The following is a 144,179-nucleotide window of genomic DNA, read 5'->3' as shown; positions in this document are numbered from 1 at the left end:
CCTATGAAGGGAGAACTCAGATGGCTTACATATGGAGTTGCTTGGAATCGGAAAGGCCCGTGGTTTAATAAAATAAAAAAATCCCTTATTTTTCATTTCCTGTGAGACTTGAAAGGGGAAATAAATTTCCAGTCCTTGGATTTCTGTTGACTTTCCAAAGCTGAGTATCAGAGTTCAGGCAGTGGTATGGTGAAACTACGAATAGGCTGTGGATCATTCACACGGAACTAGTCTGTATCTCTGAATCATAACATCTGGATCAAGTTTATGATGATTGTTTCTCATCAAATTAGATTTCACCCATTCAAACAAAAAACAGTCGTTTCTGATGGGAGATATTTAGCCTTGACAACAATAACCATAGGGAGTGGTAAGGTGGCACCAACAGATCTGGGACCAGGCTAGTAGAAACGTACACTAGCGGACTCTTGGGAACCCTCCTGACTGACTTGTTTTGGGAAAACAGCTGGAGTTATTCAATCCCAAGTATGAGTCACATATCACAGGACTTTGAATTCAGTGAAGAGTAATGGGAGTTACTGGTAATCCACTCTAAAGCGAAAAAGAGCTTTTGTTTGTTAGGCCTACCCGTATTCACCTCTCCACTCTGTCCTGTACTGTCTCAGGTCACATTCAATAGTGCATGGGTAGTCAACAGTAAGGTTTTCAAGAATGTGTTATGGAGTTTGGACTAGGTAGCCCTGAGACATGGTCCGCTGTAATCTACTCCCATGTCTCATAGGTAGTGTCTAGGACACTTGTTGTCCAGGCCTCTCATAGCATAACAGACAACATTCCCTTCCTGTGAATGCCCTCATCTTGAAATTTTTAATTGTACTTTTTTTTTAACCAGGCAAGTCCGTTAAGAACAAATTCTTATTTTCAATGACGGCCTAGGAACAGTATAGATATTCAGTTGACTTTCTGTCTCACATACAAGCATATGTAACATATTTTTACAGATGAATGATTCTGCCAACTGGTAGTTGTGAAACCTTGTCCTTGATTCTGTTCCCCTCTCTTAGACCCTCTCTGTGTCTGTGGACCTAAACAACGACACCTCTCTACTCATCGACATTCCTGATGCACTCTGTGAACGAGATAAAGTCAAGTTCACTGTCCACACCAAGGTATGTATTAAACACTATTTAACCGTCTTTATCCCTCTGATTTATTTGATCTGAAGTATACTGAACAAAAAAATAGAAACGCAACATGCAACAATTTCATTAATTTTTTACTGCGTTACAGTTCATATGAGGAATTGAAATTAATTAATTAGGTCCTGATCTATGGATTTCACGTGACTGGGAATACAGATGTGCATTTGTTGGTCACAGATATCACACCTGTCAGGTGGATGGATTATTTTGGCAAAGGAGAAATGCTCATTACAGGGATGTAAACAAATTTGTGTGCAAAATTTTAGCGAAATACGTTTTTTGTGTGTGAATAGAACATTTTAATTGAACTAGACAAGTCAGTTAGGAACAAATTCTTATTGACAATGACGGGCCAATTGTGCGCCACCCTATGGGACTCCAATCATGACCGGTTGTGATAGGGCCTGGAATCGAACTGTAGTGTCTGTAGTGACGCCTCTAGCGCTGAGATGCAGTGCCTTAGCACCACTGCACCACTCGAGAGTCCCATGAAACATGGGACCAACACTTTACATGCTGCTTTCATATTTTTTGTTTTGTTGTTAATGCTTTAATTGTTATTAATTTAATGAATTTAATTGAATTGTTTATATTTAATGTTAATGTTTAATTGACTTGAATTGTCTTGTCTGTCTCACCAGACCACCCTGAGCTCCTTTCAGAAGCCAGACTTCTCTGTTCCTAGGCAACATGAGGACTTTATCTGGCTCCATGACGCTCTGGTTGAAACTGAAGACTACGCTGGGCTCATCGTGAGTGTCCTGTTAAATCCACCAAACACACACACTGGTTTGAGACTATGCTGGGCTCATTGTGAGTGTCCTGTTAAATCCACCAAACATACACACTGGTTTGAGACTACACTGGGCTCATCGTGAGTGTCCTGTTAAATCCACCAAACACACACACTGGTTTGAGACTATGCTGGTCTCATTGGCAGGGACTTGAGTAGTCTATATCAGTGGTTCTCAACTGGTTTTGCATCGGGACCCAAATTTAAACAGGTTGTCTGTCTGTCGCGACCCAGTATTCACATCGCAAAAAAATATTTGCCAAAATACAATCAGGGAAACTGTTCTGATGCTATATAGACTTTAAATGTAGCAACTATATGACAAGGGAACAAAATTCCCACCCCTTTCCTTGTCAATATCCCTGAAGAATGTTTAACTCACTGGTTTGAAACCACAAAAATCTACCAAAATGGTGTTGCTAATAGCTCTATATTAAGTTAATTAATTATAATTTCTACACAATTTCTACTGGGTTTAAGTTCAGACTAGAGTATTTATTTTTGTATTTTACACCCCTTTTTTCAATTTTTGTCTCATTGCTGCTCAGGAGAGGCGACGGTCAAGTTATGACCTGCCTAAACACGCTCCTTAACACCCACCCGCTTAACCCAGTGTGTGTGTTGTGTGTGAAAAAGAAATGTTCCTTTTTCGGGACCCTTTCTTTCATAGATAATTTGTAAAAATCCAAATAACTTCACAGATCTTCACGGTCAAGTGTTTAAACACTGTTTCCTATGCTTGTTCAATGAACCATAAACAATTAATGAACATGCACCTGTGGAATGGTCGTTAAGACACTAACAGCTTACAGACAGAAGGCAATTAAGGTCACAATTATGAAAACTTAGGGCACTAAAGAGGCCTTTCTACTGACTATGAAAAACACCAAACCAAAGATGCCCAGGCTCTCTGCTCATCTGTGTGAACCTGCCTTAGGCATGCTGCAAGGAGGCATGAGGACTGCAGATGTGGCCAGGGCAATAATTTGCAATGTCTGTACTGTGAGGCGCCTAAGACAGGACGGACAGCTGATCGTCCTCACAGTGGCAGACCACGTGTAACAACACCTGCACAGTATTGGTACATCTGATCATCACACCTGCGGGACAGGTACACATGCTAAGTTTGCTGAAAATAAACGCAGTTGATCGTGAGAGGACATTTCTTTCTTTCTTTTGCGTTATATAATTTTTAATTAAAAATAAAATATTTGGTTTGTATATATTTTCATTTTCCTTAAAAAAAAAAAAATGTTTTTGCTCAGGCACTCGTGACCTGTTCAAAGCAGGTCGTGACCCACCAGAATCGTTGGTCTATGAAACACACGCCACTTATTTATAGTTGACTGTCATGTCACAAGTTCACTGTCTGTCATTACATGTAAAAAAATATATATATTTTTGAATTTATTTCACCTTTATTTAACCAGGTAGGCTAGTTGAGAACAAGTTCTCATTTGCAACTGCGACCTGGCCAAGATAAAGCATAGCAGTGTGAACAGACACACAGAGTTACACATGGAGTAAACAATTAACAAGTCAATAACACAGTAGAAAAAAAAGGGGAGTCTATATACATTGTGTGCAAAAGGCATGAGGAGGTAGGCGAATAATTACAATTTTGCAGATTAATAACACTGGAGTGATAAATGATCAGATGGTCATGTACAGGTAGAGATATTGGTGTGCAAAAGAGCAGAAAAGTACATAAATGAAAACAGTATGGGGATGAGGTAGGTAAAAATGGGTGGGCTATTTACCAATAGACTATGTACAGCTGCAGCGATCGGTTAACTGCTCAGACAGCAGATGTTTGAAGTTGGTGAGGGAGATAAGTCTCCAACTTCAGCGATTTTTGCAATTCGTTCCAGTCACAGGCAGCAGAGAACTGGAACGAAAGGCGGCCAAATGGGGTGTTGGCTTTAGGGATGATCAGTGAGATACACCTGCTGGAGCGCGTCTCTTCCTCCTACAGTACCGGAGGTTGATGGTTGGTGGCACCTTAATTGGGGAGGAGGGGCTCGTGGTAATGGCTGAAGTGGAATGGTATCAAATACATCGAACACGTGGTTTCCATGTGTTTGATGCCATTCCATTTACTCGGTTCCTAATAATAATAATAATAATAATAATGAGCCGTCCTCCCCTCAGCAACCTCCACTGATGTAAATGTTATTTGATGAAGGGGAAAGTGCAGAGGACTCTAGTGTCTGCTCACGTGATTTTAATAGCATCGACCCTTATCAACGGAGTTTTTTTTATTACAGCTCTGCATACAGGAATTATGTCTGTGAGTGGTAGGAGGTTGCTGGTAGCTGGTGTAAGAAATCTTACCAGAAACTTCATCCACTCGCCTCTCCTCCCTATCTGTCCAGATCCCTCCAGCGCCCCCGAAGCCAGACTTTGAGAGCCCCAGGGAGAAGATGCATAAACTGGGCGAGGGAGAAGCTACCATGACCAAGGAGGAATACACCAAGATGAAGCAGGAGTTAGAGGCGTGAGTTTCCACCCTTGTCATTGTGTCCAAAGCTTAATTGGCACATTTAAAAAAATATATATATATATATTTATTTGTTTCTCTTGAAGCTTGTGCTTAATGATTCCTGTGGGAAAGATTCTGGTGATCAGTCTGTGAGCTCTGTCAGTTAGTAATTGTCTGTCTACCGTCTCTCTTCCAGTGAGTACCTGGCTGTTTTCAAGAAGACTGTTCAAGTCCACGAGGTATTTCTGCAGCGTCTATCTTCTCACCCCATCCTGAGCAAGGACAGAAACTTCCAGATATTCCTGGAGTATGACCAGGATGTGAGTTTGACACTTGGAGAAGGAAACCAAGAAAACAAGTACTTGTTCATTAGAGCAAAAACATTTTGCAATGGAAAAGGAATGTTCTGTTATTTGACAGTTCAGACAGTACCTCTGTTTTCGAGTCATTTTCTTCCATGTTGTGCCTACTGAACACTACTCTCTGGTCAGTACTGTAGGAGGGAGAGGTGGAGGACGGTACTGTAGGAGGGAGAGGTGGAGGACGGTCAGGGAGAGGTGGAGGACCTGGAGGACGTTTTTGGAGGACGGTACTGAGGAGGGAGAGGTGGATTTTGGAGGACTTCCAGGGAGAGGTGGAGGACGGTTGTGGAGGGAGAGGTGGAGGACCTAGGAGGGAGAGGTGGAGGACACTAGGAGGGAGAGGTGGAGGACGGTACTGTGGAGGGAGAGTACTGTAGGAGGGAGAGGTGGAGGACGGTACTGTAGGAGGGAGAGGTGGAGGACGGTACTGTAGGAGGGAGAGGTGGAGGACGGTACTGTAGGAGGGAGAGGTGGAGGACGGTACTGTAGGAGGGAGAGGTGGAGGACGGTACTGTAGGAGGGAGAGGTGGAGGACGGTACTGAGGACGGAGAGGTGGAGGACGGTACTGTAGGAGGGAGAGGTGGAGGACGGTACTGTAGGAGGGAGAGGTGGAGGACGGTACTGTAGGAGGGAGAGGTGGGAGGGAGAGGTGGAGGACGGTACTGTAGGAGGGAGAGGACGGTACTGTAGGAGGGAGAGGTGCATTCTCTCTGTCAGGGGAGCTGTTAGTCAACTAGGTGTCAGCTGAGATGGTTTTGTTTGTGTGACACTTATTGCTGAATCCTCTTCATTCCTATTTGGAACAAAAAGGGCTCCACAAGAGGAACTGTTGCAGTTCACGTAATCAATGTTACGTTGCGAACTTGTACTGTGGTGTCATTAGCTGAGTCATGTCTCCCGAGTAAGTCCTTTCCCTTCCTGTGATTGGTCCGTGTAGCTGAGCGTACGGAGGAAAAATGCCAAGGAGACGTTTGGGAGTTTCTTTAAGAACATGGTGAAGAGTGCTGATGAGGTCATCATCTCAGGGATAAAGGTGGGTGTGGCCTCCTCATATCATACAATAGCTCTGTTTTCGAGCGCATCAAATCCATGATGCATTGTGGGTAAATGCTGACTGACCGATCTACAGATAGTAATGAGTAGTTATTTTTCAACGTAAGGTGATTTGTAGCAGTCGCCTGCACTATTGGCTTCAATGTCAAACAAGCCCAATGCTTTTACTGTGGATTTACGTGGAAATCCATTTTGTGAGGTCGGCTATGCATTTAAAAACTAGATAGAGGAAAACCAAACAATCCATTACAGCAGCAGACTCAAAGATCGAGACACGGAATGTCACGGTTCAGCCGAGCAGGACCCTTCATATCCACAATGAAGATATGACATTGTATGTGTGGCTGTATCTTAGGCAGAAGGTTGTGTGAGCCGGTTCCAACCAAAACAAAGGAAGTCTAAACAGTATTTTCAGCTTGCAGGCAGATGCTGAAATACGTTTCTGAGTGACCGTGAGGGCTTTGCATAGGCTCTTTGTTACCATTTCTTATGTGGAACTACATGCTTTTTAAAATAACGGTTCTGTTCTAGAACAGTATTGATCACTTTCTTTCCGGGGTTCCGTTTGTCTGTTCCCTGAACCAGTTCCAACCCTTGCTTTTTAAATCATTTTTCTTGCAGGAAGTAGATGATTTCTTTGAGCAGGAGAAGACCTTCCTGCTTGATTATTCGTCCAAGATCAAAGACTCCACTGCCAGGGCGGAGAAGATGACCCGCTCCCACAAAAGTAGGACTATGATAACAACACCAACAAACATCTGTTGTCAAATATGAATAGGAAATATCTCTTTGCTTTCTTGTTATTGATAAGAACAACCCCCCCATTTATTATTTTTATAAAGCTCTTTTATTACATCAGCAGTTGTCACAAAGTGCTTTAAAGATACCCAGCCTAAAACCCCAAAGAACAAGGCTGAGGGGTGGCCTGTCCTCTTCTGGCTGTACAGGGTAGAGAGGAACCAGGCTCAGAGGGGTGGCCAGTCTTCTTCTGGCTGTACAGGGTAGAGAGGAACCAGGCTCAGAGGGGTGGCCAGTCTTCTTCTGGCTGTACCGTGTAGAGATTTAAGAGTACATGATAGTTTTAAGAAGTTCTAACGTTCATAGATGACCAGCAGGATATGTGGTGCAACTTCTTCCACTATGTTATCCATACTTGGTGTTGATTATCTTGTTTTCTCTCTTTGTTTCAGATGTTGCTGATGATTACATCCACATCTCTTCTACTTTGAACAGTCTCTCTGTCGATGACAACACAGCACTTAAAAAGTGAGTAAACAATATAAATATATTACAACATGGGGACGTTGTTACCTCAAGCCAACAACAGGTTACAAAATGAATGTTTTTTATTTTAGTCTCAACCCCAGTATCAGAAGGAGAAAACAAATGAAAAAGAAAGTTTGCTCAACTATTTATAGGTTTGTGTGTTCCCTTCAGGCACTTTGAGAAGTTATCTGACCTGTTTGAGAAACTCCGGGTAAGAACCACAGTGCTGATCTTCTGCACTCCTCCTCAACTATTGTCCATTTTCATCAAAATTCATTTTGTGAAGTCAGCAATACATCTAAACACTTGTGTTTGCTTTTGAGTTGTGTATGTTTCACTTTTTATATATATATATATATATATATATATTTTGTACATGTAAAGTGATTAGTCATCTAGCAGATGCTCTTGTCCAGAGCGACTTCAAGTTAGTGTATTCATCTTCAGATGTCTAGGTGAGACAACCACATTTGTCAGTCATAGGAAGTATATTTTTCCTCAAAGTAGCCATCAGCTAGTAATGAAAAGTCAAGTGTGAGTGTTAGTTCACGAAAGGCTAGGGTGTTATTTTGTATGTGTCTGACCATGGTGGTAGTGTCCCATCTCAAATCAAACTGTACCTGTCACAGGCTTCTTAACAACAGGTGTAGACTAACAGGGCAATGCTTAATTACAGGCCCTTCACAACAATGCAGAGAGAAATAATGGAAAGATAACAATATGAGGAATAAATACACAATGAGTAATGATAACTTGACTATATACACAGGGTACCAGTACAGAGTCCATTTGCAGGGGTACGAGGTCATTGATGTTAAATGTACATATAGCCAGGTGTAAAGTGACTAGACACGCAAGATAGATAATAGACAGTAGCAGCAGTGTATTTGATGTGTTTAAAAAAAGGTTAGTGCAAAAAGAGGATCAGTGCAGATAGTCCGGGTAGCTATTGGTTAACTATTTAACTAACTGGCAGTCATATGACAATGGGGTTAGAAGCTGTTCAGGGTTCTGTTGGTTCCAGAGCTGGGCCTGTGACGTCATAGAACACAGATTTTTATTTATGACGTCACTCTACCCTCCACTTTCTTCTGGCGTGACCAGGTGGAGAGATATAAATAGAAATCTGTGTTCTGTCTGTCTGTCTGGTCCTGCCTGTAGAAAGTGGAGGGTAGAGTGGCGTCGGACCAGGAGCTGAAGCTCACAGAGCTACTACGCTACTACATGAGGGACATCCAGGCAGCCAAGGTGAGCCACCTCTCGTCTGCTAGTCTGTTTCTCTCTCCAAAACCCCGAAGAGCTTCTATTGACCGTTGAACTGTTGGTGGAACATCCAAGACCACCAGAGTGCTGGAGTTTATTCTATTGGAATAGTTTTATTCTAAATGCACCTGGAAACACGATAGGCGTGCGCGTTACATTTACTTATTTCTCGGACAAGAAAATAACAAGCTTATTGTCACCACATATAGAAAACCACTAGATCCGTGATGTTTCTGCTTAGGTTTGTAAACTTGCTAGCGAAGTGGCTAGATGTCAAGATCAATCTTCTTGGTCACAGCAGAGACATTCAACCCCCTCCGGGATCAACATCTCTGTTGCGTAATGTTTTTTTGTTGTTTTTTTTACGTCCCAAAAATAATAAGAAAAACATTTTTTGTACTGAAATAAATCCCCATTGTGTGCACATTCGGTAATACCATCAACCCCGGTATGGCACAGAAACGGTATGAACATCTGGATACCACCCTACCCTATTAACGTGTGTGTGTGTGTGTGTGTGTCAGGACCTGTTGTACAGACGGGCCAGGACCCTGGCAGACTATGAGAACAGTAACAAGGCTCTGGATAAGGCCCGGCTGAAGAGTAAAGCTGTTGCTGCTGTGGAGGAGCAACAACAACAGTGTCTGCAGAGGTTTAACAAGCTTTCTGAGTCGGGAAAAAGAGGTGTGTGTGTGTGCAAAGCCTGTCCTATGCTTCCCAGTGGAAACTGTTCCTTTTTATTTCATATAGTTTTTAAAAAAAATCAAAGGTCCTTTAGGGAGTATGTGAACACAGACATTTCCCTTTTCACCTAGTGGAGTTCTGCTAGGAGCAAACTGAACCTAATGTATTCCGATGCCTTTTTACACAGTGTGGCTGTGGGTTTGGGGCAAACATGTTGTAACGTAATACAGTACAGTGAGTTAACAGCATGGTGTTCTCTTCGACAGAGCTGACCAGTTTTAAGGGCAGGAGAGTGGTGGCTTTCCGGAAGAATCTAATAGAGATGGCTGAGCTGGAGATTAAGCATGCTAAGGTGGGTCACACTGGAGACTCATTGTCCTTTTTTCTTTCTGTATTTTATATGTATTGGGGAGAGAGCGATTCAATCCCACATTGTCGTGTGTGTATATGTGTGTGTGTGTATATACAGTTGAAGTCGGTAGTTTACATACACTTGGGTTGAAGTCATTAAAACACATTTTTCAACATCTCCACAAATTTCTTGCTAACAAACAATAGTTTTGGCAAGTCGTTTTAGGACATCTACTTTGTGCATGACACAAGTAATTTTTCCTACAATTGTTTACAGACAGATTATTTCACTTATAATTCACTGTATCACAATTCCAGTGGGTCAGAAGTTTACATACGCTAAGTTGACTGTGTCTTTAAACAGCTTGGAAAATTCCAGAAAATAATGTCATGGCTTTAGAAGCTTCTGATAGGCTAATTGACATCCTTTGAGTCAATTGAAGGTGTACCTGTGGATATATTTCAAGGCCTACCTTTAAACTCAGTGCCTCTTTGCTTGACATTATGGGAAAATCAAAGGAACTCAGTCAAGACCTCATAAAAAATGTTTTGTAGAGCTCCACAAGACTGGTTCATACTTGGGAGCAATTTCCCTACGCCTGAAGGTACCACATTCATCTGTACCAACAATATTACGCAAGTATAAACACCATGGGACCACGCAGCCGTCATACCACTCAGGAAGGAGATGCGTTCTGTCTCCTAGAGATGAACGCACTTTGGTGCGAAAAGTGCAAATCAATCCCAGAACAACAGCAAAGGGCCTTGTGAAGATGCTGGAGGAAACGGGTACAAAAGTATCTATATCCACAGTAAAACAATTCCTATATTGACCTAACCTGAAAGGCCACTCAGCAAGGAAGAAGCCACTGTTCCATATCTGCCATTAAAAAAAGCCAGACTATGGTTTGAAACTGCACATGGGGACAAAGATCATACTTTTTGGAGAAATGTCCTCTGGTCGGATGAAACAAAAATAGAACTGTTTGGCCATAATGACCATCGTTATGTTTGGAGGAAAAAGGGGCAGGCTTGCAAGCCGAAGAACACCATCCCAACCGTGAAGCACGGGGGTGGCAGCATCATGTTGTGGGGGTGCTTTGCTGCAGCAGGGACTGGTGCACTTCACAATAGATGGCATCATGAGGGAGGAAAATTGTGGATATATTGAGGCAACATCTCAAGACATCAGTCAGGAAGGTAAAGCTTGGTTGCAAATGGGTCTTCCAAATGAACAATGACCCCAAGCATACTTCCAAAGTTGTGGCAAAATGGCTTAAAGAAAACAGTCAAGGTATTGGAAGTGGCCATCACAAAGCCCTGACCTCAATCCTATAGAACATTTGTGGGCAGAACTGAAAAAGCGTGTGCGAGCAAGGAGGCCTACAAACCTGACTCAGTTACACCAGCTCTGTCAGGAGGAACGGGCCAAAAATCACCCAACTTATTGTGTGAAGCTTTTGGAAGGTCAAACATTTCTGGTAGCCCAAGTTAAACAATTTTAAAGGCAATGCTACCAAATATTAATTGATGGATGTAATCTTCTGACGCATTGGGAATGTGATGAAAGAAATAAAAGCTGAAATAAATCACTCTCTACTATTATTCTGACATTTCATATTCTTAAAATAAAGTGGTGATCCTAACTGACCTAAAACAGGGATTTTTTTTTCTATGATTAAATGTCAGAAATTGTGAAACTGAGTTTAAATGTATTTGGCTATGTACACTTCCGACTTCAACTATATGTATGTGCACGCTACAGGTGGTGTTACCTGCTAGACCAGGCCCAAGCACAACACTACATTTTTATTGGAAACGAGATACCTAGTGAGTTGCACAACTGAATGCATTCAACCCGAAATGTCTTCCTCATTTAACCCAACCCCTCTGAATCATAGAGGTGTCGGGGGACTGCCTGAATCCATGTGCACGTCATCGCCGTCCAAGGAGCTTGTTGTTGTTGGGGGTCAACTGCCTTGCTAGAGGTTCATGTTATGTGGCAGTGATTTAGGCTTGTGCGGTATACCGTGTATATACCATATTCTGGGGATTTGGGAAGAGACATGGGATGGTTTTTCCAATACTGTTGAAACTATTTATTTTGATGGGTTTTTTTAATACGTTTGAATATTTTATAGCTACTTTTAAAGTAAATATAGTACCTGCAGTAAACTTGTGCAATAGGTTAGGAGATAAAAGATCTTTTGTTCTTCTTCATTTTCACCTGTCATGATGATTTTTTTGATTTATGAAGCTTCCTGGTAATTCCTAATCACGTGGTATTTGCTGACAAGCACACAACGACAAGAGACCTGAGCCTTGTGAGTCACTCACTGTTGTGCATCATGCTCCAGGTGATCTAGTTACAGTAGGGAATTCACTACTAAATGTTTGCCAGTTAGATATCTGCCAACTATTAAGTTAACTGTTGTAACATGTGATAAATGTTCTGCAGTTTGGCTTGCTTAATTTAGTAGCTAGTTAGCTTCTTGCAAAATCAAGCTTTGCTTGCTAACACCAGAGAATCCCCTCCTGGATCAAGAGCTGTGTAATATTTGTTAAGTGCGAACTGTGAGTAGCAGTATTTTATTTTTTTGCTACTTGTTTAGGTCAGAGACTATTAAATGTTTACAATGCGCTCGTTAGCATTTTGTTTGGATGGGATTTTTTTATTTATGGGATTTTGTACTATTTTGTACTTGTTAGCATTGATAACCTTCGTTTTACACAGTCTTAGTGGGGTTTGAAAACAGCGGTTCAGTGCCGGTATTACCAAATACCCAGTATGACAGTCCGCCCAAGCCGAGTTGTGGTTGACGTTATGTGGTGTGTATATATTGTGCCGTAATCCTTGTGAAATGCCTGTTGTTATGGATATGATACTGATGTCTCTGTTCTCTCTTACAACAGAACAACATGTCTCTGCTGCAGGACTGCATTGAGCTTTTCAAGAGCAGCTGAGCCACTGGTCTCTTACCAACCCTCCCAGACCACTGACCAGCTGGGCTTGGCGCCAGTCGGTTTCTGCTCTCTTGCCGACTCCTTATGGAATCGTCGTGCAAAACCGTGACTGGAGTAGGAAAAATCACAAACTGGATCTGGGACCAGGATACTGACCAGCAGGCTTTGAGAAGGGAACCTGGATACCCATCCTCTCCACCCCATATGTGTCAAACTCATTCCACGACGGATTTTCGCTCCACCCTTGTACTTGATTGATGAATTCAGGTCCCTAATTAGTAAAGAACTCTCCTCACCTGGATGTCTAGGTCTTAATTGAAAGGAAAAAACAAAAACCCGCAGCCACTGGGCCCTCAGTGGAATGAGTTTGACACCCCTCTACTCCTGGGGGAACCTGGATACCCAATGCCCTCTACCCTCTTCCTCCAGGGGAACTTGGGTCGTGTTCATTAGGTCACACATTTGAAAAACGTCCCTTTGCAACGGAAAACAAAAATAAGCATTTCTTATTGGACAAGATGACATAGTTCCTCCCCGTTTCACTCATTTGTGGGGAGTTTCGTGCCTTGAACCCGATCCTGGATACTCCCTTCCTCCATCCCAAAAATGCCACTTCAGAAACCTGCATATGTCTGTTTGACTGTTTTCTACCTGGATGTTTAGTCTCTGTCCACCTGCCCCCTCCGTGTCTCTTTCTGCCCCCTCCGTGTCTCTTTCTGCCCCCTCCGTGTCTCTTTCTGCCCCCTCCGTGTCTCTTTCTGCCCCCTCCGTGTCTCTTTCTGCCCCCTCCGTGTCTCTTTCTGCCCCCTCCGTTGTCTCCTTCTGCCCCCTCCGTGTCCCATGGAACACTCCCCTTTAGTGATCACAGCATTCCAGAACAGGGAGAATTCAGCATCCTGCACCATCTTCTGACCTTTCTCCTCCCATCTGTTTTTCAATCGTGGGTTATCTGAATGATTTGTATTGTAGATGGATTACGCTTGTTCTTGTGTTGGATTCTCTATTTTGTAACAATGGACTTTTTTCCCGGTTTATGATCATGTTTATAATTGTTTTGGTTGCTTTTCAAGGCACGTGCCGACTAACCCCGTTACGCCCCTCACTTGTACATATAAAGAAAGACAGAATTGAGGTTGAATTTGGTCCTAGCATAACGGTAAAACTTTGGCAGAGTGGAGTCACAGTAATCTGGTGTTTTTTAATGGTGCATGCATTAGCTAGCTATAATGGAATAGTTTGGTTTAAAGTGGCATTGCAATGAGAGAACCTTTCTCTAATACCAGTCTGAAGAGTGACTGCTGAGCTCAGCTGCTGCCTCTCTCTGGTTTGTAATGGAACAGTTTGCAGGATCTTTTTAGGCCACGCTGTAGCAAAAATGTTTTACAATGGACAACTTAAACAATCGTTTCTTATTGGACAAGTTCAGATGGTCCCTCCTTGTTTTGGTACCTTAGTGAATAGGACCCAGATGGGAGCAACTGTTTACAAAGAGTATATAAAGAGGGTATAAAAGGGGGGTACTAATTTAGTGCCTAAATAAAGGTTATTGTGACTGCGTCCCGATTGTCCACCCTCGTGCCAACGTCTGCATTTGCACGGTCCCGTCATGGATTTAAAAGCATTCGGTTCATGAAAGCATTGGCTGAAGGGAGTTTCCACCATTTTGTTAAATGGTTTGACGGTGGAGTCTGGAAATGCTCACTTTGGGAGAAGGGTGGAGAATTGGGACTTGGCCTAATACACTCTTCTTCTTTTTTTTCCATTACCATACTTTTGAGATCCGGCTGGGTTGAACTCGCTCCAAACTGCCAAGTGAAGAGACATGCTTCTTTTTCATGATTTAAGAAGTGTGTGTGTGTGTGTGTGTGTGTGTGTGGTAGTTTGTCCAACAGTGGTGGTACCACACAGAAATGCTTTGGCTGTACCTCAGGAATGGCAACGGGGCTCTTTCCGCGTATTCGTCTACATTACTGCCGGTAATAACTGGAGCCAACTAAATTGTTTTTTGTTTTGAGACTTACATATATTTTTGACAAGTTTACTTCCACATAATATGGACCAGTTGATTAAAAAAAATTTTTTTTTTACTCCAGACCTTGTCAGTGTCGGCGCTGGTAGTTGCCAACGTTTACTGCCGTGATGCTGAAGGGATCCATCGGCCCGGTCTAGACTAAAGAGTGACTAGTGAGTGCCAGGCAGCTATGGTTTCTGTGCTAAGTGAGTCAATATTCAGTGGACTAGGCTGAGACCTGTGACACTGTTAGTGAAGTCCACCCATAGTAGAGGACTGTATGCAGTTGGTTCTAGTTAACATTTAAAGCAATAGACTTACATGGCCATATTGGCTATTGGAGAGTAACTCTGGTCCCAGCACTTATTCGGAGGTGTGTGTGTACTTCAGCGTCAGCTTGTAGCTGTTGTCTATGTCCCAATTCTTTCACATGCTTCCCTAAGCGTGCACTTGTACACTTCCCTTCATGGATTTTTAAAGGGACTGACTAGTGTAAGAAAAATGGGGGATACTCCCATGCTTACACCAATGATCCAATGCTTTTAATTGTGTGGAGAGGATGAACGTGCACTACCTAGATAAGTAGAATGTTCCTGATATCCTGCTGTGTTTACTAGTGTGGCTTCCTGTGCACTTCATTGATATCCTGCTGTGTTTACTAGTGTGGCTTCCTGTGCACTTCATTGATATCCTGCTGTGTTTACTAGTGTGGCTTCCTGTGCACTTCATTGATATCCTGCTGTGTTTACTAGTGTGGCTTCCTGTGCACTTCATTGATATCCTGCTGTGTTTACTAGTGTGGCTTCCTGTGCACTTCATTGATATCCTGCTGTGTTTACTAGTGTGGCTTCCTGTGCACTTCATTGATATCCTGCTGTGTTTACTAGTGTGGCTTCCTGTGCACTTCATTGATATCCTGCTGTGTTTACTAGTGTGGCTTCCTGTGCACTTCATTGATATCCTGACTATCCTTCCTGTGCACTTCATTGATATCCTGCTGTGTTTACTAGTGTGGCTTCCTGTGCACTTCATTGATATCCTGCTGTGTTTACTAGTGTGGCTTCCTGTGCACTTCATTGATATCCTGCTGTGTTTACTAGTGTGGCTTCCTGTGCACTTGCTCTTAGGTTAGTGTTGCTCAGTACATCTTCCTATCCTCCCATCCAATCATCTTGCTTAGTACTGCTGGTGCAGGATTGGTTTGAAGAATTGCATTTTAGGGTTCTTATTTCTCCTATTGCTTTATGTTACTGACAGAACCTTTTTTATAATGTTAAACTAGCCTGCGGTGCCGGGCCTGTAAGCCTGCGGTGCCGGGCCTGTAAGCCGCAGATCAGGGACCGGGCTGTAGGAGACCAGGGACCGGGTTGTAGGAGACCACAGATCTGGGACCGGGCTGTGGGAGACCAGGGACCGGGTTGTAGGAGACCACAGATCAGGGACCGGGCTGTAGGAGACCAGGGATCTGGGACCGGGTTGTAGGAGACCTGGGAGATGTGGGGGAGACCAGGGACCGGGCTGTGGGGGAGACCAGGGATCTGGGACCGGGCTGTGGGGAGACCAGGGATCTGGGACCGGGCTGTGGGGAGACCAGGGATCTGGGACCGGGCTGTGGGGAGACCAGGGATCTGGGACGGGTTGTGGGGAGACCAGGGATCTGGGACCGGGCTGTGGGGAGACCAGGGATCTGGGACCGGGCTGTGGGGGAGACCAGGGATCTGGGACCGGGCTGTGGGGAGACCAGGGATCTGGGACCGGGCTGTGGGGAGACCAGGGATCTGGGACCGGGCTGTGGGGGAGACCAGATCTGGGACCGGGCCTAAACATATTAACCTGTAAAAGAAAAGGGTTCATATTGAAACAAAAAGGATTGAATTCTTTGAATTGTTTTGGAAATTAAGTGATATTATTTTGTACATTCTATCTATGGTGGTAAATACTTAACAACCATTTCCATGCCCAGAGAGGGCTGTCTTATAAAGTGTTGTTGATAATTGAATGGATTTCTACATCATTTGTTTTTCTCTCACTGAGCATCACTTTAAAAAAAAATGTTTTTTTTTTAAAAACCTTTGCAATAATTACATTAAATAAGTCCTACTTTCCAAAATCCTTAATGTGTTAGTCTCTTATTAATTAACCTTGTGATATCATTCTGATGATACTATTGAAACGATCGTCAACTGTTACCAGGACCATGGTACCCTCACACCAGCAGGTGGTGCAGTCTGCGTACTGAAGAGGATGTGGGAGAGTAGACCCAACAAGCTCCGTCTCACTGCAGAATTAACACATTCTCCTAATGTCAAATTTCAAAGTGTTTATTTAAAAAAAAAAAAATCTAACTGTATTGGTCACATACAAGTGTTTAGCAGATGTTATTGTGGTGTGGGGGCTGTACTTTGGCAAGGTGGGTGGGGTTTTATTCTGCTCGGTTGGCCCTGTCCAGGAGTATCGTCGGATGGGGCCACAGTGTCTCCTGACCCCTCTTGTCTCAGCCTCCATCATTTATCCATCATTTATGCTGCAATAGTTTGTGTCGGGGGGCTAGGGTCAGTCTGTTTATATTTGGAGTATTTCTCCTGTCTTATCTGGTGTCCTGTGTGAATTTAAGTATGCTCTCTCTAATTCTCTCGAGGACCTGAGCCTCAGGACTACCTGGCATGATGACTCCTTGCTGTCCTCAGTCCACCTGGTTGTGTCGCTGCTGCAGTTTTAACTGTTCTGCCTGCGGCTATGGAATCCTGACCTGTTCACCGGACGTGCTACCTGTCCCAGACCTGCTGTTTTCCGACTCTCTACCGCACCTGCTGTCTCTAACTCTGAATGATCGGCTATGAAAAGCCAACTGACATTTACTCCTGAGGTGCTGACTTGTTGCACCCTCTACAACCACTGTGATTATTATTATTTGACCATGCTAGTCATCTATGAACGTTTGAACATCTTGGCCATGTTCTGTTATAATCTCCACCCGGCACAGCCAGAAGAGGACTGGCCACCCCTCAGAGCCTGGTTCCTCTCTAGGTTTCTTCCTAGGTTCCGGCCTTTCTAGGGAGTTTTTCCTAGCCACTGTGCTTCTACACCTGCATTGCTTGCTGTTTGGGGTTTTAGGCTGGGTTTCTGTACAGCACTTTGAGATATCAGCTGATGTAAGAAGGGCTTTATAAATACATTTGATTTAGAGAATTGCTTGTTGCGCCTGCTGCAATGTATCGTTCCATTTCTCCAAATGTCAAATTTCTAAGATAAAGATTCAAATTTAGGCACATATTCCAAATGGTTAAGGTTTAGGTTAGGGTTTTAAAAAAGTGTCCACTACAGGGTTTAAACCTTCAGCTCATGAGTCATAGGATTGATCATTGAAATGCATTCCAACTGTGTGAATTACTTTTATTTAGTGTTTGTCTTTTTACTGGGATAGAACATGCAACCTTCTGATCCAAAGTCAGGAGATTACCCCCGTCCAGAAACCCACGCAAAATCCAAGTTTGATGCTAATAGCGCTCACTGTTGCCACCTAGTGGCTGGTTTCGAAGGCATTTCCCAACGTCCAATTTCGACATCAATCTTGAAAGACCTGACTGAGTCGACCTCGCCAAAAACTTTTAACTACTATAACATCTGGAATAGAGTGTTCTTTCACTTTTTGCTTTGCCTTCTCTCATCCCACAATAGTCTGTCGTGTGTGTGTGTGTGTGTGTGTGTGTGTGGATTTATAGGGTTTATTCACGGACAACATTAGGAAAAAGCAAATTAACAAAATCTTTTTTTTTTGCAGAATGTGACCGTTGCATGAATAGACCCCATAATTACCGCAATACTACATAAATACGTGTACAGTACGTTCTCTCGGAGCGTTACCACTATTGCTTTTGGATCTAAAGGATTATTTAGGACTACTGTGCCTGTTCAGAGTTTCCATGTTCACAGTAAAAATTACATTCGGCAGTGCTGATTTGGATAAGATATTTAGGAGTGTCATGTGAATGTACTGTAGCAGAGGAATGGCTGCCTTGGACTGTAAGAGAAACTTGCCTGTCTTTAACAGCCCTACTTCCTGCCGTTTCTGAGAGTGCTGCATCACTCCCTGATAAATCACAATTTTAAATATATATTTTGTAAATAAATCCACCAGACTAGTGCACTTAGGCCTTTTATTACTCCTGTATGAGCTGACGCGAGCGTTTTACAAAAAATGTACACGTATGGGTTATTCAATCATTGCACCAACACTGCTCGCAAGCGTCAACGAGCATCTGCGTCACCAGGCGCTAAAATAGAACTTGATTCTATTTGTGACGCTTGACGAGCTGCAATTGCCATCTCTCCCATTTCCTCATTGGTTTTTAGGAGCGTATACCCACGTGGGTGATTGAAAGATGAACTGAGGTTCACACTCCAGTCCAGTTGGTGGTGGTAATGCACCTTAAAGTTGGTTGCCAACCGCCATATAAAGTCCACAGAAGAAGAAGCCTGACGGAGGAGAAATTACTAGGATTTACACTTTTATCTGTGGATAAATTCTCTGAGTAGAGGACCTTGTGCATTTCAGGTAAAATAACAACCCCAATGTTTTTATATCCCAGGACAAATAAGCTAGCAACAACAAGCCGGCTAAATTTCCATGAATGTTTAATGCTTTTCGACCTGTCCCCAAATTAATATAGTTGTTTCAGAGTTAATTTTGATATTTCAACCTGCGTGTCCTGATTACGTCTGGTCTGGGTGGACAAAATCAACATACACACACGAGCGGTCTGGTATGTTAGGGTTCAGTCGGGTGTAGTATACTGTAGGGTTCAGTCGGGTGTAGTATACTGTAGGGTTCAGTCTGGTGTAGAATACTGTAGTTGGGTTAATTAAAAGGAAATGCCAGTGTGCCTCAGGGACTCGTCACCACCAAAGCGCGCACACTGTGACTGTACATATCCTGCTTGGTGAGCACTGCTTAGCAACCGCCACTAAACAAACCAATGGGCCTACAGCCCTGCTCTGGGCCTCTGAAATACACTGGCCAAAGCTCTTTACACACGTCTGCTTGTTAGGGTTCAATAAAAAAGATAGCTTTTGTAATGCCTTACTGATGCTTTTACCAAACCATCTACTTTCTACAGAACGGATGTTATATAGATCTGATGTTATACAGACCTGATACTATCTACAGATCTGATGTTATACAGACCTGATACGATCTATAGATCTGATGCTATCTACGTTTAACATCTACAGAACTGTACATGTATACACTGTCCCTTGTATTATGAACTTTAAACTGGTATTTTTCTGGTCTATCAGCATTTTACCCCAGTAAATATTTTTTTGTGTGTGTGTGTCAGCTACACTGTGGGGGTATCCTCCGAGATTTGCCGAGACTTCCTAAGCAAACATTTATACTAACGTGTGGAGAGCAAACAGTAATTTCCCACACTAGACTGACTGGCAAATAACACTCACTATCACTGCAGAAAGTGCTGACTATGGATGCGTTCCAAATGGCAACCTATTCCCCTATACAGTGCACTACTTTTAACCAGGACCCATAGGATGCACTATGTAGGGCATAGGGTGTCATTTGAGACACAAGCACACTGTATTAATTGGCTGTGTCTCTGGCTGGATGGGGATAGGTACAGTAGAAGTGAATAGGGAATATGGTTCCATTTGTGACACAGTCATACCTCTATCAATACCTAGGTAAAGTGTTCTGATAACTATGTTGCCATGATGATATTAAAGTGTGTTTGAGTAAATTAGAAACAGTTTTAATTTAATTTTTTTTTTTTTTACATATTTGATAAAGACGTATTCTGTCCTGTCCAATGACCTCGTCCAAAGTCAAAGCCATGGAGGGAACATAAGAGTATGTAGCCAAGGCTGTCATAGACTCTTTGTAGTACTCTGATGTCATAAGAGATGTCAGCACCTATTCTAACCCCCTAATAAATCATTTTAATAATAGTACATTGTTACCTCTTATCTCTCATTTCACGGAACATGTCAAACTGGTTGTTTACTGGTAATTGCAGTTTAAATGTCTTTAAGTAAGAATTCCCCTCCCTGGCTTTTTGGGGTGAGGTGACTGCTGACACACACACAGCCAGCTCTCACATCAGCCACTCCAGCTTTCCCAATACTGTTTACGTCATGACTCCTGAGTTGGGTTGGCCTGTTCACGCCTGACTGTAGCCTGCTGCTACTGACTCACAGGGTCAGAGTTACCATTTAGGCCAGGGTTACCATTTAGGCCAGGGTTACCATTTAGGCCAGAGTTACCATTTTAGGCCAGGGTTACCATTTAGGCCAGGGTTACCATTTTAGGCCAGAGTTACCATTTTAGACCAGGGTTACCATTTTAGGCCAGGGTTACCATTTTAGACCAGGGTTACCATTTTAGGCCAGGGTTACCATTTAGGCCAGGGTTACCATTTAGGCCAGGGTTACCATTTTAGGCCAGGGTTACCATTTTAGGCCAGGGTTACCATTTTAGGCCAGGGTTACCATTTTAGGCCAGGGTTACCATTTAGGCCAGGGTTACCATTTAGGCCAGGGTTACCATTTTAGGCCAGAGTTACCATTTAGTTCCTGTTTCCTAAAGCTAGCTGCGGTTGATAGTTCAAAGGAACCTCTGCAACAGTGACAGTAAACTACTAATGACTAACAGTCACAGTGACTCTGACAGTAGGTCCTGTGGTTGAATGTTGGAACCTTTTGCAACTCTAGTGTGTGTTTCACACACAACCTCCACTGAAGAAGAACCAATGAGAACAGAACACATCAGAAGTCAAGCCAGGGTCGTATTCATTAGTGCTCCCCAAAGCAAAACACTTTGCAACGGGAAAACCAAAAAAAGGCTTTCTTATTGGAGAAGTTGAGGTAGCTAGTACTGCCCTGTTTTCAGTCTTCTGTTTTGACTCCAAATGACTGTGACCCAGTCATCTGCCAGCCCATGTGACACAGCCAGCCACAGCAAATTGAACAATGTGTTTGGAGCGTGTCACTTGTAAAATAGCTCTAGGTTTAGTGGCAGTCTGTTTTACCAGAGCACAGACCCAAAGAGCAACCTGCAGTACTACCTGGATGGAAGTCAACCATTAACGTGGCTATCAGAGCTGGCTGATCTATGATCACACACACATCCACACACACACACAACACGTACATCCACAGACACACACAAACCCTTTCTTGGACTCCATTGTTGGTTAAGGGCTTGTAACTAAGCATTTCACTGTAAGGTCTGGCTGGACCTGTTTTGTATTCGGCGCATATGACAAATGAAAGGGGAATTTTGATTTGAAGCATTTAGAGCACCAAGCTCCTCCTCGGCATTGCCGTGACTCTATATCTATCAGTACCAGATGGCAGACCATGACCATCAATGCTCCTGATAGGCTGCATACATTTATGACACACACACACACACACACATCCAGACTTTTGTGTAGTCTGCAGGGCTATGCCACAGGAAATAAAGTCAGTTCAGGAAGTCCAGGAGAGTAATGACTGCCAGTCCAGGCCTGGGCAGGATGTGAATGAGTTCTGGTCAAGAGAACCTCATGGCAGTGCATCATGGGCCCTGGTCAACTGTAGTGCACTGCATAGTGTGTGTGTTTTTATATCCGTGTGTGTGTGTGTGTCCGGGGCTGGCGTTGGTGAAGATTCTGGAATGTTCTCTCCTCTCAGCATCTGGCTGCTGATCCCTGTATGCAGCTTTGTGTCTCTCTCTCCGATCTGTATGCCTCTCTTCTCACCATCTGTTGACCTGAGCATTAGAGGGTACGTTGCAATCTGAAACAGGGAGCAGGATGCTAGGATCAGCTGTGTGTGTCTCCTGTCTTATCGGCATGCCCCTCTTCTCACGGCATGTTGCACAATTCAGCTCCACATTCAATATGGATGTGATGAACACTCGCATTGGAAAATGGAACATAATGCTGGTATGAGGGTGTGCAGTGGGAATTGCCCCTGGTGGGATAAATAAAGCTCAATTGAATTCAAATTGTATTTGAGATAAGAGAGAAGAATAACAAATAATGAAAGAGCAGCAGTAAATAACAATAGTGGGGCTTTATACAGGGAGTACCAGTACAGAGTCAATGTGGAGGCTATATACAGGGTATTACGGTACAGAGTCAATGTGGAGGCTATATACAGGGGGTACCGGTACAGAGTCAATGTGGAGGCTATATACAGGTGCTACCGGTACAGAGTCAATGTGGAGGCTATATACAGGTGCTACGGTACAGAGTCAATGTGGAGGCTATATACAGGGGCTACCGGTACAGAGTCAATGTGGAGGCTATATACAGGGTATTACGGTACAGAGTCAATGTGGAGGCTATATACAGGGGTACCAGTACAGAGTCAATGTGGAGGCTATATACAGGGTATTACGGTACAGAGTCAATGTGGAGGCTATATACAGGGGAGTACCGGTACAGAGTCAATGTGGAGGCTATATACAGGGGAGGTACCAGTACAGAGTCAATGTGGAGGCTATATACAGGGGGAGGCTACCGGTACAGAGTCAATGTGGAGGCTATATACAGGGGAGGCTACCAGTACAGAGTCAATGTGGAGGCTATATACAGGGTATTACGGTACAGAGTCAATGTGGAGGCTATATACAGGGGCTACCGGTACAGAGTCAATGTGGAGGCTATATACAGGTGCTACCGGTACAGAGTCAATGTGGAGGCTATATACAGGTGCTACCGGTACAGAGTCAATGTGGAGGCTATATACAGGTGCTACCGGTACAGAGTCAATGTGGAGGCTATATACAGGTGCTACCGGTACAGAGTCAATGTGGAGGCTATATACAGGTGCTACCGGTACAGAGTCAATGTGGAGGCTATATACAGGTGCTACGGTACAGAGTCAATGTGGAGGCTATATACAGGTGCTACCGGTACAGAGTCAATGTGGAGGCTATATACAGGGTATTACGGTACAGAGTCAATGTGGAGGCTATATACAGGGGTACCGGTACAGAGTCAATGTGGAGGCTATATACAGGGGTCAATGTACTATATACGGTACAGAGTCAATGTGGAGGCTATATACAGGGGCTACCGGTACAGAGTCAATGTGGAGGTTATATACAGGTGCTACCGGTACAGAGTCAATGTGGAGGTTATATACAGGGGGTACCGGTACAGAGTCAATGTGGAGGCTATATACAGGGGCTACCGGTACAGAGTCAATGTGGAGGTATATACAGGTGCTACCGGTACAGAGTCAATGTGGAGACTATATACAGGGGTGCCGGTACAGAGTCATGTGGAGGCTATAGGGGGTACCGGTACAGAGTCAATGTGGAGGCTATATACAGGTGCTACCGGTACAGAGTCAATGTGGAGGCTATATACAGGTGCTACCGGTACAGAGTCAATGTGGAGGCTATATACAGGGGCTACCGGTACAGAGTCAATGTGGAGGTTATATACAGGTGCTACCGGTACAGAGTCAATGTGGAGGTTATATACAGGGGGTACCGGTACAGAGTCAATGTGGAGGCTATATACAGGTGCTACCGGTACAGAGTCAATGTGGAGGCTATATACAGGTGCTACCAGTACAGAGTCAATGTGGAGGCTATATACAGGTGCTACCGGTACAGAGTCAATGTGGAGGCTATATACAGGTGCTACCAGAGTCAATGTGGAGGCTATATACAGGGGTACCAGTACAGAGTCAATGTGGAGGCTATATACAGGTGCTACCGGTACAGAGTCAATGTGGAGGCTATATACAGGTGCTACCGGTACAGAGTCAATGTGGAGGCTATATACAGGAGTCAATAGGCTATATACAGGTACAGAGTCAATGTGGAGGCTATATACAGGGGTACCGGTACAGAGTCAATGTGGAGGCTATATACAGGTGCTACCGGTACAGAGTCAATGTGGAGGCTATATACAGGTGCTACTGGTACAGAGTCAATGTGGAGGCTATATACAGGGGTACTGGTACAGAGTCAATGTGGAGGCTATATACAGGGGTACTGGTACAGAGTCAATGTGGAGGCTATATACAGGGGGCACCGGTACAGAGTCAATGTGGAGGCTATATACAGGGGGTACTGGTACAGAGTCAATGTGGAGGCTATATACAGGGGCTACCGGTACAGAGTCAATGTGGAGACTATATACAGGGGTACTGGTACAGAGTCAATGTGGAGGCTATATACAGGGGGTACCGGTACAGAGTCAATGTGGAGACTATATACAGGGGGTACTGGTAAAGAGTCAATGTGGAGGCTATATACAGGGGGTACAGGTACAGAGTCAATGTGGAGGCTATATACAGGGGTACTGGTACAGAGTCAATGTGGAGGCTATATACAGGGGTACCGGTACAGAGTCAATGTGGAGGCTATATACAGGGGTACTGGTACAGAGTCAATGTGGAGGCTATATACAGGGGTACTGGTACAGAGTCAATGTGGAGGCTATATACAGGGGGTACCGGTACAGAGTCAATGTGGAGGCTATATACAGGGGGTACCGGTACAGAGTCAATGTGGAGGCTATATACAGGGGGTACCGGTACAGAGTCAATGTGGAGGCTATATACAGTGGGTACCGGTACAGAGTCAATGTGCGGGTGCTCCGGTGGCGAGGTAATTGAGTTAATTATGTATATGTAGGTAGAGTTATTAAAGTGAATATGCATAGATAATAACAGAGAGTAGCAGCAGTGTAGAAGAGGGGAAGGGGGGGAGGGTGGCGGCAATGCAAATAGTCTGGGTAGCCATTTGATTAGATGTTCAGGAATCTTCCTGAATTGAATTGCATGACATGTGAAACAAAATGTGAAGTGTCTCGCTTGAATAGATACACCTGGAGCAGAAGCCTTGTGAAACCAACTACTGAAAGGACTTGGTCACGACGAGCGGAAAACAAAAAGAATAGTGTCGTTTCCAGCAACCTGAATATGCCTCTACATTCACGTCTTGCAGAGGCCAAAAAAAAAAAAAAAACATCCACAATATTTGCTTCATCAGAGAGAATGTCGGTCAATGGTTGCGTCGGAATTCACTATTCACGACATCTTGTGCGAATGTGTTGTATGGAAGATAATGAAACAACATGACAGAGTAACTGTACCATACCAGACCAGACCATAACACACTATAAAGACACATAGGCTGTAGTATGTTTTTTTTTCTAGGATATTATGAAGGTAGCAGCAGATGAAGCTATGATTTACTTGTGCTGTGTGTTTGTGCCAGTATTTCATGACTACAGATAGTGAGGTTAGTTTGCCCTGCCCTGTAGTGCCCTGCCTAGGCAATGTCTTGCGTCATTGATAATACTGTTTGCTCATGACAAAATTATCAAAAGTTGAATTACACTCAAGAAAACACTACATAAATGCTGATGAGAAACATTTAGGATAGAAATCATTATTTTGTTGGTCCACATAAAGTCTCTATATGTTGTCTGGGGCGTAAATACTGTACTTCATATGAATTTCATCATGTGGATTTCATGTGAGTACACTCGCTGGCCAGTTTATTAGGTACACCACCACATTCACGAAAATGGATGGCTCCTACAGACAGTGAGTCACATGGCTTGCTATATATAAAACAGTCAGACGGGCATAGAGACATTCAGTTATTGTTGGATTAAATGTTGTAATGGGCAAAACGAGTGACCTAAGTGACTGAAGAGCGTGGTATGATCATCGGTACCAGGGGTGGCGGATTTTAGTATTTCAGAAACGGCCGCCCTCATGGGCTTTTCACGTACGACAGTGTCTAAGGTTTCAGTCCTGTGGGCAAAAACAGCTCGTTGATGAAAGAAGCTGAAGGAGAATGGCAAGAAACGTGTGCAAGCATCGCCTGGTTCCGACGAATCCCGGTTCCTGTTGCGTCATACTGATGGCAGAGTCAGGATTGGGCGTAAGCAGCATCAGTCCATGGCCCCATCTTGCCTGGTGTTAACGGTACAGACTGACTGGTGGCGGTTGTGTAATGGTGTGAGGAATGTTTTTCTGGCACATGTTAGGTCCCTTGATACCAATTGAACAACCTTTAAACGCCACACCTTGTAGAATCCATGCCCCGAAGAATTCAAGCTGTTCTGGGGGCGATCCGGTATTCAATGGGTGTACCTAATAAACTGACCACAATGTTTATAGTTCTGTTTCTGATATATTAGTAGCATTTGCAAAAGTTATCCAACAGCAGGCTTTGCATATATAGCAGGGGGGAGTTAAGGGTACATAATGACTGAACTAATAACAATGACTGCATCACAAATGGCACCTTATTCCCTATATAGTACACTACTTTTGACCAGAACCGTATGGGCCCTGGTCATAAGTAGTGAACCTTATAGGCAGGTGGGTGTCATTTGGGATGCATCCAATGTTGAACTTTTCGGAGCTGGATATGAGTCACAGGGTGTTGCCAAAAATGAGGAAACAGAGCTGGAGAACAGAGCAAAACAGAGTAGAGTAGAACAGAGCAGAGTAAAGTAGAACAGTAGAGCAGAGTAAAGTAGAGCAGAGCGGAGTAGAACAGAGCGGAGTAGAACAGAGCAGAGTAGAACAGAGCGGAGTAGAACAGAGCGGAGTAAAGTAGAACAGTAGAGCAGAGTAAAGTAGAACAGTAGAGCAGAATAAAGTAGAGCAGAGCGGAGTAGAACAGAGCAGAGTAAAGTAAAGTAGAGCAGAGTAAAGTAGAACAGTAGAGCAGAATAAAGTAGAGCAGAGCGGAGTAGAACAGTAGAGCAGAATAAAGTAGAACAGAGCGGAGTAGAACAGAGCCAAGCAGAAAAAAATAAAACAATATTTAGGTAGGTGCTTATATTTGTCCTGTTTCACACATGTACAAGTGTGTATTATACATATGTGTGAATTGGAAATGTGTTTTTTGCATATCCCAACTCTCCCTGAGACACCCTCTGAGAATGGCTTACGGCCAGGGTCAGCCACTAATGTAGGCTTCGGGATGCTTCATCAGTACAGGCCCAGGAGAAGAATGAAGTGTTTCAGGATCTCCTGAACGTTGCTGGGTTGAACTTGAAGATGTCAAGGCTACAGTAGTGCATCAGAAACAGTGGCTTGTGAAAGTATTCAGCCCCTTTGGCATTTTTGGCCCTTTCAGAACAGGTGTGCATATACTGAGATCATGTGACAGATCATGTGACACTTAGATTGCACACAGGTGGACTTTATTTAACAAATTCTGTGACTTCTGAAGGTAATTGGTTGCACCAGATATTATTTAGGGGCTTCATAGGAAAGGGGGTGAATACATATGCACACATCACTTTTCAGTTTTTAATGTTTAGAATTTTTTGAAACAAGTTAGATTTTTTTTATTTCACTTCACCAATTTGGGCTATTTTGTGTCCATTACATGAAATCCAAATAAAAATATATTTAAATTAAAAGTTGTAATGCAACAAAATAGGAAAAACACCAAGAGGGATGAATACTTTTGCAAGGCGCTGTATTAGCAACTCCTTTAGCCATCTCCTTAAACCATACGTTTTTCCATTCCTCATCAATCCATGGAACCTTAATTTACTTAATCCCATCAGTCACAATAGTGACTGTAAATTATTTTTCTCCTTTTCAGTTATCATGTCATTTAAAAAAATATATAATGCCCCCAACCCAATGGATGTTTTCCTACTAAATGTACCCACCCACCCTAACAGAGATTACCATTGAAATGTCCAACCTCCACTCCACCCAGACCAAATGGACAAGCAACTGTATCTGAGTATGGATGAGCTCCTTACCTTCTATGGGATCCTTATTCCCATCTGGGTACAGCTCTGTTCCAAGATGACACATGTACTGGGCACTTGACAGTGATGTACACAATGAAAGCACTTCAGATGCAAATGTGGAGAAATCGCTTTGATAAAATAACGACCTCAGTTCCTGTGGTTGACAACACAAAGATCACAGACGACCCATTTTTTTGTTTTGTTTTAAGGTTAAGCCCATCTTCTCCCAGCTCAATCAGTCATGCCATTTCAGGAATGGCTGTCAGTGGATGAGAGCATGATCTGATACTATGGCCGACATGGATGTAAGCAATTCATAAGAGTCCGGTTTGGTTACAAGCTATGGAGCCTTGCCTCATCCAGTGGTCACATGGAGCCTTGCCTCATCCAGTGGTCACATGGAGCCTTGCCTCATCCAGTGGTCACATATATCACATGGAGCCATATGGTGGATCGCACACTCTCCTCCCTGGGACTGGGTTGGGTCAGGGACCCAGTGTTGTTCTCGGTCTTGCAGAACAATCTTAGGTGCCTCAAGGTTGCAAGTTCCTTCATGACAACCTCTTCACTTAGCTTGCACTCAGTCGATGTAATGACAAAAAAAGAGTATATGGGAAGTCTGGAACGACGAGGCAATATCATCTGTTTTGATGTCCCATTCAAGCCACAGAAAGACTTCGTGAAGTTACCTCGGGGGAACCTCTGAGGTTCTGACCCAAGGAGAGAAGTTGCTTGTCCATTGGAAAGACAATAACATTGTCACAGTGGAAACATACATGGAGGAGAATTACATTGAGACCACTGGCTAGAGATGAACAAGGAGCGACGTGCCTTTGACAAAGTCCCACAACCAAAATGCATCAACCGAAACAATGAGCACATGGCTGGTGTTGACCTTCACGACCTACAGGTTTCAAGATACCATATCTCCATCAGGTCTAAGAAGTGGTGGTGGCCCATCTTTGCATGGTCTCTCAACAGTGGACCATGCAGAGATGTTACGGGAGTGGACATTTTTTTTACAGAGACGTTATGGGAGGGACCATCGACCTGCTCACCTCAAGGATAGTGGCACAGTCTCTTATGCAAAAGTTTGGCACGAAACCACTGAGCCACGGAAGGATATCTCTACCGGCTGCTACTGTTGAAGATCAGGCAAGATATGACAAGGCTTCTCACTGGCCAATCAACACGATGCACCGGTTCCAGAGAAGTCGTCATGGTGACAAACGTACTACCTATGCCTGTGAGAAATGCAAAGCGCCACTGCACATTGAGTGCTTCAAGATATACCATGGACAGCAGAAAATGAGATAAGAGGGGCTGAAAAAGCCAACAGAAGAAAAATAGAAACGTCAATAAAGGGTGATGAGAAGCAGTACAACAGACTCTAGGAAGGAAAGACTACCTCTATGACAGACAGACAGACAGACAGACAGACAGACAGACAGACAGACAGACACAGACAGACAGACAGACAGACAGACAGACAGACAGACAGACAGACAGACAGACAGACAGACAGACAGACAGACAGACAGACAGACAGACAGACAGACAGACAGACAGACAGACAGACAGACAGACAGACAGACAGACAGACAGACAGACAGACAGACAGACAGACAGACAGACAGACAGACAGACAGACAGACAGACAGACAGACAGACAGACAGACAGACAGACAGACAGACAGACAGACAGACAGACAGACAGACAGACAGACAGACAGACAGACAGACAGACAGACAGACAGACAGACAGACAGACAGACAGATAGCCTCCATCATCATTCCATCTAGAAGGAAACAAGAAAACACAGGTAAACATTTGGTTCGGGCAACAATGGAGGCCAATACTGGACAGAGAGTAAGAGGGATGAGAACTTCAGGAGGAGGTGGAGAAGGAAGGGGAGAAGTAGGACGGGAGAAGGAGAGGACGGGGAAGAGGGGGTGAAGAAGTAAGAGGAGAAGGAAGAGGTGAAGTAGGACGGGGAAGAGGAATGGGAGTCAGGAACACAATGAGTGATGATGTCACAGTGACTGTGGTTGACCATGTTGCCGACTTTGGGATGAGCATGATGGAGGCTGGGCAACGAGTTCAACCAAATCTGAGCCGCTATACTGTTGCAGGTATAATCCAGATGTTTCAAAATGAGAACCGGTAAGTAACTAAGTGCTGTAGTCTTACTGGTACAGTAATATGTACTGCACTTTCAAAATGAGAAAGTATCACTAAAACAATTCAAATGTTTTTACAGAACTGCAAGAAAACCAGTATCTGATGGAAGAGGTCAACTGTTCACCCCAGAGCATGAGACCCACATTTTAAATATGGTAATTTCAAATAACTGCATCAGAGAAGTGCAAGACCACATAATGGCAGATAACACCATATTCCTAAACGTCAACAGAGTGAGTCTCTCTGCACTGTCTCGTCTACTGAAACGCAATAGAATTAGGATGAAGCAGCTGTACAGAGTCCTTTTTGAGAGAAACTCAGTACGTGTAAAACAACTGAGATATGAATATGTGCAGGTAAGCTGTACTATCCTATCATTGGTAGTGGATCTGGAAGTGTATGGTGCTACATCATATTGACTGATCCCTGTCTTTTCCTACTGTGCTACATTGTTTTGTCTTGTCTCTTTCAGAGAGTCATGGAGCTAGAAGCAGATGCAATGCACCATGACCTAATAAATGTGGACGAGGCAGGTTTCAACCCTGCAAAATCAAGGGGCCGCGGCAGAAATATCATGACCCCTGATCGATGGACACCGTGCCATCATCAACGTCCCGGGACAACGTGGTGGCAACATAACAATGTGTGCGGCTGTTAGTCAAAACGGCGTCCTTCACCATCATGTACATCTAGGCCCATGCAGCCACTGCACACATTATCACATTTCTGGACACCCTCCACAACAGACTAATCCGTAATGACCAGGGGCCAGAGCAGCCCAGGTACATTATCACATTTCAGGACACCCTCCACAACAGACTAATCCCTAATGACCAGGGGCCAGAGCAGCCCAGGTACATTATCACATTTCAGGACACCCTCCACAACAGACTAATCCCTAATGACCAGGGGCCAGAGCAGCCCAGGTACATTATCACATTTCAGGACACCCTCCACAACAGACTAATCCCTAATGACCAAGGGCCAGAGCAGCCCAGGTACATTATCACATTTCAGGACACCCTCCACAACAGACTAATCCCTAATGACCAGGGGCCAGAGCAGACCAGGTACATTATCACATTTCAGGACACCCTCCACAACAGACTAATCCCTAATGACCAGGGACCAGAGCAGACCAGGTACATTATCACATTTCAGGACACCCTCCACAACAGACTAATCCCTAATGACCAGGGGCCAGAGCAGCCCAGGTACATTATCACATTTCAGGACACCCTCCACAACAGACTAATCCCTAATGACCAGGGGCCAGAGCAGCCCAGGTACATTATCACATTTCAGGACACCCTCCACAACAGACTAATCCCTAATGACCAGGGGCCAGAGCAGCCCAGGTACATTATCACATTTCAGACTAATCCCTAATGACACCCAGACCAGGTCCACAACAGACTAATCCCTAATGACCAGGGGCCAGAGCAGACCAGGTACATTATCACATTTCAGGACACCCTCCACAACAGACTAATCCCTAATGACCAGGGGCCAGAGCCCAGGTACCCAGGTACATTATCACATTTCAGGACACCCTCCACAACAGACTAATCCCTAATGACCAGGGGCCAGAGCAGCCCAGGTACATTATCACATTTCAGGACACCCTCCACAACAGACTAATCCCTAATGACCAGGGGCCAGAGCAGCCCAGGTACATTATCACATTTCAGGACACCCTCCACAACAGACTAATCCCTAATGACCAGGGGCCAGAGCAGCCCAGGTACATTATCACATAGTTTTGCAAGAATTGTTTTCTTTTGCAAGAGCTGTATAATGTTTTGCTGGTTTGGTGTAAGGTTTTGTGGTTAGTGTGTAGAGTTTTGCAAAAATAGCCTATAGTTTCAAAGAAAACATTATACAGCTCTTTCAGAAAAGACTGTAAAGAAGCAATAAAACTGGCCTTCTTTAGACTAGTTGAGTATCTGGAGCATCAGCATTTGTAGGTTCGATTACAGGCTCATAATGGCTAGAAACAAAGAACTTTCTTCTGAAACTCGTCAGTCTATTCTTGTTCTGAGAAATGATGGCTTTTCCATGCGAGAAATTGCCAAGAAACTGAAGATCTCGTACAACGCTGTGTACTACTCCCTTCACAGAACAGCACAAACTGTCTCTAACCAGAACAGAAAGAGGAGTGGGAGGCCCCGGTACACAACTGAGCAAGAGGACAAGTACATTAGAGTGTCTAGTTTGAGAAACAGACGCCTCACAAGTCCTCAACTGGCAGCTTCATTAAAATGTACCAGTCTCAACGTCAACAGTGAAAAGGCGACTCCGGGATGCTGGCCTTCTAGGCAGAGTTGCAAAGAAAAAGCCATATCTCAGACTGGCCAATAAAAATAAAATATTAAGATGGGTAAAAGAACACAGACATTGGACTGAGGAACTCTGCCTAGAAGGCCAGCATCCTGGAGTCGCCTCTTCACTGTTGACGTTAAGACTGGTGTTTTGTAGGTACTATTTAATGACAAATTATTTGGATATTTTCATGTCTGGGAAAAATGTGTGATTTAAATGGGTTAACAGTTCTAACAGTCAGTTTCTTAACCGGTGCATGTTTATCAATAAATGGAAGAAGCAATTTCATAAATTCATCAAGCGCAGCGTCTGGATGATCCTTATTAATCACATCAGACCAACAGTCTTTGTTTTTTTGTTTTGTAGGTGACGTCTGGATTTCGCTACCGGGGATGCCTCAGCCGTCTCATTGGGCTTCCATGCCTCAGCCGGCTCGTTGAGCTTCCATGCCTCAGCTGGCTTGTCAAGTATCTGTGGCCAAGGCTACCGAGGATGCCTCAGCTAGCTCGTCAGGCTCCCATGCCTCAGCTAGCTTGACAGGTTCACAAGACTCGGTTGGATTGTCAGGCTTCCATGCCTCAACCGGCTCGTCAGGCTCCCGCACCTCAGCCTGGTCTCCGGGACCGTCCCTCTGATCGGTGTCCTGTGGCTGGTGCAGTGCTTCAGGGAGGGTGTATTGTCTTTGGCACTCAAGGTCACCAGTCTGCTTATTATTACGCACACCTGTCACCATCGTTACGCGCACCACCGCCTCATGAAACTCACCTGGACTCCATCACCTTCCTGATTACCTTCCCTATAACTGTCACTCCCTTTGGTTCCTTCCCTATAACTGTCACTCCCTTTGGTTCCTTCCCTATAACTGTCACTCCCTTTGGTTCCTTCCCTATAACTGTCACTCCCTTTGGTTCCTTCCCTATAACTGTCACTCCCTTTGGTTCTTTCCCTATAACTGTCACTCCCTTTGGTTCTTTCCCTATAACTGTCACTCCCTTTGGTTCTTTCCCTATAACCGTCACTCCCTTTGGTTCCTTCCCTATAACTGTCACTCCCTTTGGTTCTTTCCCTATAACTGTCACTCCCTTTGGTTCTTTCCCTATAACCGTCAGTCCCTTTGGTTCTTTCCCTATAACCGTCACTCCCTTTGGTTCTTTCCCTAGGCATCATTGACTCTGTTTGTGTTTAAAGTCTGTACGCTTTTCGTGTTTTTTGTTTTTGTATTATGTTCTATTTATTTTTCAATTTACACTCCCTGAACTTCCCGACTCCCAGCATACATGTTACATAAGCAATGCCCCCAAGCACTCTGGCACCTTTCATGGCTGGGATAAGTTCTTTCCACTTCTGGCACACATCGTGCTAGCATGTCGGCAGGTAGCCTAGTGGTTAGAGCGTTGGGCCAGTAACTGAAAGGTTGCGAGATCGAATCCCTGAGCTGACAAGGTACAAATATGTAATTCTGCCCCTGAACAAGGCAGTTAACCCACTGTTCCTCGGCTGTCATTGAAAATAAGAATTTGTTCTTAACTGACTTGCCTAGATAAATGTAAAAAATGTCCCGGGCCCCTGACCTGATTTCACTGCTCGCGCCAGCATGTCCCAGACCCCTGACCTGATTTCACCGGTTGCGCCAGCATGTCCCGGACCCCTGACCTGATTTCACCGGTCACGCCAGCATGTCCCGGACCCTGACCTGATTTCACCGGTCGTGCCAGCATGTCCCGGACCCCTGACCTGATTTCACCGGTAGTGCTAGCATGTCCCGGACTGCTGACCTGATTTCATTGGTCGTGCCAGCATGTCCCGGACCCCTGACCTGATTTCACCGGTAGTGCTAGCATGTCCCGGACCCCTGTTGACAAAGTAGCATGTGCTTTTGCCTCTGCGTTGCTTGCTCTTTTGGATTTTAAGCTGGGTATCCGTAAAGCACTTTGTGACAACGCCTTTATTAAATACATTTGATTGATTGATTGATTGGTCCCTTCTTGTGTAGCCCAAGTCTGGTTGACTGATCTGCAGTGGCATCAATGCTCTGCTGCTCCAAATCTTTCTTTTTTTACTGCTTTTTTTTGCCAGACAGCTCTAGTTTCTCTACCTCAGCATGACAGATGAAAGACAAGTTGTCAAGGTTTTCAGTTCTTATTCAGATGGTTGCCTGGAAACCAGTGGTGGAAAAAGTACACAATTGTCATACTTGAGTACAAGTAAAGATACCTTATTATTAAAACACAACTCAAGTAAAAGTGAAAGTCACCCAGTAAAATACTACTTTAGTGAAAGTCTAAAAGTATTATGTTTAAAAGTAAATAAAAATAAAAATATACTTAAGTATTCAAAGTAAAAGTAATAGTATAAATCATTTCACATTCCTTATATTAGGCAAATCAGACGGCATGATTTTAAAAATGTTTTATATTATGGATAGCCAGGGGCACACTCTAACACTCAGACGTAATTTACAAACGAAGCATTTATGTTTAGGAGTTCTGCGAGATCAGATGCAGTAGGGACGACCAGGGATGTTCTCTGTTTAGGGAGTCCTCCAGATCAGAGGCAGTAGGGACGACCAGGGATGTTCTCTGTTTAGGGAGTCCTCCAGATCAGAGGCAGTAGGGACGACCAGGGATGTTCTCTGTTTAGGGAGTCCTCCAGATCAGAGGCAGTAGGGACGACCAGGGATGTTCTCTGTTTAGGGAGTCCTCCAGATCAGAGGCAGTAGGGACGACCAGGGATGTTCTCTGTTTAGGGAGTCCTCCAGATCAGAGGCAGTAGGGACGACCAGGGATGTTCTCTGTTTAGGGAGTCCTCCAGATCAGAGGCAGTAGGGACGACCAGGGATGTTCTCTGTTTAGGGAGTCCTCCAGATCAGATGCAGTAGGGACGACCAGGGATGTTCTCTTGATAAGAGTGTGAATTGAACCATTTTACTGTCTGCTAAACATTCAAAATGTAACCAGTACTTTTGGGTGTGTGAAAATGTATGGAGTAAAAAGTAAATTATTTTCTTTAGGAATGTAGTATTAAAATCTACCCTAACCAGAAACCGTGGATGGATGTCGGCATTCACGCAAAACTGAAAGAGCAAACCACCGTATTTAACCATGGAAGGAGGTCTGGGAATATAGCTTAATATAAACAGTGTAGTTATTCCCTCTGCAAGGCAATCAAACAAGTGAAATGCCGGTACAGGGACAAAGTTGAGTTGCAATTCAACGGCTCAGACACGAGACGTATGTAGCAGGGTCTACAGGAAATCATGGACTACAAAAAGAAAACCAGCCACGTCACGGACACCGACATCATGATTCCAGACAAACTAAACACCTTCTTTGCCTGCTTTGAGGATAATACAGTGCCATTGTCGCGACCCACTAACACCGCCTGCGCCCCACCCTCTCTGTGGCCGACGTGAGTAAAACATTTAAACGTGTTAACCCTTAACCCTTGCAAGGCTGCTGGCCAGACGGCATCCCTAGCCGCGTCCTCAGAGCATGCGCAGATCAGCAGGCTGGTGTATTTACAGACATTCAATCGCTCCCTATCCCAGTCTGCTGTCTCAGCATGCTTCAAGATGGCCACCATTGTTCCTGTGTACAAAAAGGCAAAGATAACTGAACTAAATTACTACCACCACGTAGCACTCACTTATGTCATCATGAAGTGCTATGAGAGACTGTCTAAGGGTCATATCACCTCCACCTTATCGGCCACCCTAGACCCACCTCAGTTTGCATACCGCCCCAACAGGTCCACAGAGGATGCAATTGCCATCACACTGCACACTTCCCTATCCAATCTGGACAAGAGGAATACCTATGTAAGAATGCTGTCATTGACTAAAGCTCAGCATTCAACACCATAGTACCCTCCAAGCTCATCATCAAGCTGGAGGCCCTGGGTCTCAACCCCGCCCTGTGCAACTGGGTCCTGGACTTTTTGACGGACCGACCCCAGGTGGCGAAGGAACAACATCTCCACTTTGCTGACCCTCAACACTGGGGCCCCACAAGGGTGCGTGCTCAGCCCCCTCCCGTACTCCCTGTTCACCCACAACTGCGTGGCCGTGCACGTCTCCAACTCAATCCTCAAGTTTGCAGACGACACAACAGTAGTGGGAAGGGACTACCAACAACAACGAGACAGCCTGCAGGGAGGAGGTGAGGGCAATAGGAGTGTGGTGTCAGGAAAATAACCTCTCACTCAATGTCAACAAAGCAAAGGAGACGATTGTGGACTTCAGGAAACAGCAGAGGGAGCACCCCCCCTATCCACATCGATGGGACAGCAGTGGAGAAGGTGGAAGGTTTTAAGTTCCTCGGCATACGCATCAACGACAAACAAATGGTCCACCCACACAGACAGTGTGGTGAAGAAGGCGCAACAATCTCAGGAGGCTGAAGAAATTTGGCTTGTCACCCAAAACCCTGACAAACTTTTACAGATGCACAATAGAGAGCATCCTGTCGGGCTGTATCACTGCCTGGTATGGCACTTGCACCGCCCTCAACCGCAAGGCTCTCCAGAGGGTGGTGCAGTCTGCACAACGCATCACTGGGTGCAAACTACCTGCCCTCCATGACACCTACAGCACCCGATGTCACAGGAAGGCTGAAAAGATCATCAAGGACAACATCCACCCGAGCCACTGCCTGTTCACACCACTACCATCCAGAAGGCGAGGTCAATACAAGTATATCATAGCTGGGATTGAGAGACTGAAAAACAGCTTCTATCTCAAAGCCATCAGACAGCTAAACAGCAATCACTAACTCAGAGAGGCTGCTGCCTACACTGAGACTCAATAACTGACCACTTTAATAATATTTACATATCTTACATTACTCATATCATAAAAACAGTTGAAGTTGGAAGTTTACATACGCCCTTAGCCAATTACATTTAATCTCAGTTTTTCACAATTTCTGACATTTAATCCTAGTAAACATTCAATTTTAGGTCAGTTAGGATCACTTTATTTTAAGAATGTGAAATGTCAGAATAATAGTGGAGAGAATGATTTATTTCAGCTTTTATTTCTTTCATCACATTTCCAGTGGGTCAGAAGTTTACATACACTCAATTAGTATTTGGTAGCATTGCCTTTAAATTGTTTATCCTTGGGTCAAACGTTTTGGGTAGCCTTCCACAATCTTCCCACAATAAGTTGGGTGAATTTTGGCCCATTCCTCCTGACAGGGCTGGTGTAACAGAGTCAGGTTTGTAGGCCTCCTTGCTCACACAGGCTTTTTCAGTTTTGCCCACAAATTGTCTACGGGATTGAGGTCAGGGCTTTGTGATGGCCACTTCCAATACCTTGACTTTGTTGTCCCTAAGCCATTTTGCCACAACTTTGGAAGTATGCTTGGGGTCATTGTCCATTTGGAAGACCCATTTGCGACCAAGCTTTAACTTCCTGACTGATGTCTTAAGATGTTGCTTCAATATATCCACATAATTTTCCTTCTCATGATGCCATCTATTTTGGGAATTGCACCAGTCCTTCCTGCAGCAAAGCACCCCCACAACATGATGCTGCTACCCCCGTGCTTCACGGTTGGGATGATGTTCTTTGGCTTGCAAGCCTCCCCCTTTTTCCTCCAAACATAACAATGGTTATTATAGCCAAACAGTTCTATTTTTGTTTCATCAGACCAGAGGACATTTCTCAAAAAAGTCTGATCTTTGTCCCCATGTGCAGTTGCAAACCGTAGTCTGACTTTTTTATGGCGGTTTTGGAGCAGTGGCTCCTTCCTTGCTGAGCGGCCTTTCTGGTTATGTCAATTTAGGACTTGTTTTACTGTGGATATAGATACTTTTGTACCGGTTTCTTCCAGCATCTTCACAAGGTCCTTTGCTGTTGTTCTGGGATTGATTTGCACTTTTCGCACCAAAGTACGTTCATCTCTAGGAGACAGAATGCATCTCCTTCCTGAGCGGTATGACGGCTGCGTGGTCCCATTTTTGTTATACTTGCGTACTATTGTTTGTACAGATGAACGTGGTACATTCCGGCATTTGGAAATTGCTCCCAATGATGAACCAGACTTGTGGAGATCTACAAAATAAAATTCCTGAGGTCAGATGATTTCTTTTGATTTTCCCATGATGTCAAGCAAAGAGGCACTGAGTTTGGAAGTAGGCCTTGAAAAACATCCACAGGTCGTGTTTTTTTAAAACGTTTTTTAAATTCTATTCACCACTTCAAAATGACTTTCTCTGATCAGACATAGGTTACTCAAAGAGACATAGGACTGTTTTATATTCCTATTCTCCATATAATTCAATAACTGACTTTTATATTCCTATTCTCCATATAAATCAATGTCTGATTTCTCCATCCTATTCTTTTGCTGCAGAGCAATTCTACACCTCCGGAGATCTTGAAACAGACGTGCATAACTACCTCGACATTTTTCGATTTAAGTTGCGTCCACAAAGGGGCGTGAATATGTGAATATGTAAATCAGTGACGACGAATCCTACATTCTCGCCAGTAGGTCCACCCGCCACATCTGTTGTAGTTTTAAGAACGAGTTTTGACTGCATAAACCATCCCAATTTAACTGGTATTTAAACTACAACTCCCAGAAGCACATTCCACAATAAAATACCGGTGACATTTTTGGTTACATGATTGAGTACATTCTAGCCAATTAGGAATCTTGTGGAATACCTATGTGGGACATGAGCCCAGCGCATAAAACTGGCCCGTTGTCCGGCGTCTCGCCAGCTCAAAGTGCCACGACTCAAATTGAAATAAATAGGAATCCCAGACTGAGAAAGAACATTTGCGGAAATAGCGGCATATTTATCGCCAGATTGAAGGAAATTCCACAACAAAAACCCGAACTTCTTCAACCGTCTCCAAAAGTGGTGTAGTTACATCAGCAGATATATATATAAAAAAGAAGGTAGGAATTCTGAAGACCTCTGGAAAGCCAGAATTACTTGGTAATTTAGCTGACTAATGATGACTGTAAAGTTAGCTTTTTTAAAACCTAGTTAGTTAACTGACTTGTGATTTGTTATTAGACCGCAACAGACAGTTTAGCATTTTTTGTAACAATACTGTAGTAGCTAAACTAATTTAACTAGTTATGAGACTAACTAGGAAGCCAGCTAGCGTGTTGTAACAACCCTAGTTAACGTTAATTCTCAACTCCTGAGATGTGATGTAACGTTAGTTAGCTAGATAACGTTGACTTAGTTTCTTCTTTTTTTAACAGCAAACTTTTTTTGCGATTTCCACAATGATGACACTTCTTCTTTTCCATTTCACATGCTATGTCAAAAGATTGAGAAATTAGGTCACAGCGTTTCATGACGACAATTTAAAATACTTGCTGAATGCATAATATTTGAGAAGTATTTCTCACGATATAATGCCGCGTCATGTTTTTTTTGTTGAGCTGGGAGTCAGAGGGTGGGGGTAACCAGCCCCCCCCCCAGTCGGTGCTCTGTCCAGGGAGGGAGAGAGACCCTTCGGAATGTCCAGACAGACCTGGGCGGAGCGTTGGGGTGTTGACATTATGCCAAGCACTTGTTAGTGAATATGGTTATTTGCATAGGCGATATTCAATGGACTGTAGGGATTTCCGATGGAGTATCCTAATGGCAGAGAGAGTAGGACGGATGGAAAGGAGTTATGTATTTGTTTTCCGTAACGACTGACGCTTTGTTCACACCGACAGTCATTGCATTTTGGTACACCAGAAGTACATTAATTTCCAAATAAATGCTGTGTGTACCTCGCAGCATTGTGTTGCAGTGCGTTCTGTGTCGTGCGTACGTTGGATTTGTCGAATTTATGCGTTAAACCGTATTCGTATACGGCTTGACAGAAATGGCAGCAGAAGGTGAATGTTGAACTTTTGTTGCACACACATCCAGATGATGCTGCGTAATAGTTTGCGTAATATTCTCTATCGGTGTGATCAACGCGTGAGGTTTGCATTTTTCTCTGCATGCAGTGCTTGACGTGGACTGAAATAGGTTCCGGTACTCATTTTGGGTTCCGGTACTGTTTATATTTAGGTGCATGAGCTCCACAATACTTTTGAATATACAGTACATTTTATAAAAGGAACAGAAGCTCAAGCAGTAGAACATTTTTTTATGGCGCTGGTAATCCGCTCTGGTGAGCGCCTGCTCAAAGTCAAGCACTGTCTGCATGAAATCCTTTTCTTCAGATATAGGTGGCACCAAAAAGCTTTGTTGTCTTTCCTTTATACATGCCTATTTTTGAAGGATGACGTGCAAGTTAGAGGCCCACACTGTTTGCTTTGTCTGTAACCTTGCTTCCTTTTCAAATGGAGAGGCTCTTAACTTGACTCACTCTTCCCCTTGGGTAATTTGCCAAATGGTTAATTCCACCAAGCCATAATTTAAGCCTATAAAAACATTGAGCAGTAACGCTATGTTAAGCTTGGTTGATAAAGAATGTTCAAGCATACTTCATCCATTTAATTTGCCAAGCTGGGTTTAGTTTATTCATCATTTTGCTGTCTGTAATAACTTGTCATTGACGTGTAGCCCTCCGTATGTAGGGAATCCCAGATACTGGGGGCATAACATTTAGACTCTGCTATTCAATCAGACGGCTTCTCCATATTCCAAGTGGATCCAAGGTCGGTTTCTGGTAAGAGTTGTTAATGTTTCCAACATTTAACAATTCCTTGTGTACCGAAGATGAAAACATTGCAAGATCCTGTTCACCCGACCTGGCATTTTTTTAAATGCTAAAATACCCACCCCACTATATGCAGAGGGAATCCCACCCCACTATATGCAGAGGGAATTCACACGTGTTATCACAGCTGTGTACATACCGCCATAAGCAAACACCAATTTAGACAGCAAGAATCCTCTCACCCGGAATCAGACTTTTTTTTGGTCATGGTTGACTTTAACCAAGCCCATCTAAAACAAATGTTCCCAAAATATCACCAATCTGTATCCTGCCCCACAAGAGGTGGGGCAGGATACAGCACGCTGGATTCTCTTGTGGGGCAGGATACACATTGGTGATATTTTGGGAACATTTGTGTTTCAGATGGGCTTTGTTAAAGTCACCCGTGACAATGAAGACTGATTCATGATGAGAGGATTCTCACCCGGAATCACAAACATCTGTGACACATACAAATCCTTACCCCACTTCAGCCAATCAGATCACATCCCTCTGGTCATACTCCCTGCCTACGAGCAGCAATGGAGATATCGGTACAAATATGAACCCTGATGACTTGGTGGCGTGTGACGCACACAAGGCAAGCAGGTACGAACTCCAGAAATCCATTAGGGATGCAAAAAGACCAGACTCAACTTGAATTGATGTTTGTCAACTCAGACTTGTAGCAAAGACTACAGACCACAAAGGCAAATCTAGCTGTGCCTGGCCCACCGACGCCTCCCTCCCAGATGAGCTGAACACATGCTATGCTCGCTTTGGGGGCAGACAATACCGAGCCATCCAGGAGGACTCTTGCTGTTCCGGGCGACCAGGTGCTTTTGCTCTTCGAGGTTGACATTAGGAATAATCTAGTGAATACTCACAAAGTTGCCAGCCAAGATGGCATCCCTGGCCGTGTCCTCAGTGTTTGCTGACCAACTGGCGGGCGTCTTATTGAACATCTTCAACCTGTCCCTGTCTTAAGCTGTAGCCCCTACCTGCTTTAAGGTGGGGATTGACAATCACCCCATCGCGCTCAGCTCCGTCATGATGAAGTGCCTCAAAAGGTTGGTCATGGCCCACATCAAGGCCAGTATCCTAGGCACACTGGACCCAATTAAATTTGCCTACCGCTCTAACAGATCCACTGAATATGCCATTTCAATCGCTATTCACACAAGGAACACCTATGTGAGAATGCTGTTTATTGACTACAGTTCAGCATTCAACACTATTGTTCCCTCTACGCTAGACACCAAGCTCAGAGCCCTAGGTCTGGACATCTAGACAACACCCTCTGACACTGGATCCTGGACTACCTGACGGGCAGACCACAGACTGTGGCTTGACAATAGCCCCCCCCTCCCCTCACAAGCCATCACGCTTGAACTGGACTGACCACCTGCTCTGATTCTCTGCACCTTAGCACTCACCCACAGAGACATCCACACACACTTACATTCATGCTACAACTGCTGCTCTCTTATTAAATTCGGAAAGTATTCAGACCCATTGACTTTTTCCACATTCTGTTGCGTTACAGCCTTATTCTAAAATTGATGATGGATAAAAAACGAATTTAATCAATCTACACAATACCCCATAATGACAAAGCAAAAACAGGTTTTTAGAAATTTTAGCAAATGTATTAAAAAAATAAAGAATGGATCACATAAAAAAAAACACATTTATTTCACCTTTATTTAACCAGGTAGGCTAGTTGAGAACACCTTTATTTAACCAGGTAGGCCAGTTGAGAACACCTTTATTTAACCGGGGCCAGGCCAGTTGAGAACACCTTTATTTAACCACCTTTATTTAACCTGGAGAACACCTTTAGGCCAGTTGAGAACACCTTTATTTAACACCAGTTTATTTAACCGGGTAGGCCAGTTGAGAACACCTTTATTTAACCGGGTAGGCCAGTTGAGAACACCTTTATTTAACCGGGTAGGCCAGTTGAGAACACCTTTATTTAACCGGGTAGGCCAGTTGAGAACACCTTTATTTAACCCAGGTAGGCCAGTTGAGAACACCTTTATTTAACCGGGTAGGCCAGTTGAGAACACCTTTATTTAACCGGGTAGGCCAGTTGAGAACACCTTTATTTAACCGGGTAGGCCAGTTGAGAACACCTTTATTTAACCGGGTAGGCCAGTTGAGAACACCTTTATTTAACCGGGTAGGCCAGTTGAGAACACCTTTATTTAACCAGGTAGGCCAGTTGAGAACACCTTTATTTAACCAGGTAGGCCAGTTGAGAACACCTTTATTTAACCTGGGTAGGCCAGTTGAGAACACCTTTATTTAACCTGGTAGGCCAGTTGAGAACACCTTTATTTAACCTGGTAGGCCAGTTGAGAACACCTTTATTTAACCTGGTAGGCCAGTTGAGAACACCTTTATTTAACCTGGTAGGCCAGTTGAGAACACCTTTATTTAACCTGGTAGGCCAGTTGAGAACACCTTTATTTAACCTGGTAGGCCAGTTGAGAACACCTTTATTTAACCGGGTAGGCCAGTTGAGAACACCTTTATTTAACCGGGTAGGCCAGTTGAGAACACCTTTATTTAACCGGGTAGGCCAGTTGAGAACACCTTTATTTAACCGGGTAGGCCAGTTGAGAACACCTTTATTTAACCGGGTAGGCCAGTTGAGAACACCTTTATTTAACCGGGTAGGCCAGTTGAGAACACCTTTATTTAACCGGGTAGGCCAGTTGAGAACACCTTTATTTAACCGGGTAGGCCAGTTGAGAACACCTTTATTTAACCGGGTAGGCCAGTTGAGAACACCTTTATTTAACCGGGTAGGCCAGTTGAGAACACCTTTATTTAACCGGGTAGGCCAGTTGAGAACACCTTTATTTAACCGGGTAGGCCAGTTGAGAACACCTTTATTTAACCGGGTAGGCCAGTTGAGAACACCTTTATTTAACCGGGTAGGCCAGTTGAGAACACCTTTATTTAACCGGGTAGGCCAGTTGAGAACACCTTTATTTAACCGGGTAGGCCAGTTGAGAACACCTTTATTTAACCTGGGTAGGCCAGTTGAGAACACCTTTATTTAACCTGGTAGGCCAGTTGAGAACACCTTTATTTAACACCTTTATTTAACCGGGTAGGCCAGTTGAGAACACTTTATTTAACCGGGTAGGCCAGTTGAGAACACCTTTATTTAACCGGGTAGGCCAGTTGAGAACACCTTTATTTAACCGGGTAGGCCAGTTGAGAACACCTTTATTTAACCGGGTAGGCCAGTTGAGAACAAGTTCTCATTTACAACTGCGACCTGGCCAAGATAAAGCAAAGCAGTGCGACACAAACAACACAGAGTTACACATGGAATAAACAAACATAGTAATATGTATATACAGTGAGTGCAAATTAGGTAAGATAAGGGAGGTAAGGCAATAAATAGGCCATAATGGTGAAATAATTACAATTTAGCAATTAAACACTGGAGTGATAGATGTGCAGAAGATGAATGTGCAAGTAGAGATACTGGGGTGCAGAGTAGGGGGAAAAGTAACAGTATGGGGGTTGAGGTAGTTGGATGCGCTATTTACAGATGGGCTATGTACAGGTGCAGTGAGCTGCTCTGACAGCTCCAGTCATTGGCAGCAGAGAACTGGAAGGAAATGAGGGCAAAGGAGGAATTGGCTTTGGGGATGACCAGTGAAATATACCTGCTGGAGCGCGTGCTATGGGTGGGTGCTGCTATGGTGACCAGTGAGCTGAGATCAGGCGGGGCTTTACCTAGCAGAGACTTATAGATTACCTGTTGTCAGTGGGTTTGGCGATGAATATGAAGCCAGGGCGGGTGGTAAGGTGACAAAATGGTTGGCACTGTGATAGACTGCATCCAATTTGCTGAGTAAAGGGTTGGTTATTTTGGAAATGCCATCGCCGAAGTCGAGGATCAGTAGGATAATCCGTTTTACGAGGGTATATTTGGTTTGGCAGCATGAGTGAAGGAGGCTTTGTTGCGAAATAGGAAGCCGGTTCTAGATTTAATTTTGGATTGGAGATGCTTAATGTGAGTCTGGAAGGAGAGTTTACAATCTAACCAGACACCAAGGTATTTGTAGTTGTCAACATATTCTAAGTCCGAACCGCCCGGAGTAGTGGTGCTGGAGGGGCGGGTAGGTGTGGGCAGCGATCGGTTGAAAAGCATGCATTTAGTTTTACTTGCGTTTACTAGCAGTTGGAGGCCACGGATGGAGAGTTCTATGGCATTGAAGCTCGTCTGGAGGTTAGTTAACACAGTGTCCAAAGAAGGGCCAGAAGTATACAGAATGGTGTCGTCTGCGTAGAGGTGGATCAGAGAATCACCAGCAGCAAGAGCGACATCATTGATGTATACAGAAAAGAGAGTCGGTCCAAGAATTGAACCCTGTGGCACCCCCAGAGACTGTCAGAGGTCCAGATAACAGGCGACAACAGGCCCTCCGATTTGACACACTGAACTCTATCAGAGAAGTAGTTGGTGAACCAGGCAAGGCAGTCGTTTGAGAAACCAAGGCTGTAGAGTGCCGATAAGAATGGTGATTGACAGAGTTGAAAGCCTTGGCCAGGTCGATGAATACCGCTGCATAGTACTGTCTCTTATCGATGGCAGTTATGTCATTTAGAACCTTGAGCGTGGCTGAGGTGCACCCATGACCAGCTCGGAAACCAGATTGCATAGCGGAGAAGGTACGGTGGGATTCAAAATGGTCGCTAATCTGTTAACTTGGCTTTCGAAGACCTTGGAAAGGCAGGGTAGGATAGATATTGGTCTGTAACAGTTTGGGTATAGAGTGTCTCCCCCTTTGAAGAGGGGGATGACCGCGGCAGCTTTCCAATCTATGGGAATCTCAGATGATACGAAAGAGAGGTTGAACAGGCTAGTAATAGGGGTTGCAACAATTGCGGCAGATAATTTTAGAAAGAGGGTCCAGATTGTCTAGCCTGGCTGATTTTGTAGGGGTCCAGATTTTGCAGCTCTTTCAGAACATCAGCTATTTGGTTTTGGGTGCAGGAGAAATGGGGGAGGCTTGGGTGAGTTGCTGTGGGGGGTGAAGGACAGTTGACCGGTGTAGGGGTAGCCAGGTGGAAAGCATGGCTAGCCTTAGAAAAATGCTTATTGTAATTCTGAAATCTCGTGGATTTATTGGTGGTGACAGTGTTTCTTAGCCTCAGTGCAGTGGGTAGCTGTGAGGAGGTGTTCTTATTCTCCATGGACTGTAGTGTCCAATAACTTTTTTGAGTTTGTGCTACAGGATGCAAATTTCTGTTTGCAAATGCTAGCCTTAGCTTTCCTAACTGCTTGTGTGTATTGGTTCCCAACTTCCCTGAAAAGTTGCATATCACAGGGGTTATTTGATGCTAATGCAGAACGCCACAGGATGTTTATTTTTTTTGCTGTTCAAGGGCAGTCAGGTCTGGAGTGAACCAAGGGCTATATCTGTTCTTGGTTCTATTTTTTTTTTAATGGGGCATGCCTATTTAAGATGGTGAGGAAGGCACTTTTTAAAGAATAACCAGGCATCCTCTACTGACAGCATGAGGTCAATATCCTTCCAGGATACCCGGGCCAGGGTGATTAGAAAGTCCTTCTCGCTGAAGTGTTTTAGGGAGCGTTTGACAGTGATGAGGGGTGGTCGTTTGACCGCAGACCCGTTACGGATGCAGGCAATGAGGCAATGATCGCTGAGATCTTGGTTGACGACAGCAGAGGTGTATTTCGAGGGCAAGTTGGTTAGGATGATATCTATGATGGTGCTCGTGTTTACGTATTTGGGGTTGTACCTGTACCATATTGTCTAGCCTGGCTGATTTGTTGGTATTCAGACCCTTTACTCAGTACTTTGTTTAAGCACCTTTGGCAGTGATACAGCCCTGAGTCTTGGGTATTACTCTACAAGCTTGGCACACCTGTATTTGGGGTGTTTATAACATTCTTCTCTGCAGATCTTCTCAAGCTTTGTCAGGTTTGATGGGGAACGTCGCTGCACAGCTATTTTCAGATGTTCGGTCGAGGTTCGTCCGGGCTCTGGCTGGGCCACTCAAGGACATTCAGAGACTCGTCCCGAAGCCACTCCTGCGTTGTCTTGGCTGTGTGCTTAGGGTCGTTGTCCTGTTGGAAGGTGAACCTTCACCCCAGTCTGAGATCCTGAGCGCTCTGGAGCAGGTTTTCATCAAGGACCTCTCTACTTTGCTCTGTTCATCTTTCCCTCAATCCTGACTAGTCTCCCAGTCCCTGCCACTGAAAAACATACCCACAGCATGATGCTCCACCTGAGTTCAATTTCGAGTCTCGTAGCAAAGGGTCTGAATACTTAATTACATAAGGTATTTCTGTTTTATATTTGTAATAGATTTGCAAACATTTCTTTTTAGAGTCTTTGGTATAACTCGACCAGAGATCGAACCCCCCAACCTTCCAATCTCAGGGTGGACACACTAACCACAAGGCCACTGGTTAAGTAAAGGTTAAATACAATAATGTTTTTCTCCTCCATCCATCCAACAGGACAGCTAACCTGTCATAGTGGTCATCATGGATCTATATGACCCTCAGACGCTAGGCATCATGGTATTTGGAGGCTTCATGGTCATCTCAGCCCTCGGTATTGTTCTGGTCTCCACCTTCTCCATGAAGGTAGCCTAACTGTTGTTGTTAATGTAATAATGTATGCCATTTTAGCCTACGCTTTATCCAAAGTGACTTATTCATGCATGCATCATTTATTTTTATGGGTGGTCCCAGCAGGAATGGAACCCACAACATTGCAAGCACCATTCTCTACCAACTGAGCCACGTTGTTGGGGTGATAATGTCTAAATGTGAACTGTTATGTTGTCTCCTTCTCCGTGAAGGAGACCTCCTATGAGGAGGCCTTGGCCAAGCAGCGCAGAGAGCAGGGTAAGACGGCGCCGCTGGGACAGCTGACCAAGAAGGACAAGAAGAAGGAGAAGGTAAGATGAGCTCAAATGAACCTCTACCTAAATGGTACTCTAGGTCTGTGTGTGTTGCCCCAGTATCTGTGTGTTAGAGACGTCGACGAGGAGTATGACATGCCTACTCTAACATCCAGGAAGCGCCCATTCAAACTCCCACTAGACAGCTCTGCGAGTGTCAATGTGAAAATATGTTGTTTTTTTACTCCCCAAATATTGAGTTTCTATTTTTATTTACTGCTGGTACTTCCGGTACATATTTCCAAAAAAGGTCTAAAAAATAAATTTTAAAAATGTAGAAGCAAGTTCGGCAGCTCCAATGTAAATGACTCATTACTGTTGATCACTGATCTGAAGTCCAACCACTCAATTCTGTCAATAGCACCTCCTTGTGGCTGCCGGGGTTCATGGTACACCACTGCTTATAAAACTAAAAGTTAATGATGTGTCAAATGAATGATCTCCAGCTCAGGACTCCAGCTGTGTGTTTGTTTTGCTAACTTTGCTAGCTAAGGTGGCTAGATGTCAAGATCAATCTTCTTGGTTACAGCAGAGACATTCAACCCCCTGGTGTGTGAAGATCTACGTTTTAATTTATTTTTTTAAGAAGTAGCGCCTCTTGTGTGCACTTTCGGTAATACCTTAAACCCCAGTATGCTACAGAAACTGTAAGATGGTATGAACATCTGTGTTTGAGTACACATACTGTAGCACATTGTGATTTGTATAAAACATGTTCTAAATTAAATCTATTCTTATTATCATTAAGGCGTCTGAGAAGAAGAACCGGGGAAAGAAGGAACACAAGCCCAATGGGAAGCTTCCAGAATTAGACCTAGAGGATATCACAGTGGCCGAGCCTGAACTAGCCCCAGAACCAGTTTCTGTCCCCAAACCTGCCCCTAAGCCTACCCCTGCTCCTGAACCAACCCCTGCTCCCAAACCTGCCCCTGAACCTACCTCTACCCCTGCTCCTGAACCAACCCCTGCTCCAGCTCCCCCTGCTGTAGAGGCCTCCCCTGCTCCAAAGAAGAAGAAAGAGAAGAAGATGATGGCTAAGGTTGAGCCAGCCCTGGCTGCTCCTGCCCCAGCCCCCATGGCCCCCTCCAAGCCTGCCCCTGCCGTCCCAGCCCCCATGGCCCCTTCAAAGCCCGCCCCTGCTGCAGCAGCCCCCATGGCCCCCTCCAAGCCTGCCCCAGTCCTGGAGGCTGTCACCAAGGAGGTCCCTGTGATGGCAGTGCCCCCGGTGGGCTCCCAGAGGACTGCAGCCAAGGCTCAGGAGACCAAGGCACATGACATTTCTAAGAAGAAGGCGTCCTCCAAGAAGAAGGCTGAGTCTGGTAAGGAAGTTTGCCTATTTTCAATCATTTTACATCCTAGTTCTTATGTCCGATAACTAGAGCAGCACAACTGTTGATAACATAACAACATAACAGTTCACATTTAGACATTATCACCCCAACAACGTGGCTCAGTTGGTAGAGAATGGTGCTTGCAATGTTGTGGGTTCCATTCCTGCTGGGACCACCCATAAAAATAAATGATGCATGCATGAATAAGTCACTTTGGATAAAGCGTAGGCTAAACAGCATTGTAGGTTCCATTTCTAACTAGTAGGCTATTGGATTAAGATAAATATTTATTTAATTTTTGGAATGGATTGGAAATGAAATATTATTTATTTACTCTAAATTGTTAATGTTTATCCTGGATTATAAACTGGGTGGTTCGAACAGTCTAATTGTTTAAAGCCTTCATGTATAGTAAATAAATGAATAAAAATGTATAGTTTAGTCTGGAAATGAGAAAGTTGCAAATGTCTTTCGGATTGGATTTTAAACGGGTGTCCTGACTCGTTGGTCACTAAACGATCCCATGGCACTTATCGTAAGAGTAGGGGTGTTAACCCTGGTGTCCTGGCTATGTTCCCAACCTGACCCTCATACCATCATGACCACCTAATCATCCCCAACTTCCAATTGGCTCATTCATCCCCCTCCTCTCCCCTGTAACTATTCTCCAGGTCGTTGCTGTAAATGAGAATGTGTTCTCAGTTAACTTACCTGGTAAAATAAGGGTTAAATACAAATGAATAGTATGGTCTGTTTAGGCTCTGTCTGTAAGTTTTACATTTCAAGATGCCATTCTTCTGTGGGTCATGTTGTGTGAGAGACAGACATACGGACAGTCAGTCAGATAGACACCCCGGGATTGAGGTAACTGCTAGCCAGGATGTTACAAAATATCTCTTTGTTTGAACGGATGAACCGTCTAGGCAGGAACTACTTTAGCCATAACACAAGCACTACTGTAGTACTCCTCCTATGGGGCTTTTCCTTCTAGACTTACCCCCACACCAGGGTGTCATCAGTGTTTTATGTTAACATCAGCTCTGGCAGGATTGTCTTTCCATCAGGAGGGTGACACTAATGGACTTGTGACGAGCAGAATCCACTCTGTCGTTCAAGGCGGTTACTTTGTGAGACGTTACAATTCAGTTAGCCATGTAAAAGCAGATGGGTATAGAACAAAGCAGGAGCAATGCGTTAGCCAGATAATTTCTCTAAATATTCTGAAATAACATTTTATTTTATTTTTGTAGAAATATATAAGCTTGAAATGGGCGTGGTCTAATTGACTGAACAACCAAAAAAACACACACATATATATATATATAAGTTTAGATTTCTTCATGAAACTGAAAATCAACAGTTTATTTCTGGCTTTATCAAAGTTAGCTGGCTAACTCATTGATCATGTTTTGTAGTATACCCCTCTGGTCCGCTGGAGCCATCGCCCAGTGAGACACTGGTGCCGGCCCATGTAGATGGAAACAGTAAAGTTTAAGCCTTTTGGCTAAAGCACTGGGGTAAATCCTCAGTGTAAATGTGCCACTACTGCAACGATGACAAACTGAGGTGTGTGTGTGTGTGTGCGCCCTTGTGCACAGCACTGGCCCCGTTGTCAGGGCTGTCTCTGTCTGGTGCCACTCTACCTCAACGACCACTCAGCCTGGGGTACAGCTGCCCAGTTCCCACCCCCGCCATGGGAGTTTGGGAGTTTACCCACAGCCTTCAGATCAAATCAAACTTTATTTACCGAATACAGCAAGTGTAGACTTTACAGTGAAATGCTGACTAACAAGCCCTTAACAGTGCAGTTCAAGAAGAAGAAAATATTTACCATTTAGGCTAAAATGGAAAGTAATAATAAAAAGTAACACAATAAGAATAACAATAACGAAGCTATATACAGGGGGCACCTGTACCGAGGCAGTGTGCAGGGGTACAGGCTAGTTGAGGTAATCTGTACATGTAGGTGGGGGCGAAGTGACTATGCATAGGTAACAAACATACAGCGAGTAGCAGAAGTGTACAAGAGGGGGGAGAGTCAATGTAAATTGTCCGGTAGCGATTTTTATGAATTTTTCAGCAGTCTTATGGCTTGGGGGTAGAAGCTGTTGAGGAGCTTTTTGGTCCTAGACTTGGCACTCCAGTACCGCTTGCCGTGCAGTAGCAGTGCGATTGAGATTGTGTCATCTGTTGGGGTGGTATGCGAATTGGAGTGGGTCTGTTGATGTGAGCCCTGACCAGCCTTTCAAAGCACTTCATGGCTACCAACGTGAGTGCCATGGGGCGGTAATCATTTAGGCAGGTTACCTTCGCTTCCTTGGGCACATGTAGGTATTACGGACTCGGTCAGGAAGAGGTTGAAAATGTCAGTGAAGACACTTGACAGTTGGTCCGCGCATGCTTTGAGTACACGTCCTGGTAATCTGTCTGGCCCAGCGGATTTGAATGTTGACCTGTTTTAAAGGTTTTGTTCACATCGGCTACCGAGAGCGTTACCACACAGCCATCCAGAACAGCTGGTGCGCTCATGCATGCTTCAGTGTTGCTTTCCTCGAAGTGAGCATAAAAGGCATTTAGCTCATCTGGTAGGCTCGTGTCACTGGGCAGCTTGCGTCTGGGTTTCCCTTTGTAGTCCGTAATAGTTTTCAAGCCCTGCCACATCCGATGAGCGTCAGAGCCGGTGTAGTAGAATTCAATCTTAATCCTGTATTGATGCTTTGCTTGTTTGATCGTTCGTCGGAGGCCATAAGCAGGATTTCTTAGAAGTGTCCGAATTAGTCTCCTGCTCCTTGAAAGCGGCATCTCTAGTCTTTAGCTTGATGCGGATGTTACCTGTAATCCATGGCTTCTGGTTGGGATATGTACGTACGGTCACTGTGAGGACGACGTCATCGATGCACTTAGTCATCGGCTTCATCAATGAGGTGGTGTATTCCTCAATGCCATTGGATGATTCCCGGAACATATTCCAATCTGTGCTAGCAAAACAGTCCTGTAGCGTCTGAGTCATCTGACCACTTCCGTATTGAACGTGCCACTGGTACTTCCTGCTTTAGTTTTTTTGCTTGTAAGCAGGCATCAGGAGTATAGAATTATGGTCAGAGTTGACAAATGGAGGGTGGGGGAGCTTTGTATGCATCTGTGTGTGGAGTAAAGGTGGTCTAGGAAAAGACGCACACCCCACCCCTCGTCTTACCAGAGGTAGCGTCTCTGTTCTGCCGGTGCATGGAAAATCCCACCAGCTCTATATTGTCTGTTTCTTTGTTCAGCCACGTCTCGGTGAAACATAAGATGTTAGTTTTTGATATCCAGTTGGTGGGATCATCTTAATAGGTCATCAATTTTATTTTCCAATGATTGCACGTTTAGCAAGGAGAATGGAAGACATTGGGAGTTTACTCGCTCGCCACCTTCTTCTCAGAAGGATCCCCGCTCTGCATGCCATTTTCCGACGTCTTCTGGGCCTGTCCCAGTGAAAGCAGGACATCCTTCTCGTCGGACTCGTTAAAGGAAAAAGTTTACTCCAGTCCGCGGTGAGCAAATAGCTTTTCTGATGTCCAGAAGTTATTTTTGGTCATAAGAGACGGTAGCAGAAACATTATGTACACAATAAGTTTTTAAATTTCACAATTGGTTGGGAGAATGTGAAGCCATGTTCTTCGGCGCCATGCTTTCGATTAGGCAGACATAATAAGCTTATTAGACATTTACTATGACACATGTTTTGCCTTTCATTTATGGCCTTTTATCTTTAACATTCCACAGAGACAACTTAGTTCTGTAAAATATCAGTCAACCTGAATAAAATACCTAGGGCTGCCCACTAGTGCTGTGACGGTAATGGAATAATGGATGACGGTTATTGATGAGACAAATGGCAGAGGTCACACTTATAATCCTTGAGTGGATACGGTGCTGTTGCCGGGAGGGAGGCGTTGCCTAGGTAACCCAAGACTCGTTTACTGCAACACCTTGCATGTGTCAGCAAGGAGCAACAAAGTCAGTTTCATCACGTTGTAAAGAGTCCATGTTACCCCGGAAACAGGTCAACTGCTTGAATGCACGGCCGACCAGTCTTCAGTCAGCTCTTTTCTTTTTTATAAACAGTTATGACAGTTAATTTATTTTAATGACGATCTCATCCATATTTGCCATTACAAGATTATACAGTAATTGTGCCTAACGCAGATCTATCCTGCAGGAAGTGCATGAAGTTCCCTCCCCTGTTACTTAGTCTGCAGGCTGTGCAGGAAGTTCCCTCCCCTGTTACTTAGTCTGCAGGAAGTTCCCTCCCCTGTTACTTAGTCTGCAGGAAGTTCCCTCCCCTGTTACTTAGTCTGCAGGAAGTTCCCTCCCCTGTTACTTAGTCTGCAGGAAGTTCCCTCCCCTGTTACTTAGTCTGCAGGAAGTTCCCTCCCCTGTTACTTAGTCTGCAGGAAGTTCCCTCCCCTGTTACTTAGTCTGCAGGAAGTTCCCTCCCCTGTTACTTAGTCTGCAGGAAGTTCCCTCCCCTGTTACTTAGTCTGCAGGAAGTTCCCTCCCCTGTTACTTAGTCTGCAGGAAGTTCCCTCCCCTTTTACTTAGTCTGCAGGAAGTTCCCTCCCCTGTTACTAACCCAGCTCTAGTCTGCCGGCATTGTGAGAACCCAAACTCTTAACGAAGGCAGACCTATCGAAGACCGTAGGATTATTCCACATGACCTTTCACCCCTCACCTTACCACGGACACCTTGGTGAGACCTTTTCCCAGGAGGGAAATGGGGAATGATGTGTTTTATGTCAGGTCTGTCGTCGTTGTTTGATGAGGTACTGTGTGTTTTCATTGGTGTAATGGTATGTGATCATGTTTCCCTCTCCTTCGCTATAGCAGCTGACTTGTAAGAACATTTGTCCCCTTTTTTCTCTTTCTCCCTCTTTTTCTCGCTCCCCCCCTTTTTTTCCTCTCTTTTGCGCTCTCTCGCTCTGTAGTGTTGGACTCTGGTCTGGATTCCCCCCTGTTCCTGCCCTACAAGGCCCTGGTCTCTACTGTTAGCAGTATGGTCTTCAGTCAGGGAGAGGCCCAGCGCCTCCTAGAGATCCTCTCTGACAAGGCTGGCATCAGACAAGACACCTGGCACGTGGTAGGACCTTGGGTGGGGTGGGAGATACCACTGAGGGGTGACTATATTACCCAGAATGGGATGGGAGATACCACTGTGGGGTTGAAGGGGGGGGGGTTGAATAATGTCAGGCTTGGCGTGGCGGGTATGGAATTCGTCAGGGCACATGGTACAATCTGATTGGGACTCGGAGACGTAATTCGAAGGGGTTGGAGCGAGGGTGGCTTGGGACGGGACAAACCACTGTGAGTGGTGGTGACAGACCCACATTGTCGGCGGCAGGTAGCCTAATAGTTAAGAGCGTTAGGACAATAACCGAAAGGTTGCTGGATCGAATCCATGAGCTGACTAGATTAAAAATCTGTCTGTACCCTTGAGCAAGGCATTTAACCCTAGTTGCTCCTGTTAGTCGCTCTGGGGGGGGGGTGTGTGTGTGTGTGTGTCAGACTCAGACACAGACACACTACAGATGCTGATGTTTATGGTGTGTGTGTGTGTGGTAATCAGGCTACTCAGAAGGGCGACCCAGTGGCTGTGATGAAGAAACAGTTGGAGGAGTATCAGAAACAGCTCGCTACTCAGCAGGAGGATGCCTCTGCAGCCAAAAACAGACTCCGGGAACTCAGCAGGGTAACACACACAGACACATATATATACAGACACACACACACACACACACTGAGCAAGAGGACACCACAATAGCCAAGAACAGATTCTGAGAACTCAGCAGGGTAACAGACGCACACAAATGTAAAACACACGTTGAGAATATCTCTCAAAGACCACTTATTAACCACATACAATAGTGTTACATACATGAATGTGTTGGACCATTGTTTACCTCGGTCTTTCTCTAGGTCGCTCTAGGAGCTCCCTGTCTCTCTAGGAGCTGTCTGATGGTGTGGTGTGTGTCGCTCTCTGCTCGCTATAGGAGCTCTCTGCTGAGAAGTCCAAGGTGGCCAGTGTGGAGACCAGGCTGAGTTCCCAGCTCTCATCCAGGGAGCAGGAGATGATCGCCCTCCAGGCTCGTATGCAGGCCTCCTACCAGGACCACGTAGCCCAGACACAGAAACTCAATGCCAAGGTACTAATGTACATGAGAATAGTAGAATACAGGCCTCCTACCAAGACAGTCTGTCCCTGTCGGCCTCTGTCCCTGTCGGCCTCTGTCCCTGTCGGCCTCTGTCCCTGTCGGCCTCTGTCCCTGTCGGCCTCTGTCCCTGTCGGCCTCTGTCCCTGTCGGCCTTTGACTTTCTCTCAATTGAATTAAATGTGCTTTATTGGATTTAAATGATTTATGCAAAGATTGCCAGAGCATTCAAAAACTGAGTCAAAAGTTAAATCCCCTCTCAGGTCCTCAGTCTTCAGGAGCAGTTGGAGTCTGGTCCCACGGCCCAGCTGGCTCGTCTGCAGCAGGAGAACTCTATTCTCAGAGACGCCCTGAACCAGGCCACAAGCCAGGCAGAGAGCAAGTAGGTCTCTGCTTCTACCCTAACCCCTGAACCCTAACCCCTGAACTAGGCCATCAGCCAGGCAGCAAATAGGTGGCTCCTCCTGTTCTTTGTCCCAGCCCCTAAACGTTTTAGTATTTTCCAATAAGAAGAAAATATTTTGAGAATAAACCATAATCTGGTGTTTTGAGAGTGCAAATGGAACTGCAGATCAAATACATTATGGTCTAGTTCTACTGCGGCGTGAGGTTCTACTGCGGCGTGAGGTTCTACTGCTGAGGTTCGCGGCGTGAGGTTCTACTGCGGCGTGAGGTTCTACTGCGGCGTGAGGTTCTACTGCGGCGTGAGGTTCTACTGCGGCGTGAGGTTCTACTGCGGCGTGAGGTTCTACTGCGGCGTGAGGTTCTGCGGCGTGACTGCGGTGAGGTTCTACGTGAGGTTCTACTGCGGCGTGAGGTTCTACTGCGGCGTGAGGTTCTACTGCGAAGCCCACGGCGTGAAAAACAAAACAATACCCGCACTTGTCTTTTCCTAATATCATTGATTTTGGTGATAACTACGTTGAGGGAAAATGGACTTGCTACAACTGTGTGGTTGTTTCCTCTAGATATATTTTAGATGAATACATTTTACTGTAAATTGATCTGGATAAGAGCATCTGCTAGAGGACTCAAATGTAAATGTCTCTCCTCAGACAGAATGCAGAGCTGGCCAAGCTGAGACAGGATTGTGCCAAACTGACTAAGGAGCTGGGGGAGAAGAGTGTGAGCCTTCAGACTGATGAGGTCATCAGGACTGGACTGGAGGCTAAGGTGTCTTCTGTAGAGAAACAATTGTCTTCACTACAGGTAAGACTGGAGCGAGCACACACACACACACACACACGGTCAGAATGATGACTACATCTGGAGAGTGGGCTGGAGGCTGCCAGTTTGCTGAGAGCCTTGCCTGGCCTAACCTACTGGCTGCCCCCCCCCCACACACACACTCATTTTATCATCATATTGTCATCAAAGGTATCTGTCTTAACCCTTATCTACTGGCTGGTTCCTCCCTCTAAACCCATATCTATTGGTCCCCTTCACCCCTGTAAAGCGCCAGTGATGGGGGCTGGATCTCAGATGGGTTTGTAATCACAGAGCTGTGTGTTGGACTGGAATGCAACCACACAATAATGGGGCTGGCTGCTGGCTGTAAGGGAATGCTTTTCTCTCTCAGCACCAGATGGAATGTGTGCTACGTGCCCAAGCAAGGCAGTACTCCATTCTGCATATGCTGTCTGCAAAATGGCCGCCATCTAGTCTAACTAAGTCTGATGTACAGTATACAGTCTGCTATATGGAATCTACTATGGTTACTGCTACTACTACGGTTACTATATGGGGTCAATTTTACACCGTATGTATTGAATTCAAAATAAAAAAAATAATCGTGAGCATAAAAAAATATAGTTGAGAATCTAAACATATTTTTGAGGACGGGTGAAATAATGGCTGTTGAAATCAAAAATCAAACGATCGAAAGCAAAATGTAGAGAATTGTAAACAAAAAAAGACATCAAAAAGCAAAACCCCAAGTCTTTTTAAGCAAGTAATTTTCAAGCGAGAGCAAAACTCTGACGTCAAATTATTTTTAAAAAACATAGAAAAAATACAAACATTGAAAACAAATGCAAACAAACAATCCTATTGAATACATTTAGCCTCTTAGCTCTTGCCTGCATGTAATACCTTTAGCTTTCACTGCCAGTCCTTTCGATTGAGAGTTTTGGCCTTGTTTTTCTGTGGAGGGCGGGCTTTAGAGGGAGGAGTAGACAATGAGTCTCCATTGGTCCGCTAGTTTGAGTGACGGTTTGCCTTAACCCAATCAATGAACATGATAGACATTTTTTTTTTTTCTTCTATAGCCTACTTAAGTAGACGGTCTGACGTCACCGTTGTGCGCCACATGGCGAACCAGTTACCAACACCTGCCGCAACCGCTGTGCGACAGGTAATTCATGTGTTTACCTACGTAGTTAGAAGGGTCAGGGCCAGTGACACATCAAATCATTGATTGGCTTAAGCCAAACCGTCACACCTAAACTAGCGGACCAATGGAGACTCATTGTCTTCTCCTCCCTCTAAACCCCTCTATAGTCTACTTGGTAAATAAGAAAAATATTGTGCATTAGAGAAAACAGTCTAACTTGGGTGACTGGACTCTCTGACAATTTTATGGGCTTTTCTCTGGCACCGCCTAGTATAAACAGTTGAAGTCGGAAGTTTACATACACTTAGGTTGGGGTCATCATTAAAACTTGTTTTTCAACCACTGCAAATGTCTTGTTAACAAGCTTTAGTTTTGTCAAGTCGGTTAGGACATCTACTTTGCATGACACAAGTAATTTTTCCAACAATTGTTTACAGACAGATTATTTAACTTATAATTCACTGTATCACAATTCCAGTTGGTCAGAAGTTTACATATACTAAGTTGACTGTGCCTTTAAACAACTTGGACAATTTCAGAAAATGTCATGGCTTTAGTAGCTTCTGATAAGCTAATTTACATCATTTGAGTCAATTGGAGGTGTACCTGTGGATGTATTTCAACGCCTACCTTCAAACTTAGTACCTCTGCTTGACATCATGGGGAAATCAAAATAAATCATCCAAGACCTCAGGAAAAAAAATGTGTAGACCTCCATGTCTGGTTGATCCTTGGGAGCAATTTCCAAACACCTGAAGGTACCACGTTCATCTGTACAAACAATATTACGCAAGTATAAACACCATGGGATCACGCAGCCGCTCAGGAAGGAGACGCATTCTGTCTCCTAGAGATGAACGTTTGGTGAGAAGTGCAAATCAATCCCAGAACAACAGCAAAGGACCTTGTGAAGATGCTGGAGGAAGCCGGTACAAAAGTATCTATATCCACAGTAAAACAAGTCCTGTATCGACATAAACTGAAAGGCCGCTCAGCAAGGCAGAAGCCACTGCTCCAAAATCGCCATTAAAAAAAGCCAGACTACAGTTTGCAACTGCACATGGGGATAAAGATAGGACTTTTCTCCAAAAAGTACAGTCTGATGAAACAAAAATAGAACTGTTTGGCCATAATGACCATTATGTTTGGAGGAAAAAGGGGATGCTTGCAAGCCGAAGAACACCATCCCAACCGTGAAGCACGGGGATGGCCGCATCATATTGTGGGGGTGCTTTGCTGTAAGGACTGGTGCACTTCACAAAATAGATGGCATCATGAGGCAGGAACATTGTTGCTTCAATATATCCACATCTCAAGACATCAGTCAGGAAGTTAAAGCTTGGTTGCAAATGGGTCTTCCAAATGGACAATAACCCCAAGCATACTTCCAAAGTTGTGGCAAAATGGCTTAAGGACAACAAAGTCAAGGTATTGGAGTGGCCATCACAAAGCCCTGACCTCAATCCTATAGAACATTTGTGGGCAGAACTGAAAAAGCGTGTGCAAGCAAGGAGGCCTATAAACCTGACTCCGTTACACCAGCTCCGTCAGGAGGAACGGGCCAAAATTCACCCAACTTATTGTGGGAAGCTTGTGGAAGGCTACCAGATATGTTTGACCCAAATTAAACCATTTAAAGACAATGCTATCAAATACTAATTGAGTGTATGTAAACTTCTGACCCACTGGGAATGTGATGAAAGAAATAAAAGCTGAAACAAATAATTCTCTCTACTATTATTCTGACATTTCACATTCTTAAAATAAAGTGGTGATCCTAACTGACCCAAGATGGAATTTTTACTAGGATTAAATGTCAGGAATTGTGAAAAAACTGAGTTTAAATGTAATTGGCTGAGGTGTATGTAACCTTCTGACTTCAACTGTAGGTCCTGGATGGCAGGAAGCTTGGCCACAATGATGTACTGGGCTGTACGCACTACCCTCTCTAGCGCCTTACGGTCAGAGGCTGAGCAGATGCCATACCAGGCTGTGATGCAACCGGTCAGGATGCTCTCTGGTGCAGCTGTAGAACCTTTTGAGGATCTGGGGACCCATACCAAATGTCGACGTTAACGGGGGCCTTTTCGGCCCATCTTTTCCTGTAGTCTACGATCAGCTCCTTTGTCTTGCTCACATTGAGGGAGAGGTTGTTGTCCTGGCACCACACTGCCAGTTCTCTGACCACCTCCCTATAGGCTGTCTCATCATTGTCGGTGATCAGGCCTACCACTTGTTGTCAGCAAACTTATTGATGGTGTTGGAGTCACGTTTGGCCACGCAGTTGTGGGTGAACAGGGAGTACAGGAGGGGACTAAGTACGCACCCCTGAGGGGCCCCTGTGTTAAGGATCAGCGTGGCAGACGTGTTGTTGCCTACTCTTACCACCTGGGGCGGCCCGTCATGAAGTCCAGGATACAGTTGCAGAGGGAGGTGTTTAGTCCCAGAGGTCTTAGTTTAGTAATGAGCTTCGTGGGCACTATGGTGTTGAACGCTGAGCTGTAGTCAATGAACGTCATTCTCACACAGGTGTTCCTTTTGTCCAGGTGAGAAAGGGCAGTGTGGAGTGCGATTTGAGATTGCATCATCTGTGGATCTGTTGGGCCGGTATGCAAATTGGAGTGGGTCTAGGTTGTCCGGGAGGATGCTGTTGATGTGAGCCATGACCAGCCTTTTCAAAGCACTTCATGGCTACCGACGTGAGTGCTACAGAGCACTAATCATTTAGGAAGGTTACCGACGCTTTCTTGGATACAGGGCCTAAGGTAGTCTGTTTGAAACATGTAGGTATTAGACTCGGTCAGGGGGAGGTTGAAATGTCAGTGAAGACACTTGACAGTTGGTCTGCGCATGCTTGGAGTACACATTCTGGTAATCCGTCTGGCCCAGTGGCTTTGAATGTTGACCTGTTTGAAAGGTTTTGTTCACATCGGCTACGGAGAGCGTGATCACACAGTCATCCAGAACAGCTGGTGCTCTCGCGCATGCTTCAGTGTTGCTTGCCTCCAGTGTGTGGAGTAAAGGTGGTCTAGGACCCCCCCCCCTTTAAATTAAGGTCCCTGGCCACTAGGAGCGCGCTTCTGGGTGAGCATTTTCTTCGCTCGCCTACGGATTCTCAAGGGCTGCTCGATCTGAGTCTTTTCACTCAAAAGGCGTGGCTCTAAGCCTGTTCAGTGAAAGCAGGATATCCTTCTCGTCAAAGGAAAGTTTCTTCCAGTCTGCGGTGAGTAATCGTGGTTCTGATGTCCAGAAGTTCTTTTTGGTCATAAGAGACGGTAGCAGCAACACTATGTACACAATAAGTAAAAAAATATATAATAATAAGTTACCCCAAAAAACTAACAAAATTGCACAATTGTTTGGGAGAATGTAAGAAGTCAGCCATGTTCTTCGGCGCAATCTTTTGATGTCTTATTTTAGTTTATAATTCTATACATTTTGCTTTCAATTATTTTATTTTTTTATTTCAACATCCATTATTTCACGATTTATTTTATTTTTAATTCAATTCATATCGCGTGAAATTGACTCTTTTATTAAGGCTGCTGCTAAGGCTGCTGCTAAGGCTGCTGCTAAGGCTGCTGCTAAGGCTGCTGCTAAGGCTGCTGCTAAGGCTGCTGCTAAGGCTGCTGCTAAGGCTGCTGCTAAGGCTGCTGCTAAGGCTGCTGCTAAGGCTGCTGCTAAGGCTGCTGCTAAGGCTGCTGCTAAGGCTGCTGCTAAGGCTGCTGCTAAGGCTGCTGCTAAGGCTGCTGCTAAGGCTGCTGCTAAGGCTGCTGACCAGCAATTTAAAACGCTAGCACACCCAGCTGTGTTTAGTACATAAGCTACATCCTAATGCAAGGGGGAGCAAAGTACAGCCCATGGGCTGTATCCGGCCCGCTGGGCACTTCAATCCGGCCTCCATTTTTTTTCTCCCCCCAATTTTGTGGTATCCAATTGGTAGTTACAGTCTTGTCCCATCGCTGCAACTCCAGTATGGACTCGGGAGAGGCGACGGTCGAGAGCTGTGCGTCCTCAGAAACACGACCCAGCCAAGCCGCACTGCTTCTTGACACAATGCCCACTTAACCCGGAAGCCAGCCGCAACAATGTGTCAGAGGAAACACTGTGCACCTGGCGACCCCAGGCTGTGTCACTGCCCCCGGCCAGCAACAGGAGTTGCTAGTGCGCAATGGAACAAGGAAATCCCGTCCTGCCAAACCTTCTCCTAACCTGGATGACGCTGGGCCAATTGTGCGCCGCCTCATGGGTCTCCCAATCATGGCCAGCTGTGACATAGCCTGGGATCGAACCTGGGTCTGTAGTGATGCCTCAAGCCTGGGTCTGTAGACCGTTGCACCACTCTGGAGGCTCCCGCATATTGATTTTAACAATTGATCCCCTAAAAAAAATGCAGCCCCCCGATGTGGCCCTGAAGCCAAAAGGTTTGCCCTCCCCTGTCCTAATGGAATGTTGTTTATCATGGGTACATTAGCTACATCCTAATGGAATGTTGTTTATCATGGGTACATTAGCTACATCCTAATGGAATGTTGTTTATCATGGGTACATTAGCTACATCCTAATGGAATGCTGTTTATCATGGGTACATTAGCTACATCCTAATGGAATGCTGTTTATCATGGGTACATTAGCGACATCCTAATGGAATGCTGTTTATCATAGGTACATTAGCTACATCCTAGTGGAATGCTGTTTATCATGGGTACATTAGCTACATCCTAGTGGAATGCTGTTTATCATGGGTACATTAGTGACATCCTAATGGAATGCTGTTTATCATGGGTACATTAGCTACATCCTAGTGGAATGCTGTTTATCATGGGTACATTAGCTACATCCTAATGGAATACTGTTTATCATGGGTACATTAGCTACATCCTAATGGAATGCTGTTTATCATGGGTACATTAGCTACATCCTAATGGAATGTTGTTTATCATGGGTACATTAGCTACATCCTAATGGAATGTTGTTTATCATGGGTACATTAGCTACATCCTAATGGAATGTTGTTTATCATGGGTACATTAGCTACATCCTAATGGAATGCTGTTTATCATGGGTACATTAGCTACATCCTAATGGAATACTGTTTATCATGGGTACATTAGCTACATCCTAATGGAATGCTGTTTATCATGGGTACATTAGCTACATCCTAATGGAATGCTGTTTATCATGGGTACATTAGCTACATCCTAATGGAATGCTGTTTATCATGGGTACATTAGCTACATCCTAATGGAATGCTGTTTATCATGGGTACATTAGCTACATCCTAATGGAATGCTGTTTATCATGGGTACATTAGCTACATCCTAATGGAATGCTGTTTATCATGGGTACATTAGCTACATCCTAATGGAATGCTGTTTATCATGGGTACATTAGCTACATCCTAATGGAATGCTGTTTATCATGGGTACATTAGCTACATCCTAATGGAATACTGCTGTTTATCATCCTAATGGAATGCTGTTTATCATTAGCTACATCCTAATGGAATGCTGTTTATCATGGGAATGTTGTTTATCATGGGTATTAGCTACATCCTAATGGAATGCTGTTTATCATGGGTACATTAGCGACATCCTAATGGAATACTGTTTATCATGGGTACATTAGCTACATCCTAATGGAATGCTGTTTATCATGGGTACATTAGCTACATCCTAATGGAATGCTGTTTATCATGGGTACATTAGCTACATCCTAATGGAATGCTGTTTATCATGGGTACATTAGCTACATCCTAATGGAATGCTGTTTATCATGGGTACATTAGCTACATCCTAATGGAATGCTGTTTATCATAATGTGTGGAGTCTTTTACTTGACGGTCAAGACTTAATGTTTAATCATTTTAACTACGATCTCTTCATGTACCAGCCCTGAAGTTTATCATCAGAATGTTATGTAATTAAAGGGCCTATTAGTGAAATTATAAACACCGGACCCTTTACGCCATGCCTGTATCCTTATCCATCTGTTTTGCGCTCGCTCTCTTTTGCTCGTCAGTTTTATAGTTCATATTAACTCTGTAGCTGGACAATGTAGTAGAGATATTGTATTTATCCTCTGCTGCCCTCTGGTGGTGAGTAAGGTGTGCACCCTCCGTCCATAATCAGGCAGGCCATGCAGATACAGTAGCGAGACCATAATAAGTAGAGGCACAGTCGGTACAGATCGGCAACGCCAAGGGTCATTGATTCAATTCTCAATGGGACCACCCATGTGTAAAAATGTATTCACGCGTGACTAAGTTGCTTTGGATCAAATTTTCAGCTAAATGGCATAAGATGGATGGATGTCATAACTAACTTCAGTGACAGCATGCTCAGGGTATCACAGAATACTATCTGCAGTGTGACAGCATGCTCAGGGTATTACAGCATACTATCTATTGTCGATCAGGCCAGTCATGCCGAGAGTGAACAGGAGCTGCAGAGGAGGCTGGAGGAGGTCAGTGAGGAGCTGAGGAGTTCTCAGAGGACCCTGGAGAAAGCCCAGCAGGATGCTACCACCCTTTCAGGTAAAGTATTGTTCACGTTTCAGCCATGTTTCTTCAAATTCCAGTGGACTAACGGGACATGAAACGAAAGTGCTGCATTGAAGTCCATGTAAACTCGTGCTGAAACTTACCTCAAGTTCGACCTTAATGTATTTTGGATGATTTAATAAGCTGACCAACGGAAACAAATCAGAGCACCTATAGTCACGTTATTTTTCACTGACGATCTTAACCTACATTTTATTTTATTCTTTAAAATTGCAAGGGAATGAGGACTCTTTTTTGACTATTGATTAAAAACAATGTTGATAGTTTGTAGCGCTGTCCCTCCAGATCTCCAGGTCCATCTGGGCAGTGTAGAGGATGATCTGAAGAAACGTGGGGCCCAGCTGGAGGCCCTCACAGCCCAGCTGGAGCAGACTGAGCTGGAGAAGGGACAGCTGGAGGACCAGGTGGGATCCATTAATGTACTTCTCGAGGCCAGCCAGAACAGAGACGAGAATGAGGACTTGGAGGTGAGTTATCAGATTAGATAATATGATATTATCGTTTAGGTAGGAGCCTAGACTGCTCCCAACCAGCACTTGCACAAGCCAGTCCTTAGTAGTGCTTGCACACTGCATGAGCCAGTCCTTAGTGCCAGAGAGTTTTAAAACCCATAGACTCAACATGCATTTACTTCCTGTAAACATCCACGATGAAGACTCAGAGCACCGCCAATGGGAGAGTGGCAAATTCATTCAAAGTATTTACAGGAAGTTATCACAAGTGTGGAGTGTCTGTTTCCAAACCTCTCTGGGGCTAGTAAGCATCTTGTCCCGAGATGGCGTGGAGGTGGAAACCATGTTATCCACTGTTCTTTTTGATCCACTTCTAAAGATGTCTGAATTTATGTTTGTTTATGTTTTGTAGGATAACTCCACTGAGTTGGAACGGCTAAAGATGAGGTACTTTCTGATCTGTCCCTCCATAATTCTCTCTCTATATAGATGTGGAGTTGGTCTTTTCTCAACAACACCAATCATTTCTCTTCCAGTCTTCAAGACCGAGACGTTCAGCTGGCGTCACTCCAAGAGGAGCTGAAGCAGCTCAAAGAAATGAAACAGGAGGCAGCTATGACTCCCGTAAGTATCTCAACTCTCAGACAGTCTCTGTTCTGTTGTCACTGTGCTAGTGGGATGGCCATGAACTTTGGCTAGCGGAATCGGTTATTTCTCTATTGAGTCGCTAGCGGAATCGGTTATTTCTCTATTGAGTCGCAAGCGGAATTGGTTATTTCTCTATTGAGTCGCTAGCGGAATCGGTTATTTCTCTATTGAGTCGCTAGCGGAATCGGTTATTTCTCTATTGAGTCGCTAGCGGAATCGGTTATTTCTCTATTGAGTCGCTAGCGGAATCGGTTATTTCTCTGAGTCGCAAGCGGAATTGGTTATTTCTCTATTGAGTCGCTAGCGGAATCGGTTATTTCTCTATTGAGTTGCTAGCGGAATCGGTTATTTCTCTATTGAGTCGCTAGCGGAATCGGTTATTTCTCTATTTCTCTTATTTCTCTATTGAGTCGCTAGCGGAATCGGTTATTTCTCTATTGAGTTGAATCGTTATTTCGCTGAGTCGGCGGAATCGGTTATTTCTCTATTGAGTCGCTAGCGGAATCGGTTATTTCTCTATTGAGTCGCTAGCGGAATCGGTTATTTCTCTATTGAGTCGCTAGCGGAATCTGTTATTTACATGTATTTATTTAGACATGTCTAGGCAGAATTGTATCCATTTGAAAGAGCCCTCTTGTTTCCAAAGAAGGGTATTGAGAAAACTATAGATTTTGTCTTTCTTATGATCTTCTCACTCTGTCGCGACAGGAGGTCACTACAGCTGAGACCGAGCAGGCACCTAACAGGTACGTCTAGGTCCCCTCCCTCTACCTGTTTTAAATCATCCGTTTGATTCAGTCACCAGCTTTGTTTAATTCTGCTATTACGTACCGGAACATTCTCATGTGCATCTCTTTTTTTATTTTAGTGAGGACAGATGCCTGGTGGTGTCCCTTCAGGAAGAACTGAAACAGCTTAAAGAAGAGATGGAACAACTACTAAACTCTCCCGTAGCGCCCCAAAGTTTTGCGCTAAAATCGGTACCATTTCTATATTTACACGACAGTTTTTCCATTATGAATATCGACATGTTCTGGTGGTTAACTTGGGTTGACATATAGCCTGGTGGTTAGAGAAGTGAGTCTGCAAAAAAATATATATCTGGCAACCAAAGCGTTGCTTATATCAAATCCTAGATGCCTTTGCCTGCCGTTATGCCGTTATGAGCAAGGCACTTTACCTTCCCACCACAACTGCTCCATGGCGCCCAGTGTGGCAGTCCCCTGCTCCAACGTGTGTTTTTTTTCCAGAGGGTTTGGGATAAAGCAGACCAATAAAGTCGTCATAATATTGAAACCTTTTTTTTTTTTACCAGGCTGATGTCTCAGGAGAGTCTGATCAGCTACTCAATGGGTATGTTATCATTTTATTGATGGCTTGTTCCAGGGAAATGGATTTACCAGGGGACAGAACATTGACCAGGGGACAGAACATACAGAACATTGACCAGGGGACAGAACATTGACCAGGGGACAGAACATTGGCTTGTTCCACAGTAATACATTTACCAGGGGACAGAACAGTGACTTGAATAGGACTGTCAGTTATAGTAGTTCTAGTCCTATGTCTTGTGCACAACTCTACAAAAAAACGATCAATTCCATACATCTGTATTACAGTAAAACACTCCATTGTCTAACGCTGGTTAACCATGTGCTCTTCCATCCAGTCTGGAGAAGAGTGAGAGTCAGGAAGTAACACTAGAAGAGGAAGGGATTCAACTCAAAGAACAATCTGAACAGGCCCAGAGCAGCACCACTGTACGTTCCCCTTTCCTCTCCTACAGTCACCTTTTAGCCTGGTCCCAGGCCTGTTTGTGCTGTATAGCCAACTCCTATTGGCGTTCGGTATGACAATGACCATTAGGATTTTGGCAAGACGGCACAAACCAATCTGGTGACCAGGCTATAGTTTCCTTGCTTGTCTAGCAACGTGATCTGTATCAGTGAAGGATCTGTTTTGTTGTTTCAGCAGTCGCACAACGCAGCAGAACTGGCCGCGCTACAAACCAGGTACGTGGAACGTTGCTCATCACCAAACCCACTTATTATTTTGAAATTGTTCTTTCCTTTATGGAATATCAAAATCAAACAGGATTCAAAGTCTATTCAAAATGGCTATACACTTTACAGTGAAACAATACAAATGAAGCAATATGGGTTTCTGGCTCTTCTATAGAAAAAGGAAACTAAACTCTTTCTGTCCCCTTGGTTCTTCATTAGTCTGGCAGAGAGAGAAGCTATGATGAAATCACTACGAGAGGAGCTAAGGGAAGCCAGGGACCAATCACAGAAGGTACAGGAGATCCTCGCTCAGGTCCAGCAGAGCCAAGAGTCCCAGCCGAGCACAGAGCTGCCGGTAAGACTGAGCCATAATAAATTATTATTGATTGGTCTGGTCTGACAGAAGTCATGGTTATGTAGTATGTTAACAATGTATAATGCAGTGTGTGTAGTGTCTGGTTTTTACCTGTAAACCAGAGCACCAAAGACAAATATAACATTTTTAATCAAAAGTCCATTGACTTTCTTATTGGTTCTGTCTGTGGTGTTTTGATTCCAGGAGCTGTTGGAGAAACTGAAGGAGGCAGAGGACAGCCACGGGACACTGCAGGCACAGTGTGACCAGTACAGGACAGTCCTGGCTGAAACGGTAAGGACTTACACTGATACAACATGCCCAATTGGTCTACAGTCACCTGCATAAACTAGAAATTTGGCCTACAGACTTTTTACAAATAAAGACAATAGCATGTTTGAGAGAGACCGAGGTGTGGATGGGAAATAGATGTGCTGAATTTATCCCCCAACGCCTGCATCGATAAAGATGTGAAACAAAACCTCCTTGCATAAAAACACAAGTGTGTGAGAGCGAGTTGTGGTCTACATGTCATGGATCTTTCTCCAACCACAGGAAGGAATGCTGACGAACCTTCAGAAGAGTGTTGAGGGGGAGGAGCTGGTGTGGAAGTCCAAGATGGCCGACTCTGAGGACCAGTTGAAGAAGGTGAAGTAGCAGTGTTTAAATTTGTACATTTTTTATTTTTTATATCTCCTCTCTTCTGTAATCATTGGGCTTGGCTGTAGAATTGTCTCTGTCTGTGGCCCTGTTCTAAACCACACCCTCTCTACTCACACTAGGCCCTGGAACAAGTGCATACTCTGGAGGAGACTGCAGAGAGCTTGAAGACAGGAAACCAAAGCATAGAACAGGTTTAATAAATTAATTAATGTTCACCTGAAGGGGTTTATCATAATGCTTTGTGTGATATGTTTTAATGTCAGGTCTGGTGTGTAGTGACTGTCTGATGGATGTCTGGTGTAGTGACTGTCTGATGGATGTCTGGTGTAGTGACTGTCTGATGGATGTCTGGTGTAGTGACTGTCTGATGGATGTTTAATTATCAGGTCTGGTGTAGTGACTGTCTGATGGATGTCTGGTGTAGTGACTGTCTGATGGATGTCTGGTGTAGTGACTGTCTGATGGATGTCTGGTGTAGTGACTGTCTGATGGATGTCTGGTATAGTGACTGTCTGATGGATGTCTGGTGTAGTGACTGTCTGGTGTAGTGACTGTCTGATGGATGTCTGGTGTAGTGACTGTCTGATGGATGTCTGGTGTAGTGACTGTCTGATGGATGTCTGGTGTAGTGACTGTCTGATGGATGTCTGGTGTAGTGACTGTCTGGATGGATGTTTAATTATCAGGTCTGATGGATGTTTAATTATCAGGTCTGATGGATGTTTAATTATCAGGTCTGGTATAGTGACTGTCTGATGGATGTTTAATTATCAGGTCTGATGGATGTTTAATTATCAGGTCTGGTATAGTGACTGTCTGATGGATTTTAATTATCAGGTCTGGTATAGTGACTGTCTGATGGATGTTTAATTATCAGGTCTGGTGTAGTGACTGTCTGGATGGATGTTTAATTATCAGGTCTGGTGTAGTGACTGTCTGATGGATGTCTGACTGTCTGATGGATGTCTGGTATAGTGACTGTCTGATGGATGTCTGGTGTAGTGACTGTCTGATGGATGTCTGGTGTAGTGACTGTCTGGATTCTGGTATAGTGACTGTCTGATGGATGTCTGGTGTAGTGACTGTCTGATGGATGTCTGGTATAGTGACTGTCTGATGGATGTCTGGTGTAGTGACTGTCTGATGGATGTCTGGTGTAGTGACTGTCTGATGGATGTCTGGTGTAGTGACTGTCTGATGGATGTCTGGTGTAGTGACTGTCTGATGGATGTTTAATTATCAGGTCTGGTGTAGTGACTGTCTGGATGGATGTTTAATTATCAGGTCTGGTGTAGTGACTGTCTGGATGGATGTTTAATTATCAGGTCTGATGGATGTTTAATTATCAGGTCTGGTGTAGTGACTGATGCTGTTTTTTAGTAATGGACTCCTCACTCTTTCCCTCTCTCTGCAGCTGAAGGAGCAGGTGATGCTTCTGGAAGCCCAGTTGGAGAAACAGTCTGAGACGGAGGAGGAAATGGCACAGGTACACATCTACATTCGTTACGGCCTGGCAGGCAGCCTAACAGTTAGAGCTTGTCCAAATCCCCGAGCCGACCAGGTGGAAATGATGTCGACGTGAACTTGAGCAAGGCACTTAACCCTAATTGCTCCAGGGTCACCGTTGATGAATGCAGACCCTAACCCCACTCTCCGATGGTGTCGCTCAGGGTGTTGGGATATGCAAAAAAACACATTTTCCTGTGTGTGTGTGTGTGTGTGTGTGTGTGTGTTTGTGTGAAATAGGACACATACAGGCACCCACCAAACTTATTATTATATAGACCATAGATGGGTACACTAGTTATACACATCAACATTCATATAGCAGAAACAGTCACCGGTACACTGACTTGGAAAAACATAATCTGATATGACAAGGCTGTTTTGTGTTCCGTCTCACTAAATCGCATGGCTGACAGTGAGTGACCATAGAATGTAATACATTACGGAGTCTGTCTGTTCTGTGTGGCTGTTCTCCAGTTGAAGAAGCTGCTGTCAGAGTCTCAGAGCCAGCTGGAGTCCGCCCAGACGCAGGCCCAGACGCACAGGGTAGAGCTGGCTACGGTAAGTGTGAGTGCGCACCTGTTTCCTGTGGTCCTGACCGGAACATCAGCGGGTCGCCTGTTGAGGTCAACTTAGTGTGTGTATCCCAGTTCTCTCCCTCTTGTCCCTAACCCCTGGAGCTTCCTGTTCCAGGTCAGAGGTCAGCTGAGTGAGGCGACGGAGCACGCTCAGAGCCAAAAGGCGGTCCCTGAGGCCGGGGCACAGAACGGACAATCGGAGCCCGAGGTCAGGATGCATCGGAGGTTATAGGTCATGGGGCATCCTTTTACTGCCGGTCTGCTCTGCTGGAGGGTCCTGAAAACTGGTCGCTACCACAATAATATAGTCATCAGAACAGTCTAATTAGGAAGGTTTATGAAATGGATGAACATTTAGAGATTAATTGAAATGTGAAACAATAGCAAGCCTATCGTCCACACAGCTAAAAGGCTATATTACTATAACAACTGCTGTAATGAAGCAGCCAAATAAAAGGACATTTGTGGGAAAATACTGTTCGGGGAAAAAAAACTAATGATGTTAGCGGTTTCATGTGACGGAGATAAAAAAAAAATTTTTTTTTAAAAACATCTCTGTTAAAAAACATGGAGGGGGAATCTAAAGATGCAACAACAAGGCTGGGTGGCAGGGTAGCCTAGTGGTTAGAGTGTTGGACTAGTAACCGGAAGGTTGCAAGTTCAAACCCCTGAACTGACAAGGTACAAATCTGTCGTTCTGCCCCTGAACAGACGGTTAACCCACTGTTCCTAGGCCGTCATTGAAATAAAAATTTGTTCTTAACCTTAACTGACTTGCCTAGTTAAATAAAGGTAAAATTAAATATGACCAGGTTGGGTCGTCAATATGACCCAGATGGTGCCTTTTTCTCTTCTGGACAACGAAATAAACTTAATTCTGAAAACCTGTAGAAGAGGAGAAAAATCCTGGTTTCAACGGCTGATGAGTCTTTATAAAATACAAATAATTGCCTCCACGTTTCTATGGTGTGATTTTTGACTTTGAAGCAAAAGGTGAGACATTTCTCGCCATATGAAGTTTAAAAAAAAAAAAAAAATCTCCCAGGTTTCCAACAATTTAAATATATGATTTCAAAATGCACACCGTCTCCAGCTTAGATTGCAAGGTGGTGGGTGATGCGCTGATAGCCTGCCTACTGTATTGCCTATCCATTAAAATGGGTGAATGGAGGATGCGCTTCAATCAGGAGTTGAACAATACAAATAGTAGCAATGGAAAACATGGGATCCTTTTAAAAAATCTATTTAAAAAATGTTTTAAAAAATTGTGGCCATAAACTTTGTTTTGTTGCGCAATGGGCTTATAAAAACATGTTTCACTCCAGCAACAGGAACCGGCTGTTAGAGGAGCTACAGAGCTATACAAGGCTGTGTGTTTGATTTTTGTTTTGTTTACAGAACCAGTCGAATGTTTGGACACACCTACTCATTCCAGGGTTTTTCTTTTATTTATTTTTTTACTATTTTCTACATTGTAGAAAAGTAGTGAAGACATCAAAACTATGAAATAACACATATGGAATCATGTAGTAACCAAAAAAAGTGTTCAACAAATCAAAATATATTTGAGATTCTTCAAAGTAGCCACCCTTTGCCTTGACAGCTTTGCACACTCTTGGCATTCTCTCAACCAGCTTCATGAGGTAGTCACCTGGAATGCATTTCAATTAACAGGTGTGCCTAGTTAATTTGTGGAATTTCTTTCCTTAATGTTAATGCATTTGAGGCAATCAGTTGTTGTGAATAAGGTAGGGGTGGTATACAGAAGATAGCCCTATTTGGTTAAAAACCAAGTCCTGTTAAATGGCTTTATCCAAGAAGGAGAGTGATTGAGTGCTGCATCAGATGACTTGGCCTCCACCATCACCCGGCCTCAATCCAGTTGAGATGGTTTGGGATGAGTTGGACCGCAGAGTGACGGAAAAGCAGCCAACAAGTGCTCAGCATATGTGGGATCTCCTTCAAGACTGGAAAATCATTCCACGTGAAGCTGATTGACAGAATTCCAAGAGTGTGCAAAGCTGTCATTAAAGCAAAGGGTAGGTACTTTGAAGAATCCCAAATATAAAATGTATTTTGTTTTAACTCTTCTGTTTTTTTGTTGTTTTACTACATGATTCTATATGGGTTATTTCATAGTTTCGATGTCTTCACTATTCTTCTACAATGTAGAAAATAGAAAAAAAATAAAGAAACCCATGAGTAGGTGTGCCCAAACTTTTAACTGATACTGTGTGTGTGATATATGCCGAACTAACGAACACACGAGAGCGGCCTAGCAACATGGGTATTCCTATGCTTCAGACATGGGTGTGTCACTATCAACCTGGGTTGTTTCTCAAGTTCAAGAATGTTGTGAGGCCAGTGTCTTGACTTTGTCGGTGTTATTATTAATGTATTATTATAGGCGGTGTGTCCAGTCTGTCCAGTTCTCTCCGTACGCAGCAGCTGCGTTTGTTTTAACCACCCAGTGTGTTGACTATCAGCTGCCCTAACCACAGCTTGGCTCACTCTCTATTCTAAGCATGATCACTCACTGCTTGGGTTTAGTTTTCCACTGTAGAGCCATTTTTTTTTTTTTGAAGTGATGCTTCTTATTGCCTGGTGTGGAGTGATGCGCTGACATGGCACAGAGTGGTGTGTGCCTGCGTGGGTGGGTGTGTGCCTGCGTGGGTGGGTGTGTGCCTGCGTGCGTGGGTGGGTGGGTGTGTGCCTGGGTGGGTGGGTGTGTGCCTGGTGGGTGGGTGGGTGTGCCTGCGTGGGTGGGTGGGTGGGTGGGTGTGCCTGCGTGGGTGGGTGGGTGTGTCTGGGTGGGTGGGTGGGTGTGTGCCTCCGTGGGTGGGTGGCTGTGTCTGCGTGGGTGGCTGTCTGTGCTTGTGCGCAAGTCATTACAAGCTCTTTAATGCTTTTATCTATTTGTGTCTGTGGCAAGAGGGGGGGGGGGGAGACATCTCAGTGTCCAGCCACTTCATCTTCTGACACTGTGTGTAATGCATTATATCCTAATGTTTTGTGCGTCTCAAGGTCCAGTCCCAGTTGAGTCAAACCACAGAGGAGTTTGAACAGGTACGTGCAACAGCCAATCGGAAGAGGGCAGAACTTTGACATTGGCTTACAAACTGTTTAGTTAGACAGCGACTTGTCAGTATGACTGTCTGTGTGACTGGTTATTTGACTGACTTGTTTTTTATTTTATGTGATCTTGACCCCCCCAGGCTCAGAAGACTGTAGAACTCCAGGCTCAGAAGACTGTAGAACTCCAGGCTCAGAAGACTGTAGAACTCCAGGCTCAGAAGACTGTAGAACTCCAGGCTCAGAAGACTGTAGAACTCCAGGCTCAGAAGACTGTAGAACTCCAGGCTCAGAAGACTGTAGAACTCCAGGCTCAGCTGGACATTCTGAAAGAGGCAGGAGACTCCCCACAGGCTGACACAGAGGACGTAGCCCAGCTAAAGGTACATGACCGTGGGCCACATTCAGCGGAATGTTCAAATCAAATACAATTTTATTTGTCACATGCACCGAATACAACCTTAACCTTACAATACTTACTTACAAGCCCTTAACAATTCAGTTTGAAGCAAAAGAGTTACTGAATAAAAGGGTGATAATAACGAGGCTATATACAGGGGGAGTCGATGTGCGGGGGCACAGGTTAATTGAGAGAAAATGACTACCGTAATTTCTGGACTATTAAGCCCACCTGAATATAAACCGCACCCACTGAATTTTTTAAAAATATGTATTTTGTACATAAATAAGCCGCACATGTCTATAAGCCGCAGGTGCCTACCGGTACATTGAAACAAATTAACTTTACACAGCCTTTAAATGAAACACGGCTTGTAACAAAAATTTTAAAAATAGCAGTAAACAGTAGCCTACCAAGAAAGTCATTGGTCACTATCTTCCTCCTCCTGTGCACTGAAACCACTGAAGTCATCTCCTTCGGTGTCGGGAGTTGAATTGCTTCATCCGATGTTGGATCGCTGCCCTCTTCAACACGCAGCAGTCCAGCCTTTCCAAACCCGTTGATGATAGTGAATTGTTTTACAATGTTCCACGCTGTCAGCAGCTCTATTTCCTTTTCCAACAGCCAGATCGATCCCCTTCAACTTGAAAGCTGCATCATATGCATTTCTCTGTGTCTTTGCCATGATGAGGGTGACAAAATTACTACCGTAATCAAAATGATGAAGTTTGAGCGCGCTCGACTTACGTCACATTATGTGACGGTGCTCAGTTTTTTTGGCGGCATGAATCTTGTGAAAGCGGGAAAAATCCATAAATTAGCCGCGTCATTGTATAAACCGCGAGGTTCAAAGCGTGGGAAAAAATTAGCGGCTTATAGTCCGGAAATTACGGTATGTATAAATAATAAACAGCGGGTAGCAGCAGTGTAAAAACATAGGAGGGGGGGGTGTGTCAATGTAAATAGTCTGGGTGGCCATTTTGGTTAATTGTTCAGCAGTCTTTTGTCTTGGGGGTAGAGGCTGTTACGGAGCCTTTTGGTCCTAGACTTGGTGCTCCGGTACCGCTTGCCGTGCGGTAGCAGAGAGAACAGTCTATGACTGAGGTGGATGGAGTCTTTGACATTTTTTTAGGTCCTTCCTCTGAAACTGCCTAGTATATAGGTCATGGATGGCAGGATGCTTGGCCCGAGTGATGTACTGGGCCGTTTGCATTACCCTCTGTAGCGCCTTACATTTAACCAAATGCCGAGCAGTTTTCACACCAGGCAGTGATGCAACCAGTCAAGATGCTCTTGATGTTGTAGCTGTATAGCTTTTTGAGGATCAGGGGACCCACGCCAAATCTTTTCAGTCTCCTGAGGGGGACTAGGCTTTGTCGTGCCCTCTTCACAACTGTCTTGGTGTTTTTGGACCATGATAGTTTGGTGATGTGGACACCAAGTAACTCTAGACCCGCTCCACCTCAGCCCCTTCGATGTTAATGGGCGCCTGTTCGGCCCTCCTTTTCCTATAATCCACCATCAGCTTCTTCGTCATTCTCACATTGAGGGAGAAGTTGTTGTCCTGGCAACACACTGCCAGGTCTCTGACCTCCTCCCCTAGAGGCTGTCTCATCGTTGTCGGTGATCAGGACTACTGCAACGTTTGTCGTTCGCAAACTTAATGATGGTGTTGGAGTCGTGCCTGGCCGTGTAGTCATGAGTGAACAGGAGGTACGGGAGAGGACTAAGCATGCACCCCTGAGAGGCCCCCGTGTTGAGGATCAGTGTGGCGGATGTGTGTGTTACCTACCCTTACCACCTGGGGGCGGCCCGTCAGGAAGTCCAGGGTCCAGTTGCAGAGGGAGGGGTTTAGTCCCAGGGTCCTTAGCTTAGTGATGAGTTTTGTGGGCACTAAGGTGTTGAATGCTGAGCTGTAGTCAAAGAACAGCATTCTCACATAGGTGTTCCTTTTGTCCAGGTGGGAAAGGGCAGTGTGGAGTGCGATTGCATCATCTGTGGATCTGTTGGGGCGGTATGCAAATTGGAGTGGGTCTAGGGTTTCCAGCATGATGGTGTTGTGAGCCACGACCAGTGTTTCAAAGCACTTCATGACTACCGACGTGAGTGCTACGGGACACTAATCATTTAGGCAGGTTAACTCCGCTTTCTTGGGCACAGGGACTATGGTGGTCTGTTTGAAACATGTAGGTATTAGACTCGGTCAGGCAGAGGTTGAAATGTCAGTGAAGACACTTTCCAGATGGTCCGTTCATGCTTTGAGTACACGTAATCTGTTTTGCCGCGCGCCTTTTTGAATGTTGACTTGTTTTAAAGTGCCTTGCTCACATCGGCTATGGAGAGCGTGATCAGTCTTCTGGAACAGCAGGTGCTCTCATGCATGCTTCAGTGTTGCTTGCCTCAAAGCGAGCACAAAAGGTGTTTAGGTCATCTGGTAGGCTCGCATCACTGGGCAGCTCGTGGCTGGGTTTCCCTTTAGTCCGTAATATATTTCAAGACCGGTTTCATTCTTAGTCCTGTGTTGACGCTTTACCTGTTTGATGGTTCGTCTGAGGGCATATCGGGATTTGTTATAAGTGTCCGGATTAGTGCCCCCCTCCTTGAAAGCTGCAGCTCTAGCCTTTAGCTCGGTGCGGATGTTACCTGTAATCCATGGCTTCTGGTTGGGTAATGTAGTTCCTGCTTTTAGTTTTTGCTTGTACGCAGGAATCAAGAGGATAGAGTTATGGTCAGATTTTCCAAATGGAGGGAGAGCTTTGTTTGCGTCTCTGTATGTGGTGTAAAAGTGTCTGGAGTTGTTTTTCTGGTTGCACATGCTGGTAGAAATGAGGTAAAATGGATTTAAGCTTGCCTGCATTAAACTTCCCAGCCACTAGGAGCGCCGCTTCTGGTTGAGCATTTTTCTTGTTTGCTTATGGCCTAAAACAGCTCGTTGAGTGCGGTCTCAGTGGCAGCATCGGTTTGTGGTGGTAAATAGATGGCTACAAATATTATAGATGAGAACTCTCTTGATAGATAGTGTGGTCTACAGCTTATCATGAGGTATTCTACCTCAGGCAAGCAATACCTCGAGACTTCTTTAATATTAGACATCGCGCACCCGCAGTTTTTGACAAATGGACACATCCCCTCGTCTTACCAGATGTAAGTGCCCTGCCGATGCACAGAGAAACCATCCAGCTCTAAATGATCCGTGTCGTCTTTCAGCCCCGTCTCTGTGAAACACAAGTTATTACAGTTTTCAATGTCCCGTTGGTTGGATAGTCTTAATCATAGATCGTCCAATTTGTTTTCCCGTTGGTTGGATAGTCTTAATCATAGATCGTCCAATTTGTTTTCCCGTTGGTTGGATAGTCTTAATCATAGATCGTCCAATTTGTTTTCCCGTTGGTTGGATAGTCTTAATCATAGATCGTCCAATTTGTTTTCCAATGATTGAACGTTGGGTAGTAGTGGTTTTCCTAGTCGTCAGCGAATTCTGACAAGGCACCCCGCCCTCTGTTTTTTTTCTTCACGCCGATGACAGGGATTTGGCCTTGTCATGACAAAGCAGTATACCCTTTGCGTCAGACTCGTTAAATAGAAAATCTTTGTCCAGTTCGAGGTGTGTAATCGCTGTTCTGATGTTCAGAAGCTCTATTCGTTCATAAGAGACGGTAGCTGCAACATTATGTACAAAATGAATTACAAATTATGTGGGAAAAAAACTAAGACCACCACAACTCCAGCAGCTCTTAAAATTCACTCTGGAGCAGAATAACCACAACACTCTACAGGACTGCTCTAATGAGGCCAATCCGTCCCTGCTTTATTACGCCAAGGTTGTGGGTTCAATTCCCACAGGGATCACAGAAACATACTAAAATAAAGTCGCTCTGAATGAATGTGTATGCTTAGTGGAATACCTTCGCTTGAATGACTACACCTAATACTGTTTAACTGCTGCATGGGTGTGGTTACACAACGGCAGGCACGAGTCATGACCGCAGTCAAATTCCACGTGACGGTAACTAGGCTTCTCCGAGCTCTGATGCTGCTGATGGTCATTAGTAGCCTACCAAACTTGATAGTTGCCTGGTAGTCGGCACTCTATTGTTCCTCTAATCACTCTGACATCAATGCAAATGTTTTAGAAAATCCAACTCGTCATGAGAGCTCATGTTGCGTAACATTTCTATAGGCTATGCAATTGCGAGAGAGAACAGAAGTGATGGCCTCTTAATAAGAGGAGGATCCTATCAGCTTTCTATAGGCTAGGCATACTTTCTTTCTCAAATGTCCTAATATTAAGCACATTGCTTCTCTTTACGACAGGAGTATAGCCTATCTGGCTGGGATGAAAATGAACCACACATGGGGGGGAAAGCCTCCTCCGTTTGCTATTTCAATGCATAGATGACGTGTATTTTCTTCCCGTTGCCTCCCGGTGCATGATAATGGTCCATTCTACATCAAAACAAATTTCACTCTGTGTGTGATTTTAGTGTATATATAAAGACTACTTTAAGAATAGTCTGATGGGTAAAAATATTAGCCTATCACTTTTGCAACTTATTCAAATCGTAGTCGCACACCTCATGTAGCCTAGACCTCATGTAGCCTAGACCTCATGTAGCCTAGACCTCATGTAGCCTAGCCCTCATGTAGCCTAGCCCTCATGTAGCCTAGCCCTCATGTAGCCTAGCCCTCATGTAGCCTAGCCCATAGGCCTTTGTAGCACAACTAAAGTAGCCAAATAACTTTCTTTTCAAACTTAAGCACATTAACCCGCTTTACACTCGGTGTTGAGCCTAACTGACATGTTTTCCCGCTAGTTGATTGCAGTTTGGAACATTTGCGCTTATATCCTACTGCCAGGTGCGCATTTCTGTGCTTATAATGTGAATAAATAGCCTAATATTTTAAGCTCAACGTTCTGATCTGTTGCATCAGCCTCATTTTGCTTTTAAACAGTTTTTTTTCTTTTTTTTTCTTGTGATTTTGTTGTGTTAATTTGAGATCTATCGCATCCCACAACGGTCCCAGACTGTTAGGAAGATTTATTTCTCACACATATCATGTTTCTTTAGACCTGTCTAAAATAAATTATGTATTGTGAAGGTGTAGGTTATATTACATGGATTTATTAGACTTTTTCAAATGTAGACATTCCAAAGGTCTGCATCAGTGGGCTTGTAGGCTGTGCGTGGAAGCTAGGAGATGCTAAACGTGTTTAAATGCCGGTCTCGTGGTAATTAACCGTTAATTATGTTTGACAATCACTGGCTGACAATCTCATGGCCGCCACAGCCCTAGTTATGTAATTATTTTTGTACTTTTTTTGTTTTGTTATGTCCATCAATGATTGATTTGACGTATTAATTGATTGGGTGTGGTTGTAAATATTTTTGTTTCTGTCTTTCAGGAAGAGAGTTCAGGACTGAAGGAAGGAACATCTGTGTAAGAGACTGAAGACGTGACACTTAAACATGATTATCATAGTTATGCATTACAAAACTATTAGTTCTTGTACTGTAGTAGTTGATTGCTGCAACTCCTATAAAAATAAAAAAATCAAAGGGCCAGTTTCCCGCACGCTGATTTAAGCCTCTTCCGGAACTGAAATACAAGCTCAGTGGAGAGTCTCCCTTAAAGAAACGTGTTAGCCAGGGACTAGGCTTAATGTGTCTGGGGAAAACCGGCTCAATCTTTCTGGGTCGTTCCACCAATTTGTGCCTTATCAAATGTGTAACTTGGTGGGGGGATTTTTTTTTTCTTTTTTTCGTTCTGTCATAAAGAGAACATGTTCAACACAATAAAAATGTTTTCCCATCTCGGTGTTAAATTAAAAAAAGTGCCAAATAAAGCTAACAGGGTTTGACTGTAACAGATTTGACTTTAACAGGGTTGACAATTTTCATCTTAAATCAGCCTTTGTGACGGAGGGACTGGAACCTTGTTATGTGCAACAGGGAGGGGCAATTGAGGGGGGGAGAATGAAAGTGTGAAACCATACCTAGCCTGTCTATATATGGATAACGGGTTTTGCTTAACCAACTCCGTTTTCCACCACAAAACACCAGAAAATGTTTTGTGGTGTAAAATGCTGAGTTTTAGCACTTTAGCAATTCTTATTCATATAACAAAAAAAATAACTCGGTGGTCTACTAAAGGGTGTTTCATTGACACATAATAGGCTTTTAAAATTCAACATTGGTGTAGAATTCATACTTAAAATGTCAAAGGGATGCAAAACTCACTCATTTTGTGGAACGACTGATCTGTTGCTGCATTCCGTTGATCTAGGATGAGGAGAAAATATACTGCGCTGCAAACAGAATGTTGAAGACCAACATGCATTCATCAACGATTCTGGCCATGTCAGAAGTTATACATAAGACTAGCTCTGGTCCAGGGCATTAGTGCGCGTTACTCCACTATGCCCTGTATCGATATTGACCACACTAACGCCCTGGACTAGAGCTAACCTCCTCTGCCTTATAGTCACAATGAAATCTCCCTCACCAGAGTCCACAGTGTTAAAAGGGAGAACGATTGTGCGTGTTTAAAAAAAAAAAAACGTACATCAACCTGTGCAATTACTTTGTGCACCCTATTCTCCTATATTGAACACTTCTTTTGACCAGAGCACTATAGGGAAACCTTATGGGCCCTGGTCAAAACAAGTGTACTATATAGAGAGAAGTTAGGGTGCGACTTTGTGTCTTTTGTAACTGGTTGGATGAATGATGGGGAAGAAGTTATGGTACACAGGACGGATGCAATACGTTGAGTGCCTCCTTTAATACTGTGTTTTACAGTAGCTGGCTGCCAACACAAAATGTATGAATTTGATAAAGAATAAAACTACAATGTAGCTATTGTGCTATGACTCGTTTTTGAACCTGTTGATTTTATTTTTTTTAAACCAAGGATTGATGTAACAAACCACAGATGTGTTCCAGAAAGCAGGATTATTACATGGCCCAGCTAACTGATAGTCAAGTGATATGTGGCTATTATTATCAGGTTTAAAAAAAGTTTGTATATTAGTTGTTTAAATTTAAAGTCGAGATTTCTGAAGACTAAAAGCAGTTTTGGAAAGTTAGCTGGCTAACTTGTTGACCAAGAATTCTGTGACAACCCCCCCCACCCCACCCATGAGTAACAAACTGGGAATGTAGAAAACATATGAAAGAATCCAGAGGGCCGGGCAGATGTTTAATTTGACAGATTACTCCGGTAGCACACAGTTTCAAAACGTTTTCTTATTGAACAGGACCCAGGATATGCAGTGAGGCGCTCGCATGTGGGCAGACTGCCAATCTGGGTGGTGGCCATGCGGGCCAGCTTCACACCCTCCTCGTTATTATACACTGAACTAAATTATAGTGTTGGTTTCATGAACTGAAATAAAAGTTCCCCCCCAAAATGTTCCAGCGGCTCAAAAAGCTTGTCTCTCAATTTGAAGCTGATTTAAACCGCATGATCATTACACAGGTGCACCTTGTGCTTGGGACGATAGGGCAGTTTTATCACACAACACATGCCGCAGATGTCTCAAGTTTGAGGAAGCTTGTAATTTGCATGCTGAATTGTTTAATTTATATTTGTGTTCTGTATAATATATTCCATGGGAGCCACTAACCTTGATATAGGCTGAAGTTAGCAAATAGTACATGATGCTAAAAATGGGAAATTACACTTCAGTATTGGCTTTGCCTACCCATGCTGTTTAGATATTAATAAATAACTTAAGCTATATAATATGTAATGGCGCTGGAGGAGATGGTTGCTGTTCTACGATCCCCTAACCTATTGTGCAATTGTGTTTTTTCCACATTATTTGAGAGCACCAGCTGTTCCACACGACTGTGTGATCACGCTCTCCGTAGCTGATGTGAGTAAAATCTTTAAACAGGTCAACATTCACAAGGCTGCGGGGCCAGACGGATTACCAGGACGTGTTCTCCGAGCATGCGCTGACCAACTGGCAAGTGTCTTGTCACTCACATTTTCAACCTGTCCCTGACTGAGTCTGTAATACCAACATGTTTCAAGCAGACCACCGTAGTCCCTGTGCCCAAGATCTTTAACGATTAAATCATATCGACAGCACTCTTGCGCAAAATATAACGCAGCATCATCTGGATATGTATTTTACAAAAGTTCAACATTCTGCTGCCATTTCTGTCAAGCCGTCTGTTCGATAAAATCCAACATACACTGAAAGCACTGCAACACAATGCTGATTGGAAATGAATGTAATTCTGGTGTACTAAACTGCAATGACTGTCGGTGTGATCGAAGCGTAAGGTAAACTGCCTAAATGACTACCGACCGGTAGCACTCACGTCTGTAGCCATGAAGTGCTTGGAAAGGCGGGTCATGGCTCACATCAACACCATTATCCCAGAATCCATAGACCCACTCCAATTTGCATACCGCCCCAACAGATCCACAGATGATGCAATCTCTATTACACTCAACATTGCCCTTTCCCGCCTGGACAAAAGGAACACCTATGTGAGAATGCTATTCATTGACTACAGCTCAGCGTTCAACACCATAGTGCCATCAAAGCTCATCACTAAGCTAAGGTCCCTGGAATTAAACACCTCCCTCTGCAACTGGATCCAGGACTTCCTGACGGGCCGCCCCCCAGGTGGTAAGGGTAGGTAACAATACATCTGCTACGCTGATCCTCAACACGGTGGCCCCTCAGGGGAGCGTGCTCAGTCCCCTCTTGTACTCCCTGTCCACTCATGACTGCATGGCCAGGCATGACTCTTAACACCATCATTAACTTTGTTGTGTCATCGGAACAGACTGATCACCAACAACGATGAGACAGCCTATAGGGAGGAGGTCAGAGAACTGGCAGTGTGGTGCCAGGATAACAACCTCTCCCTCAACGTGATCAAGACAAAGTAGATGATTGTGGACTACAAGAAAAGGAGGACCGAGCACGCCCCCATTCTCATCGATGAGGCTGTAGTGGAGCAGGTTGAGAGCTTCAAGTTTCTTGGGACTCCACATCATCAACAAACTAACATGGTCCAAGCACACCAAGACAGTGTTGAAGAGGGCACGACGAAGCCTATTCCCCCTCAGGAGACTGAAAACATTTAGCATGGGTCCTCAGATCCTCATAAGGTTCTACAGCTGCACCATCGAAAGCATGACCTGACTAGTTGTATCACTGCCTGGTATGGCAACTGCTCGGCCTCCGGCCGCAAGGCACTACAGAGGGTAGTGCGTGTACGGACCAGTATGTCAGAGGAAGGCCCTAAAAATTGTCAAAGACTTCACCCAAGTCATAGATTGTTCTCTCTGCTACCGCATGGCATGCGGTACTGGAGCGCCAAGTCTAGGTCCAAAGGACTTCTTAACAGCTTCTACCCCCAAGCCATAAGACTCCCGAACAGCTAATATTGTGGACATTCAGTACTGAGAGAGACTTGGTCATTTCTTCAAACAATCATTATTTAATATCGATTAATTATTGTAATAATAAAACCGTCAACCCAAGAGTCTTGACTGACTGTTAGGATGAGAGCCTTCCCTTTTTATTTCACCTTTATTTAACCAGGTAGGCTAGTTGAGAACAAGTTCTCATTTGCAACTGCAACCTGGCCAAGATAAAGCATAGCAGTGTGAGCAGACAACACAGAGTTACACATGGAATAAACAATTAACAAGTCAATAACACAGTAGAAAACAAAGGGGGGAGTCTATATACAATGTGTGCAAAAGGCATGAGGAGGTAGGCGAATAATTACAATTTTGCAGCTTAATAACACTGGAGTGATAAATGATCAGATGGTCATGTACAGGTAGAGATATTGGTGTGCAAAAGAGCAGAAAAGTAAATAAATAAAAACAGTATGGGGATGAGGTAGGTGAAAATGGGTGGGCTATTTACCAATAGACTATGTACAGCTGCAGCGATCGGTTAGCTGCTCAGATAGCTGATGTTTGAAGTTGGTGAGGGAGATAAAAGTCTCCAACTTCAGCGATTTTTGCAATTCGTTCCAGTCACAGGCAGCAGAGTACTGGAACGAAAGGCGGCCAAATGAGGTGTTGGCTTTAGGGATGATCAGTGAGATACACCTGCTGGAGCGCGTGCTACGGATGGGTGTTGCCATCGTGACCAGTGAACTGAGATAAGGCGGAGCTTTACCTAGCATGGACTTGTAGATGACCTGGAGCCAGTGGGTCTGGCGACGAATATGTAACGAGGGCCAGCCGACTAGAGCATACAGGTCGCAGTGGTGGGTGGTATAAGGTGCTTTAGTGACAAAACGGATGGCACTGTGATAGACTGCATCCAGTTTGCTGAGTAGAGTGTTGGAAGCCATTTTGTAGATGACATCGCCGAAGTCGAGGATCGGTAGGATAGTCAGTTTTACTAGGGTAAGCTTGGCGGCGTGAGTGAAGGAGGCTTTGTTGCGGAATAGAAAGCCGACTCTTGATTTGATTTTCGATTGGAGATGTTTGATATGAGTCTGGAAGGAGAGTTTGCAGTCTAGCCAGACACCTAGGTACTTATAGATGTCCACATACTCAAGGTCGGAACCATCCAGGGTGGTGATGCTAGTCGGGCATGCGGGTGCAGGCAGCGATCGGTTGAAAAGCATGCATTTGGTTTTACTAGCGTTTAAGAGCAGTTGGAGGCCACGGAAGGAGTGTTGTATGGCATTGAAGCTTGTTTGGAGGTTAGATAGCACAGTGTCCAATGACGGGCCGAAAGTATATAGAATGGTGTCGTCTGCGTAGAGGTGGATCAGGGAATCGCCCGCAGCAAGAGCAACATCATTGATATATACAGAGAAAAGAGTCGGCCCGAGAATTGAACCCTGTGGCACCCCCATAGAGACTGCCAGAGGACCGGACAGCATGCCCTCCGATTTGACACACTGAACTCTGTCTGCAAAGTAATTGGTGAACCAGGCAAGGAAGTCATCCGAAAAACCGAGGCTACTGAGTCTGCCGATAAGAATATGGTGATTGACAGAGTCGAAAGCCTTGGCAAGGTCAATGAAGACGGCTGCACAGTACTGTCTTTTATCGATGGCGGTTATGATATCGTTTAGTACCTTGAGTGTGGCTGAGGTGCACCCGTGACCGGCTCGGAAACCAGATTGCACAGCAGAGAAGGTACGGTGGGATTCGAGATGGTCAGTGACCTGTTTGTTGACTTGGCTTTCGAAGACCTTAGATAGGCAGGGCAGGATGGATATAGGTCTGTAACAGTTTGGGTCCAGGGTGTCTCCCCCTTTGAAGAGGGGGATGACTGCGGCAGCTTTCCAATCCTTGGGGATCTCAGACGATATGAAAGAGAGGTTGAACAGGCTGGTAATAGGGGTTGCGACAATGGCGGCGGATAGTTTCAGAAATAGGGGGTCCAGATTGTCAAGCCCAGCTGATTTGTACGGGTCCAGGTTTTGCAGCTCTTTCAGAACATCTGCTATCTGGATTTGGGTAAAGGAGAACCTGGAGAGGCTTGGGCGAGGAGCTGCCGGGGGCGGAGCTGTTGGCCGAGGTTGGAGTAGCCAGGCGGAAGGCATGGCCAGCCGTTGAGAAATGCTTATTGAAGTTTTCGATAATCATGGATTTATCGGTGGTGACCGTGTTACCTAGCCTCAGTGCAGTGGGCAGCTGGGAGGAGGTGCTCTTGTTCTCCATGGACTTCACAGTGTCCCAGAACTTTTGGAGTTGGAGCTACAGGATGCAAACTTCTGCCTGAAGAAGCTGGCCTTAGCTTTCCTGACTGACTGCGTGTATTGGTTCCGGACTTCCCTGAACAGTTGCATATCCCGGGGACTATTCGATGCTATTGCAGTCCGCCACAGGATGTTTTTGTGCTGGTCGAGGGCAGTCAGGTCTGGGGTGAACCAAGGACTGTATCTGTTCTTAGTTCTGCATTTTTGAACGGAGCATGCTTATCTAAAATGGTGAGGAAGTTACTTTTAAAGAATGACCAGGCATCCTCAACTGACGGGATGAGGTCAATGTCCTTCCAGGATACCAGGGCCAGGTCGATTAGAAAGGCCTGCTCACAGAAGTGTTTTAGGGAGCGTTTGACAGTGATGAGGGGTGGTCGTTTGACTGCGGCTCCGTAGCGGATACAGGCAATGAGGCAGTGATCGCTGAGATCCTGGTTGAAGACAGCAGAGGTGTATTTGGAGGGCCAGTTGGTCAGGATGACGTCTATGAAGGTGCCCTTGTTTACAGATTTAGGGTTGTACCTGGTGGGTTCCTTGATGATTTGTGTGAGATTGAGGGCATCTAGCTTAGATTGTAGGACTGGCGGGGTGTTAAGCATATCCCAGTTTAGGTCACCTAACAGAACAAACTCTGAGGCTAGATGGGGGGCGATCAATTCACAAATGGTGTCCAGGGCACAGCTGGGAGCTGAGGGGGGTCGGTAGCAGGCGGCAACAGTGAGAGACTTATTTCTGGAGAGAGTAATTTTCAAAATTAGTAGTTCGAACTGTTTGGGTATGGACCTGGAAAGTATGACATTACTTTGCAGGCTATCTCTGCAGTAGACTGCAACTCCTCCCCCTTTGGCAGTTCTATCTTGACGGAAGATGTTATAGTTGGGTATGGAAATCTCAGAATTTTTGGTGGCCTTCCTGAGCCAGGATTCAGACACAGCAAGGACACCAGTGTTAGCAGAGTGTGCTAGAGCAGTGAGTAAAACAAACTTAGGGAGGAGGCTTCTGATGTTGACATGCATGAAACCAAGGCTTTTTCGATCACAGAAGTCAACAAATGATGGTGCCTGGGGACATGCAGGGCCTGGGTTTACCTCCACATCACCCGCGGAACAGAGAAGGAGTAGTATGAGGGTGCGGCTAAAGGCTATCAAAACTGGTCGCCTAGAGCGTTGGGGACAGAGAATAAGAGGAGCAGGTTTCTGGGCATGGTAGAATATATTCAGGGCATAATGCGCAGACAGGGGTATGGTGGGGTGCGGGTACAGCGGAGGTAAGCCCAGGCACTGGGTGATGATGAGAGAGGTTGTATCTCTGGACATGCTGGTTGTAATGGGTGAGGTCACCGCATGTGTGGGAGGTGGGACAAAGGAGTTATCAGGGGTATGAAGAGTAGAACTAGGGGCTCCATTGTGAACTAGAACAATGATAACTAACCTGAGCAACAGTATACAAGGCATATTGACATTTGAGAGAGACATACAGCGAGGCATACAGTAATCACAGGTGTTGAATTGGGAAAGCTAGCTAAAACAGTAGGTGAGACAACAGCTAATCAGCTAGCACAACAACAGCAGGTAAAATGGCGTTGACTAGGCAACGGGGCCGACAGATAAAACATAAACAAGCAGAATGGAGTACCGTGATTAATGGACAGTCCAGAGTGCATCAGCTATGTAGCCAAGAGATCGGTGTCCAGGGGGCAGCGGTGGATGGGGCAGGGAAGCTGGACTGGCGAGTGTTATCCAGGTTGAAAAAAAGTTAACAATGACTAAATAGCTTGTAGCTAGTTAGCTGGTTAGCTTCTGGAGGTTCTTGAGTGTGTTCTAAAAATTAAAAATAATAGCGATTCCGTATCACATTGGGTGAGGCAGGTTTCCGGAAAGGTATAAACAGATTAAAAATCAAGAAGAGATAGAAAGTAAATATGGGTCCGGTGAGTGTTTGGGACGCGGCGATTCAGACGGTTAGCAGGCCTGTGCTAACAAGCTAACAGTTCGTAGGCCCGGGCTAGACAAGCTAGCAGTTAGCAGGCCGAGTTTAGCAAGCAGGGAGATAGCGAGGGCTAGAGAGTTGGCCTTTGGGGGACGTCGCGATGGGGTGAGTCTGTTTATTCCTCTTCATGTGGTGACATCGATAGACCGGTCGTGGGCCCGGGTATTGTAGCCCAGGAGTATGCTACGGTGGTAGTACAGGTGCGCTGGCCTGGCTAGCTTCACGCTAAGTGGGTGGAAGCGGTAGCCAGGAGTAATCATCCGGGGTTGCGGTTTAGCTAGATAGCTAGTTGTGAAGATCCAGCTGAAAAATTTTCCGTTTGCGGTGGGAATCCGGGGATGAATCCGGGGATGAAAAATAAATAGGTCCGTTATGCTCTGGTTAGAGTCGTGTTGTTCGAACTGGCGAGAGCTTTCCGAGCTAAAGGTTAGCTTAGCTGATGACCGGTTAGCTGAAGACCGCTAGCATAGCTGGTGGTTAGCTGGCTAGCTTCAGTTGAGGGGTTCCGGTTCTGAAGTAAATATAAATACTTTAGGAAAAATAGCTACATTGGGTGAGGCGGGTTGCAGGAGAGTATTTGGAAGCTTAGGTTTAGCAAAATGTTTTTGAAGAGATATGCGAAGAAAAATATGTAAAAAACGAAAAAGAAACGATATATACAAGGGACACGACGAGACAGGACGACTTACTGCTACACCATCTTGGACCCTTTACAGACAATGCACAGTTTATTTAGCTAATACCCAGAGTGCTTGATTCCACCCTTACCATATAGATTGGGGGGTACCATAAGCCACTTTGGGCTCAACCTGTTTTTCTGCACCTGGTGCTATCTTTTATGTATTTATTTTTTTTCACCTTTATTTAACCAGGTAGGCAAGTTGAGAACACCTTTATTTAACCAGGTAGGCAAGTTGAGAACACCTTTATTTAACCAGGTAGGCAAGTTGAGAACACCTTTATTTAACCAGGTAGGCAAGTTGAGAACAAGTTCTCATTTACTGCAACCTGGCCAAGATAAAGTTCGACACGTACAACAACACAGAGTTACACATGGAGTAAAAGAAACACAGTCAATAATACAGTATAAAAATGAGTCTATATACGATGTGAGCAAATGAGGTGAGATAAGGGAGGTAAAGGCAAAAAAAGGCCATGGTGGCAAAGTAAATACAATATAGCAAGTAAAAAATAAAATAAAAAATAAACACTGGAATGGTAAATTTGCAGTGGATCGAAATAATGGGGTGCAAAGGAGCTAAATAAATAAATACAGTAGGGGAAGAGGTAGTTGTTTGGGCTAAGATTTAGATGGGCTATGTACAGGTGCAGTAATCTGTGAGCTGCTCTGACAGCTGGTGCTTAAAGCTAGTGCGGGGGATAAGTGTTTCCAGTTTCAGAGATTTTTGCAGTTCGTTCCAGTCATTGGCAGCAGATAACTGGAAGGAGAGGCACCCAAAGGAAGAATTGGTTTGGGGGTGACTAGAGAGATATACCTGCTGGAGCGTGTGCTACAGGTGGGTGCTGCTATGGTGACCAGTGAGGTGAGATAAGGGGGGACTTTACCTAGCAGGGTCTTGTAGATGACCTGGAGCCAGTGGGTTTGGCGACGAGTATGAAGCGAGTGCCAGCCAACAAGAGCATACAGGTCGCAGTGGTGGGTAGTATATTGGGCTTTGGTGACAAAACGGATGGCTCTGTGATAGACTGCATCCAATTTATTGAGTAGGGTATTGGAGGCTATTTTGTAAATGACATCGCCGAAGTCAAGGATCGGTAGGATGGTCAGTTTTACAAGGGTATGTTTGGCAGCATGAGTGAAGGAGGCTTTGTTGCGAAATAGGAAGCCAATTCTATATTTAACTTTGGATTGGAGATGTTTGATGTGAGTCTGGAAGGAAAGTTTACAGTCTAACCAGACACCTAGGTATTTGTAGTTGTCCACATATTCTAAGACAGAACCTTCCAGAGTAGTGATGTTGGACAGGCGGGCAGGTGCAGGCAGCGATCGGTTAAAGAGCATGCATTTAGTTTTACTTGTATTTAAGAGCAATTGGAGGCCACGGAAGGAGAGTTGTATGGCATTGAAGCTCGTCTGGAGGGTTGTTAACACCGAGTCCAAAGAAGGGCCAGAAGTATACAGAATGGTGTCGTCTCCGTCGAGGTGGATCAGAGACTCACCAGCAGCAAGAGCGACATCATTGATGTATACAGAGAAGAGAGTCGGTCCAAGAATTGAACCCTGTGGCACCCCCATAGAGACTGCCAGAAGCCCGGACAACAGGCCCTCCGATTTGACACACTGAACTCTATATCTTAACCCCCCACCCTGGCCTAATTTCCCAGATGCCAGGATATCTAAGGACCATTGAGGCATTTGTTCTACTCTTCTATCCTGGCTAAACATACACCATATAGTGTCTATGGAATGCAGGCTCAATCAGACCGGAGACGCACAGTATGTCTCACATGCACCACTAATCATAGAATGTGTCTGTTTCATTTTTTTTTTATTATCACGAGATATCATTCTATTGTCAGCTTCAAGCTATCTCTAGTAAAATCCATGTCCTCGACATCCAGACTAGCTGCAGGAAGCTATAGTGGACACCAACTCAGCATTAGCAGGACAGAAATATCTCACTGGTTGTTTAGTAAATCATTACTACATATTGAACAAATAAGGTGAATACATAATTTTTCCCTCACACTAATCAAAGGGCTACCCAGACCCCTCTTTTTACACTGCTGCTACTCTCTGTTTGTAATCTATGCATAGTCACTTTAACTCTACCTACATGTACATATTACCTCAATTACCTCGACTATCCGGTGCCCTCGCACATTGACTCGGTACCAGTACCCCCTGTATATAGCCTCCACATTGACTCGGTACCGGTACCCCCTGTATATAGCCTCCACATTGACTCTGTACCAGTATCCCCTGTATATAGCCTCCATAGTGACTCTGTACTGGTACCCCCTGTATATAGCCTCCACATTGACTCTGTACCAGTACCCCTGTATATAGCCTCCACATTGACTCTGTACTGGTTCTCCCTGTATATAGCCTCCATATTGACTCTGTACCGGTACCCCTGTATATAGTCTCCATATTGACTCTGTACCGGTACCCCTGTATATAGCCTCCACATTGACTCTGTACCGGTATCCCCTGTATATAGCCTCCACATTGACTCTGTACCTATACCCCTGTATATAGCCTCCACATTGACTCTCTACCGGTACCCCTGTATATAGCCTCCACATTGACTCTGTACCAGTACCCCCTGTATATAGCCTCCACATTGACTCTGTACCAGTACCCCTGTATATAGCCTCCACATTGACTCTGTACCGGTACCCCTGTATATAGCCTCCACATTGACTCTGTACCGGTACCCCCTGTATATAGCCTCCACATTGACTCTGTACCGGTAGCCCCTGTATATAGCCTCCACATTGACTCTGTACCGGTACCCCTGTATATAGCCTCCACATTGACTCTGTACCGGTACCCCTGTATATAGCCTCCACATTGACTCTGTACCGGTACCCCTGTATATAGCCTCCACATTGACTCTGTACCGGTACCCCTGTATATAGCCTCCACATTGACTCTGTACCGGTACCCCTGTATATAGCCTCCACATTGACTCTGTACCCCCCTGTATATAGCCTCCACGGTACCCCCTGTATATAGCCTCCACATTGACTCTGTACCGGTACCCCCTGTATATAGCCTCCACATTGACTCTGTACCAGTACCCCTGTATATAGCCTCCACATTGACTCTGTACTGGTTCCCCCTGTATATAGCCTCCACATTGACTCTGTACCGGTACCCCCTGTATATAGCCTCCACATTGACTCTGTACCGGTACGCCCTGTATATAGCCTCCACATTGACTCTGTACCGGTGCCCCCTGTATATAGCCTCCACATTGACTCTGTACCGGTACCCCCTGTATATAGCCTCCACATTGACTCTGTACCGGTACCCCTGTATATAGCCTCCACATTGACTCTGTACCGATACCCCTCCACATTGACTCTGTATGTATATAGCCTCCACATTGACTCTGTACTGGTACCCCCTGTATATAGCCTCCACATTGACTCTGTACCGTAATACCCTGTATATAGCCTCCACATTGACTCTGTACCAGTACCCCCTGTATATAGCCTCCACATTGACTCTGTACCGGTACCCCCTGTATATAGCCTCTCTATTGTTATGTTACTCCTGCTGTTTAATTATTTGTTACTTTTATTTTCTTATTTTTTTTAGTTAAACCTTCTTTTTCTTAAAACTGCATTGTTGGTTAAAGGCTTGTAAGTAAGCATTTCACTGTAAAGTGTAACCTGTTGTATGTGGCATATTTGACTAATAAAATGTGATGTGTACAGAGGTAACCAAGACAACACCAGACATTTAACATTCTCCTTGCAGGAGGATATTACGCTGGCAGCACAATCACAGATTTCTTTTTCCCGCCCTCAAAACATAATTCCACTTGTAAAGACATACTAATCTTTGGGAGTATACACTGAGTAGACAAAACATTAAGAACACCTGTCTCTTTGCTTGACATGGACTGACCACGGTGGGAATTGGATGTACTTGTATTTGTAATATTTTATTATTTATACCTGCATTTATGATACATTTTAACAAATACTGGTATGTTGAAAAGCTAGTGTGTATATTTAAAGAAATATACTAACCAATAAAATGTATAAATACCATTTGTTATTGGAGTTACTCATTAAGAGTATGTATAATTTAAATTGGTTTTGTGCTGGCCAACTGGTTTAATACCGAGCGCCTGTGGCTCCGTTCTCCGCCCACTCCATTCACTCTAATGCAATACTGTAGAACATCACAACTTAAAACGTGTTGTTTGCTAAGGATGGTGTATTCTGTTTCTTGAATAGGCTACTTCTAAATGAACCTATCTAAGTCACTGTGTGAACCGACATATTCATATTTGTTTCTATAAATCCCCAAATCCGCAATTCATAGGTCATTAGACCTAACTGTGTCTGACAATTTCTGTACTGCAAGGCCTACGTATTAATTTACATTTCATAACACTGAAAAATAAGGCCTCTATAGGCTTACATTAAAATTAAGACTATAGACAGATTCATGTCTAGACTGTGATTAGACTATAAACCTTTCAAAGCACTGTTTGTTGTTGTTGTATTTGACTCAAAGTGAATGGCTTGACTGTTTGTTCTATGCAAAGGTTGTTGCCAACACAGTGGAAACCTCTGGTGGAAACAAGGCTGAAATCAGGAACAGAACCCACCCACAACTCCACTGCGCAACCATCTTTAAACTCTTCCTGATTCAATCGCTTCCCTTCAACATTCCCGAGCGTCAGAAACAAGTAAGACACAAGTTATTTTGCTTTGAAAAGGGTTATAAATTCTTCAATGTTAGGTTTTATACAGATCTAAGCCAACTCGACATGTCCTAGAATTGTGTGCAGGTTTAAGCTTCTGAATGTCTTTATTTATATAATGTATGCGAAGCCGTTCGCATATCCGCATCTCGTTACAACATCTAACAATCGCCTTTTAAAATCGCTCTTATTTGTGAACGATCCAGGGTTTAGTTATTGGTCACTGTTTAATTGTTATGATTTAGTAGTCTACAATAGTTTTGTTATTATTACTATCCTGCATTAAGGGCAGATCGACCAGATTTTAAGTGCGCTCTAAGGTACTTTCTTCTCAAACTGCCATTTTGTCTCAAATTCAAGGATGTGTAATTAGCTACAATGTGACATCTTGGAAGGCTAGATTGTAATATTATGTAACAGCTTCAGTGTAGCCTAGTATATATATATATATTATTATATTATTATTCATGTTTTTTCAGCAGTGAAAGGGACACACGAAACATGTGAGACCACCGATTATGGTTGGCTGGAAGGTTACATTGTAGCACTCCTAATGTAGCCCTAATGACGTTGTTTTACTGGAGTAGGAAATTAGTAGCGTTGTGGTGTTCTTTTGTAGCGTTCAAATCAAAGGAGCCTATTGACGGATCAATTCCTTGTGTTCGAAGCTAGTTCTGGAGCAATGAGTGTCCTTATGGGGCGTTCCTCTGCCCGGGCGTTGCTGAACCCTGCCAGATCTTACAACGGTCTGGATAGGTATTTTTAGGTATTAGCAGATGCCACGTTCAAAACAACTGGGAACTCGGGAAATATCTCACTTCTGACTTCAGTGTGTTCAAGACAACTGGGAAATCTGGGGTGTGTGTGTGTGTGTGTGTGTGGATTCAAAACTTGGGCATATTTCTAGAGCTCTGACTTTCTCCTCCGTTTTTTCCCCCGAAAGTTCCCAGTTGTCGTGAAAGCACCATAACCACGTCGTAGTTGCGTTACCCTGCTCAGATGTTGCTTGCGTCAACCAATTGTTGTGTGCCATTTCGTCGACGGACTGTTTTAACGTATAATGTGGTTAGATGGTATGTAAAATACCAATCCAGGCGTTGTAAAATATGGCAGGCATCAGCAACGACTGGGCAGAGGAACACGCCCCATATGTTGTAGAAATGTCAGTCGATGACAGAGCAGGGCAACAGCACCTTAATCTTTGCTTTAGGCTGTCTGGTCTGTTTATTCCGATAAATCGATGTTTAGGTTAGATTCCATGGAGATGCTGGAATGTGTGACGATGCGAGAGGGCGTGCTGTAGGGTAGGGGACACCCAGTCGCCCTTCATATGTTACTTGTTAAATTGCTCAGTCTGGGTTAACCAGTCCAAGGAGTGTCTCAAAGGAGGAGAGCTGATGTAAACCTGTTTAAGACAACAAAAAAACTCCCAGCTCAGAGTAGGTTTTAACATTATGTTATAGACGTCCTCCGGCCATTTTACTTTTACTGTTGAAAAGCGATATCCCAAATATAAATGCAGTAAAGTACACACACCGAAGGGGGAAAAAAATGTGTTTTGGAATATTTTTATTCTGTATATTTGTATTCTTCTTTTCACTCTGTCATTTTTGTGGAGTCACTACGATGTTGTTGATCCATCCTCAGTTTTCTCCCATCACAGCCATTGAACTCTGTAGCTGCTTTAAAATGACCAATGGCCTCATGGTGAAATCCCTGAGCAGTTTCCTTCCTGTTCTGCTGCTCAGTTCAGAAGGACGCCTGCATCTTTGATGTATCTGGGTGGTTTAATACATCATCCGCAACATCATTATTAACTTGACCATGCTTAAAGAGATATTCAATGTCTGATTTGTTACTGTTGTTGTTTTTATTTAAACCTTTATTTAACTAGGCAAGTCAGTTAAGAACACATTTTTATTTACAATGATGGCCTACCAAAAGGCCTCCTGCGGGGACAGGGGCTGGGATTAAAAATATAAATGAATTAAATAAAAAAAATATAGGACAAAACACACACCACAACAAGATAGGCAACACCACACTACATAAAGAGAGACTTAAGACCACAACATAGCATGGCAGCAACGCATGACAACACAGCATGGTAGCAACACAACATGACAACACATGGTAGCAACACAACATGGCAACAGCACAACATGGTGTTTGAAATGCACTACTTGCCTTCCGGGTGGGGCAGTGGTCTAGGGCTGTGCCACCAAACACTCTGGGTTCGCGCCCAGGCTCTGTCACAGCCGGCCGCGACCGGGAGGTCCGTGGGGCGACGCACAATTGGCCTAGCGTCGTCTGGGTTAGGGAGGGTTTGGCCGGTAGGGATATCCTTGTCTCATCGCGCACCAGCGACTCCTGTGGCGGGTCGGGCGCAGTGCACGCTAACCAGGTGAACAGGTGCACTGTGTTTCCTCTGACACATTGGTGCGGCTGGCTTCCGGGTTGGATGCGCGCTGTGTTAAGAAGCAGTGCGGCTTGGTTGGGTTGTGTTTCGGAGGACGCATGACTTTCAACCTTCGTCTCTCCCGAGCCCGTACGGGAGTTGTAGCGATGAGACAAAATAGTAACTACTAACAATTGGATAGCACGAAATTGGGGAGAAAAGGGGGTCAAATTTTAAAAAAATTAAAAAAGAAATGCACTACTTGACTGAGAGAACTAAAATATGTATGTATGGGGGACAGAGGAAGTGGTAGGCATTCATCATTATTACTATTTCACACCCAGTGAGTCCATATAACTTTGTCGTTTGTTAAGTCAAATCTTACATCTGAACTAATTTATTCTTGCCTCAACGAAGGGGGTGAATACTTATGCACCAACTATATTTTAGTTGTTAATTTGTAGAATTTTCTTTCCACTTTGACATGGAATATTTTGTGTAGATCAATGACCAAAACATGACAATTATGACACTTGTTATGACTCAAGGCTTCATGCATAGCTTTTATTTTTACCTATAAGAGCAGGAGTTAAATGTCTTTATTTTTACCCATAAGAGCAGGAGTTAAATGTCTTTATTTTTACCCATAAGAGCAGGAGTTAAATGTCTTTATTCTCAGCACTTATGACTTATTTTCTACTCTGAGACGCTTTGTGGATTTGGCCCCTGGTGATGGAATTACTGGTCAATAGGTTGTAATAGTATCCCGTTTGTTCAATTGAACCCAGAGTCATTATCGTTCATCCATCCATGGTACTTCCACGTAGTTCACCGAGTCCTCATCTTCCAGGATATTTAACTTTTGTAGTATACTTTCAGGATATTTTTAGCCGAATGGGAACTATGCCTTTACACCAGGGGTAGACAACCCTGTTTGTGGAGTATCTCCGGTACTTCAGCATTTTGTTTCAACTAGTCATCACACCTGATCATCTGAGTTAATTGATTAGTTCAGTGATTGGCTAAATTCAGCACACCTGGTCTTCAGGTCTGTTATATGGAAAACATGAAGTATCTGTAGTTCTCCAGGGCCATGATTGCCTACCCCTTGCTTTACACTATTGTTTGACCAGAGTTTTGGTCAGCGCGTTTCTCCAGTTATTATACCTCAGCTGATCCTTTAGGGAGGGTATGTATGATGTCATGTCCTTACATTCCAACAAAAACAAATAAATAAATGTGCAAAGTCAACTCTAATTTACAGCTGTAATGGCTACCAAAGATTCTCCTGTATCAAGTAAATCAAATCAATCAAATTGTATTTGTCACATACACATGGTTAGCAGATGTTAATGCGAGTGTAGCAAAATGCTTGTGCTTCTAGTTCCGACAATGCAGTACTACCTCTGGGATGTGAATGCTTCTAGTTCAGACAATGCAGTACTACCTCTGGGATGTGAAGACATGCGTAATCAACACATCATCTTTGTGTTTATAGTTTGTGTTTATTGAAAATGTGGAATAGGTTATTTATTATTCTTCTGGATTAAATGTTAAGGCAGCAAAATTTGAAGATTTAGCAGAAGGGGATTTGTAGACTTAGCGACTGTATATTCTATTTGGTTGGACACAAGCAATACTTTTCCGCACGTGCAGGCATTTATGCATTTAGCTATAGTAAATAGTCTCATTTTATTTGTGGGTTTACACGTTGAAACATAGGAAAAGACTATGGGGCTGCAGCGAGGTGTAGGTGGTCTCTTCTCTAGTGTCCACTGACTTATGATGAACCAGTGCATGTTTTTATTTCAGGGTTTGTTGTTTGTTCGGGTGATGAAGGCCATTTGACCAAAACTGTTTTAAAATTGTAGTTCAATCAACTCTGTGGGCCGGTTTCCTGAACAGAGGTTAAACCTAGTCCCGGACTAAAAAGCACTTTCAATGGAGATTCTACAGGACTAGGCTCAATCTGTGTCTGGGATATCGGCCCTATATGTTCTTTGTACACTGTGTGTACACACACACACACACACACTGAGTGTACAAAACATTAGTTGCGCCCCCGTTTGCCCTCGAAATAGCCTCAATTCGTCTGGTCATGAACTCTACAAGGTGTCGAAAGTGTTCCACAGGGATGCTGGCCCATGTTGACTCCCATGCTTCCCACAGTTGTGTCAAGTTGACTGGATGTCCTTTGGGTGGTGGACCATTCTTGATACACACAGGGAAACTGTTGAGCGTGAAAAACTGTTGCAGTTCTTGACACACACAAACCGGTGTGCCTGGCACATTCTACCATACCCTGTTCAAAGGCACTTCGGTCTTTTGTCTTGTCCATTCACCCTCTGAAAGACACACATTCTCAATCCATGTCTCAATTGTCTCAAGGCTTAAAAATCTTTCTTTAACCAGTCTCCTCCCCTTCATCTACACTGATTTGAAGTGGATTTAACAAGTGACCATAAGGGATCATAGCTTTCACCTGGATTCACCTGGTCAGTCTATGTCATGGAAAGAGCAGGTGTTCCTAATGTTTTGTACACTCAATGTGTATATATATATATATCTCATTAAAATATGTTTTTTAAATACTTACGCCTTAACTTCTAATGCATTCTTTCTTTCAAGTCCCAAAGATGAGTTATCCTGGTTACCCTCCATCCGGTGGCTACCCTACCCAGACAGGTGGCTACCCCCCACAACCAGGTGCATATCCCCCCCAAGCTGGAGGTTACCCGCCACAGGCTGGGGGTTACCCGCCTCAGGCTGGGGGTTACCCACCTCAGGCCGGGGGCTACCCGCCCCAAGCCGGGGGTTACCCGCCACAAGCCGGGGGTTACCCGCCACAAGCCGGGGGTTACCCGCCCCAAGCCGGGGGCTATCCTTCCCAGCAGGCTGGTGGTTACCCTCAACCAGGTGGAGGTTTCCCTCAGGGGGGAGGCTTCCCTCCCCAGGCCGGAGGCTATCCTTCCATGCCTCCAGCACAAGGTAAGGGTATTGCTAATATATTGCATTTTTGGATTACCCGATTACCTAGATAAGCACCCCATTCCAAAGATTCCTTTAAGTAACACCGGCACGTCTCAACTCTAAGGCTATTGCTATTTGCTTTCATGGTCGTGCAAATGTGTGCTTGTTGTGTGTTAGTTTTTTTTAGTATACAAGAAATCTGAGATGAGACTCTGGTCTGTGACCTTGACACACACTGGTTTAGGATACATTTTAAAATTCAAATGTCCAGTATATGTGTTGTTCTATGAAGAGAGTGGCCGTTTGTGTCCCTGATATTTTAAATACAACATTTTGCACCCATATTGAATTTGAAACACCTGTTAAATGACGTGCCTTTTAAAGATGTGCTCTGGAACTGTGGCGGTTACTCAGTGCTCTGGAACTGTGGCGGTTACTCAGTGCTCTGGAACTGTGGCGGTTACTCAGTGCTCTGGAACTGTGGCGGTTACTCAGTGCTCTGGAACTGTGGCGGTTACTCAGTGCTCTGGAACTGTGGCGGTTACTCAGTGCTCTGGAACTGTGGCGGTTACTGGAGGTTACTCAGTGTTGAGGCATGCATAATCGTATGAGCAGAATTATTGTTTTACCTCAATTGGCCACAAAATCCTTTGTTTTTCTGGAAATCTGTACTGTGCTATTTTCCCTACATTTTTCCCTCACGTGGGCCAGCCCCCTAGCAATTAGAGTTCAACCAATGAGCTTCAACCCCTAATCATTTGAGTGACAGCTAGCAAGATGCACTCAAAGGGGGGGGGAGAGAGGGAGGGCGAGAGAGAGAGAGAGAGGTGCACATATGTTATGTAGTGTGCAATTTTCATTTTGACGTGTCCCTCTTGATTTCTAGAGAGATTTTAACCGTAACATTTTCTCTTTAAGTTTCACCATCGTTGTTTCACCATCGTTGTTTCACCATCGTTGTTTCACAATCGTTGTTTCACCATCGTTGTTTCACCATCGTTGTTTCACCATCGTTGTAAAGCCATCGTTGTAAAGCCCTAGTTATTTTTTGTTGCTTTGACAAAAGTCATTTCTGAAGATGATTATTTATTTATTAGTGAATCATTTACGTCTGTCCCTCATTTTAAGGTCAAACCTGTTACATGAACTGGACTCGTGTTAATATGGTACAAAAAAAATACTTAAAAAAAATAAAAAATAAACAATTTTTTTTCAAAATAAACATTGAACATCTAATAGTCAAATCCTAGCGTAAAAGCAGGTGATCTGGTTCTTCTATTTTTGGTCATTTTCTGGTGTTTTGTGGTGGAAAACTGAGCGGCTTCAGCAAAACACGTCAAACCCGTTATCCATAGATAGACAGGCTAGAAGTGTTTGAACGCCTCCACATGTGAAGTTTGCATTCAATTGCCACTCCCTGTTGCACACACAGATATTCCATTCCCCTCGTCTCAATTGGATTTATGTCTTATTGAAGTTAATTTATCTGGCATTTACTATAGTATTTTTTACATTTTTATAATTGAATCTCTTCGGATGGGAATTTTTTTTCTTTTTTCTCTCATTAAGTTGAACATGTGCTTTTTATTATAGAATGTTAAAATCAGAATGTTCTCAAAAAACACCGAACTGGATAAACGATCCATATATGAAGTTATCCTGTGTTTTTTTTGTATTAAAACCTACTAAAAGATGCTCCACTCGCTGTGTTTGTTCTCCAGGTGGTTGGGGTGGAGCCCCTGCTGGTGGAATGGTAAATATAACTTATTATCTTACACCAAGCTAGTCATTACCAACATACAGCGTCTAAAACAGCTGGCTCCATCTACCACGTCATCTCCACTCCCTGTAACACGTGGAGTCTGTTATACGTCATCTCCACTCCCTGTAACACGTGGAGTCTGTTATACGTCATCTCCACTCCCTGTAACATGTGGAGTCTGTTATACGTCATCTCCACTCCCTGTAACACGTGGAGTCTGTTATACGTCATCTCCACTCCCTGTAACACGTGGAGTCTGTTATACGTCATCTCCACTCCCTGTAACACGTGGAGTCTGTTATCCGTCTCAAATGACACCCTATTCCATTAAAAAATATATAGATATATTTCAGTTTGCAGTTTTTTTCCCCCCAACACAGATACAAACTTACAAACAACAACCACATCTCTTCTGCCCAAACCCGCATGCTCACTCCTCTATCCCTAGTACCTGCCTGCTCACTCCTCTATCCCTAGTACCTGCCTGCTCACTCCTCTATCCCTAGTACCTGCATGCTCACTCCTCTATCCCTAGTACCTGCCTGCTCACTCCTCTATCCCTAGTACCTGCCTGCTCACTCCTCTATCCCTAGTACCTCACTCCTCTATCCCTAGTACCTTCCTGCTCACTCTTCTGTCCCTTGTACCTTAATGCTCACTCTTCTGTCCCTAGTACCTTCATGCTCACTCCTGTCCCTAGTACCTTCATGCTCACTCCTCTATCCCTAGTACCCGCCTGCTCACTCCTCTATCCCTAGTACCCGCATGCTCACTCCTCTATCCCTAGTACCTTCATGCTCACTCCTCTATCCCTAGTACCTGCATGCTCACTCCACTATCCCTAGTACCTGCCTGCTCACTCCTCTATCCCTAGTACCTTCATGCTCACTCCTCTATCCCTAGTACCTTCATGCTTACTCCTCTATCCCTAGTACCTGCCTGCTCACTCCTCTGTCCCAAGTACCTTCACGCTCACTCCTCTATCCCTAGTACCTGCCTGCTCACTACTCTGTCCCTTGTACCTTCACGCTCACTCCTCTATCCCTAGTACCTGCCTGCTCACTCCTCTATCCCTAGTACCTTCATGCTCACTCCTCTATCCCTAGTACCTTCATGCTCACTCCTCTATCCCTAGTACCTGCCTGCTCTATCCCTAGTACCTCTGCTCCCTATCCCTAGTACCTGCCTGCTCACTCCTCTATCCCTAGTACCTGCATGCTCACTCCTCTATCCCTAGTACCTTCATGCTCACTCCTTTATCCCTAGTACCTTCATGCTCACTCCTCTATCCCTAGTACCTGCCTGCTCACTCCTCTGTCCCTAGTACCTTCACGCTCACTCCTCTATCCCTAGTACCTTCATGCTCACTCCTCTATCCCTAGTACCTTCATGCTTACTCCTCTATCCCTAGTACCTGCCTGCTCACTCCTCTATCCCTAGTACCTTCATGCTCACTCCTCTATCCCTAGTACCTGCATGCTCACTCCTCTGGTCTAAAGTAGTGCACTATGTCGGGAATAGGGTGGCATCTGGGCACAATGCCAGAGTCAGTAACGTGATCCCAGCTAATCAGCTCCCCTTTTCCTCCAGCCAGGCGGAGGTATGCCCCAGGGGTACCCAGGCTGTCCTGCCCCAGGTCAACCCCAGGGGTACCCAGGCTGTCCTGCCCCAGGTCAACCCCAGGGGTACCCAGGCGGTCCTGCCCCAGGTCAACCCCAGGGGTACCCGGGCGGTCCTGCCCCAGGACAGCAGCCCATGCCTGGCTACCCTGGTGGTGCCCCGGCCACCAACCCTTCAATGCCAGGATATGGAGGTGGTGTTCCTGCTACTCCTTATTCACCTGCCATCAACGTGAGAGTCTCTATATGTTGTTGTCTTTAACGTGAAATCCTCAGTGTTACATTTATTTACATCGTTTTTTAAATTTCCTAATATACTTTACAAAGTGTTTCCTTGTTTCAGTAATTCTATTCTTCAGTGTCAGTATTTCTATTCTTCAGTGTCAGTAATTCTATTCTTCAGTGTCAGTATTTCTATTCTTCAGTGTCAGTAATTCTATTCTTCAGTGTCAGTAATTCTATTCTTCGGTGTCAGTAATTCTATTCTTCGGTGTCAGTAATTCTATTCTTCAGTGTCAGTAATTCTATTCTTCAGTGTCAGTAATTTATTCTTCAGTGTCAGTCTTCTTCAGTGTCAGTAATTCTATTCTTCAGTGTCAGTAATTCTATTCTTCAGTGTCAGTATTTCTATTCTTCAGTGTCAGTAATTCTATTCTTCAGTGTCAGTATTTCTATTCTTCAGTGTCAGTAATTCTATTCTTCAGTGTCAGTAATTCTATTCTTCAGTGTCAGTATTTGCTTGCTTCAGTGTCAGTAATTCTATTCTTCAGTGTCAGTATTTGCTTGCTTCAGTGTCAGTAATTCTATTCTTCAGTGTCAGTAATTCTATTCTTCAGTGTCAGTATTTCTATTCTTCAGTGTCAGTAATTCTATTCTTCAGTGTCAGTATTTCTATTCTTCAGTGTCAGTATTTCTATTCTTCAGTGTCAGTAATTCTATTCTTCAGTGTCAGTAATTCTATTCTTCAGTGTCAGTATTTCTATTCTTCAGTGTCAGTAATTCTATTCTTCAGTGTCAGTATTTCTATTCTTCAGTGTCAGTAATTCTATTCTTCAGTGTCAGTAATTCTATTCTTCAGTGTCAGTAATTCTATTCTTCAGTGTCAGTAATTCTATTCTTCAGTGTCAGTAATTCTATTCTTCAGTGTCAGTAATTCTATTCTTCAGTGTCAGTATTTCTATTCTTCAGTGTCAGTAATTCTATTCTTCAGTGTCAGTAATTCTATTCTTCAGTGTCAGTAATTCTATTCTTCAGTGTCAGTAATTCTATTCTTCAGTGTCAGTAATTCTATTCTTCAGTGTCAGTAATTCTATTCTTCAGTGTCAGTATTTGCTTGCTTCAGTGTCCGTAATTCTATTCTTCAGTGTCAGTATTTGCTTGCTTCAGTGTCAGTAATTCTATTCTTCAGTGTCAGTAATTCTATTCTTCAGTGTCAGTATTTGCTTGTATTTGTCATTAGAGAGGCTATAGGGGTGTTATTAAGGACTATCCAGGCGCTGACCCTCTGAGGGATGTGGAAGTCCTCCGCAAGGCCATGAAGGGCTTTGGTCAGTACTTCATCATGACACACATTCACTTATATCATGTATATATGTATGTAGGAGTTAATGAGATTTAGTACAAATCTGATAACACGTTATTTAACTGGAGTTCCTTCTGGAAAAAAAATAGTTCTTTTATTTGATTCTGTAAATCTTCTATAAAAAAATAAAATTTCTATGGCTAGATTTGCATGTGTAGAATATTCTACAATTAAGAACATATTATTTAGTGATACACATTCAATTTACTCTCAGTTAAACTGGTAACAATAATATAAATATATTTATTTTCAACAGGCACGGATGAGGCAGCTATAATTGAGATTCTCGGGAGCCGCTCAAACAAGCAGAGGGTTCCAATGGTAGCAGCCTACAAAACCACTTATGGGAAGGTGAGGTTTACACTACAGTAATGACCTTGTGTGGTTTCCTGTATTGTTGGAGTTCAACGAACACCAGATAAAGATCACTTTATTATTCATCCAATTGGACGAAAGAAATGTTGCTTTATCCTAACCCCTCTGAAAGACATACATACACTACCGTTCAAAAGTTTGGGGTTGTCCATTTAAAATAACATCAAATAGATCAGAAATACAGTGTAGACATTGTTCATGTTGTAAATGACTATTGTAGCTGGAAACGGATGATTTGTAATGAGAATAGCTACATAGTACACGCAAAACACCAGTCCCTAGTACCCCGGTGCACAACTGAGCAAGAGTACAAGTACATTAGAGTGTCTAGTTTGAAAAACAGACACCTCACAAGTCCTCAACTGGCAGCTTCATTAAATAGTACATGCAAAACACCAGTCTCAACTTCAACAGTGAAGAGGCGACTCCAGGATGCTGGCCTTCTAGGCAGAGTTCTTCTGTCCAGTGTCTGTGTTCTTTTACCCATCTTAATATTTTATTTTTATTGGCCAGTCTGAGATATGGCTTTTTCTTTGCAACTCTGCCTAGAAGGCCAGCATCCCGGAGTCGCCTCTTCACTGTTGACGTTGAGACTGTTGTTTTGCATGTACTATTTAATGAAGCTGCCAGTTGAGGACTTGTGAGGTGTCTGTTTTTCAAACTAGACACTCTAATGTACTTGTCCTCTTGCTCAGTTGTGCACCGGGGCCTCCCACTCCTCTTTCTATTCTGGTTAGGGCCAGTTTGTTCTGTTCTGGTAAGGGAGTAGTACACAGCGTTGTACGAGATCATCAGTTTCTTGGCAATTTCTCGCATGGAAAAGCCATCATTTCTCAGAACAAGAATAGACTGACGAGTTTCAGAAGAAAGTTCTTTGTTTCTAGCCATTATGAGCCTGTACCTACAAATGCTGATGCTCCAGATACTCAACTAGTCTAAAGAAGGCCAGTTTTATTGCTTCTTTAATCAGAACAACAGTTTTCAGCTGTGCTAACATAATTTCAAAAGGTTTTTCTAAAGATCAATTAGCATTTTAAAATGATAAACTTAGTTAACACAACGTGCCATTGGAACACAGGAGTGATGGTTGCTGATAATGGGCCTCTGGACGCCTATGTAGATATTCCATTAAAAATCAGCCGTTTCCAGCTACAATAGTCATTTGCAACATTAACAATGTCTACACTGTATTTCTGATCAATGTGAGGTTATTTTAATGGATAAACAGTTTGCTTTTCTTTCAAAACGAGGACATTTCTAAGTGACCCCAAATGTTTTGGACGCCCAGTGTGGCGTTGTGGAGCAGTTGTTGTGGAAGTGCCTTGCTCAAGGCTCTGGTTAAAAGTAGTGCACTATAAAGGGAAATAGGGTGCCATTTTTAGGGCACATATACACACACTGTATCTTGAGTGAGACCTCTTACGCAATCTTCTATTTCACAGGATTTATTCCATGATCTAAAGTCTGAGCTGACTGGGAACTTTGAGAAGCTGGCTATTGCCATGTTGCAGACGCCAGCCAAGTTTGATACATCTCAACTCAAAGAAGCCATAGTGGTTCGTTGGGCTTTTATTCATTCTTCTCTACACCGGGGGGTCATGTTCATTAGAAGTTTGTTGGGCTTTTATTCATTCATTCTTTCATTAGAAGTTCGTTGGGCTTTTATTCATTCTTCTCTACACCGGGGGGTGTTCATTAGTTCATTCATTCTTCTCTACACCGAAGTTCATTAGTTCGGGCTTTTATTCATTCTTCTCTACACCGGGGGGTCATGTTCATTAGAAGTTCGTTGGGCTTTTATTAATTCTTCTCTACACGGGGGGGTCATGTTCATTAGAAGTTCTTACATTATTGGACAAGTTCTGATAGTAACCACCCCACTTAGGACTGTTTTAAAAAAAAAACGTTTTCTTCCAACTGAACACAACCCAGATTTTCTTTATAGCACCTTTTCTTTGGGGTCTCTTTTAGTGAGTCATCTCAGTAAGAAACAGAAAGAAAAGCTCAATTTTTTTAAAGACAAAAAGTCAGGCATGTTGGAGGCGTGATTTGTTCATTGCTCATCATACGTTGTACAAAATCAATATAGCCGTAGTTACTGTATCAAGAAAATGTTGCTTTTGATGGTAGTATACTTGGATAATAAATGTTCTTATCTTCAAGATGATTCTTAGTCATTTGATTTTAGTAAATGTTTTTACTTGTAACATGTATATGTGTTTATTTATATATTTTACCTTTATTAAACTAGGCAAGTCAGTTAAGAACAAATTCTTATTTACAATGAGGGCCTAGGAACAGTGGGTTAACTGCCTGTTCAGGGGCAGAACGACAGATTTGTACCTTGTCAGCTCGGGGATTTGAACTTGCAACCTTTCGGTTACTAGTCCAACACTCTAACCACTAGGCTGCCCTGCCGCCTCTACACTTTAACCACTAGGCTGCCCTGCCGCCTCTACACTCTAACCACTAGGCTACCCTGCCGCCTCTACACTCTAACCACTAGGCTGCCCTGCCGCCTACACTCTAACCACTAGGCTACCCTGCCGCCTCTACACTCTAACCACTAGGCTGCCCTGCCGCCTCTACACTCTAACCACTAGGCTACCCTGCCGCCTCTACACTCTAACCACTAGGCTGCCCTGCCGCCTCTACACTCTAACCACTAGGCTACCCTGCCGCCTCTACACTCTAACCACTAGGCTGCCCTGCCGCCTCTACACTCTAACCACTAGGCTACCCTGCCGCCTCTACACTCTAACCACTAGGCTACCCTGCCGCCTCTACACTCTAACCACTAGGCTGCCCTTCCGCCCCATGTGTAACATGTATAACCTGTTTTTGTTCTCTGGACAGGGTGCCGGTACTGATGAAGCCTGTCTGATTGAGATCCTATCGTCTCGCTCCAATGCAGAAATCAGAGAAATTAATCAAATGTACAAAAACGGTAAGTGTCTGGCCTACTCCCGAAACGCACAGTAATTTCATCCATATTCTGAAACACACAGCGTTTTCAATTGATACTCGTGAGACGCAAAGCATTGCCAGTTCGTCATACAAGTAAATGTGTCATAGCTATGTTGATACACCTTGACTGGTTGTGTGTTGGGAATGCAGCAAGACCCATTTACTTTTATGATGATCTGAAATGCTTTGTGTTTCAGGGTAGGGCTGAAATGCAGTTTGTTTCATTCAGGGTATCAGGTAAATGCTGTGTTTCAGGGTGTCAGGTAAATGCTGTGTTTCAGGGTATCAGGTAAATGCTGTGTTTCAGGGTATCAGGTAAATGCTGTGTTTCAGGGTATCAGGTAAATGCTGTGTTTCAGGGTGTCAGGTAAATGCTGTGTTTCAGGGTATCAGGTAAATGCTGTGTTTCAGGGTGTCAGGTAAATGCTGTGTTTCAGGGTATCAGGTAAATGCTGTGGTTCAGGGTATCAGGTAAATGCTGTGTTTCAGGGTGTCAGGTAAATGCTGTGTTTCAGGGTATCAGGTAAATGCTGTGTTTCAGGGTATCAGGTAAATGCTGTGTTTCAGGGTATCAGGTAAATGCTGTGTTTCAGGGTATCAGGTAAATGCTGTGTTTCAGGGTATCAGGTAAATGCTGTGTTTCAGGGTGTCAGGTAAATGCTGTGTTTCAGGGTGTCAGGTAAATGCTGTGTTTCAGGGTATCAGGTAAATGCTGTGGTTCAGGGTATCAGGTAAATGCTGTGTTTCAGGGTGTCAGGTAAATGCTGTGTTTCAGGGTATCAGGTAAATGCTGTGGTTCAGGGTATCAGGTAAATGCTGTGTTTCAGGGTATCAGGTAAATGCTGTGGTTCAGGGTATCAGGTAAATGCTGTGGTTCAGGGTGTCAGGTAAATGCTGTGTTTCAGGGTATCAGGTAAATGCTGTGTTTCAGGGTATCAGGTAAATGATGTGTTTCAGGGTATCAGGTAAATGCTGTGTTTCAGGGTATCAGGTAAATGCTGTGTTTCAGGGTGTCAGGTAAATGCTGTGTTTCAGGGTGTCAGGTAAATGCTGTGTTTCAGGGTATCAGGTAAATGCTGTGGTTCAGGGTATCAGGTAAATGCTGTGTTTCAGGGTGTCAGGTAAATGCTGTGTTTCAGGGTATCAGGTAAATGTTGTGGTTCAGGGTATCAGGTAAATGCTGTGTTTCAGGGTGTCAGGTAAATGCTGTGTTTCAGGGTATCAGGTAAATGCTGTGTTTCAGGGTGTCAGGTAAATGCTGTGTTTCAGGGTGTCAGGTAAATGCTGTGGTTCAGGGTATCAGGTAAATGCTGTGGTTCAGGGTATCAGGTAAATGCTGTGTTTCAGGGTATCAGGTAAATGCTGTGTTTCAGGGTATCAGGTAAATGCTGTGTTTCAGGGTGTCAGGTAAATGCTGTGTTTCAGGGTGTCAGGTAAATGCTGTGTTTCAGGGTGTCATGTAAATGCTGTGTTTCAGAGTATGGTAAGAAACTGGAGGATGCCATCATTAATGACACATCAGGACACTTCCGTAGACTCCTCGTCTCCCTCTGTCAGGTAACTGTTGATGTGTTGTTAATGGCTTTTAATATGTTGATTTGATATGTTATTAATCGTTATCATTGAGCTTTGAAAGTGAAGGCTAAAGCTGATTTTAATTAGGGCAACTTCCCCAGTACTCAACATAGTTGGTGCTCTTCCATTGGATATCTGTTGGTTGCAAATATTATTATCATTAAGTTTCGTTAACAATTCTGAAATACTTGTATTAAACTGCTATCGCCCTCAAGATAAACATCTACTGTAGCCACTTCCTTTCTGAGAGTACGTCCCAAATGGCAACCTATTCCCTACATAGTGCACTACTTTTGACCAGAGCCCTATGGACCCCTGGAATAGGGTGCCAATTGAGACGTACACTCTTGAGTCAGGAAGTAAGAACTACTATAAAGATACCATTTCGAGTTTTATGGAAGAAATTACAGCAATTGGGGAGGATAAGTTTACAGTTTCCTTGCCTCAAATTCCTTCCAAGATACCAGTACTCTGCTGTTAATCATTTGTAAGGGTTTTCCAGAATTCCCCCCCCCCCTCCCATGGAATAATATAATCTGTGTTAATTGAGACTCGTCCCAAGGCTCTGGTCAAACGTAGTGCACTATATAGGGTGTTATATGAGACTCGTCCCAAGGCTCTGGTCAAACGTAGTGCACTATATAGGGTGTTATTAGAGACTCGTCCCAAGGCTCTGGTCAAACGTAGTGCACTATATAGGGTGTTATATGAGACTCGTCCCAAGGCTCTGGTGAAACGTAGTGCACTATATAGGGTGTTATATGAGACTCGTCCCAAGGCTCTGGTCAAACGTAGTGCACTATATAGGGTGTTATATGAGACTCGTCCCAAGGCTCTGGTCAAACGTAGTGCACTATATAGGGTTTTATTTGAGACTCATACAATCCTTTTTGTTGTAAACCAATTCTTCACTTCCTGTTTGTAGGGAAATCGAGACGAGAGGGAACAAGTGGACATCAACATGGCCAAACAGGATGCTCAGGTGAACACTGTTTCTTGTTCTGGTAATATCATAGAAATGTTACTGTTTTAAAGATGTATCTGATGCCACAATACTGTTTATGTACCCCGTAGGGTGTAGGATAACAGGAAAGTGGGCATTATCTATTATCTTTTATCTTTGTGTTCGAAACTGATCATTTTATGTTGTGTGTTAGAAACTGTATGCTGCCGGGGAAAACAAAGTGGGGACGGATGAGTCCCAGTTCAACGCCATACTGTGTTCCAGGAGCAGACCCCACCTGAGAGCAGGTAGGTAATCATACTGTGTTCCAGGAGCAGACCCCACCCGAGAGCAGGTAGGTGATCATACTGTGTTCCAGGAGCAGACCCCACCCGAGAGCAGGTAGGTGATCATACTGTGTTCCAGGAGCAGACCCCACCTGAGAGCAGGTAGGTGATCATACTGTGTTCCAGGAGCATACCCCACCTGAGAGCAGGTAGGTGATCATACTGTGTTCCAGGAGCATACCCCACCTGAGAGCAGGTAGGTAATCATACTGTGTTCCAGGAGAAGACCCCACCTGAGAGCAGGTAGGTAATCATACTGTGTTCCAGGAGCAGACCCCACCTGAGAGCAGGTAGGTAATCATACTGTGTTCCAGGAGCAGACCCCACCTGAGAGCAGGTAGGTGATCATACTGTGTTCCAGTAGTAATCATATTGTGTTACCTGAGAGCAGGTAGGTAATCATACTGTGTTCCAGTAGTAATCATACTGTGTTACCTGAGAGCAGGTAGGTAATCATACTGTGTTCCAGGAGCATACCCCACCTGAGAGCAGGTAGGTAATCATACTGTGTTCCAGGAGCAGACCCCACCTGAGAGCAGGTAGGTAATCATACTGTGTTTCAGGAGCAGACCCCACCTGAGAGCAGGTAGGTAATCATACTGTGTTCCAGTAGTAATCATACTGTGTTACCTGAGAGCAGGTAGGTAATCATACTGTGTTCCAGTAGTAATCATACTGTGTTACCTGAGAGCAGGTAGGTAATCATACTGTGTTCCAGGAGCATACCCCACCTGAGAGCAGGTAGGTAATCATACTGTGTTACCTGAGAGCAGGTAGGTAATCATACTGTGTTCCAGGAGCATACCCCACCTGAGAGCAGGTAGGTAATCATACTGTGTTACCTGAGAGCAGATAGGTAATCATACTGTGTTCCAGGAGCAGACCCCACCTGAGAGCAGGTAGGTAATCATACTGTGTTACTTGAGAGCAGGTAGGTAAGCATACTGTGTTCCAGTAGTAAACATACTGTGTTACCTGAGAGCAGGTAGGTAAGCATACTGTGTTCCAGTAGTAATCATACTGTGTTACCTGAGAGCAGGTAGGCAATCATACTGTGTTACCTGAGAGCAGGTAGGTTATCATACTGTGTTACCTGAGAGCAGGTAGGTAATCATACTGTGTTACCTGAGAGCAGGTAGGTAATCATACTGTGTTACCTGAGAGCAGGTAGGTAATCATACTGTGTTCCAGTAGTAAACATACTGTGTTACCTGAGAGCAGGTAGGTAATCATACTGTGTTACCTGAGAGCAGGTAGGCAATCATACTGTGTTACCTGAGAGCAGGTAGGTAATCATACTGCACTGTGTTTATATTACCAAGTCAGTTCTGTTTCTCTCAAAGGGTTGCAGTTCCTTATACTAGTATACTGTTATGACAGTACAGCATATGTCTATATTATCTCAACACTATTTCTACAAACATATTTAATTAGCTTTATTTATGTGATTAACCGAAGTCATAACAACCCTGCCTATAATTATAACCTTACCATGTGTTTATAACAACCCTGCCTATGTCTCATTAGTGTATTATAACCCATATTACGTGTTTATAACAACCCTGCCCATAGTTATAACCTTACCATGTGGTTATAACAACATTGCCTGTAGTTTCGTTAGCATGTTATAACAACCTTATGACGAGGTTATAACAACCCCTGCCCTATGGTTCTTGTTTCTGCTAGTGTTCAATGAGTACCAGCAGATGAGTGGTAGAGACATTGTGAAGAGCATCTGCAGGGAGATGTCTGGAAACGTGGAGGACGGCATGGTGGCTGTGGGTAAGTTCAGTAATAACCAACCACTGCAAGGAGAGCACAGTGTCTGTGATAACCAGCTGGTCACTGCAAGGAGAGCACAGTGTCTGTAATAACCAGCTGGTCACTAACCAGTGTCTGGTCACTGGTCAAAGGAGAGCACAGTGTCTGTGATAACCAGCTGGTCACTGCAAGGAGAGCCAGTGTCTGTAATAACCAGCTGGTCACTGCAAGGAGAGCACAGTGTCTGTAATAACCAGCTGGTCACTGCAAGGAGAGCACAGTGTCTGTGATAACCAGCTGGTCACTGCAAGGAGAGCACAGTGTCTGTAATAACCAGCTGGTCACTGCAAGGAGAGCACAGTGTCTGTAATAACCAGCTGGTCACTGCAAGGAGAGCACAGTGTCTGTAATAACCAGCTGGTCACTGCAAGGAGAGCACAGTGTCTGTAATAACCAGCTGGTCACTACAAGGAGAGCACAGTGTCTGTAATAACCAGCTGGTCACTGCAAGGAGAGCACAGTGTCTGTAATAACCAGCTGGTCACTGCAAGGAGAGCATAGTGTCTGTAATAACCAGCTGGTCACTGCAAGGAGCGCACAGTGTCTGTAATAACCAGCTGGTCACTACAAGGAGAGAACAATGTGTGACTTATTCTCAAAGTTCAGTAACTATCACTTTTGGGATCTGAGATCCCATAGCCGTTGAATGTTTAGAATCAGGTGATTTAGGATCTGATTTGAATCAGGTGATTGAGGATCTGATTTGAATCAGGTGATTTGAGGATCTGATTTGAATTGGTTTGATATGACAATGTCTGCATCCCAAATGGCACCCCATTTCTTATCAAGTGCTCTACTTTTGCCCAGGATCCATAGGGCTCTATACAGGGAACGGGGCGGCATTTGTAACTCAACCGATTTAGTAAGGTTAGTCCTGTTTCTTTTCCATGAGCTAAAGCCTTGTCTTGTTATGTTCCAGTGAAATGCATCAGGAACACTCCTGAATACTTTGCAGAGAGGCTTCACAAGTCTATGGCGGTAAGAAAGAAACGCTTTCACAGTATGACTGTGCTCTTACTCTGACCGCGGGCACTCTTACCCTACACACTCCACACACTCTGACCGCGGGCACTCTTACCCTACACACTCCACACACTCTGACCGCGGGCGCTCTTACCCTACACACTCCACACACTCTGACTGTGCACTCTTACCCTACACACTCCACACACTCTGACCGCGGGCACTCTTACCCTACACACTCCACACACTCTGACCGCGGGCGCTCTTACCCTACACACTCCACACAGTCTGACTGTGGGCACTCTTACCCTGCACTCTTACCCTACACACTCCACACACTCTGACCGCGGGCACTCTTACCCTACACACTCCACACACTCTGACCGCGGGCACTCTTACCCTACACACTCCACACACTCTGACCGCGGGCACTCTTACCCTACACACTCCACACACTCTGACTGTCTTACCCTCACACTCCACACACTCTGACCGCGGGCACTCTTACCCTCACACTCCACACACTCTGACCGCGGGCACTCTTACCCTACACACTCCACACACTCTGACTGTCTTACCCTACACACTCCACACACTCTGACCGCGGGCACTCTTACCCTACACACTCCACACACTCTGACCGCGGGCACTCTTACCCTACACACTCCACACACTCTGACCGCGGGCACTCTTACCCTACACACTCCACACACTCTGACCGCGGGCACTCTTACCCTACACACTCCACACACTCTGACCGCGGGCACACCCTCACACTCCACACACTCTGACCGCGGGCACTCTTACCCTACACACTCCACACACTCTGACCGCGGGCACTCTTACCCTACACACTCCACACACTCTGACTGTTCTCTTACTCTGACCGCGGGCACTCTTACCCTACACACTCCACACACTCTGACCGCGGGCACTCTTACCCTACACACTCCACACACTCTGACCGCGGGCACTCTTACCCTACACACTCCACACACTCTGACTGTTCTCTTACTCTGACCGCGGGCACTCTTACCCTACACACTCCACACACTCTGACTGTTCTCTTACTCTGACCGCGGGCACTCTTACCCTACACACTCCACACACTCTGACCGCGGGCACTCTTACCCTACACACTCCACACACTCTGACCGCGGGCACTCTTACCCTACACACTCCACACACTCTGACCGCGGGCACTCTTACCCTACACACTCCACACACTCTGACCGCGGGCACTCTTACCCTACACACTCCACACACTCTGACTGTGCTCTTACTCTGACCGCGGGCACTCTTACCCTACACACTCCACACACTCTGACCGCGGGCACTTTTACCCTACACACTCCACACACTCTGACCGCGGGCACTCTTACCCTACACACTCCACACACTCTGACCGCGGGCACTCTTACCCTACACACTCCACACACTCTGACCGCGGGCACTCTTACCCTACACACTCCACACACTCTGACCGCGGGCACTCTTACCCTACACACTCCACACACTCTGACCGCGGGCACTCTTACCCTACACACTCCACACACTCTGACCGCGGGCACTCTTACCCTACACACTCCACACACTCTGACCGCGGGCGCTCTTACCCTACACACTCCACACACTCTGACTGTGCTCTTACTCTGACCGCGGGCACTCTTACCCTACACACTCCACACACTCTGACCGCGGGCGCTCTTACCCTACACACTCCACACACTCTGACTGTGCTCTTACTCTGACCGCGGGCACTCTTACCCTACACACTCCACACACTCTGACTGTGCTCTTACTCTGACCGGGCACTCTTACCCTACACACTCCACACACTCTGACTGTGCTCTTACTCTGACCGCGGGCACTCTTACCCTACACACTCCACACACTCTGACCACACACACACTCTGACTGTGCTCTTACTCTGACCGCGGGCGCTCTTACCCTACACACACACTCTGACTGTGCACTCTGACTGTGCACTCTTACCCTTCCACACACTCTGACCGCGGGCACTCTTACCCTACACACTCCACACACTCTGACTGTGCTCTTACTGACCGCGGGCGCTGCTCCACACACTCTGACTGTGCTCTTACTCTGACCGCGGGCACTCTTACCCTACACACTCCACACACTCTGACTGTGCTCTTACTCTGACCGCGGGCACTCTTACCCTACACACTCCACACAGTCTGACTGTGCTCTTACTCTGACCGCGGGCACTCTTACCCTACACACTCCACACACTCTGACTGTGCTCTTACTCTGACCGCGGGCGCTCTTACCCTACGCACTCCACACACTCTGACTGTGCTCTTACTCTGACCGCGGGCACTCTTACCCTACGCACTCCACACACTCTGACTGTGCACTCTGACCGCGGGCACTCTTACCCTGACTGTGCACTCTGACCACGGGCACTCTTACCCTACACACTCCACACACTCTGACCGCGGGCACTCTTACCCTACGCACTCCACACACTCTGACCGCGGGCACTCTTACCCTACACACTCCACACACTCTGACCGCGGGCACTCTTACCCTACACACTCCACACACTCTGACCGTGGGCGCTCTTACCCTGACCGACCGGGGCACTCTTACCCTACACACTCCACACACTCTGACTGTGCTCTTACTCTGACCGCGGGCACTCTTACCCTACACACTCCACACACTCTGACTGTGCTCTTACTCTGACCGCGGGCACTCTTACCCTACACACTCCACACACTCTGACCGCGGGCACTCTTACCCTACACACTCCACACACTCTGACCGCGGGCACTCTTACCCTACACACTCCACACACTCTGACCGCGGGCACTCTTACCCTACACACTCCACACACTCTGACCGCGGGCACTCTTACCCTACGCACTCCACACACTCTGACTGTTCTCTTACTCTGACCGCGGGCACTCTTACCCTACACACTCCACACACTCTGACTGTGCTCTTACTCTGACCGCGGGCACTCTTACCCTACGCACTCCACACACTCTGACCGCGGGCACTCTTACCCTACGCACTCCACACACTCTGACCGCACTCTTACCCTCTGACCGCGGGCACTCTTACCCTACACACTCCACACACTCTGACTGTGCTCTTACTCTGACCGCGGGCACTCTTACCCTACGCACTCCACACACTCTGACTGTGCTCTTACTCTGACCGCGGGCACTCTTACCCTACACACTCCACACACTCTGACTGTTCTCTTACTCTGACCGCGGGCACTCTTACCCTACGCACTCCACACACTCTGACTGTGCTCTTACTCTGACCGCGGGCACTCTTACCCTACACACTCCACACACTCTGACTGTGCTCTTACTCTGACCGCGGGCACTCTTACCCTACACACTCCACACACTCTGACCGCGGGCACTCTTACCCTACGCACTCCACACACTCTGACTGTGCTCTTACTCTGACCGCGGGCACTCTTACCCTACACACTCCACACACTCTAACTGTGCTCTTACTCTGACCGCGGGCACTCTTACCCTACGCACTCCACACACTCTGACTGTGCTCTTACTCTGACCGCGGGCACTCTTACCCTACACACTCCACACACTCTGACCGCGGGCACTCTTACCCTACGCACTCCACACACTCTGACTGTGCTCTTACTCTGACCGCGGGCACTCTTACCCTACACACTCCACACACTCTGACCGCGGGCACTCTTACCCTACACACTCCACACACTCTGACCGCGGGCACTCTTACCCTACACACTCCACACACTCTGACTGTGCTCTTACTCTGACCGCGGGCGCTCTTACCCTACGCACTCCACACACTCTGACTGTGCTCTTACTCTGACCGCGGGCACTCTTACCCTACGCACTCCACACACTCTAACTGTGCTCTTACTCTGACCGCGGGCACTCTTACCCTACGCACTCCACACACTCTAACTGTGCTCTTACTCTGACCGCGGGCACTCTTACCCTACGCACTCCACACACTCTAACTGTGCTCTTACTCTGACCGCGGGCGCTCTTACCCTACGCACTCCACACACTCTGACCGCGGGCGCTCTTACCCTACGCACTCCACACACTCTGACTGTGCTCTTACTCTGACCGCGGGCGCTCTTACCCTACACACTCCACACACTCTGACTGTGCTCTTACTCTGACCGCGGGCGCTCTTACCCTACGCACTCCACACACTCTGACTGTGCTCTTACTCTGACCGCGGGCACTCTTACCCTACGCACTCCACACACTCTGACTGTGCTCTTACTCTGACCACGGGCACTCTTACCCTACGCACTCCACACACTCTGACTGTGCTCTTACTCTGACCGCGGGCACTCTTACCCTACGCACTCCACACACTCTGACTGTGCTCTTACTCTGACCGCGGGCACTCTTACCCTACACACTCCACACACTCTGACTGTGCTCTTACTCTGACCGCGGGCACTCTTACCCTACACACTCCACACACTCTGACTGTACTCTGACCGCGGGCGCTCTTACCCTACGCACACTCTGACTCCGCTGATGGAAATGTCTAACAATGTTTAAGTGTAGCCCTGAGGCATGTCCTGTAGTTTCTAGCACTATAGTGTTTTAGACATATTGTATTTTGACACACACACACACACACATTTAGACACCATAGTGACGGCTACCACAAGCCATGTTTCATGCCTAGCACTTACTGATGACTAACCAGTCTGTGCTATGTGTTGTCTCCCTAGGGGGCTGGGACCAAGGACAGGACTCTGATTCGGGTCATGGTGACTCGCTCCGAGGTAGACATGCTGGACATCAGACAGGCATACCAGAAGACCTACGGGAAATCACTGTACACCGCCATCTCTGTATGTACCTGAAACAAATAATCACTATGCTAAAATTCTATTGTTGGAATCAATCCACTGCTTTTGCTATGGAGGTAGATTGCTGCCAAAATTATGTCAATTATTGAATAATAATTCACAAGTAAATGATGTTAATTTCTTGGTTTGTCAGATGGAAAATGAGTCTTTTTTTAACATGCTGTTACTTGTATGTGCTTTTAATTTTTAAAACTTTTTCATCTGATAGGGTGATACCTCTGGGGACTACCAGAAGCTGCTGCTAAAGCTGTGTGGAGGAAGTGATTAGAGAGATATGAAGGAATCCCATATATCAATCAGGACAGTGACGCCATAGAATGAGAACCATAGAATCAGAATGAGAACCATAGAATCAGAATGAGAACCATAGAATCAGAATGAGAACCATAGAATCATAAGTGCTATGGCCGTTCTACTCATTCTAATTCTATAAGTGTAGTAGTCCATGAGAATGTAACAGACAGGATCCTATATCAACCTGTGATGTATGTAGTTTCTTTTGCCAAATTTGTGTCTCGCGCCATAATGTGCTGGGTGATGTATGTAGTTTTTTTTTTGCCAAATTTGTGTCTCGCGCCATAATGTGCTGGGTGACGTATGTAGGATAATGACTTTATTTGCTACATATGCAATCCGTTATTGTTATTATATAGTCTTGATTCATTTTCAAACGTTTTTATTTTATCGTGATATGTGTAATCATATTTCATACGATCAGGATAATGCCATTTAAAAACAATGCAGTACTATAATTGACAAATTATTATATTAGCTAACTGCCAAATACTAAATGTATATGAATATTTCTGGGTTTGTGTCAATACGTGCAAATATTTTAGGATATTTAGATACTTAAGATATTTTTTAAAAGTTGGTTATTATAGCTTTATTGCTGACTGCTATATTCTATGCAAATTAGCAACTTGGTTCATTTGGAATGAAAGCCAATGATAATTAAATATCACCACACAACGCTGGTGTTTCTTTCTTCTCATTGACACCTTCTAATAATGTAGGCCATTTTCCATGGCTTGTTTCCTAGATATAAACACAATGTTGCCTTTTTTTATGCTGCAGACCCAAAGCCGCTATGGCATGCAACTCTTTCAATGTTTTACCATCTATTTTGAAGGCTGTTTTAGTTCCATGCAAGTCAATATTTCTGTTTTTTTTCATTTCATCTTTCACTGCTATTTCTAATATAATTTCAATGTAGAGTCCTTGTACAACTATTTGCCAATACTTAAAAATTGAATTATTTGTTGTCAATATTGTTTAAGGGTGTATTCATTGCATAGGTATATACTGTATAGCCAGCACACATACTGTATAGTATAATTTCATGCCAGTAGACGGCAGTTTGAACACAATGGATCCACTGAGGCATTGTAATTGGAAAATGATATAAATATATGCTAATACCACATTTGTAACTTATCACAATGGCCCAAAGGGCTGCCGTTATCATGTAGTAACTAACGTTTACAATCATTTGGTTGTTGTAATGTTCACCCACAGGCTTATAATGGTGTCCTTCCTGTCAAAATAAAACGTTTTGACTGGCAATGATTTTCTGTTTCAATAATGAGATTGTTGTGCTTCATAACATTGATTATCATAGCCTGAGTGCTACTCTGTTTGCGCTTTCAAGTGCCCTGAGGGGTGGGAGGGGGGCTGGCTTGCTTGCTTGCTTAAAGAAATGTGGTTTCTACTTTCTACTGACAATTGAGATGTACACATTATGGCATAAGGGACAGATGAGCGGATAGGAGGAAACCCGTAATTTCGATGAAGACATTTAATGAGCGAGCTAAAACGGACGTAGTCAATAACTATGTGCTAGTCAGCAGCCAACCAGTGTCTCCCAACCTTTCTATAAGAAAGCGTTGCATGCATCCCATCGCATTTGCGTTGTGGCATAGAGCAGTAGAGTACAGGCACTTACAGAAGTTGGACACATGGAGAGACTTTTTAGTAGCCTAGGACTCGGGAAAATGTGGCCTTTTTATAAATGCATTTCATACTATTCTACTTAATTTTACATGCCTGGAGACTGGCAGAATCTTTTTTAATACAGCACAAATGATCGAAATGGCAACTTTGACACTGACAAACTGAGAATCTGAGATCAACAAAAACGAACTTGTCTTGAATCCATCAATATATCTAGGTTTGTGGAGACATATTGTAGGCTACAATATGAGGAGGAAATTATAGTCCTAAATATGCTTTCCAGTTTCACTGACTAACCCAATGATGCGCAACTCACTTGCCGGTGATCCGCTCATTCCAAAACCCTATCGCTCTCTTTTTTGTCAAACAATATTTGGAAGTCGATCTAATATTTTGGTACAGCATAGTGTTCTATTTTCAGCAGCAGCCATTTGCTTTACAACCTTTGTTTTCCCTTGATTGTATTTGAAATATCGCGAAAGGCCTGTTTTGTCTGCATGCTGTTTTTTCCACTGACAGATTTGCCGCGCGTTCCCGACTAGGTTCTACCTTTTTATTGGGCTACACTCCACAGCTAGGCAATTAAAAAAAGAAGAAGGTATTGATCCTCCGATGCTAAATTATAGGCCTTCTCATGGTGTAGTAGGCTATTCTGATTTTATTTATTTATGAACAGACAGCAGTAATTCCATAAATTGGGCAAATGCACAATTCAATGTAGGGGTGCTGCAGTTCCTTCAGACCCCTTTGCGCGGTTATGATTCTGTAAGGAAATATATGACAAAGTGCAACGCTGGAGAGATGAGAGTTGCAGGCTCATGTCTATCAGAACAGAGTGATCATAGAAAGTGAAACTGGATACTGGCGCGCTTCTCACACAGCCACGGCCACACGTTGGTCTCAAACACATGTTACAATGTTGCGCAAACCATGAACACGTGCCGCCCCCAAACCAAATCAACTCTTAGAATATTGAACCCGGGCTGAAAATCTACTTTTTCACACTACGATTTTACATAATTTAGACAGCAGTATACAAAACATTTTTGGACCCACCAGTGTGTTGTGCTCACATGAACAGGAAGGTGGCGCCGCGGTCCTTGTGTGCAAATTTTGTCATCAAACTTTGTCAACAAACACTGGCATTTTCTGGATGTACAGTCGTGGCCAAAAGTTTCGAGAACGACACAAATATTAATTTCCACAAAGTTTGCTACTTCAGTGTCTTTAGATATTTTTTGTCAGATGTTACTATGGAATACTGAAGTATAATTACAAGCATTTCATAAGTGTCAAAGGCTTTTATTGACAATTACATGAAGTTGACGCAAAGAGTCGATATTTGCAATGTTGACCCTTCTTTTTCCAGACCTCTGCAATCCGCCCTGGCATGCAGTCAATTAACTTCTGGGCCACATCCTGACTGATGGCAGCCCATTCTTGCATAATCAATGCTTGGAGTTTGTCAGAATTTGTGGGGTTTGTTTGTCCACCCGCCACTTGAGGATTGACCACAACTTCTCAATGGGATTAAGGTCTGGGGAGTTTCCTGGCCATGGATCCCAAATATTGATGTTTTGTTCCCCAAGCCACTTAGTTATCACTTTTGCCTTATGGCTAGGTGCTCCATCAGGCTTAAAAAGGCATTGTTTGTCACCAAACTGTTCCTGGATGGTTGGGAGAAGTTGCTCTCGGAGGATGTGTTTGTACCATTCTTTATTCGTGGCTGTGTTCTTAGGCAAAATTGTGAGTGAGCCCACTCCCTTGGCTGAGAAGCAACCCCACACATGAATGGTCTCAGGATGCTTTACTGTTGGCATGACACAGGACTGACGGTAGCGCTCACCTTGTCTTCTCCGGACAAGCTTTTTCCGGATGCCCCAAACAATCAGAAAGGGAATTCATCAGAGAAAATGACTTTACCCCAGTCCTCAGCAGTCCAATCCCTGTACCTTTTGCAGAATATCAGTCTGTCCCTGATGTTTTGTCTGGAGAGAAGTGGCTTCTTTGCTGGCCTTCTTGACACCAGGCCATCCTCCAAAAGTATTTTCCTCACTGTGCGTGCAGATGCACTCACACCTGCCTGCTGCCATTCCTGAGCAAGCTCTGTACTGGTGGTGCCCCGATCCCACAGCTGAATCAACTTTAGGAGACGGTCCTGGCACTTGCTGGACTTTCTTGGGTGCCCTGAAGCCTTCTTCACAACATTTGAACCGCTCTCCTTGAAGTTCTTGATGATCCGATAAATGGTTGATTGAGGTGCAATCTTACTGGCAGCAATATCCTTGCCTGTGAAGCCCTTTTTGTGCAAAGTAATGATGATGGTACATGTTTCCTTGCAGGTAACCATGGATGACAGAGGAAGAACAATGATTCCAAGCACCACCCTCCGTTTGAAGCTTCCAGTCTGTTATTCGAACTCAATCAGCATGACAGAAAAAAAACAAGGTTGAATCATGACGTCAGTGATCTGCAGGTCGGAGCTCTAGAAAGAGGCCCGAGTTCACGACTTGGAATTCCGAGTCAGATGGCATTTCAAAACCTATTTTCCCAGGCAGAGCCCTTTTTTTTTGAGTTCCCAAATGTCTTGAACTCGCTGAAGTCTGAGATTTCCCAGTTGTGAGTTCCCAGTTGTTTTGAACTCAGCAGAAGTCATGCTGGATTGACAGCATGGTCAATGTATTCAACCTTTTCAGGCCCATGGTGTTTCATGTGAATGTTTATCCTTTTAAGCTTGGAAAAGAAACCCCTAAACCCAGACTTGGACCACACAACCTCTCCACTGAATAACAGGCTAGTGATGGCTTTGCAACGCCTGCAGTTAGCCACTGATTCCTTCAAAACCACTCATTGTTGAATTTGGGATTTCCAACCTTTGTGTAATGTTTATGTCCAATGACCAATGAGCATCATGATCATGTTGACATGATGAGTCCAATCAAAGGTATGGTAGATATAACGCGATTTGACTTTGTTTTATCTGTGGCCAATGACCTTGAGGCTTCTTGGATGGTCACTTCTAAGGGGCTTGAACTTTCTAGCGCTCCCTATAGATTTTTGAAGCGACATAGTGTCCCCATGAGTGACAGAACACTGAGCCAATCACAGCATAACTACAGAAGATTACCAACCCCTACGCTCTGTATTTTCCACTGTCTGCCTCTCCACCACAGAAGGAATTGAGCTGAAACACCTGTTTTTTGGAGCTGCCTTAAGAAAGCAAAAAAGAGACCATGTTTGTATGAGGCTTTTATAAACTCAATATTTTTTTATACATTGATTGCAAACTGATATGTGACACATATTAATGCCAAAATAACATGCAAAACAGGCAACAACAAAAAATATATTGTAATTAAAACATTTTATTTTTGTTAAACAGATGGGGCTCAAAACAGGGCTATGATGGGTCGCTGCTGAATTAACTGTTTTCGCTGCTTGACAAGGCTCTGCTGATAGCCAGGTGTAGCCAGGTAAGGATTCACTCCATGGAGCTGAAAAGAAAGCTCTGCTGTTGGGACAGCTTTATGTAGGTCCTAACAGTTTGTGGGCCTGTTTGTCACTGTTTTAGTGCAATTAATGAATTGTTTAGTATTGTGTTGTGCAGTGGCTTTGCTTGCATGCATCACATTTTGGGCGGGAGTTTGCCCCACCAAGATTTACATGCTAAAATCACCACTGTGTATTGGTGCCAACCATCAGTGGAAGTGTTGTAGCAGTGTAAGTTGTTAAATTACTGTGGATTTTACAATAACCCACTTGTAACTAGTTGTCAGTAGGTCATTGAAAATTACATGTCAACTTTATGTGAACCAGCTAACATTAAGTTACTGGAAAATGCACATTATCCTCTTAACAGTCCAGCTCTTGATTGTCACAAATTCTTATAAAGAATAAAGATTGCACAATTAACAACGTCAAAAAACATGCTCAACCTTAATCAACGTAATCATAAAACGACAAACGGGTACAACATTTACACTGACGGTTGGCACAAATAAAACATATTTTAGATCTCTCCCCCAAATATGCTAATGAGCCCCCGCTAGACAATTGACCCCACCTACATTTCAAAGTGCAGTAATGATTGTACCTAATGCTGCATTTGTAACCAAGTGGGAAGTGGGAATTTACCACATAAGACAGTGAAAAATCCACTTGAACGGACCTCCAACTGGTAATTACTAGTGGGAAGCGCATTTATCATCCCTGAGAACACGTGTTTTTGAAACACTTCACTTGTGATCACATGTTTTCAAATGTGCTGGTGTTATTGCTGTTTAGATAAAATATGTTCCCTCTTGAGATCAGAGGTGGAAAAAGTAGTCGGTTGTCATACTTGAGTAAAAGTAAAGATACCTTAATAGAAAACAACTCAAGTAAAAGCTGAAGTCACCCAGTAAAATAATACTTAAAAGTCTAAAAGTATCTGGTTTTAAATGTACTTACGTTCAGTGTGGGAATATCCTGTTTTAATATCACTCCTGAATTACTATGACAAATATAATAAAGTCCAAAATGCAGGTCCGGTACTGACACAGACATGGTGGCTTGGCACCAAAACGCAGGCAATAATTACTGTATAAATACACATACACAATGTAGTCATGTGTGTCAAAATCATGTGAAAATTGGAATCCACACGTGAAAGGTTATGTGATTACGTGAAAATCCACATGTGAAACTTGTGGAAAACATGTGGAAATGTCATGTGAAATCGTGATTTTCCACATGTGACATTAGGTATTTTTTCCGTAAGGGCCCTATCACAGACATGTTCTAAAACGGATTAATAAAGTGATCAAACATGAATTAAACAAAACACTGCACTAGACGACACTCCTCCACCTGCATTTGCTCTGGCAGGATAATTGTGTTCCACTGAAGGCGACCTCTGGTTGGCATTTTCTTTTGTAATCGGAGGGGAAGATTAAGTCTGCTGAACCCAGCACTCTCGCTCACACAAACACAAACTCAGGCACAGACACGCATGCATGCACGCACACACACACGCTCTCTCTCTCTCACACATACACACACAAAACACACACACACATGCAACACGGTGGTGAACATGGAGAGGGTCTGATTGAAGCTAAGCCTCGTCTGTCCTCAGCTGAGTGCCAGCTGTCCTTGGAAGGGGAGAGGCTGAGCCTTGTAGTACACTACCAGCTCCGAGAGGAAAGGCTGGAGGCTGGGCCTTATAGTATGTTGCCAGCAGTTAGCCAAAGATGTTGTTTAAACACAGGAATAGTATTTCAGACAGGAAACGCCATTAATTATTTTTTAGAAAGATTACCATACATGCAATATGTTGTCTAGGATCTGCTCCTTCGGGGTATCTCACCGCCAGAGCTCTGTTACTTTGGGGTATCTCACCGCCAGAGCTCTGTTACTTCGGGGTATCTCACCGCCAGAGCTCTGTTACTTTGGGGTATCTCACCGCCAGAGCTCTGTTACTTCGGGGTATCTCACCGCCAGAGCTCTGTTACTTCGGGGTATCTCACCGCCAGAGTTCTGCTACTTCGGGGTAGCTCACCGGTAGAATATTCATCATGTTAAGATAATAATTACAGGCAGTGAGCAAGGTACACTGTACCAATCCCCAAAACAGCAGAACCACTGCCAGACAACAAACTGTGTGTATGGCAGAACCACACCATTTAAGAGCTTAAAGATTATTCAGCAATGTCATCTGTATGATGCTATGTGTAGCATGAAGGTAAAACTATGTGTAGGCTATAGCAGGCACACCTTACTGAAATAGCTTCTCAGAAAATCGCAGTAGGGCTTATTTCCCACATTACTAATTCCTGACGTTATCGCTGAGGCAAGATGAGCCTGCCATCTTGATAAATGAAAAATAAACTACCCATCTACACTGTGCCGTAATCACACCACTGAGATAGCCTACTCATAGTCTGAGAAACGAATGATCACGTGACGCCCATTCAGTGCCCTCGCTGAGGCAAGATGAGCTGTTATCTTGGTACATGACAGTATTCTACTTGTGAACCACCCGATGTGCCTTCAGTAATGATTCCCGTCCCTTGACTTTTTCCACATTTAGTTGTGTTACAGCCTGAATTTAAAATGGATACAACTGTGATTTTTTTTGTCGCTGGCCCACACACAATACCCCATAATGTCAATGTGGAATTACACAATACCCCATAATGTCAATGTGGAATTACACAATACCCCATAATGTCAATGTGGAATTACACATAATGTCAATGTGGAATTACACCATACCCCATAATGTCAATGTGGAATTACACCCCCATAATGTCAATGTGGAATTACACCCCCATAATGTCAATGTGGAATTACACCATACCCCATAATGTCAATGTGGAATTACACCATACCCCATAATGTCAATGTGGAATTACACAATACCCCATAATGTCAATGTGGAATTACACCATACCCCATAATGTCAATGTGGAATTACACCATACCCCATAATGTCAATGTGGAATTACACCATACCCCATAATGTCAATGTGGAATACCCCATAATGTCAATGTGGAATTACACAATACCCCATAATGTCAATGTGGAATTACACCATACCCCATAATGTCAATGTGGAATTACACCATACCCCATAATGTCAATGTGGAATTACACCATACCCCATAATGTCAATGTGGAATTACACCATACCCCATAATGTCAATGTGGAATTACACCATACCCCATAATGTCAATGTGGAATTATGTTTAATTAATTAAAAACGAAAAACTTGAACATTTCTTGAGTCAATAAGTATTCAACCCCTTTTTGTATGGCAAAATAAATTCAGAAGTAAAAATGCACTTAACAAGTCACATAATAAGTTGCACGGACTCACTCTGCCGGATGCAATATGTACGGGCCAGAACAGAACCCTGATGGAGCAGGATGGATGACGCTGCTAGCAAATCCACTGCCAAAAAGTGCTGTGCATTTGCCAAATCAGATGAAGTGATTGTTCTGATAGAAAACAGTGCAAAGAAACAATTGCTGCCTTTGCAGCCAGTATACCGAACAATCTCTCTTGCTTTTGGCCGTGCATAACTAGCTACCTCTCCAGAGCATGTAACCAACCCACCTGAACAGGCTGAAATTCCAGGCCCTTAAAAAAAAAAAAAAAGTAGCTCTTACACAAAAAGGGCATTGTCATCATTTTCTAAATTATTATTATTTAGACCTCAGAGTGTGGAAATATCATTAAAAATAACAGGTTTTCGACTGCACTGCCCCTATAAAGGTGTAATGGAGCCGTTTTTATCTCAACATCAACTCATTTCTGGGTAACAATTAAGTACCTTCCTGTGATTGTTTCTTTTTGACAATTTTAAGTGAAAACAAAATTACCTTCTGAGCAAAGAAGCAATTCCTCAGGCAATAATTTTTCTAGGACTGTCTGGGAGTGGTCGGAGTGAGGAGGGGAAAACTGAAACATTGCTGTTATTGGCAGAGACGTTTGGGAGTCTTTCTTGCTGGTCTATTAACTGATGGACCGCCTGGTGATGTCACCAAGCGGGCCGAAAAATCTATCCCGCCAAAACAGGCTGACGTTTCAGGCGGTCTATTCAAACAGCTCTCAACAACAAAAAAAGGATGATCATAATTTTCACAATTTCACAGTATTATTCCAACCTCATAGATCCTCACTAGTGAATAGTGTGTGTTCCAGGTGTGTAATAAGATAAAATTTTTAAAAAAGAATACGTGGATGTTTTTAAATAGAACATCCACCTGCATTCTGTCTGGAGAAGACTGAGTTCAAAATTACCACCCCTATGTGAACGTTTTATCTACTGTATAGCACAAAATGTTTTTTTTTTTTTTTTTTTTAACTAGGCAAGTCAGTTTTAAGAACAAATTCTTATTCACAATGACAGCTTACCCCCAGCCAAACCCGGACGATGCTGGGCCAACTGTGCGCCGGCGTATGGGACTCCCAAGCAGAGCCGGATGGAATGCAGCTTGTATTCGAACCAGGAACAGCAGTGACACCTCTTGCACTGAGATGCAGTGTCTACATTTTCATAGCCTCAAACTGTCTACATTTTCATAGCCTCAAACGGTCTACATTTTCATAGTCTCAAACTGTCTACATTTTCATAGCCTCAAACTGTCTACATTTTCATAGCCTCAAACGGTCTACATTTTCATAGTCTCAAACTGTCTACATTTTTATAGTCTCAAACTGTCTACATTTTTATAGTCTCATTTTCAAACTATGTTTTACTTGTACACATGCACTTCGGGCTCAATAAATTGTGTGTAATAACAAACAAAGGATATAAGGGTTAAGTGAGACTGCTTGTAACAGCGCCACCTATAGGCCAATTGGTGCCATAATTCTTTGACCAAGCACACCGTGTGCCAAATTAGAAAAAAAAGTTATCAATCTTTGCTTCATTTATTTAACCGAGGTAAAACATATATAATAATACAGAGAATAACAACAGCTTCACTGTGAACCATCAACATAAACATCAACATAACCATCATAACACAACCATCACTATAACCATCACCATAACCATCACCATAACCATCATAACATAACCATCATAACATAACCATCACCATAACCATCATAACATAACCATCACCATAACCATCATAACATAACCATCATAACATAACCATCACCATAGCCATCATAACAACATAACCATCATAACATAACCATCACCATAACATCATAACATAACCATCATAACATAACCATCACCATAACCATAACCATCACCATAACCATCATAACATAACCATCACCATAACCATCATAACATAACCATCAACATAACCACCTTTTAAAGCATAAGTAAAAAAGTAATTGTATGAGGATGGATGGTTAAACCATGTGACATGATTAACCAAAACATACTGTAGGGCCCTACTTATAATCTAAAAGGCTAAACTGATCTTAGTTCAGTCACTAAACAAAACCAAAGCACAGGGACCTAATCATAATGAATAAGATTACATAGAGGTATCCCTAATCATAATGATTAAGATTACATAGAGGTATCCCTAAACATAATGATTAAGATTACATAGAGATATCCCTAAACATAATGATTAAGATTACATAGAGATATCCCTAAACATAATGATTAAGATTACATAGAGGTATCCCTAAACATAATGATTAAGATTACATAGAGATATCACTAAACATAATGATTAAGATTACATAGAGGTAGCCCTAAACATAATGATTAAGATTACATAGACAGAGGTGGACCTGATCATAGATCACTTTACACTGAGACACTTTACGGTCCAGATTTTCAAACCGTCTTTTTGTATTGCAGGTATCGTCCAAGGAGGAAGCATGTCCTACATCTGCACAGATCATGACTATATTGGACCAAGAACAAAGTGAAACCCTTTGGATTCCTGACGGAGTTCTCTAGAAGATTCCTAGTTGCTTCTATCTACATAACCCGTCAACACTTCGTAGGAAAGGTGACGTATGATACACTTATCCATGGGTACGTATTCCAACCTGGTCAATAATATAACAACAACATTGTTTGCTAATAAACTCGGAGGTTACATCAGAAATAGCACCCTATTCCCTAGTTCTCAATGTTTCCTTCTGTACGTTGGGCCAAAATAAACACGTACTGTTTGGCACCATTTATCCGTTCGACTTTCAGATCCAATCATTTTTAACCGTCGGTACGATAGTTTCACCATACGAAAATCGGTACGATAGTTTCACCATTCGAAAATCGGTACGATAGTTTCACCATACGAAAATCGGTACGATAGTTTCACCATACGAAAATCGGTACGATAGTTTCACCATACGAAAATGTAGACGTATGTGTTGTTCAATGTTCCTAACATTTCATTAATTTGTTGCCTTTATTGGCATCTTTTTATTACCAGAAATTGAGAATATGTTTTAATTAAGGGGTTTGAATTCGCCAAACTAGAAGAAGATCAATTAATTTGAAGAATGTAGGCTTTAAATACATAGACAGAGGTATGCTGGTACAATACTTTACTTTACTTTACTTTTTTTTTTAAATTACAACATTTCATCTTCTCATGTTGGTATTAACAGAGAAGTAGCCTATAGTTATAACTTCACTTGTTAATGAAATTCTACTATTTATGTTATGAAAGTTCATTTGATTCGGTTACCAATGGTACAATATAAAGGACCAAGAGTGTTGAGGACCAAGAGTGATGAACACTCAGATGGAGGTCTGGCCACAGGAGTAACAGTCCAAGACATCCCACTCCTCATCTGACGTACACTCTGTCTCCTTTGGTACTGGTGTATTTGGACTGGTCTATAGAAGAAGCCAATGTGTCCATACAGGATGTGATGTCATATACTTTAGGCCCATCATGTCTGTATGTTACTGTTATGTCTCTTTTATATTTTTCACATGCATTTTTTTTTTCACACACGGTACAGCCATAAGAGGACTGGCCACCCCGAGGAGCCTGGTTCCTCTCAACCTGGTACAGCCAGAAGAGGACTGGCCACCCCGAGGAGCCTGGTTCCTCTCTACCTGGTACAGCCATAAGAGGACTGGCCACCCCGAGGAGCCTGGTTCCTCTCTACCTGGTACAGCCATAAGAGGACTGGCCACCCCGAGGAGCCTGGTTCCTCTCTACCTGGGACAGCTAGAAGAGGACTGGCCACCCAGAGGAGCCTGGTTCCTCTCTACGTGGTACAGCCAGAAGAGGACTGGCCACCCAGAGGAGCCTGGTTCCTCTCTACCTGGGACAGCTAGAAGAGGACTGGCCACCCAGAGGAGCCTGGTTCCTCTCTACCTGGTACAGCCAGAAGAGGACTGGCCACCCCGAGGAGCCTGGTTCCTCTCTACCTGGTACAGCTAGAAGAGGACTGGCCACCCCTAGGAGCCTGGTTCCTCTCTACCTGGGACAGCTAGAAGAGGACTGGCCACCCCTAGGATCCTGGTTCCTCTCCACCTGGTACAGCTAGAAGAGGACTGGCCACCCCTAGGAGCCTTGTTCCTCTCCACCTGGTACAGCTAGAAGAGGACTGGCCACCCCTAGGAGCCTGGTTCCTCTCCACCTGGTACAGCTAGAAGAGGACTGGCCACCCCTAGGAGCCTGGTTCCTCTCTACCTGGGACAGCTAGAAGAGGACTGGCCACCCAGAGGAGCCTGGTTCCTCTCTACCTGGGACAGCTAGAAGAGGACTGGCCACCCCTAGGAGCCTGGTTCCTCTCCACTTGGTACAGCTAGAAGAGGACTGGCCACCCCTAGGAGCCTGGTTCCTCTCTACCTGGGACAGCTAGAAGAGGACTGGTCACCCCTAGGAGCCTGGTTCCTCTCCACCTGGTACAGCTAGAAGAGGACTGGCCACCCCTAGGAGCCTGGTTCCTCTCCACCTGGTACAGCTAGAAGAGGACTGGCCACCCCTCGGAGCCTGGTTCCTCTCTACCTGGTACAGCTAGAAGAGGACAGGCCACCCCTCGGAGCCTGGTTCCTCTGTAGGTTTCTTCCTAGGTTCCTGCCTTTCTACTGAGTTTTTCCACTGTGGTTCTGCCTCTGCATTCCTTGCTCTTTGTGGTTTTAGACTCGGTATCTGTAAAGCTCTTTGTGGTTTTAGACTGGGTATCTGTAGAGCACTTTGTGACAACTGCTGTTTTAAAAAGTGCTCTATAAAATGAATGTGATTGATTTAAATGAATAGTCTAACTGTACCAACAGACATATCATCTAGTATCTGCATCTTTCTATAGTCTCCTTTTGAATCATGTTGTTTTTCTTCTTCTATGGTTTCTTCTTTAAAGACGTAGAAGAGACGCCACGTGAAACCTGTTCTGTCCTATTTCCCGATCCAATCCATTGGGAATTTGAATCGAGGCGTGCATGTCTTCTCTGCCACAGCAGGCTCATGAATCCAAAGATGAGGCAATAGATGCAATGTGTGACCACCAGGGAGAGCAAAATCTCCGGTTCATAGATTTGTAAATTCCATATACATTTTTTGGGACTAAAAGTGCAGAATAAAAACGCTTTATTTATATATTTAAAACTACAAGTGTAACAGCATAATTTTCCCGAGCTATGAATTTATTTAATTGCATATTTGCTTCATTATATCATCCTAGTACATCTTTAAAATTAATATATTTAATCATGCTTTAAATTATACATGTTGTATGACCATTATTTTAGTTTACATGTGGCAAAGCTATTACCACGGAAATTATACGTGGCCGACTTGTTTTCTTGACAACAACAAAAAGAGCAACAGATTGCTTAGCGTGACTAATCAACAGGTCCTATTCAAGACCGAGGTGTGGACAGCATGGTCCTGTTGTAAATGTATCCTGTCCTCATCCTCCCTCAGACACGAAACGCTTTTAAAATAATGGGTTTTGTGCATAGTTTTGTGCGCATTCGAAGCAAGACATGTAGGCTATTCTAAATAATCAATAATAATAGTGTTATATAATCCATTGGAAAATTACGCCGATACGCAGATAAATAAAACCCGTGTATCCATTATCTTGCTATCTTAATAGCCTGTAGAAAGTGCTCATAAATATATTTTAAAAATAACTACGAATCGAATGAGAAGGGACGTCGCGGTAGAATCACTGACAGGATAATGTTTGAGGACCACCGAAACATATGAGTCGGTTAGATGTTGTTGATGGCTCCACCCCTGTTACCTGTACATCTCCCTAGCCATCTTCCAAACAGATCTGACCCGGTAGCCGCATATCAGCTGGCCGCCGCTGAAGCAAGAAGAGGACAACAAACCTATGGAAAGCGTTATCGCAAATCTTTTCTGAAAGGGAATAAATGAGAAAATCGCGGTTATAAAGAGAGGAAGTAGTCTTCAACAGCTAGCGAGAGCGCTAAATGTACCAGAAGTAACGGACCTGGTTCTCAACAAGGTGGAGTTTTGTGAGCGAGGGCTACCCATCGATTGCGCTTTACGCTATTCGGTTACCAGATGCAGGAACCTGATCGACAGGTTGCGCGAAGATAAGAGCTGCCTTTTTCTGGAAGTATTAAACCGTTACACCAGAACAAACAAGCAAAGAAGAACAGTAATTGGATTTCCTATATGGAATTAAATGAAAGAGTTTTAAAGAAATATCAGATTTTTTTTTTTTTTTACACACAATTCGCATTTAGATATGTCTTCTTTAACGATGTGTGAATGACTGCTGTATATGGAACGAACACATCCTGTCATTTGAAGTGAAGTTTGTGCGTAACAGGTCGCTGAGAACACAACATTTACATAGAAGAAGGACTGATGAAAACGAACCGGGCAGAGTAGAGGAAGAAGAAGGTAGTTAGTTTAAGCAATATGGCTGAATTGTGGGGTAGGGGACACTGTCTGGAACTACTCAAAGAGTCTGGATGCTAGTTATAGGACATGGCAACATATCCCTGGGCATCGGTAGCCTCAGAATAATGCCTAAAGGTAAACATAGTTACTATCCGGACTCTCCCTCTATCCGCATATCCAAGATGGATGTGATCATCCCGTTCTCCCCAGATGTGCCCTGTGATAGCAACGGGCAGCGCATGTGGTGGGCTTTCCTTGCCTCCTCCATGGTTACGTTCTTTGGGGGTCTCTTCATCATTCTGCTCTGGAGATCTCTCAACTACCTGTGGACCGTCTGCTGCCACTGTAATACCAAAAAAAAGGTTGGTCATATCCATGTGTCCACAGCAGCACTTTTCCAATGCATTCACAACTTGTGACAGAAATTAACTATTGTCTGTGTCGCTGTTTTAGTGTGGTACTGTGGCTTCATACAATTTGGATTCAAGGATTTGTGTATTTTATTATTTGCTATAAGCCTATGATCCTGACAGTCCCTGTGCAATCAGGAACAACATTGTTTCCTTTCCCCCAAATTAAACAATAACAGTTCTAACCCTTAACACAGTTATAACAAATGCATAACATTGTCACCCTCGAAGCATCGTTACCTATCGCCGCACAGAAGCAGCGGCCCTTACAGAGCAAGGGAAACAACTACTTGCGTGCATAAATGTTTTAAGAGCCAGTGACCTCACTGATTGAAACGCTACTAGCACGCACCGCTAAGTAGCTAGCCATTTCACACCGGTTACCGGTTACATAGGACACTATTTTTTTAGGCCATATTTTGCATAATGTTGGTTGAGAATAAACAAACACATTAGTATCTCTTACAACCATGTGTCATCTCGTTATCTCAAATTACATGAGCAGAATTAGAGCCGAAGAAAATTGTTAAGGCACCAGTAGGCCTGCAATTTAGGCCTGTTTTAAACCCTTACCATAACCCTAACCTTAACCCATTACCCAAACCCTAAACCTAACCACCAACCACTTACCCTAACCCTAATTGTAACCCTAACCTTAAACCTAACCACCAACCACTTACCCTAACCCTAATTGTAACCCTAACCTTAAACCTAACCACCAACCACTTACCCTAACCCTAATTGTAACCCTAACCTTAAACCTAACCACCAACCACTTACCCTAACCCTAATTGTAACCCTAACCTTAAACCTAACCACCAACCACTTACCCTAACCCTAATTGTAACCCTAACCTTAAAGCTAACCACCAACCACTTACCCTAACCCTAATTGTAACCCTAACCCTAAACCTAAACCTAACCACCAACCACTTACCCTAACCCTAATTGTAACCCTAACCCTAAACCTAACTCCTAACCCTAAACCTAACCACCAACCACTTACCCTAACCCTAATTGTAACCCTAACCCTAACCCTAAACCTAACCACCAACCACTTACCCTAACCCTAATTGTAACCTTAACCTTAAACCTAACTCCTAACCCTAAACCTAACCACCAACCACTTACCCTAACCCTAATTCTAACCCTAACCCTAAACCTAACCACCAACCACTTACCCTAACCCTAATTGTAACACTAACCCTAAACCTAACCACCAACCACTTACCCTAACCCTAATTGTAACCCTAACCCTTAACCTAACTCCTAACCCTAAACCTAACCACCAACCACTTACCCTAACCCTAATTGTAACCCTAACCTTAAACCTAACTCCTAACCCTAAACCTAACCACCAACCACTTACCCTAACCCTAATTGTAACCCTAACCTTAAACCTAACTCCTAACCCTAAACCTAACCACCAACCACTTACCCTAACCCTAATTGTAACCCTAACCCTTAACCTAACTCCTAACCCTAAACCTAACCACCAACCACTTACCCTAACCCTAATTGTAACCCTAACCCTAAAACTAACCACCAACCACTTACCCTAACCCTAATTGTAACCCTAACCCTAAACCTAACCACCAACCACTTACCCTAACCCTAATTGTAACCCTAACCCTAAACCTAACCACCAACCACTTACCCTAACCCTAATTGTAACCCTAACCCTAAACCTAACCACCAACCACTTACCCTAACCCTAATTGTAACCCTAACCTTAAACCTAACCACCAACCACTTACCCTAACCCTAATTGTAACCCTAACCTTAAACCTAACCACCAACCACTTACCCTAACCCTAATTGTAACCCTAACCCTAAACCTAACTCCTAACCCTAAACCTAACCACCAACCACTTACCCTAACCCTAATTGTAACCCTAACCTTAAACCCCTACGGAGAGAGATCTCATCTGTATTCTTCGTAGCTGTTTACATACCACCACAGACAGAGGCTGGCACCAAGACAGCATTGAATGAGTTATATTCCGCCATAAGCAAACAAGAAAACGCTCACCCAGAGGCGGCACTCCTAGTAGCCAGAGACTTGTAATGCAGAGACATTTATATCAGTTTTACCAAATTTCTATCAGCATGTTAAATGTGCAACCAGAGGGAACATAACTCTGGACCACCTATACTCCACACACAGAGATGCATACAAAGCTCTCCCTCGTCCTCCATTTGGCAAATCTGACCATAATTCCATCCTCTTGATTTCTTCTTACAAGCAAAGATTAGAGCAGGAAGCACCAGTGACTGGATCAATAAAAAAGTGGTCAGATGAAGCAGATGCTAAGCTACAGGACTGTTTAGCATCACAGACTGGAATATGTTCCGGGATTCCTCCAATAGCATTGAGGAGTGCACCACATCTGTCATTGGCTTCATCAATAAGTGCATTGATGATGTCATCCCCAAAGTGACCGTATGTACATACCTCAACCAGAAGCCATGGATTACAGGCAGCATCCGCACTAAGCTAAAGGCTAGAGCTGCCGCTTTCAAGGAGCGGGACTCTAACCCGGAAGCTTAGAAGAAATCCCGCTATGCCCTCCGACGAACCATCAAACACACAAAGCGTCAATACTGGACTAAGATCGAGTCGTACTACACCAGCTCTGACACTCGTCGGATGTGGCAGGGCTTGCACACCATTACAGACTACAAAGGGAAGCACAGCCGAGAGCTGCCTAGTGACACAAGCCTACCAGATGAGCTAAACTACTTCTATGCTCGCTTCGAGGCAAATAACACTGAAACATGCATGAGAGCACCAGCTGTACTGGAAGACTGTGTGATCACGCTCTCCCCAGCCGATGTGAGTAAGACCTTTAGACAGATCAACCTTCACAAGGCCGCAGGGACAGACGGATTACCAGGACGTGTACTCCGATCAAGTGTACACCGGCAAGTGTCTTTACTGACATTTTCAACCTGTCCCTGACCGAGTCTGTAATACCAACATGTTTCAAGCATACCACCATAGTCCCTGTGCCCAAGAACACTAAGGTAACCTGCCTAAATGACTACCGACCTGTAGTACTCATGTCTGTAGCCATGAAGTGTTTTGAAAGGCTGGTCATGGCTCACATCAACACCATCACACCAGAAACCCTAGACCCACTCCAATTTGCATACCGCCCCAACAGATCCACAGATGATGCAATTTCTATTGCACTCCACACTGCCCTTTCCCAACTGGACAAAAGGAACAGCTATGTGAGAATGCTTTTCATTGACTACAGCTCAGTGTTCAACACCATAGTGCCCACAAAGCTCATCACTAAGATAAGGACCCTGGGACTAAACACCTCCCTCTGCAACTGGATCCTGGACTTCCTGACGGGCCGCCACCAGGTGGTAAGGATAGGTAACACACACATCCGCCACACTGATCCTTAACACAGGGGCCCCTCAGGGGTGCATGCTAAGCCCCCTACTGCGCTCCCTGTTCACTGCACGGCCAGGCACGACTTCAACACCATCATTACATTTGCAGATGATACAACAGTGGTAGGCCTGATAACCGACAACAACGAGACGGCCGATAGGGAGGAGGTCAGAGACCTGTCCGTGTGGTGCCAGGACAACAACCTCTCCCTCAATGTGATTAAGACAAAGGAGTTAATTGTGGACTACAGGAAAAAGAGGACTGAGCACGCCCCCATTCTCATCGACAGGGATGCAGTGGAGCAAGTTGAGAGCTTCAAGTTCCTTGGTGTCCACATCACCAACAAACTAACATGGTCCAAGCACGACAAAACCTATTCCCCCTCAGGAGACTGAAAAGATTTGTCATGGGTCCTCAGATCCTCAAAAGTGTATACACCTGCACCATCAAGAGCATCCTGACTGGTTGCATCATTGCCTGGTATGGCAACTGCTCGGCTTCCGACCGCAAGGCACTGCAGAGGGTAGTGCGTACGGTCCAGTACATCACTGGAGCCAAGCCTCCTGCCATCCAGGACCTCTATACCAGGCGGTGTCAGAGGAAGGCCCTAAAAATTGTCAAAGACTCCAGCCACCCTAGTCATAGACTGTTCTCTCTGCTACCACACGGCGAGCGGTCCCGGAGCTAGGCCCAAGAGGCTCCTAAACAGATTCTACCCCCAAGCCATAAGACTCCTGAACATCTAGTGAAATGGCTGCCCAGACTTTTTGCATTGCCCTACTCCCCTCCCCTTTGCATTGCCCCCCTGCCCCCCTCCACCTTCCACACCACTGCTACTCTTTGATTTGATTATTCAACTTAAAATTAAACTTTAAATAACCCTTGTCCTCATGAGGGATGATTTTCCTTGTTTTACTTGTTTGACTTGTTCGAATTTTAAGTCCCCGCAAGGTTTGAAGAACCAACACACACACACACACACATACAGTTGTCAGTCAGTCCAGAATAGTGCTAGCTGGGATAATGCTAGCTGCTGCTGCTATTACACCAGTCTCTCGTTGTTGTCTGTCAATGAGACATTCATCAAAAATCAGTTGCCAGCACAATACTGTGCGTCACTGTAGTGATCAAGGCCTAGATTCAATCAGATGAAGTATTAACCTGTGATAGCTGATACCTTCATTAACCGTCGATAGCTGATACCCTCATAGACAATGTTTTGGCTGTGTCGGATGGTGGAACTGCGTTGCTGAGCAGTTGCTCTTGTGATCATTGTCACGAAACCAAACCCGCCCCACTCGCGTTAGAAGTTCAAACCCGCCCCACTCGCGTTAGAATTCAAACCCGCCCCACTCGCGTTAGAAGTTCAAACCCGCCCCACTCGCGTTAGAAGTTCAAACCGCCCCACTCGCGTTAGAAGTTCAAACCCGCCCCACTCGCGTTAGAAGTTCAAACCCGCCCCACTCGCGTTAGAAGTTCAAACCCGCCCCACTCGCGTTAGAAGTTCAAACCCGCCCCACTCGCGTTAGAAGTTCAAACCCGCCCCACTCGCGTTAGTTCAAACCCGCCCCACTCGCGTTAGAAGTTCAAACCCGCCCCACTCGCGTTAGAAGTTCAAACCCGCCCCACTCGCGTTAGAAGTTCAAACCCGCCCCACTCGCGTTAGAAGTTCAAACCCGCCCCACTCGCGTTAGAAGTTCAAACCCGCCCCACTCGCGTTAGAAGTTCAAACCCGCCCCACTCGCGTTAGAAGTTTAAACCCGCCCCACTCGCGTTAGAAGTTCAAACCCGCCCCACTCGCGTTAGAAGTTCAAACCCGCCCCACTCGCGTTAGAAGTTCAAACCCGCCCCACTTCAAACCCGCGTTAGAAGTTCAAACCCGCCCCACTCGCGTTAGAAGTTCAAACCCGCCCCACTCGCGTTCAAAGTTCAAACCCGCCCCACTCGCGTTAGAAGTTCAAACCCGCCCCACTCGCGTTAGAAGTTCAAACCCGCCCCACTCGCGTTAGAAGTTCAAACCCGCCCCACTCGCGTTAGAAGTTCAAACCCGCCCCACTCGCGTTAGAAGTTCAAACCCGCCCCACTCGCGTTAGAAGTTCAAACCCGCCCCACTCGCGTTAGAAGTTCAAACCCGCCCCACTCGCGTTAGAAGTTCAAACCCGCCCCACTCGCGTTAGAAGTCCAAACCCGCCCCACTCGCCAAACCCGCCCCACTCGCGTTAGAAGTTCAAACCCGCCCCACTCGCGTTAGAAGTTCAAACCCGCCCCACTCGCGTTAGAAGTTCAAACCCGCCCCACTCGCGTTAGAAGTTCAAACCCGCCCCACTCGCGTTAGAAGTTCAAACCCGCCCCACTCGCGTTAGAAGTCCAAACCCGCCCCACTCGCGTTAGAAGTTCACATCGAGAAAGTGAACATAATCTTCTTCTTTTTTTAACACGAAAAAAATCAGGACTTTTATCATCCTAATGGAGGTGTAGATTAACTTCTCACTGTTAATGTAATTTCTGTTGATGCTTTAGATATAAAGCCGGGAGCTACTTGTGGATTTGACAGCTCTAACGTAGGTCCACCTCCATCTCCGCCAAAACCATGTGGGTGTCGGCTAAACATCGGTTTGCGGCTGAGGCTAAACATCGGTTTGCGGCTGAGCCGTTGTTGCTCCTAGACATTTCCACTTCACAGGAACAGCACTTACAGTTGACTGGGGCAGCTCCAGCAGGGCAGAAATTGTACAAACTGACTTGTTGGAAAGGTGGCATCCTATGACGGTACCACATTGAAAGTCACTGAGCTCTTCAGTACGGGCCATTCTACTGCCACTGTTTGTCTATGGAGATTGCATTGGCTGTGTGCTCGAGTTTATATACCTGTCAGCAACGGGTGTGACTGAAATAGCCGAATCCACTTTCTACAGTGCCTTCGCAAAGTATTCAGATCCCTTTGACTTTTTCCAAATGTTATTATCCCTTGTTCAAAAATGGATAATGATAAAATTAAAATTCAATCTACACACAATAACCCATAATGACAAAGCAAAAAACAGCTTTAACATTTTTTTTATTTTTTAGAAATGTTTGCTAATTTATAAAATTAAAAAAAAAAAACACTGTAATATCACTTTTACATAAGTATTCAGATCCTTTACTCTGTACTTTTTGGGAGCACCTTTAGCCAGCGATTCCATCCTCAAGTGTTCTTGGGTATGACACTACACATAGATGTTCTTTACCATTCCACCATCAGATTTACCACCAATGCTCCTTATAGGACACATCACTGCACTCTATACTCCTCTGTAAACTGGTCATCTCTGTATGCCCGTCCCAGTGGTTGATGGTTATTTATAAAACCCTCTTAGGCCACACTCCCCCCTATCTGAGATAGAGTTGAAGTCGGAAGTTTACATACACTTAGGTTGAAGTCATTAAAACTCATTTTTGAACCACTCCACAAATGTCTTGTTAACAAACTATAGTTTTGGCAAGTCGGTTAGGACATCTACTTTGTGCATGACACAAGTAATTTTTCCAACAATTGTTTACAGACAGATTATTTCACTTATAATTCACTGTATCACAATTCTAGTGGGTCAGAAGTTTACATACACTACATTGACTGTGCCTTTAAACAGCTTGGAAAATTCCCAAAAAGTTGCACGAGAACTTCAGTTTCTTGGCAATTTCTCGCATGGAATAGCCTTCATTTCTCAGAACAAGAATAGACGGATAAGTTTCAGAAGAAAGTTATTTGTTTCTGGCCATTTTGAGCCTGTAATCGAAACCACAAATGCTGATGCTCCAGATACTCAACTAGTCTAAAGAAGGCCAGTTTTATTGCTTCTTTAATTAGGACAATAGTTTTCAGCTGTGCTAAAATAATTGCAAAAGGGTTTTCTAATGATCAATTAGCCTTTTAAAATGCTAAACTTGGATTAGCTAACACAACGTGCCATTGGAACACAGGAGTGATGGTTGCTGATAACAGGCCTCTGGACGCCTATGTAGATATTACATACAAAAATCAGCAATTTCCAGCTACAATAGTCATTTACCACATTAACAATGTCTACACTGTATTTCTGATCAATTTGACGTTATTTTAATGGACAAAAATAGCTTTTCTTTCAAAAACAATGACATTTCTAAGTGACCCCAAACCTTTGAATGGTAGTGTATAAATAGAGAAAGAGAGATAGAAACAGAGAGAGTGTATGTATGTATGGATAGATAGATAGATAGATAGATAGACACAGAGAGAGCGGTATGTATAGATTCAGTGGGGAGAACAAGTATTTGATACACTGCCGATTTTGCAGTTTCCTACTTACAAAGCATGTAGAGGTCTGTAATTTTTTAAATCATAGGTACACTTCAACTGTGAGAGACGGAATCTAAAACAAAAATCCAGAAAATCACATTGTATGATTTTTAAGTAATTAATTTGCATTTTATTGCATTACATAAGTATTTGATCACCTACCAACCAGTAAGAATTCCAGCTCTCACAGACCTGTTAGTTTTTCTTTAAGAAGCCCTCCTGTTCTTCACTCATTACCTGTATTAACTGCACCTGTTTGAAGTCGTTACCTGTATAAAAGACACCTGTCCACACACTCAATCAAACAGACTCCAACCTCTCCACAATGGCCAAGATCAGAAAGCTGTGTAAGGACATCAGGGATAAAATTGTAGACCTGCACAAGGCTGGGATGTGCTACAGGACAATAGGCAAGCAGCTTGGTGAGAAGGCAATAACTGTTGGCGCAATTATTTGAAAATGGAAGAAGTTCAAGATGACGGTCAATCACCCTCTGTCTGGGGCTCCATGCAAGATCTCACCTCGTGGGGCATCAATGATCATGAGGAAGGTGAGGGATCAGCCCAGAACTACACGGCAGGACCTGGTCAATGACCTGAAGAGAGCTGGGACCACAGTCTCAAAGAAAACCATTAGTAACACACTACGCCGTCATGGATTAAAATCCTGCAGCACACGCATGTCCAGGGCCGTCTGAAGTTTGCCAATGACCATCTGGATAATCCAGAGGAGGAATGGGAGAAGGTCATGTGGTCTGATGAGACAAAAATATAGCTTTTTGGGCTAAACTCCACTCGCCGTGTTTGGAGGAAGAAGGATGAGTACAACCCCAAGAACACCAACCCAACTGTGAAGCATGGAGGTGGAAACATCATTCTTTGGGGATGCTTTTCTGCAAAGGGGACAGGACGGCTGCACCGTATTGAGGGGAGGATGGATGGAGCCATGTATCGCGAGATCTTGGCCAACAACCTCCTTTCCTGAGTAAGAGCATTGAAGATGGGTCGTGGCTGGGTCTTCCAGCATGACAACGACCCGAAACACACAGCCAGGGCAACTAAGGAGTGGCTCCGTAAGAAGCATCTCAAGGTCCTTGAGTGGCCTAGCCAGTCTCCAGACCTGAACCCAATAGAAAGTCTTTGGAGGGAGCTGAAAGTCCGTATTGCCCAGCGACAGCCCCGAAACCTGAAGGATCTAGAGAAGGTCTGTATGGAGGAGTGGGCCAAAATCCCTGGTGCAGTGTGTGCAAACCTGGTCAAGAACTACAGGAAACGTATGATCTCTGTAATTGCAAACAAAGGTTTATGTACCAAATATTAAGTTCTGCTTTTCTGATGTATCAAATACTTATGTCATGCTTTAAAATGCAAATTAATTACTTAAAAATCATACAATGTGATTTTCTGGATTTTTGTTTTAGATTCTGTCTCTCACAGTTGAAGTGTACCTATGATAAAAATTACAGACCTCTACATGCTTTGTAAGTAGGTGTAACGGTTTTCTAGTGGTGATGAAGGAGAGTCGGACCAAACTGCAGCGTGTCGATTGCGATCCATGTTTATTTAAACAAACGTAAACACGACTAAACACGAACACTACAAACAATAAACGAAACGAAAACCGAAAACAGCCTATACTTGTGTCAACTAACATCAAACAAGGACATTAAGACACTCAGGACACTAAGGACAATCACCCACGACAAACTCAAAGAATATGGCTGCCTAAATATGGTTCCCAATCAGAGACAACGATAAGCACCTGCCTCTGATTGAGAACCACTCCAGACAGCCATAGACCTTGCTAGACAACCCACTAAGCTACAATCCCAATACCACCACCAAAACCCCAAGACAAACACACCACAATTACAAAAACCCCATGCCACACCCTGGCCTGACCAAATACATAAAGATAAACACAAAATACTTTGACCAGGGCGTGACAGAACCCCCCCTAAGGTGCGGACTCCCGAACGCACCTCAAAACAATAGGGAGGGTCCGGGTGGGCGTCTGTCCATGGTGGCGGCTCCGGCGCGGGGACGTGGACCCCACTCCTTTAATGTCTTAGTCCCCTCTCCCTTCGTCCCTGGATAGTCCACCCTCGCCGCCGACCATGGCCTAGTAGTCCTCACCCAGAACCCCACTGGACTGAGGAGCAGATCGGGACTGAAGGACAGCTCGGGACCGAGGCAGCTCGGGACTGAGGGGAAGCTCGGGAGTGGGAGAAAGCTCAGGAGTGAGAGAAAGCTCAGGAGTGAGAGAAAGCTCAGGAGTGAGAGGAAGCTCAGGAGTGAGAGGAAGCTCAGGAGTGAGAGGAAGCTCAGGAGTGAGAGGAAGCTCAGGAGTGAGAGGAAGCTCAGGAGTGAGAGGAAGCTCAGGAGTGAGAGGAAGCTCAGGAGTGAGAGGAAGCTCAGGAGTGAGAGGAAGCTCAGGCAGGTAGATAGATCTACCAGCTCCTGGCTGGCTGGTGGTTTCAGCAGATCCTGGCTGACTGGCAGATCCTGGCTGACTGGCAGATCTGGAAGAGTCTGGTTGACTGGCAGATCTGGAAGAGTCTGGTTGACTGGCAGATCTGGAAGAGTCTGGTTGACTGGCAGATCTGGAAGAGTCTGGTTGACTGGCAGATCTGGAAGAGTCTGGTTGACTGGCAGATCTGGAAGAGTCTGGCTGACTGGCAGATCTGGAAGAGTCTGGCTGACTGGCAGATCTGGAAGAGTCTGGCTGACTGGCAGATCTGGAAGAGTCTGGCTGACTGGCAGATCTGGAAGAGTCTGGCTGACTGGCAGATCTGGCGGCGCTGGGCAGACTGGCGGCGCTGGGCAGACTGGCGGCGCTGGGCAGACTGGCGACGCTGGGCAGACTGGCGGCGCTGGGCAGACTGGCGACGCTGGGCAGACTGGGGGCACTGGCGGCGCTGGGCAGACTGGCGGCACTAGCTGCTCCATATAGGCTGACAGCTCTGGCGGCTTCTTACAGACTGACCGCTCTGGCGGCTCCGTGCTGACTGGCAGCTCCTTGCAGACTGGCAGCTCCTTACAGACTGACAGCTCCGTGCAGACTGACAGCTCCGTGCAGACTGAC

The 144,179-nt window shown here is 44.5% G+C and overlaps 4 protein-coding genes across 10 annotated transcripts in view; all 4 read left to right on the top strand.

Annotated features, from left to right (window-relative positions):
* The window catches only part of LOC112224703 (sorting nexin-5), a 17,034-nt gene extending 1,677 nt beyond the window's left edge, over positions 1-15,357 (top strand). The window contains exons 2-14 of one of the 2 annotated variants that reach the window (XR_006079873.1): positions 1,026-1,130; positions 1,805-1,915; positions 4,332-4,453; positions 4,635-4,758; positions 5,739-5,834; positions 6,476-6,581; positions 7,045-7,120; positions 7,292-7,331; positions 8,282-8,368; positions 8,908-9,067; positions 9,334-9,419; positions 12,332-14,358; positions 14,476-15,357. Coding sequence is in view for 1 of the 2 variants with exons in the window: in XM_024388397.2 (XP_024244165.1) it covers positions 1,026-1,130; positions 1,805-1,915; positions 4,332-4,453; positions 4,635-4,758; positions 5,739-5,834; positions 6,476-6,581; positions 7,045-7,120; positions 7,292-7,331; positions 8,282-8,368; positions 8,908-9,067; positions 9,334-9,419; positions 12,332-12,382 (1,164 nt within the window). In the remaining variant the exon portion in view is untranslated. Of the gene's footprint in view, positions 1-1,025; positions 1,131-1,804; positions 1,916-4,331; positions 4,454-4,634; positions 4,759-5,738; positions 5,835-6,475; positions 6,582-7,044; positions 7,121-7,291; positions 7,332-8,281; positions 8,369-8,907; positions 9,068-9,333; positions 9,420-12,331 lie in introns of both variants that reach the window. The other variant, XM_024388397.2, reaches the window with a different exon arrangement.
* A 23,953-nt stretch (positions 15,358-39,310) lies between these two features.
* Positions 39,311-81,237, top strand: LOC112223938 (ribosome-binding protein 1). 3 transcript variants are annotated; one of them, XM_042305759.1, is made up of 28 exons: positions 39,312-39,565; positions 47,843-47,971; positions 48,190-48,288; positions 49,040-49,610; positions 54,590-54,741; positions 55,228-55,350; positions 55,652-55,804; positions 56,074-56,192; positions 56,866-57,019; positions 64,560-64,677; positions 64,990-65,171; positions 65,569-65,603; positions 65,693-65,780; positions 66,513-66,550; positions 66,673-66,784; positions 67,120-67,157; positions 67,474-67,564; positions 67,776-67,816; positions 68,027-68,162; positions 68,367-68,456; positions 68,718-68,810; positions 68,945-69,016; positions 70,240-70,311; positions 70,809-70,892; positions 71,025-71,117; positions 73,934-73,975; positions 74,125-74,364; positions 79,786-81,237. In XM_042305759.1, exons 2-28 carry the CDS (start codon positions 47,870-47,872, stop codon positions 79,822-79,824), a joined length of 3,177 nt encoding a protein of 1,058 aa, XP_042161693.1. In that variant the 5' UTR covers positions 39,312-39,565; positions 47,843-47,869; the 3' UTR covers positions 79,825-81,237. The 3 variants fall into 3 exon arrangements, with proteins under 3 accessions (XP_042161692.1, XP_042161691.1, XP_042161693.1); XM_042305758.1 differs by lacking the exon at positions 65,569-65,603 and having other exon boundaries at positions 39,311-39,565; positions 65,646-65,780; positions 67,779-67,816; XM_042305757.1 differs by lacking the exon at positions 65,569-65,603 and having other exon boundaries at positions 39,311-39,565; positions 65,646-65,780.
* A 12,103-nt stretch (positions 81,238-93,340) lies between these two features.
* LOC112224698 (annexin A4) lies at positions 93,341-119,256 on the top strand. 3 transcript variants are annotated; one of them, XM_042305756.1, is made up of 16 exons: positions 93,341-93,474; positions 98,516-98,875; positions 100,579-100,610; positions 102,210-102,276; positions 102,313-102,470; positions 103,698-103,785; positions 104,077-104,171; positions 105,638-105,751; positions 107,052-107,142; positions 108,640-108,719; positions 109,663-109,719; positions 109,895-109,988; positions 111,714-111,809; positions 112,768-112,826; positions 117,550-117,672; positions 117,899-119,256. In XM_042305756.1, the coding sequence occupies exons 2-16, from the start codon at positions 98,524-98,526 to the stop codon at positions 117,956-117,958; spliced, it is 1,566 nt and encodes a 521-aa protein (XP_042161690.1). In that variant the 5' UTR covers positions 93,341-93,474; positions 98,516-98,523; the 3' UTR covers positions 117,959-119,256. The 3 variants fall into 3 exon arrangements, with proteins under 3 accessions (XP_042161690.1, XP_042161688.1, XP_042161689.1); XM_042305754.1 differs by having other exon boundaries at positions 102,210-102,470; XM_042305755.1 differs by lacking the exon at positions 93,341-93,474 and adding an exon at positions 96,983-97,076 and having other exon boundaries at positions 102,210-102,470.
* A 13,099-nt stretch (positions 119,257-132,355) lies between these two features.
* LOC112224696 (calcium-activated potassium channel subunit alpha-1) overlaps positions 132,356-144,179 on the top strand; it is a 214,727-nt gene continuing 202,903 nt past the window's right edge. For both annotated transcript variants that reach the window (XM_042305752.1, XM_042305753.1), the window contains exon 1: positions 132,356-133,321. In XM_042305752.1, the coding sequence (XP_042161686.1) occupies positions 133,031-133,321 (291 nt within the window). In that variant the 5' untranslated portion in view covers positions 132,356-133,030. The remainder of the gene's footprint in view (positions 133,322-144,179) is intronic.

Source organism: Oncorhynchus tshawytscha, linkage group LG25 (assembly GCF_018296145.1).
Source record: "Oncorhynchus tshawytscha isolate Ot180627B linkage group LG25, Otsh_v2.0, whole genome shotgun sequence".
Lineage (NCBI taxonomy): Eukaryota > Metazoa > Chordata > Actinopteri > Salmoniformes > Salmonidae > Oncorhynchus > Oncorhynchus tshawytscha.
This window is presented reverse-complemented; position numbering and strand designations above follow the sequence as displayed.

Excerpts from the sequence above, each read along its gene's own strand:
- LOC112223938 (XM_042305757.1), top strand. The coding sequence starts at position 47,870 with ATGGATCTATATGACCCTCAGACGCTAGGCATCATGGTATTTGGAGGC. Across the intron at positions 65,172-65,645 it reads ACGAGAATGAGGACTTGGAG|ATGTGGAGTTGGTCTTTTCT; the intron begins GTGAGTTATCAG and ends CTCTCTATATAG. Across the intron at positions 70,312-70,808 it reads CGGAGGAGGAAATGGCACAG|TTGAAGAAGCTGCTGTCAGA; the intron begins GTACACATCTAC and ends GCTGTTCTCCAG.
- LOC112224698 (XM_042305754.1), top strand. The coding sequence starts at position 98,524 with ATGAGTTATCCTGGTTACCCTCCATCCGGTGGCTACCCTACCCAGACA. Across the intron at positions 98,876-100,578 it reads TTCCATGCCTCCAGCACAAG|GTGGTTGGGGTGGAGCCCCT; the intron begins GTAAGGGTATTG and ends TTTGTTCTCCAG. Across the intron at positions 111,810-112,767 it reads GGACGGCATGGTGGCTGTGG|TGAAATGCATCAGGAACACT; the intron begins GTAAGTTCAGTA and ends GTTATGTTCCAG.